This window comes from Fistularia commersonii, chromosome 17 (assembly GCF_037954325.1).
Source record: "Fistularia commersonii isolate RoL2024-O1a breed Wild chromosome 17, RoL_Fcom_v1.0, whole genome shotgun sequence".
Taxonomy (NCBI): domain Eukaryota; kingdom Metazoa; phylum Chordata; class Actinopteri; order Syngnathiformes; family Fistulariidae; genus Fistularia; species Fistularia commersonii.
In genome coordinates, this window is record NC_141300.1 from 8,795,157 (window position 1) to 8,916,771 (window position 121,615).

A 121,615-nucleotide genomic window follows, 5' to 3' on the forward strand; every position below is an offset into this window, starting at 1 on the left:
ATTTATTTCAAAGCAAAGATCAATTCAATCAAAAATCCATCTCTGTGGGGAAAATAAATATTCTCACAGCTTCATATACTCAGGCCTGCAGCAAGCCAAGATATAAACCTCTTTGAATCAGCCGGAACAACTTGAAAAAGGACGCCTGGCCTCTCATCTGTAATGCAGACATCCTCATCTAAGATCTCCGATGTTCCCTCGCTCTGCTCTATCCCCATTCCTGAAACTTTCTAATTCCTCTAGCCCACATTTTCTTCTCCTTCATTTATTGACATCCTCAGATTTGACAGCCAGACAAACCACCCACCCACACCAGACTCACAGGGACACGGACACACAGACACACATGTTCTTATTATGCTGTCTGAATATACGCAGCAGTAGGGGAGAAAATGTGAAACTGTCAGCAGAGAATTCAAGACTAGATCAGACTAACAAGATTTTCAGGTGGATCAATAAAATATGGAACTGGAAAAGAAAAATTTAGCAATTGAAATCAGTTTCAATATGAATTTCAAGATGGATATGCTATAACCACCACTACTACTGATACTAATGATAACATTAAATATTATAATGATAACATAATGATAATATTAAAGGTAAACAACAAGACTGAAATCGAAAGAAAATTAATTGAAGGTTACTGAACTGAAATGTCTAAATAATATAATCAAATGATCTTTACTTGTACTGTAGAATTTACTTTGTGTTCACTTATCACAGCTAAAAAGCACCTGAAGGCAGCATCAGCCTCCCTTCTATAAATTTGAGGAATTATTTGGTCAAAAAAAGAAGAAGAAAAGAATAAATTTTCCATTGTCTGCCGCTTATCCTGCACTCAGACTTGTGAGGAGTGCTGGATCCTATCCCAGCTGGCATAGGGCAAAAGGCAGACTTCACCCTGGACTGGTTGCCAGTCAATTGCAGGGCCACGTATACAGACAGACAACCATTCACTCACCCATTGGGGCAATTTTTCCCATTTTTTTCCAATTAACCTGCTACATGTTTTTGGGCTGTGGGAGGAAACTTGGGGAAACCCATGCAGACAGCTTACAGACTCCACACAGAAATGTCCCCTTGTCATATTGTGAGGATGAAGCGCTAATAAAAGAAGTTTAAATTAATTAAATTAATTCTATTTTAAGAGTTTTTCTATAAAACAAGAGTTTCCCACCCTTCCTTTGGTAGATCATCAGAATTGAGGGACATTATTCTTGTCATTGAAGTTTTAATTATGTTTCTTCCCCAATGTTCTTTAATTGTCTGCTAAGTTTAATTTCATGTGCAGGATTTTTTTTTGGGGGGGGGGGGCGAAATGCATTGAAAAGAAAAAAAAAAAAGTTGAATGGATCCATACGCCCACTCCCACTCCCACGCCCACAGAGCGCGTCTGCCGGCCAGAGCCAAGGGGGCCGGACGCCGGCTCGCGCGCGCGCACACCCCTACATACAAGCAACCACGCGCGCGCGAGCCGCGTGTGTGTCAGTCGGCCGCGTCCCGCCGGTGGAGCCATGGAGGAGTTGGCCAGAGAGAGCATCAGTCTGCTGGCTTCAGCCTCGACCAAGCCCCCCCTGGACGTGGCCACTCCTCGGCTCGGATCCATGGGTGCCATTTTCATCATGCTGAAGTCCGCTCTGGGCGCCGGGCTCCTCAACTTTCCCTGGGCCTTCGAGAGGGCCGGCGGCGTCCGCAGCGCCGTCACGGTGGAGCTGGTGGGTTTACCTTAGCATAAATTACTCCTTAAAACACATTTTTCCCTCCTGTCTTGCCATTTGTCTGATACAAGTTTGAAGCTTAAAAGGTTATTTATTTTGAAGGTTATTCACGCGAAAGTGCCAGTATGAAGTTGGTGTTAAGGGAAGGATCTTATCAGCCGAGTTCTACTGACATCAATTAAGGAGATTGTCATCAGCTGCGCCTGATAGGAGCGGCCATGTTTGATTTGACCTCAGCATCTTCACTCATTTCCTGCCCCCTGTTACTACTGACTTCTTCACTGTCTATCGCTCACTGCTGTAATACTTAGGCAATCCATCAGACAACTACTTCTCGAGTACTCAGAATCCTAGTACTTTGCACCTCAGTGAGGATCTTGACTGCTTCCCTGCATGGCTGTCATACCGTTTTTTTTTTGTTTTTTTTTTGTTGCTGTGTTTTGAGATTAGGGAATTTAGTGAATTTCTGTCTCCTAAATTGATTCTTATCACATCAACCCACATCTCCACCTTCCTTTTTTGATTGTCTTTTCTTGTCAGGAAGAGGCTAGATACAGTAGATTTATTAAAGATTTGGTACTGAGCAACTGAACAAATTGACATTTGAATATCTTACAGGGGTGTGTACCATCTTCTCTCTCATCTCTCATTTAAGAGATAAAGGTGTACTGTATTGATCCCATGATGGGGAAATTCAATCTCACAGCAGCATTACAGTGTAGAAAAGTATGCAAATGAAAAGAACATCCACATAAAGGATTATAGATACAAATAAACAAAGACCATGTACAATATATACAATGGAATACAAAATATAAACAGCAATGCCTTGTGCAGGGAATGATCAGGCATAAGTGTACAGTAGGATATGTGGATAGTAAAAATGAAATGATAAAGTATTCTGGAGAATGTATGAATATTGCATGGATGAGAGTGATAGGTAGGGATGGAGGAAGCCAAGTAAAATAGTACTGTTTGTACATTGTTCTTTGCAGGCTGCTGGACTTTGACATCCTTCATGGATTCTGTGATCTTTCTTTTGTTTATCAAAAGCTCTAAGACCCAACACAAAAGTAATTTCAATACTGTCATTAACACTTTGGAGATTTAAGGATATAAAGGTATGAGATGAATCTCTCTTTAAAGTGTGTATTCATTTTAAATTTTGTCCTGATGGCCACTCAAGGTTAATAGTGCAGTATTTGGTGCAGTTGCAGTGTATGTTGAAGTATTTTGACAAAACTTAACAGAATATTAACAAATGTTTGCTTTACAACTTGATGCATTAAAATATCATTTTAAAAGTAAATTAATCATTTCTGAAAGCATAATATGCTTTCACTGTAATGTTGTGATTTGATCTTGCCAAAAATATTGAAAAAAGTGTCATGGTTTTCTTATTACTTTAAGGAATAGGAGAAAAGAGGTTAATTATACAGTGAAAAAAGCTCCCAGACGTTAAAAATGTGCTGACACAATACCGTGAAAAATAATTTCTAATCCGATTAAAGGACCCTCACCAAAGAAAGTGTAAAGGGGCTGATCCCTAACATCCGCTGCCTTCCACTTTCACTTAAAACTGTTGATGTGGCTAACATGTTAGCAAACAGTTTTCAAGTAAGCATAGCAGTCACTCTCACGTGATCCTGCTGTCCACCTGGGAATTCCAAGTGAGCTAAGTTCATTCTGTTCTTTGCTAAAATGCAGGATAAATTTAAATGAATTTTAACCATCTGTGTTAACAGTTTCCCTAGCTAGCAAGAACTAGAATATACTTGAATAATTAAAGATAAATACAGATGTTTAATACATCAACCACATATGACTGTGTGTGTGTGTGTGGGGGGGGGGGGGGCGCTAGCTGGGATTTAGCAGTCAAGGATAGGTTGTTCTCAGGAATATATGCTTTAGAAGATGGGTTATTTTCATCAGCCAACAAACAGGGAAACCTGGGGGGGTCTTTCTCTGCACTAATGAACGACAACTGTAACGACAACTGACGGTACAGGTTAGGGTCACACATCCAGCACATTGTACAGCTATTCAAGAATGGAGTTCTCTAACACAGAACCACGAGAAGCTCCCAACAGCTCATCACTCCTAAAGGATTCTGAGGTTCTGCTGGCCTGTCTCCCCACCACATGCTACCATATATATATATATATATATATATGTATGTGTGTGTGTATATATATATATATATATATATATATATATATATATATAAAATTGCCTGGCTATCAGGTGACCACAATTCTGTCAGTGTCTCCAAAATCCACTCATGTTTTGTAGCTCTCCAAAATCAAAATTAGTCCTTTTTTCATTCAGTGTAAAACTGTATTTTCACATTTGTTTTTAAGTAACCTGCTTGATTTCATGTTGTCCGTCTTGTCATTTTCAACTAAGATATTACTGATATAGTTGTCGCCCAGTGTTTGTAGGCACAAACATCAGCATCTGATTTAATCAATCTTGGTATTGTAGTACAAAGATTACATTTGTTTTCACAGGTTTCTTTTTTCTTTGTAAAAATATACTCAAATGCTGAATGTGTGTCAAGCAAACCTTTGAAGATGTTTGGGCAAGACCCACCCTTGCATCAAAAACTATCAAATTAAAATCAGCCTTTGTAACGTAGGCTGCTTGGACTTTTAGTTCTTTGACAGTTGTTGAACTGGCCATGAAACTGTGTTGTCTTCCAGGCCCATCAGACTGCTATTAGTGTCTCTGAGCTTGATTTCCTATTCTCTCCCTCTTAGGTCTCCCTTGTGTTCCTCATCAGTGGTCTGATCATACTGGGCTATTCTTCATCGATTAGTGGTCAGTGCACCTACCAGGCAGTGGTGAAGGAGGTGTGTGGGCCGTCCATTGGACAGCTGTGTGAGGTCTGCTTTGTCTTCAACCTCTTCATGATCTCCGTGGCTTTTCTGGTCATTGTGGATGACCAGCTAGAGAAATGTGAGTTAGAACTTCAGTTTTGCATGGCAGACTTCCCTGACTTTGTTAAGTTTCTTTTTATTTTTTTTTCTGAGAACATTATCAGCCTTATTTTATTCCTGGAACTGAAGTATAGAGCTACTGAAATGTACAAATCTGAGTTTCAATTCAGAGCACAGCACATCAGGAATTAGAATAAAATGTGACTAATCTATCCTCTTGGATTCTAGTGTCTCCTAGCTATAGTGGATTTTAAATCCTCTTGTCTCTGATCTGCTTGGTTATTTCTCTATGAAGTTAAAGTTGTGCAACATTCTCTTTGCTGAGTCTTATCAGGCAGATTTTCCCCCCTGTTTTGCTCTATATCTAGGTGTAACCAGATCTTTCAGCCTGTGATGAAATGCTCTTGTTTGCCTTCTGTGTATCCCTAAGTGTGCGGCTCCCTGTATGAGCTAGTAACCGGATTGCCGGATTCTGAGATGCCTTACCACTTCTACACTGACCAACGCTTCGGTCTGGTTCTGCTGTGCGGCCTTCTTATTCTACCTCTGTCCATCCCAAAAGAGATCAGCATTCAGAAATATATCAGGTCAGGTGCCCTGTTTCCCATGTGAGAGTGCTCAAACTGCTCAAAAAAATAAAGGGAACACTAAAATAACGCATCCTAGATCTGAATGAATGAAATATTCTTATTAAATGCCTTTTTCTTTACACAGTTGAATGTGCTGACAACAAAATCACCCATAAATTATCAAAGGAAATCAAATTTATTACCCCGGGGAGGTCTGGATTTGGAGTCACACAAATTAAATTGGATAAATATACTACAGGCTGATTTGAACTTTGAAATGTTCTTAAAACTAGTCAAAATGAATCAGTGTTGCTTCCTAAGTGGACAGTTTGATTTCACAGAAGTGTGATTGACTTGGAGTTTCATTGTTGTATAAGTTTTCCCTTTATTTTTTTGAGCTATATATTTGTGTAAATATATTTACAGATTGATGATAAAAATTTGCTAGAGATCATTGAAGTCGTGAATTGCATTCAAGTTGCTATTATTTGGCCAAGCTTCCTTATATTTCAAAAGGTATCAATCTGTGATTCAATCTGCTCATTCCTTAGGGTGTAATGAATAAAGTTGCCTGCAGAGCCCACTGTGGTGCTTTGGACTCACCTCAATTCAAACTCCGTTTCAGACTAAGGTTATAGAACAAGCATGGGAGATGACCAAATTTAATGCACAAAAGTACAGTAAAAGTATGTGCTTGTGATCTCCATAAGGGATAGAGCTACAACAGTTTATGGTTTACGGTACTATGAAAGTGATGTGTATTTTTTTAAGACATTTTTAAAGGCTGTAAGTATTTTTCAGGAGAAGGCAGTTGTAAATTCAACTTCTTCCAACATTGCTGGCGAACTTTGGTGAACTAAATAATTTAAATAAAAAAATAATTTACTGTAGGGTGCTTCCCCTCATTTGACTTTCAGCCCTATCTCAGATTTTTATTTTTTCTTCTTTTCTTTCTCAGCCAGTAATTGGAGCCAGCTGATATTTGGTCCCATTGCTATGACAGCCCAGGCTTTTAATTGGCTTCTAGCTATTATTTTATTTTATATGACATTTCTTAAGACTTTATACACAGCTCAATCTAAATAATTTTCATTGTATCACTTCTTTTTATGCAGTTTGACCACATGTTTCATATACAGCACTGCACAATATACTCAACACTCACAATCTATTCTAACTCAACTTGCACGAGAATGCTTGCTTGTTAATACATCATGTCTAATAATATCCCCTTCATCTGTCATGCTGTACCATGTCCTGAATATTTTACCTTGAACTGGAGAAAAAATTCCTCCTTGAATGACACAATTGCTTCCCTAAAATGGAGTATAGTATGGTGTGGATGCCTAAATTCTCAGTTTAGGAACTAAGCATGTTTAAGGTGATCAGATCTGTTGAAGTGTCAAAAAATCCATAACGAAATAATTTAACTTGACCTATTTGGTTACTGTACATTTTAATGTGCAATACAGTGTGATCCCACAGAGACTTGCGCTCATTTAAAATCTATTTTGGAAGGTAAAATGTGTTTAAACACAGGAATGGAATTTATTTTCCACACGAACATAACATAGACTTGAATGACATGTGCAATACTACAGCTTACATGACCCCAGTGGAGACAGTGACCCTTGAAGTCACTTTGCAGGAATACGCTCATTCATTTTTCTTAAATGTCTTGCTGTTTGGTTGATTTCTCTCTGAAGCAGCATTTTGTCTCTGTCTTTACAGCGTTCTGGGTACTCTTGCTGCGACCTACCTGACCATAGCCATCATCATCAAATACCACACCACGCCATCCGTTCTAGTTCATGTCACCCCTCTCTACAGCAGTGGGTATGCATTTGTGTCTTTGTAATGGGATCCAAAGCTTCAAACAATCTGTGGTTCACTGGTCACAATGGAGAGTGAATGAAAATTGGTCCAGAGAGCTACAGTCAAATTTGGAGTGCAGTGAATTATCCATGCTAGAGCTAATTCACCAAAGCTTGGTGTTGTGGTGTTGAAACATTTTTACATGATGTTTTATAAACTACTGTATATTATGTTGACAATAATAGTTGCAATACATCTGTTGAAATATGCCAACAGTATTTGCTTTCATGCTTATGTGAAAGTAGGGGTTGATACTATTAAATACATCCCCTGTTGAAATAGATGCTCGATGTATTTTAAAAATATGAAGTCACCGAAATCTCAGAGGTGGTGATCAATTTAAAAACGTGCTTTTATTCTTTTATTGTTAGTATTTCAATTGTTTGAAAATGAAGTAAACAAAATATTACTGCTATGGAAGCAAACAAACAAAAAAAAAATGGAAAAGGAAAATTATTTGGTTTGAAGTATAATGATTATATTTGTAGTGTATTTTAGTCTTTAAGTTCCCATGTGCAACTTTTGTAATGATAACATGGTTTAATGAAAAATAATTTGTACATCAGAATTTGAACTGTTGCTGAAATGCTCCACTTAGTAATATTAGTGTCCTGCTACATCACAGAATTAATCATTGCAGAGACTGAGCAAATATCTCCATTATTTGTAATTTACCCCAGCCCCATTTGTCTATGTGTAGCCAATAAGTACATATCAGAAAAAAACAGATAATGCTAGTGACAAGTTTTACAGACATAGACCGATCTCCTTTTTCTACACAGGAGCAAGGCCATAGTGAAATTCGAAAACCTTTTTAAAAGGACATGTTAAACAATCTTGGCGCTGTCAGTGGAAGGGAAAAAACAATTCTTATTAGACATAGGCCATGTTCTTCAATTTCCCTTGCTACTAATTAGTGGTCCTTAACATGTAGCAGGCTCAGCAATAATTCTCAACTGCACTAATTGCAGTAATATTGGCCCCTATCCATCATGTTCATGGGTCGAGGAGAAATAGACCTCTGGTACATGACTGACAGTACAGCTAACCATTTACTCCTAGCCTTTCATGTAATTTTTGAGAAAATATCCACATTGCACAACTTGTTTACATGCCCTTCATGATGTGGCATGAAATAAGAAACTGTTCTGTTAGTAACTTCATGAAATGGGTTACTTACTCACAGCTAATCAATTATGCTGTGAATATAAGCTCAGACATGTATGTATATAGCTATCCCACTGAGTGAAGAGGGAAGTGTAATATGCTTTCACACCTGAGTGGTTGACATGGAAACAAAGAAGATGGGAAAATTTTAATCATATTTAAGTCAGCTTTGTGTGTTCATTCAGATTTTCCTTGATTCAAGTTTTACCTCATCGTATTTCTTTCTTTGCCATTAAGACCTGATGGTCAGGGCAATATCATGATGTCGTCCCAGGAAATGTCTGTCTTGGGTCTCTATAAACTTACATTGAATTTAGGCTACCAGGACATATAAAGTAGATCAAGCTATTCTGCTCTGGTGATAAGACCTGCATCCATCCATCACTCCCAAGGCCATTTTGCTTCTCATATCTGCCTCAACTTTGGGTGTTAATGGAACTGTATTTTCAGTGGTGTCAGAATAGTCGCTCCTTATTTGTTTTTATTTTTTAACCACTGCCTGTATGAAAACTGAAAATGATTTGTGTGTCTTGTCCTACAAATAGGATTAGCTCCTGGGCTTCCATGTTCAGTGTCATCCCAACTATCTGCTTTGGTTTCCAAGTGAGTACAAGTATTTAAAGTGACAGACCATTTGGGTCTTGTTTAAGATCTTTTTGTGAGGACATACGTAGAAAGTGTTCAGGTATTTTGGGGAGGATCAATGTGTGTATTTATGTGTCAGTCTTTTGATGTGATGTGGCTCGATTTTGCGGAATAGATACAACTCTAGGAAGTGATTGGTTCAAAAAGGAAAAAAAATCATAGATCTGCAAGAAAAAAAAAATCAACATTTTTAAATTATTTTTTCAAATTAAAGGTTTTATACACGGTAAAATACACATTACAGGAATACAAGAATTTTAATGCTAATAGCTGTTTGGGGTAAGTCTCTTGTGATAAAGAGCAAGACTTAATAATGGGAAGATCTTCAGCAAAACAATAACACCAGCAGTTGTTGCAGAGAGGGTGTTGGAGATAAAGTAATCAAGAATTTTGCCTAAGAAATATTTTTCAGACATTAAACACACTTATAACAAATTTTGAGAAAAGTGACAACCTATTTCAGGCTGACACCAAGATTTCTGTCAGGATTCTTTACCAGTAAACTCGTCTGAATTAATGTCAGACACCTAGGCTATCGATAGTGAAACTGAAGTTGTAAGTCCAATTTTTAATCAGATTTTTATAGACTTTTTATAAATTTAAATCCATATATATATATATATATATATATATATATATATATATATATTTTTTTTTTAATTCTTTTTTGTTCGCTTTCCCTCTATCTAGTTACAGGGCTGAATTAAGTGCCTGCTGGCAATATGTGATAAGTTGAGAATTAGCTAGAATGGCTTTTAACAGTGATTTTTAAATTTATCATACAGACATAAGCGCTATCAGTCTAAAACTCTGTGAGAGCAGGTTATTATGGGCACACTGAGAGCAGTTACTGGAGATTTCTTCAGAGTAAATGGAGCACTGCCTCAAAATGGAATTCAGTTCAATGAAATATTATGTCTACTGGCCACTAAGTGAGAAACTGTAATTCTGGCTTGACACTTCGGCATCTGCATCATTAACCTGGTCACAGATGTAATTGCATGTCTGGCATGAACTGGTTTAAAAAAAAAAAAAAAAAAAAAAAGGTTTTCTGAATAGTTGGCAGAACCTCCAGGAGAGTGTGTTAAGCGTAGTAAGTGTAAAGGTCAGTGCGCTGGCGCAGCCTGAGGCCGCTGTGCTCCATGGGAGCTCAGCAGAATGAGTTTTTCATATTTGATAGCAGGGTACACTATGGGAAAAAGATCATCCTGTCAATCTAAAGCTGTAGAGACTGATGTGTAGTTTCCCTAGTTGCCAAGGAAACGGCCGAAAGATGCTGCTAGGATCTAATAACAGGAGGGTAAAGTGCGAAAGGATTGATGCATGTCCTCTCGCAAACACACGCTCACGCTCAGTCCCCCGGTGTGAGTGATTGTGGTGCAAAATGCTGAAAGGAGAGCTGATGAGATGCTGAGAAGTGGAGGAGGGAAAAGGCAGGAAAGGGGAAAAATGGGATTTAAAGCCAAGGAGATGTCAGCTGGGATCAAGTGGGGACAGAAGTCTGAATCTCTTGACCTCTGATTGTTTAACTTGCCCCCATTGTGCTATACAGAGTGCATAGCCTTTTAATGTTCTCTCCCATGTCAAGTCATCGCTATAGCAGAAAAGATCAGATAATCAGAACTTCAGATCTTCAAGCGCACTGCAAGATCAAAATGGATGAATAACATCCTTGATGGCTGTTTGAGAGACACTGACCGACAGCTTCATCCTCACCCTGCAATATCAGAATAAAAGCTAGTTCTACTAAAGAAATGTATGATTTTCCTTGGTCTTTTACGTTCATCTTCAATTTAGTACAATTTTTTTCTTCTTCGAAATTTTTCAGTTTTAGATATTTCGATAAAAAATTAGAGCATTTTTAGATGCTGTTTTTTCACTTTGGAGAAATTGCTTTTATTTATTAATATTGACCTTACTTTCAAAGCTGATAACATGGAATAAAAAATAATTTGGTTAGTTTAAGATAAATAAAAAATAAATATCCAATCATATAATATATTCTCCTGCTTGTATTTCTTCAGGAATTGAGCATTGTTCTGTGCTTATTTTACAGTGCCATGAGGCTTCTATTGCCATTTACAGCAGCATGGAAAACCAGCGTCTTTCTCACTGGGCCTTCATCTCTGTGGTCTCTATGATCTTCTGTCTCATCATCTACTCCCTAACAGGTCAGAGTAGTTTACTCTCACCATCTTATTATGATCCGCACATTTCTAGTGCAATATCAGTGGCAGAGCAAACATCAAGGGGCTGAAAGTGAAATTAAGTGTATTGGCAACTATATTTGAGGTCAAGCTTGGTTTTGCAGGGTAAGAGCTGCCTGCTGCTCGAGAACTGAATCCGATCACCATGGTAACCTTTGCAGTCTTTTCAGAATGGCCAACATCTTTTTGGCTCACCAGCCTGACATGGGGGAAAAAGTTATGTTTGGATCAAAATGAAAATTAAAGAAGAGAAAATGCATTGCTGCAGTTTTGGTACTATGTTGGTCTCTATGTTCTCAATATTGGAGAGATTTTTCACACAAGTGTGCTTTCATGATTGGTTTTTAAGTGGATGTCTACTAGAGAAACCACCCAACCTAAGCAACTGTGACTGTAGCCCCATCAGTTGAGCTTCATTCTCTGTTAATCCAATAATGAATCCCTGAAACACAGAATAGGAATCAATTCTTCAAGTAATATGTAGTCAAGAGAAAGTTTGTTTATGCAATCTTGTTAAGGAACAAAAAGTATTGAATATTAGTAATTCCATACAAAAATGTAGTTGTACTGTAAACCATGGTCAAACATGGTGGTAGTTAAAATACTGACAATGAAATATAAAAGCATAGCTCACCTATATTGCACCCCTCTCAATTTCCCTGTACCAGACACAAGGATCCCAAAGATGCTCCAACTAATTTTTATAGTGAAAACATTTTTCTTCATTTAGAGCCTTTAAGTATATATATATATACATAATTTACAACAAAATACACATATGACAGTCACTTGTATACAACCCTTGAGTTTAGAGATGTTTGTTTAACTTTGTGACCCAGAATTAACCACACTTGAATCTCAGACTAAGGCTTATGTCACATGGCAAGCAATCGCAATTTATTGTATGTGCTAAAAAGGCCATTGTTCATAAAAATGAATGAACAGTGCTGTATTGATGAGGACTCATTGAATATTGATGAATGGACTCATCGAGTAGTTTGGAATCAATTGTTGTTCAGACTGTGTGGTTCCTGGGTACGACTGCAGCTGCTGTCTGGAGCAAAGTGACTGTACTTTTCCAATGACAGGAGTGCACATTTCTAATTTTACAGGGGCTCTATCTGCTATATTCAAATTAGCTCTCTTAGCAGTGTAGGCGGATAAAAGGATGGTGTTTCAGCAAATTGACTTGAAACTGTGGAGGAATGTTTTACATATTCTTGGAGCGAGCAGTGTTTTAACTCCTACAGTATTAACTACACTGCTCATGATTCAATATGTGGCAGGAGAATCATGTCATGTCATCCAGGAACATAGCTTGAGCCAGTGATACCAGACTAATATGTGTGACACAAGATCCAGGAAAGTACAAGTGTTTGCTTGTGTCAGGGTAATTTTTACCATCTTTGATTACTGTTTTTTTTTTTATTTCAAATCTATTAAGTCAATGTGATATACATTTTCTTTGTTAGTCTGGTTTCTCAGAAACAGTACTTAAAAAGATTTTTTGTTTATTTCTATAACTCCTGATTGTGCCAATATTTTTGTGTTTAGTCATCAGTCACAAGGCATCTTCCCAAAACCTCTTCAGGGAATATTGGAGTACTGTGATGCCTTGCCATCTGTGTGAAAATTCATAGAGAAAGACAAAGGGAATAAAAACTTCATCAACTGCTGACCCAGCAGCAGTGTAGTTTCTGAAGTGATGTTTTATGTTAAAGGAAAATTGGGAGACAGAATAGAAGCTTATGTGATTGAGCCACTACATGTTATCGATATGTTTGACAATTTGCACAAATTCTGTCCGGATCTTTGTGAAACACACTGAGCATGATTGGGGTTATTGTGGATATTGCAAAATATGTGTGTGAAAGTTGTTGAGAAAATGTATTGAAGAAATTGGGTCTCAGACATACTGCATTATAAAGTTAAGGAGACAAAAGTTTTGGGCTTGTCTTACAGGAGTCTATGGGTACCTGACATTTGGAAAGAATGTGGAGGCCGACATTTTGATGTCATACATGGGTGATGACATTCTGATGCTCGTTGCCAGGCTCCTATTTGGAGTCTCCATCATCACCATCTATCCCATCATCCTGCTCCTGGGCAGGTTGTGACATTTTGCATTAATGTGACCTTTACTGTTTTGGTTTAATCCTCAAAGCAGCAGTGTAATGAAGTTGGTTATTTAATTCAAGTCAAAAGCAATTTTCTTGCACCATGAGTAGAAATTCCAACTTGAGTTTCTGAAAATGAAACGTGTACTGTAAGCTTTAACTGGGTGTTTTTTTTTTTTTTTTTTTAATAAATTAATTTCTTCTCATAAGGTCAGTAATCCAGGATCCACTGCTGGGCTGGCGTAGGAGGCGTGATGGCGTGGTGACCCAGGGGTTTGAAAGCCGCAGCCGGTACTTGTTGACACTCATATGGATACTTGTAACACTCCTCATCGCTGTGTTTGTCCCAGACATCAGTAAAGTCATCAGTGTCATTGGAGGGATCAGTGCCTTTTTCATTTTCATCTTTCCAGGTAGCATGTCTTACAAACTCACATTCTCTCACGATGTCAAGCTCTTTCTTAAACCTCTTTTCTCCATTTAAACAGGACTCTGTCTGATCTTTGCCATGCAGTCTGAGCCAGTGTCCTGCAAGACCAGGTGAGGAATCAATACAAACTGTAATAAGTTAATGCATTGCAATATAGTCATTATAAGGCAAAAAATAAAGATACTAAAAATTATTTTAGGTAGATAAGTCAAACTAACTGAAACTGTTGTGATCTGGATGGATTTCCTAATTCATTTCAATGTATTTTTTTTATCCTTGCCATTTAATTGAATGGAGAGTCAAAATATACCCATGTCATGTTATTTCTCAGGTCACATTGTCAATTGACACCATTTTTATTCTTGTTTTTATGCAGAATGAAAAATGTTCAGTCAGTTTAATATTCATACTCTATTAAACTAGTTAATTGTAACATCAAGGTGAAAAGAACCAACACAGTCTAAAAATTAGTCCTGTTTTTCCCTTTTTTTGTAGACATTAATATTAGTCAAGTTACCAGTGAAACTGTCTGAATCCCTCTCACCACTCCACGAACACACACACACACACACACACACACACACACACACACACACACACATACCGCATTTATTATTAGTCAAAGTGTGAAGATTTTATCTATTTTAGAAAGATTATTTTTCTATGAGAATAGCCTGTCAGCTATCTGGGCTACAAACAAATGCAATAGTGAGAGGTATTGTCAGATATCATGATTGAAAGTCCAGAAACAAGTTCAGTTAAAGTTCCTGACGCTTGTGAAATGAAAACCAAAAAATAAACAGCTCCTTTTTTAAAATTTCCAAAAATTTGACAGATTATCATAATGATTTTAATAATTTTTCTATGTAGTCACTGGCATTTTTGTGCCATCTCTTCTTCAGATGCTTCCTCACAGCATGGGGTGTGGTCACCCTGATTTGTGGTGCCTTCATTTTTGGCCAGAGCACCACCATAGCGGTCATGCAGATCCTCGGTAAAATCTGACTTTCTGACCTTAAGGATCACTACCTCTCAACTTCTCACCTGCTGTTGAACACCTCTTGACGTCCTAAGTCGTTTGACATGACCTCTGAAAAGTCAAGAGGCCCCTTTAAATTCCTTGTGGCATTCTAACGGAACTAAACTACTGTCCCTCATTCAGTTTCCTATAATTGGGTAAATCGTTCAGATTCGCCTTGATGATGAGCTCTGTTTTGCCGCCTCTTGTACTGAATGGTCTGGTTGAAATCCTCAGGCATATTAACAGTTTTTGTTGCAGTGTCAAATAATTCAGTCACATCAAGTTAATAATATGTGGATGGACTGAAGTCGGGCAAGGTGTTGTATAAATGTACGTTACTATTTTTATTTGTTGCTTAAAGTTCTTAAGGATGGGTTTTTCACCTTAATATGTCACCATTCAAATGTTTGTCACATAGGCAAATAATGATAAAAATAGACAAGCCTGCAAATATATAGCACAGAACAAAAAAGCCTACTGCCATCCTTGTTATATATTTTCTAAGCATACAAAGTCAGCATGTGGCCATCAGATCTTACAATAAAGGAGGTCTGACATGGATTATTTAAAAGATATTTTGGCATCTACTGCAAAGCTACAAATACCAGGGATGGTTTTGATACCTGATGCTGCAACGGACTTGAAGGTTTCTGTCTCTATTCAGATAATTGTGTGTAAATATATTTAAAAAAAAACAACTGCATTATAATATTTGGTAAATTAGTAATGAAATTATAGGAGTTCAACCAGAACAGTCAGTAAATGAAAACATGTATAAAACACATGAATAAAAGATTTTTTATAAGAAACTTGTCAGTTTTGTATTGGTTTGATATTTTCTGCACATTGGGGAAATCAAATCTTACCTACATGGCCAAATTGTGTCCTCAAAGCCTGGAGTTATTCACACTTGCTTTTTCTGGGAGGATACCCATGCAATTTTTAATATAGCATCGATGTTGACATTGCTGGACTCCAAAGACATTAAAAATATTAGAATAGAAAGCCTTTCTAGTCTTGCATGGATAAAAAAGTGAAACACAGCATACTTCAACTACACAAATTCATTCAAGTATGTACTGGCATGTCCATATTATACACTTTAGGAATACAGCAATGGCTTTTCTCAAAATGTAGTAATATTTATTTTTCTGTCTTTCTACTGTTATCCTTTTAAGTGGCTTTGATTTGTCCAGCCCATGTTTTCCTTAATGCATCTGAAATGAGGAAGTAAAAAAAAAAACTGCAAAAGCTCAGTAAGTGGTCATGCACAATGTTGATACATTAACGATATATTGAATTTGAAAATATTAACCTTAAAACCCATAAATTGAGTAGAATTTAAAACAAAAAAACTAACGATTAAACAATATGAAAGGGAAATATAGGTAGAATAACATTGGTAATGTTATAGAGCTAGATATATTGTTAGTAATGAAAAGGGTTTCAGACAAGGCCCTTGTGACTTGGAAAGCCATTGTGCAACCTTCTTTTCCTACCTGAAAATCCATTATGCAATCAAGTTCTCAAAGGAAACCCACAAGCCATGTTTTTTTATTTTATAGTTTTATTGAATTTGCATCACTCTACATCATCTAGAATTTCAACAGGATATTCTTTGTGATCAAATAGTACTTGCATCCCTGCAATACATCTCTACACTTAAGAGAAAGCTCTTTTTTTACTGAAACATACATTAAGAATTAGTATTCATTAAACATTGTCATAAAAGTGAATATTTTTGTATACCATTTTTCTAGTTATAGATATTTAATAGATTTTAGGCTCTGTCTCCTTCATAGGACTACTAGAAAAAAAGAAAAAAAAATGCACAAAACCCATTGAAGAGTAGCATGACCTAATACTACAGCGAAGAAGTTACTAGATATTCAGTTGACATGCACTCAGTTGGATAGAAAATAACACAGTCATAGAAGGGAAGAGTTATGGCCTTGATTTTTTTTTTTTTTTTTTTTTTTTCAATTTGGCAAATTCCTGATTGGCTTAGAACCACGTAACAGCACTTTTTGAGGTAAGCCAAGTGACATGCTACCCGTCCATCAGCTTCGTTCCAAGTGAGATTGCCTACATTGCTGAGATTTACACATACTGCCCTCTGATGCTCCCACCTTTCCAGTTCTCCTTCGGTCATAGCTGTGTCACTACATTTCAATGGCCTAACTCTTTCATGGTATGACAAAACACAAGTTGCACTGATAAGTAGCGGAACTCAAAAAAAAAAAAACAGGTTGCACAGTCTGAGGGACATTCAGGAATGTATCAACAGGAAATAGTATTGGCATTTCTGACAGTTCACTCACCATCTGCCTCATCCAAAAATCCAACTAAGCCGGGCACCATTAGGTGAACCCTCCATTAGAACATGTGGGCTTCATTCAGCCGGGCATATGAGTTCTAACGAACTGCTACAGCATGTTCCTGACATGTAAACATCAACCGAGCAGAAAAGGTCTGTTTCTACTTGGAACGTAGCAGTTCCCCCTTTAAAACGAACTAGATTTGACACAGTTTGTGGTGTACATTACGCATTTCAATGCGTGAAAGGCTAAAAGTGCCTTGTATGATATTTTTTTCTTTTTTTTTTTTGTAAACAAGCAAGTAATATTTAGTTTGGCAACCAGACAAATCTGCAGAGCTCAAGTTTCATTTTGCTTTACAGATCTGTTTGTAGCCTCTGCCATTCCTTCAGACTCCCACTGGTTTCATGAGCCGAGCCAATACAGTGGGACTGTAGTGCCCAATAATGGTGCAGCATTTTCTGGAGCTACAAAGTGGCTGCCACAGTGGAAATAGCTGTACTTGAGTTCATGTATGTGGTCTATTCAGAAGTTGATGTCTTATTTAAAAGAGCAAAATGCGCCTTGTTAAATCATCTCCATGGATTCATCTGCTGATCCATCAATGTTCTGAGAGACCGCTAGCTCAACAGAAACAAAAAGGGGATGATTTAAATAGGAGCTTTAATGAATAAAACTGCTGCCCTTATTAAGGTTTATATTTCTGAAAACAATTTGCATGGTAGGTTTAAAGTTCCAGAACCCCCCCCCCCCCCAAAACATTTTAAATTTGAAAGAATCACCATGATGTCATCTTCTCAGCTCTTAGTAATTATTGCACTTAACGGTGTCAAAATCTCCACAGGGCCTGTTTTTACTACTACTGCGCTGATAATATGCCATCTAGTCCATCTCACAGATGAGGCAGCAAGTCATAACCAAATGCTAAAAAGGATCTCAAATATTATTCAACATGTTGAGAGCAACATGGCTGAAGGGGTAGAGCGGCCACCTATTAATTACAAATTTGCTAGTTTTATTCTTTTCTAAGTGTTGTTGAACAAGACACCTAACCTCACAATAAACCTGAAAATAGGGAAAACAGACTTCACCACTGTGGTGTGAATGAGATAACACAGTATGTGTTTGGAGTACTGCTAAGGAAAAGAGACGGATAAATAAATGAAGCCCGTTTACAACACTGTTCTGCTCTTCTCAATGCAGCCCAGTGGTCTAAAACAAGGGAACAGTGCAAGGCCGATTTTTATATCAATGTAGCTGGATCCCCACTCATGGCACCATAGTATCAGCTGATGGCAGAGAAAATAGACTTTACAGTGAGTACTTTTTGAATTCTACAACTATAAATCCAGATAAGCAATAACAATATACATTTCTAAGTACTCTGATCATATTCCACAACCTTATACACTATAAGTTTAAGTCGCAAGGTTCACTTATGTTAAATTGTGCTTTCTGAGAGAGTGTCATTGTATGTTACATTGATGAAATCAGAGTGGTGTAAGTGGTGCTGTAATAAGATGTCTAGGGGGATTCGATCCACTAAATCCAAATTCTTAAGAGACTTTGACCTGGATTTGACCTTGATATAACCCAGGGTGCCAGGGTAAGAACATAAGCTTGGTCACAGAGCCAATGGGGTCAAAGATCAAGGACACCAGAGAGATGTCAGAAAAATGTCCAACACACTCACTAAGAACCCTGTAAATGTCAAACACAAAATGTTGCAGAAACTAGGTTTGTAGACTCAGTTCTTAACCTGATCACTGTTCATAACCTTAGGTGAATTAAGTTGAGCGAGGGCACGGGAGCAAACACGGCCAGGTTACAGAAAGACAATTGTATTTTTTCAGTTCTTTTTTAAAAAAAGGCAACCAAAGCCTGCATTTTTGATTGATAATTTGATTCTAGTGGCCTTGATTTGTTCTTTTCAAAAATCTTTTTGACAGTGAAATTTGCATTGTCATTATTGTTACTTCCATCTGTTTGACGAATGCAAGGTGTCAGCTAGAGGGCAACTGCAAGTGATTAGTTGAGGTTGTTATTAACTAGGTACATCTGGTTTTCACAAATAAAATGCAACTGATGACACTGTGTGTGTGTGTGTGTGTGTGTGTGTGTGTGCGCAAGCAATGTGCTGATGCAACGCAAGCCTGGCTTTGCAGGTCGTAATGTCAGGAGGTACAGACTGCTAGGGCGCTTCCCTGCTTGCTGAGATTTTAAGTCCAACCAAAAAAAAAGAAAGCAATCTTTCCCAAAACCTCCTCTAGTGTGTGGTGATGTTTAAGGCTTTATATTCAAGGTCATTCAGATGAGTATCTCTGTCTGATGTTTCTGGTGTTACATTTTCTGATTCGAACATACTTTAATAAGAAGCTGCAGAGTCTCTAAAGCTACTGCCACTTCCACTGAGGAAAAAATTGCACCATAGCACTAACATATATAATACAAATATAATCATAATAGATAGAACATTTTCATATATACAATCCCTACTAGACTTACACTGCTAATATAAGCTACCCATCGGCATTTCAGACAGTCATTACACAAATAGAGTGCAAAAATAAAACAAACTTTAGCTGCATGGAGTACAGTGAGACGCTGTCTTTATCTTGTAAGTCTCTTCTTCAAGGTAACAGCTGAACTGGTATCAGATATCACCCTTTGACAGCAAAATGATTCATCTTAGCTCACTTAGGGCCTTGATGTTAATGATAACATGCTCCAGCCCCCTTAATCCTTATGGAAATAAAAGATGTATGAAGAAATATATATTGCCAACAGTCCCGTCCATCAAGAACTGGCACTTAATTTTGCAGTTATATGTGTGTGTATATATATATATATATATATATGCACACAGATACATAACTGCATCTCTTGGAGCAATTATATATACTTATTGAATGGATTGCCTCCTATTGACTGCCAGGTACTCATCATGTACATCTTAGATTAAGTCATGACAATGGGCTTCACTGATATTTGAGCTGTTGTATGTAAGGCATGCTAAAACAACTGCCATGATCTTTGTTAAGAGACATTATTCACACAGCAGCCATTGTGAATGTAAGCGGGCTTAAGAAATAAGTGCAACTACTAAATAACACAGGAGTGAACATCCTTTTTTAGAACATATGTTGACTGATGTAATTCTAAATTACCTTTTAACAAAAAAAAGGTATATTAGTGGCCAAGGCAGTGCAACCTTAGATACAGTGCACCATTCCCACTGCACACCAAACCCTCACACCAAAGCACAATGTAGCAATGTTGCTCTATGTTTGGAAAAGCTGGCACTGTGCATAATGTTGAAAGTAGGTGACTTAATGTAAAATAGCTGAAAGATCTGGAAGATCTCACATGGAAACAAAACAGAAGGGCTGTAAACATAGGCAAATTCACCAATTGCATGGCTTCTTCCTGGCTTTAAATGTCTTCAGTTTACTAATGAAACTAGGATGCATATGTGTAATAATGGGTTGCCGTGTTCTGTTTTTCATTTTCAATCAAAAGATAGGCCATAGAATATTCATCAAATCAGCGTCAGCAAAGAAGCTGTAGTTGTAGTTGCACTACCGTGGTCATCCACAGTGCAATGCAGGGAGACAGCGCAATTGCTTAAACCTAATTATATTACCTGGCTGTCTCCACACAGTATCTTCCTTCCTTTTCATCCCTTGTTTTAATGCTTGTTAACCTTCAAAGATTCTATTTCTTTCCAAAATGCGCTGAGGCTCACTTATCAAACTGCCTTTGATTTTTGGAGGGTTAAGTCCAAGTTGACGATCCAAATTGAGAACAAAACTTAATAATTTATGAAATGACTGAAACAGTATAAGTCACATTATTGCTCGACAGGTCTTTCCTGTGCTTCCCTCATCAGCACAAGTGGCGGTGAATCTTGCCTGAGACTGAACACATGACGACTGTCCTCACTTGGTGCACATTTAAATGAGAATTCACAATAGCTGGTGTGAGAAGAATGTCGAAAACATTTGGTCAAATACAAACATAAATGTCCTGCGATATGTGCAAAGATTTTCAATTGACGTGAGAGAATAAAACGCTACTTTTAAATTAAATCCATATGGATGGTCTCTGGTATATTCAACCCTTGAGAATGCTGCTACCTAAAAATAGCATGGGTAACTGCTACATGAAAAACGCAACTCCGGGCTTCGCGCTACATGACTGACTCCACCTGCCTCGAAGCTACCTCATGAGGCGACCAGAACATGAAATCATCAAAAATCTAGAGCCAGCGATCTACCATGGTGAGATACAAATGCATTTTGGTAAACTCACGGTTTGTTCAATATCCACTGCTGTTGACACCATTCATTTTCACTGTGTAAACATGTACTTACAAAAGGAGTTGAGGAATGTGAGGGCTGAAGGAGGTGGGGTTGGGGTGAGGGGGATGAGAGCAGAGGAAATGCGAGGGAGAAGGTTTTAAGGTTAAAGGGGGAGTTTACTGGGAAGCATCCAGGAGTCTTGGTGTGCCACTGAATGTCTTCATACTCAGCCCCTGTTCACACTGCACCAGGCGGCTGCAGCGACAATGAGGGGATAACGAGGTAAAGTGAGAGTTAGAAAGAAAATAAAATGAGATAGAAAGAAAAACAGGAGTTTGACAAGTCAAAAAAGTACAAATGCTACTCTTCATTGGCATATTTTGCAGGCTCCTCTGACCATGAATGCATGGCAGTGCCAGGAGTTTAAAAAACTTTAAATTTCAGCACCAATTCCATTCAATTGTCTCTGAGCTGGAAAAATCATTATGCACCCATCATTCCAACACAAGGGTTTTACTCTCTAATTGTTTCATATCTTTTTCACACCCGTCTCATATTCATCATAGTGAAAAAACAAGGTTTCACAATCCCATCCTTAATTCACCAGAAAAAAGTTTCAGTCTGCTGGAAATAAGTCAGAGCTTCAGGGGAGACTGGGAAGAACAGAGGGAAGAAATCTGATAAGCTTCCGGAATACAATTTGTGGGTATTTTAGCATAATTTAGATTTTTGGTGTGTTAAATATAAGCCCATAAGGGTTATCTGTATCTACCTGAAATGCATATCATGTTAAAAATAAAGTGAAACCTACACTAACCTGAAATCATCAGCAGGTCATGTCCGTTTATTCATGCGTATCAAAGATCTTCTTCGCATAATGAAAGTTTTGAGCCATATATTTTGGTTTCACTCGCGTAACCAAAAATTAACCGACCAATGAAGAGCTCACCATTGAAATCAGCGGCAGCAGCGAGAACGGTAAGCGTTGCAGACTCACCTGGCACGGCAACAGAGGACACAGCCTCTGGCTGGCACAGCGTGTCCACCTTCACGTGCTGAAAGGCTTTGTTGGGGGCCGACTGCAGGTGCCTGAGAAAAGTGGAGATGTTGAGATTCTTCTCTCCCCTTCTCTCTCTGTCTCTCACGCACACACATAGTCATAAACACATTGCACACAGCCGCAAACCGCTTAGCATGGCCCTTAGCCTTTACTGTAAGTGCTGAAATATTAATGGCAGCGAGATGCTGTGAGCAGTAGAGCAGAAACTCGGATCAGCAGGCAGCTACATCAGCAGCCTTTCTTCTTGTCCAGCTCTGGGACCATCACTAAATCATGATGACCTGATGCAACTCAAGTGCCTCAGCAAGTCTGTAGCCAGAAAATGGCCAAAGAATGCTAATTAAATGTATTTGAGTGAATTTTTTCCCAAAGTGCCGTGACAGTAATGGAGGAAAAATGGTTGCTGTCTTCCCTTGGCTCGGGCCAATCAATGAAAAGAATTGGCACAAAGGAATGCCATGCTCAGCTATGGGAAACTTTTGAGGAGCTGGAGTGCTGAGTCAAAGGCATTTCCTGAAATAAAATGACAATAAATGGTAGCAACTTTTAATAAATTTACAGTGGGCCAGCAAATGGAATGGCCTATTTCAAAGACTTGCTCATGTCAGTCACAGAAAATCGAAAGCTCTCATTAATTGGATTAGTCATGGATATTAGTGATTTAAGGTGCACTGTTTAAGTCAGATGAAAGTGAATATCCCACCTCTTCCACTCTTCCTCTCCATCCCAGAACTCGTAGATGACGAAGGATAAACCGTCAGGCAGTCGCACTGCAGTCACACTGAGGCAGAGTCACAAGAGTGGGAATAAGGGAAGGTGAGGGAAACGGGGCGAGTCAGGACAGGGTAGATCAAGTGAATCACAAGGAGAAATTGGATTGATGGAGAAGCATTGGATGGGCAGGACTGGTTGGTGTCAGAAGAGGAAAGAAAAAGTCCACGTTTATTTATTGTTAAAGGGGCAGGAAAAAGAACACAGGTTTAACACAAACATCATGTATCTGCATAAAAAAGCAGCTAAGACATTGGAATAATGGAATGCATTTTGCAAAAGTACAGCAGGAGGAAAATGCCAGCGGAAGATACTGTTTTTTTTTAGGATAAAAAGCAAATGCTACCTGCAGAACAGCATGAAACTCTGATTCCTATAAGGTGCTGGAAACATTCCAAAGACAGGATTTCATAATAAATCAGATCCCATATGAAAAAGTACAGATATCTGAGATAATACATCACTTCAGTACTTGTAAATGTTTCAAAAAGTGTAAAGTAGTGATCAGAAGGCACAACTGCTCTCAGACAAATGCATTAAAGGTAGAAAATACAATATTAGTAAACAGCATCATTCTAAAATGCAATATATCTAGTAAGTGCCCTGACATAAACCCTAACATTTTCCTACCATCTATTCCACCAGGTGTATTCTAGACAATGTGATATTTCATGTGCTTCTGGTCTAATAGATGATGTTTGTTTCCCGCGATTCGGACCCCCCTCCCTCCCCCCCAGGCTGCTAACGTTGACAGCAAATGTAAAAAGAAGTGTCTCCACTGGGATCCACATGTTGTGAATGAAATAAAGGTTGGGGACTTTTATTGCGGTTACAGTTTTTTTCATGTCCCGACTTTTAACTCTATTTCTAACTTTTCTCTGGTAAGACAACTTGAAGTATTCATTTAACTTCTTCCCCTAAATTGACAGAACACAAAATGAGATATGTCGTTGCAAACTATTACATTTGCATAGTAATATCTTGAGCGTTTTTTTAATTTGATATTTTTATTTCAAATTGAATAAAAATACATCTGCTGTGCTTGCACTATCATTATACAGTCTTTGGACAATATACAATTGGAAAAGCAATTAAAAAGAGTTGATATGCTCATCTAACCATCATTTAATGTAATCTAATTCTGTGCTTTCTGGGCATTTCATCAAAATTTCAGGTAATTACTATTGAAAGAATATTATGGTGAAACACAATTATGTTTTAGGCAATTATTGATGATAGTTCAGCCAAAGCGCCAGTGAACACATTAATATATTGATCGTTTTTCCTCTGAGCTTTTTTCAATACCACCTGTCCTCACTTATCCCCTGATTTCTTGTCATTAGGAAAATGATCGTACTATGGATAAGAAGCTTTGAAAAACGGAAGGATATGTAAACGGCTGATGCTTTCACAGCAAGAACTGACTATTTTGTTGCTGGGTCTGACAGTCTTAAAACCACCTTTGATGAATGATAACTGCAAAGTAAATACACCCAATGAATCGCTGTCACTTCCAGTGGAAGGGATGATAAATACACAAAAGTTTCTACTTGGGTACAAGTGACAGTATACAGAAAAGGTGCAATTTGCAAACAACTCAAGTCTAATATTTGCACTTGCATCTGCTCGATAGTTTCCTGACTTTAGGCTCATCGGAGCAGAGCGACTAAGGTTGTTTATGCAGATTTGGGGGTTCTGTCTAATTTTGGTACTTGTTTTGGCATGAAATTGCAGCTATGTTTGTGCCAGCTTAGCTACCTCTTATCGCAAACAACTTCATCGCAACATTCAGGAGATTCAAGATTTTCAAAGAACCATTTCATGGTACAGCAAACCTCACTAACATCTAGGAAAGCGCCTTATTTTCCCTCCGAGTTTAGCTTCCTCCATATTGAGTATTACATTTTTTTATATCAGGGGAAAGTTCAACCAATCATGCCTTCAACTTTTCTGTTTTTGTAGAACAGACTGAACTATTCCACCAGGAGTTTATAAAGTTCGACTGAACCATGACAACATCAGAATGGAACTGTTTTATTTCATTCCCACAGAGATTAGTAATTAGTCCAGACTATCAAACAGATATGATACTGCAGAAGGCAGCATGGCTGCAGAGTGGTTCGAGCTTAACAGCAAGTGGGTCCCTAAATTGCCCAGATATGTGAGTGAGATAGACAATACAGGTTAAGCAGAACAGATAATGAATGACTGAATGATATTAGAGAACTTTTAAGCACATCTAAAACATGTGAGTCCATATAAGGGGAATAAAAGTGTTTGAGAGCAGTACAGTGTTCAGTCATACTTGTGGTGCATTCTGAGACTTGAATATAACATAACAAGGAAAAGTTTTGGGCTCAGAAACACAGATCTGAGTTGTTGGATGTGATATTTTTGACTATATTGTCTGTACTCTGTCCAAGCCTTTCTTCCCGGTCCATTTAGCCATTTACTGCTTGAGAGGAACTGGAAGTGATCAGCCATTATTGAGACTCTCTCCATCTCCTGTCTGCTTATCCTGTTACTGTAGTTAATAATATTCTCAGCTGTTCTCTCTCACTCCTTAACTCTGTGCCCAGATCTTTGTTTTTTTGACCCTCTGATCACTATCACTACAGAAAACAGTTCGTGTTGTGCACCAATGCACCAATATTGCAAAATGTGTTTGCAGTGACAGGAAATGTGTATTAATAACTCCGGCTCTTTGGCAGTTTGAACTATTTTGAGCCGATTTACCCAACTAATGGGAAAATTATTAAATCACAGATTGGCAGGTTGCAGTCTCCACTTATTATTATTAGTAATATTATACATGCATTGCATAAATTAAGTTTCAAACAACTATTCACCGGTATAAATTTACTAGTTATTAGGTTGTTAATTCATTCAATTATCGTGCTGTAATTCTTTTGTGAACCTAAAGAGGGCACTGGGAAAACAAGCTGTTTTTGCATAGAAAGCTGGCAAAAATACACTCTTTTGTAGAGGTACAGGCATTTCTGAAGAGGAAGAAACAATGGTAGACATGATAGGAAATTTGCTGAATCATATATTTTGGTCACATAAATGTATACTAGAAAAACAATATAAGATATAATATATTAGATGTAAATCTGGAAATACATAGACTGAAATGTGGACCATCCATTATGGGCCAATATGCTGGTTATTTATCATTTTCAGCAGCAGAACTGGGAATGGTAAATGATTCTGAAATATTACTTTGAAACAAAAACATAACAAATCTGTGTTGAAAAGGAATATTTAAAAAGGGTAAAAGGTAAAGATACATGTGGAAAATGCTACTAAATAAGAAATTATACTTTATCACCTTGTTTATCTGCGATTTATCTCTTTATCTGATGAGTAACGTCCCCAGAGGGCCGTAAAGCGTTACACATCAGTTGCATTTGCTCTGCGGGAAAAAATTATGATTTGCTCATGCGCATGATCACAAATTCATCATAAAAAGTGACAAAGGCGGAAACTAAATAAACTTTTCATTTCATGGTTGCTCGTTCAAGGGAACGATGTGTCGAAAGAGTCTGACATAGAGAGAAAGAGAGAACACAGGAGGTAAAAACTGATGTATTTACAGGTAATGAGCGGAAAAGACTTCCTCTATCAGCAAATCTCTCCTTCCTTTATCCATTATTCACAGTTATATGCCACCTTTTTACTGATGAAGTGGGAGGAACAAATGAAACCATGCCAGAAAACAGACAAACCGCCATCTGAAGGACAAGTGTTTTACCTGAAGGCCCTTCTACCTGCATCTACTGTTTTCTCCTTTCCTCAGCAAAATACTTTTATTTCCCGGAGATAATGCAGGATGAAGTGGTATGACCTTGACGTGAAAGTTTCTTTTAATATCAAAAGTAAAGATACTATCAGGAATTGAATGCAGCCTGAAAAATCACAAAGCAATATGGTTAGAAATAAGGCAAATTTACGTTAATTACAACCAGACATTCAAATTTCCTAAAAGATGAAGCACTTCTCATATCACTTTCATATCTTTGGCCAAAATTTCAATGTTTTACCACATTTATATTAGCTTATCATGTTTAATCTAATAATGACATTGATCAAGAAATATGGTGTCCAATGAAAAATTTGATTTTTTGCAGTAACAAGATTATAATATTTATAGCAGTTCCTCAGAACTGAAACATCGACCTATAATGTATTTAATTATTGATAATTGGTAATCATTTCCATCAAGGATAGCTCATATTTGCAACTGTATCAAAATGCCTTGATCAGCATGGTTTCACAATAATTGTGCAGAGTGAGCCAGGTGGCCGGAGCAGGGGACCTTGGCAGTTCGACCCTCAGCTGCAGAAGTTGGCTACTTGGTACATCACTTCTCTGGTGGAGAAGGAGCCCGAGCCGGTGCGCAAGGCTGAAAGATTACTTCTAGATATATCCGGACTCACCTCGACGCACAGTGTGGGGTGTGGATGCAGGCCTCTCGAGAGAGGCTGGACACTTTTTTTACTCTGGAGTTGTCCCCAGTAAGAGGCACTGGGCAGGTGTGGGCGTATTGATTGCCAACTGACTTGGTGGTTGTGGTGGTTTGTGCTATGCATCCAACAACAGTACAGTTTACCTACTGTTCTTGGGGCCCTAAGAGGGGCTAGAGAGCGCTCCTACTCCCTCGTTCTACTGAGAGACTTCAACGCCAGTGTAATTTGGAAGGGCGTGACCGGGAGAAACAGCCCGCCAGATCTGAACCCAAGTGGTGTGTTGTTCTTGGACTTCTGTGCACGTTATGGATTGTCAATAACAAACACCATGTTCAGGCATAAAGGCGTCAATGTGCACTTGGCAGATCAGTGATGCAGACACTGTACTGGTATGTCATGGTGAAAAGGGAGATGATCCAGAAGGTGAAGCTCTCAATTTACCGGCCGGTCTACGTTTACACCCTCACCTATGGTCACGAGCAGTGGGTAGTGATCGAAAGAACGAGATCACGGATACAAGCGGCTGAAATGACTTTTCTGTGGATGGTGGCCGGACTCTCGCTTTGGGACAGGTTGAGAAGTTCGGTCTTCCGGCAGGAGCTTGAGGTAGAGTTCATGCTCCTCCGCATAGAGAGGAGTCAGACGAGGTGGCTCGGGCATCTAGTCAGGATGCCTCCTAGGCGGCTCCCGGGGGAGATATTCTGGGCATGTCCATCTGGGAGGAGGCCATGGTGAAAACCCAGGACACGGTGGAGAGACTATATCTCCAGGCTGGCCTGGGAACGCCTTGAGGTCCCCGCAGAGGAGCTGGACCATGTGGCTGGGGAGAGGGAGGTCTGGGCCTCACTACTCCGGCTGCTGCCCCCGCGACCCGACTCCGGATAAGCGGGGAAAGATGGATGGATAAATGCTAGATTGTATTACGATAAAACACAATATGATTATAGTGATTATATTATGATAAATAGGACAAATATTGTCATTACTTCTTCTGCTCACAAGGCTAGTGTTCAAACTGTAATTGAAAATAGAGACAGGTATGGAGTAGTGTGCCCTGCATGAATAAATCCTTTAAGTCCGGTGGTGTATTAATTCAATCCAGCAACCGGAGATGCAATTGCAGGAAAATAAAGATAACTTCCGTTATCTCTCTTGTTATCGGATGTTGTCGTGGTCGGCTGCCAAATCTCCGGTTAAAAATTAACCACTCACCTACAGCTTATTGCTTTTGGCTACAGATAGACATGTTATAGAATACATTCCCTACATTTTGACTGGAAAACATGAATTATTGGGGTTCAATAGAGTTCACTGTTCCAAATAATTATAAATACTCAATTTGGATTTATATTTGATTTCAATTTCAATCAGCCAATCCATCATTTAAAACGGTCCAGGATTTTCAAGTATTTAAATACCATATTTCCTCTTCAGAAATGGTTGTTTTCTCAAGTCACAGCACTGGCAGCTCAGGACACTTTCTCCAGAAAATGCTTGTCCTTCATGAATGTATTTGTACATGCAATGCAGTATGGTAGTGCTTGTGCCTCTTCAAGGAGACTCGATGTGCTTGATGTTTTGTGTGAGTTTTCAGCGTGACTGGTGAAGCCCTCGGCCTGTGGTGGCATGAATGGGGCTGTCAGCTGGTGAACTGTTTCCCTCCTTTCATGTAAACAGTGTTTTGATGAAAGACTTCTCTAGGAAGACATATATCCACAACACATCTTTTATCTTTGATGACTGACTGAGGTGTATTCATCCACTTATTCTGATGTTTTTTTTTGCCCATTTCTTTAAGACCTTCTCGCTTTTAGAAGAGATTTTTTTCTGGTATGGTCTAGAGAAGAGCTGTATTTAACTATAAAAGTACATTTCACCCTATGAGTTGTATGGCACATGGACTAAAAACTGAAGTACAAGAAAGCAATGCCAAAATGAATTTGGATCTTGTATTAAAATTAGGACTGTTCTTGATCTACATTATGCATTTGTCCTCTGTTTGACGCTATTCTTTCTTTTTCATTTTTAAATGTAGACAGTGCAAATATATAAAAATGATATAAAATTGTAAAACAAACAGTAAGTTCTGACTAAGAAGAACAGATTCTCTGCTTGTATCACAACACAACCCATTTAATGTTTCATCTAATAGTTTCCAGAAAAATATTTTTTTTAAACATTTAATGCTTATATTTATTTCATCCTCTCTTCCCTTGTTGTTTGGATGGCACAGCCCACAGGTTTTCTTTCCGGTTATCCCCTACTTCAAACAAAACTGTTAATTAATTCACTGTAAACTTCCTGCTCTGCATTGGAGAGCCCACACACGTCAGACACATATAACTTAGAACGTTAACAGCTTACTTGCAAAAACACATTGAGGTGCAGATTTGAAGGTTGTTTTAACATATTTGATCGGCGGTGCAGGCCGGTGTCTGTTTGAATCCCCCCCACCCAGCTTCATTTCCTGAGCCTTCACATTGTGAAAGCTTCTATACACTTTTTTTCATGACCTAAGTTACTCCATAAAATGAAAAAAATGTGTGTATATTCTGCACTGCATTAACTTTTGATGTTGTTTGTTGTGTCATGAAATTATATTAAAACTCCCGGGAGAAAACAGAAACGCAAATAGGAAAACTGCAACAGAGTCAGCATCTTGTAATCTCGTAAAGGGCACATGCAAGATGTTATGACTCTACAACAGACCGGGTCTGTTACTTGGGAAAATCCCAATATTACACCCTGAGGCCCAAAGTGGAATGGATAGGAGATTTATATTTTCCTCTGCATCAGTTTACTAGCCTGAAAATACAGGTATAATATTTCAGACATGAGGTGTTCAGCTCAATGTTGCGATGTCACTCATCCACACAACCTGGGCGCCACACCAACTTATCAGATTTTGTAAGTATAATGATGAAATGCCATCTAAAATTTGTGATATTTTTACTACTCATATGGGGAAAAGGGGGAAGGGAATAACCTTGGTAATTGTAAATAAAATGAGAAATACGGTACATCGAGATTCTCACACACAAAATGGTAGATGTTAAAGATGAGAAATGATCAGAGTTATCGTCTCCCAGAAGCTGGCGACAAGAAGACTTACTGAAAGCAGTCCCTCTGAGCAGAGACATTCTTCAGGTACTGCTTTAGAGCCTCACAAAACTCGCCCAGCTTCTTTTGGGAAACAACCATCTCCTGGCGAATCAGCAACAGGGACTGTAGAAAGACAGACAAAAAGATAGTAATGTAAACAAATATGTTCATTGTATTTCTTGCAATGCTTTCTTACAATACAATAAATCTCTTATATTTGTATTGTCCAGGACTACAGATGGAAATTAGCTATGAGCTACAATCTTGTACAAACATCTCTGCCTCTGTGCTTAATGTAATTGTACACTGTCCTAATAAACTTCTAAACAAACAAACAAACAAACAAAGAGGTAAAATATGAGGCGTTCTTAGGTTCTCTGTGAATATTCTATAGAAAATTGTTAAAATCCTATAAAAGTTGGATTATAACGGGTGAATTCTGTGTCATGGAAAAAAAACATGTCGTACATGTTTATGGATAAAAACATAACATCTAACAAAACATTCTCACATGCATCTCCTCTGTCGTCATCTGCCATTTAAAATGAGCTAGAGCTGGTCGGCGATTTCAAAGCATAAATCGGTTTGCATTCTAGAGCTTTAAAAAGCAAAGCGAAGAACACAGCGGGGAAAGTGAGTAGAAGTTATTTTCAAAGTGAGTTATCAAAGCCTGTTTATTTCAGAATCTGAAAGAAATTTTCTGATGCAACTGCAAAAGACCCCATCACGTCTCTGCCGAACTGCAGTGGAAGCTGGTTGTTTTTTTTTTATAACTGTGACTGGAGGTGGGGGGTGGAGGTGGGGCTTCAGGGTCAAAGCTGGAGCTCCAACACAGAAAAATCTGTGTGTATCTATGTGAGGAACCTCAGACCCGTCCTGTTCTGTTTGATCTCCACCTTTCGTACACTCGTACCCGTCGCAGAAGGGCCGTATCGTATAAACTGCGAGTGTTACTGCATGCCTGGTAGTATGTCTGCTGTTGCTCCTACTTTTGAGTTTGAGACAAATGGAGCGGGGTACTTTGTTACCCCAGTATAAAGCTGTTCAAGACTCAACGCTCCCACTATCCTTAAGACTTGATACAATGTCACAATGTCATTTTATTTTGATGAGCGCATGGTTCCATTCTCTTTCCAGTTCTGCACATTTCCACATTTTGTGACTTAATGGGATTTTTTCCTAAATTTAATTTAGTTGTTAAACTTATTTATTTTATTTTTTAGTTATTTATTTTCAATTTTAGCTGAGTAATAACATCTGTGATTTTAATGAGTTGGGATTAGGGTAATATTGTTAGCTTTAAGAGCAGAATAGTTACTGTAGCTCACTACAGTAAAATTAAATATTCAGTCACAATGACCCAGATAACTCGAGCAGTATAACACAGTAACACACACACGTGCTTGCACGCACACAAGCACACAAACACACATGCACACACACACACAGACAAACTCAGTTGGGTTACCGGGTATCTATTATTTATGATTTTTGTAACAGGTTTCCAGAGGTTAGTTTATCCATCAAACTCTTTCCAGACTGTCATTGTATATTATATGCACCCCCTACACACACACACACACACATGCACACACACATACTCTCACAAACACATACACACACTTTTACTATAATGTGGTTTTATGCTTCTTGCTCTACCAACTTCCACCAAGATATTTGAAGGACAACTTTTATTTAATTCCTTGCCCAGGAAATGCTATTGCGCTAAGCAAATAGCTTATCATTGTCACTGCCTGCGGTATTGAACAAATTGGACTGCCCAGTGGGGAGAGGCAATGGAAAAGATTCTCTCTTTCCAAAGAACATTCAGTTACACAAAATATGATACTAACATATTCACGTCTTCTATCAAGAGCCTTATGGCTTATCTGTACTACAGAGCAAATACAATGTTGGTGATTAATCACTGACAATAAATTGGAAAGCTGAGGGTGGTTACGGTGTTCCAGGGTGCTCTGACATATAACTACGATTCATCAGTACCAGTCATGCAGTTTATTTTCATGTTACCGCACTACTTAGGTTAGCAGGAACTTCCCGAGCAGCCCGCTTCAACTCCAATGCAGAGGGCACGGCTGGACCCACGACACCCACACATGCTGGGTCAATGTCCTAATGTCCCATAATACTTGCTTAAAAACTGAAGGTTATAGAATAATACATCTGCAAAGACAACAAAAACAACAGACTGTGGTAAAGCCTGTAAGCCAGAATAAAAAAATCTGTCTGCAGTTACATTTTGCAGCTAATATTGTACACTACAAAGCACTTGAATCTGGAACTTTTTCAAAATACTAATTGTTCTTTTTAACTTATTTTACCGTAAATGATATATCAAGTCATTGTGAGATATGGTTATTTTCTTGACAACCAGTCATTTCTCCACCTAACAGCTCACCGAAATAAGCAGTCGGTATCCTCCCTCTAATGCAGGGCTCTCGTCTTCAGTTTTTTCTACATTTACCTCATTTAACCCTGACTGCAATTTTCTCCGTCATTCATTTTTCCAGTCTTTCTCTGCCTTCCCACTTTAGCCCGGCCCTGCCTTTCCTCTCGAACATAAATTCGATTAAATCTTATTTGCCGGCTGTAAACTGCTGCCGCTCTTGCCCTGTACCATCATATTGTGGGAAGAAAAATGCTGTTTAAACATGTAATCTTGTAGATGTCACTGACGCTTGCCACTTTCTGTTTTTAATTTTCCTCTCTTTTCTCCCATGAGAAATACCACTTGTCAGCAGCATGCTTACGGTGAACAGACAAACTACAACTGTTGCTGCAATTACCAGAACACATCATTATTTTGCAGGAACTGGAAGAATCTTGATGTGAAACATCCAAATACGATGGAGCCGTATTTTACAGGTAACTACAGCCATTTCAGCTAGTAAACATCCACCTGTGTTCCCCAGTTGCTTTGAATGTCTGTTTTATATATCATTTTACATAATTGTTTATCTCCTGTCATTTGCTTAAATTGCCATCACGAGGCCTTGTAACTATAATATTATGCTACTTAATCAACACCTGGCTGTCAGAGAAACAGGGCCATAAATGTTTGTGTGCTTCTGTAGTCTGATTGTACATCCCTGCACATGCACACTCCCGTGCACGCACAAACGTACGTGCTCGTGCATGCACGCCACAAAGTCTTCGGCTCTAGGTAAACCTGAAGCTGTGGGTACGCCAAAAGACTAAAACGTGTACTTGCATATGCTCCTGCGGATTTATCAAACCATTATCCTTCCTATGACATTTAATAATTGGGAAATTACTTGCAGATACATAATCCTCATTTGCACTCGTATTTTGCTACACTACATGTGTTCTATATCAGGAAATACTGTGTGCACCACTGGTTATAAGAAATAGGACTGAATATGCAACTTTTTTAGGTTCAGACCCTAAACATCTCAGGAGTGCCTATGTTACTGTGCATGCATATCGGATATACATCCAGTGGACAGAAGCCTGGTAGACATCCAACTCAATTAGAAACACTACATTGCCCAGCAGTCTCTGTTGATCTAATCAGTGACACTCCATTAAGCATCCCGGCTCCCTGACCACATCAGTGCAATTACATCCACTCTCCCGTGACACCGTAACCCTGCAGAGGAGCTGAATCAGGAACCTCCTGCTCTCTTTTTGCCTGCCCCGACAACCTCCGTCTTAACGGTCAGCTTCCAACCCTCCGACACCTGTGAGGGTAGTGTTCAAAACCTATTCACATTTAAGTTCTTAAAAATGTCATTTTAGGAAAAAATGCAAATGAATCACTTGTCTTGAGGGCTTGCAGGAGATTCATAGAGAAAAAAGTTAAAATACAGGTTAGAGTGTCAACCTTGGTATAACTTTTTGTAATGTACTTGTTATTTATATTCCATACATTGAAGCCTCGTTTCCTTGCTTCTCCTGCAGTCGGGATGAGACCTCACAATAACAAGATTAGATATTGATTGGTTGTAAAGGCTTTTCATACGTCTAATTGGAAAGTGGTCGGAGATGATGATTAAAAAAGATTAAATTGCCATCAAACTAGATTTTATTTGCATTCAGGATATTTGAATTCACTGACATACTGACATTTGGAGTGAAACCAAGGTTTTATAGATACTGTGATTATGTTTTCAAAGTTCTCCGTGCAAAATCCAAAACAACCAAAGACACGTCGAGGACAAAAACAATGTAACGTGAGGTTGCTTTCTATGCCTGGAAGATAGAGGTCTCTTGTGTTTAAATTATATTACTGATCCTTGTGGAATCATATCTTAAGAGTTGATTTCAAAGAAATCGGCTTTGCCTTTTTCTGCTTTGTGATTTTACCCTGAGTGAATCTATTTTTATCTTTCAGGGAGAGAAAGACTGACCCCTCAAATGATGCTCCAGACTCAAAGTAAGATGTTGAAGAATCTCAATCTGATGGGTTCGAGGTCTGAAACAGTGCATCTTTTTCAATTATATCAAAATATAATTGTTTTTCCACAATAACCACTGGGTGGCCTCTGTGAACGGTGTATGTTTGCAATATTGTTCATAGAGAATGCAAGTTTACAAGTAACAAACAACAAGTAACAAAGGTCACCATTAGAAATGTGTGTGTCACATACACGCACACACAAACGCACATGCACGCACGCACGGACGCATATACACATACACATTCAGAGGAAAAAAGTATAGAGTGAACAAGCAAACAAACAATAGGCATATCAGGCTTAGAGTTTTACGATTGATATTAACAGAGATTTCTCTACGAGGGAAAGATTACAGATAAATAAGTTGAATTAACCTTTAAACTAACCCCGATCAAAACCTTCCTATTTATTTTACAAAGCTCAATTTTGCAATGTCTCAAATATTTCTAAGGTATATTATTAAACTATATAAGTTTGTGTAACACAGGACACTCCTCAAAGGCATGGCATTTTTGAAAAATAGTGGTACACAGGACGCTCTCAGAACTCTGCAGCTATTTTTTTTCTTCTCTCACTCCTTCTTTCTCTCTTTCTTTTTAATAATATTTAAGAACTGCCTGGAGCTCCTGGAGCTGCCTGGAGGGTTTGTGATTCAATGGTTTTGCTTCTTCTGGTATCTTTCTGATATTTCTTTAACTGTGTATTGTGACAGGGAGAATATCAAAACATCAACACATACATACGTATTTTGTGAGATGATGGATACCCGGCGAAAATGACATAATGCAGCATGATGGCCTTCCAGGTGAGCACAGCTGTTCCCATGTTGAAAACAAATTATTTTCATTTCCTTTATCAGGGGCAATTTCAGAGTGTCATACAATGTATTAAGAGTGAGTGTGTTTTGATTTATCTGTGTTTAATATGCCAAAATGTGGGATGTGATCCCACTGGGTATGAAAATGGAGTAGCGGAGAGATGTATGAGAATGTGTAGTTGGGGGTAGGAGGATCGGTCTAGTGTTACCATGGGAACTGGGAAATACTCACACACAGGTCTTCATCTCACACTTCCTTTCATTTCAGCCCCTTCTCTCCCCCACACTCCCCCACTGTGGGTTTTCCTTTCGCATGTCTCTTCACTGCCCTACTTCCACATCCCTCAAAGCCCTGTTGCACCCCCTTCTTCCTCCTGCAATATTGTATAATGCCTCACCCCCCAACTCAATCTCTACGCTCTTCATTTCTACTTTGTCATTTTTTGTCTCCATTCACCGTCAGTGGCTCTATTCCCTTTAATGCTCGTGTTACTTCTCATCTCTAAACTCTGGGCTTTAGGAATCTCTCATTTATTTCAATTTCAATGAAAAAAGACAGGAGCCATTTATTAGTTCAAGGGTGATTTGCATAGCTCTCCGAGGGCTTTAATGACCGATGGACGACTAGATTGCGGTTTACAAAGTCCCAACATGCAAGAAAATCATATAATAAAAAGCAGCAGCCGTTTACTTACAGTGGGACAGTCCACTGTTGGTGTAAACGTTCCTGTTCATTTTACTGTGGTTACTAGGATAATAAACAGGGTGGGGACTTAAAGCACACACTAAACACGTTAACAATAAGTGAAACACAGCAAAAAGCTAAAATTTTTGATTTCTCATTTTACTATATGGATTCTGAACTATCTGGTTATGTGGTCGTTGCTAAAATTTGAAGCTTTCAACCCGAGGATGCATCTGAACTGCTAAGCGCTGTCATGTAGCCCCCTAAAAAGTAATACAAACAAACATAAAAACCGCTGTGTCTTTTCCCAGAAAGTTTGAGCGAGTTACTCTGTCTAATTTGATTAATTCTGTCTAATTTACTGACATCCCAAATAAACAGCATGAGTTTGCATATTGACTTGAGGTGTGTGTACTTCAACAATATATATATATATATATCAACAAATAAATCAGGTGTTGTTATTGGAGTGATACTTTCTTGGCTGTAAATCAATGTTCCTCTGCTGGGGTCCAAATAGTAAAACCACCTTTCTGGGATGGCGAAGATGGAAAGGTTTGTGCATATCTTACTTACTGGCTTCTCTCTAATCGTTTGACTTAGTCACAATCACCATTGTTGTTTACAACCTTGACTCCTTTCCAATTGCAGATATCAATTTAACCTCATGAATAATTGGATGATGTATGTTATTTCCAAAGAGGAAAATCCTCAGTATCAACTTGCACAGCTGTCCAAGGCTTTATTCAGATTCATACAGTTTTAACATACCTTTGGACGATGACATTATATAAGTTTGTTTCTATCAAAAAATGTGTGTTGGATGGAAAAAAGCCTGGCGAGGTGAAAACAGCTACCTGAGCCGGGGGAAAAAAAAGTTAAAAAAAAAGAAGGATGTCGGTTTTATTTCTGACTTTTAACCGCAATGATGAAAAGAAACTTAAACACTTTGTAGAGTTCAGTAGCGTTCGGCTTTGATTTGTTGAGTGACGCAAATCCCATGACGCTATTCATCTTGTTTGTGTATTGTTAAACTTTCTCTCACAGTTCTCCCACAGGCCATCAGAGGCTCCCACTTTCATATTACATGGATGGGGGGGGGGAGTACCTGTATTTCCATACAAATATGTCACACATTTAAAATTAAATGAATTATAAATCTGAAAAAGGAAATGTATGTGTTTTCATCCCCTTCAGTGATGTGGAACACAATGGCAGAGCGTGTGAATATGATGCAATTTAAATATTTCCCGTGTTTGTTGGATTCATCGATGCGGTACTTTACTGTCTCCATATGCCTGATCTATGTGCAGTGGAGGAGTTAAAATTATGGTATTTATGTGCATCGTCATTTTGTTGAATATATTTCCTTTTACTTGATTAATAAGGAAATTGGAAATCTTTCCATTTTCCCAAGCATACAATCTTTATTATGATCTTTTCCATTTGCCATTCTTTAATCTGTTAACTTTTGTTTTCAATTTTCTGCCTTTCCACTGCAATGTTTTATGTTCAAATTGAAAATGTGAATAGAAATAAGGAAATTAAATTTTCGCTCTTTGTTCCGGCGACAGACCTGCTTTCGATTGGGACCTGCTGCTTTAAAGGTACAGTGACGATTGGAAAAATAAGAAACCGGAGTAAGAGACGGGATCTGGAAACGATTGCCTTCGAGTTCACCTGCTTTGCTCTTGGGGTGTATAAACCTCGGCAGCACTAAGTGGTCTATGTGTCTGGCTGGTACAAATAACAAGAGTTGAAGAAGAGAGAAAAAGAAAAAGAAAAATGGCAAAAACAAAACAGATTAAGTGCAATTTAAAAATCCCATCTCCTAGGCTGTTGTGGCATCTATAAATACAGGGGACAGAGAGAAGAGCTGCCATCAGCAACCTGGGGTTCTATAAAGTAATAATGTGCTGTGGGAGTGCAACCTCTCTCATTTATACTTGATAAAATAGGAAATAGCTCTTTAGACACAGAATTAGTACAGACAACTGCAGATCACTTTGCCACTTGGTAGCAAAGAAATAATTGTTTTATGAGTGAAAATTGTTTGACAATGTTGTGTATCATCATAATCAATTTATTCTGGTCCCGGTGTTCTGGCATGCTGTATTTATACGCAATCTTTGGGGTTTATTAAATATCCAGCCCTTAGCTGAGCAGAGGAGATGCCACTGCAGCAAGAACAGCTGAAATATTTGCATTTTTCATTGCCTCAATCAAAACTCAGTCTCCCCCCACAGAATTGCAGCACTTCCCATTCTCTCGGTGGCTGCCCGGTTATCCTTCTATCTCTCTCCAACTGTTTATTTTTCTCTCTCCAACACACACACACACACACACACACACACACACACACACACACACACACACAAAAACACACACACACACACGCACACAATGCGATAAATCTCAAATTGAAAAGCCACAGAACTGTAAAAGTATCTATGTTCCACTTCAAACTGTCATATTTCTTTCAGTTTCTGCATAACGCACCAACCTCTCACTGCTTCATCTGTACGCATTGTCACGAGTGTGACTTGAGTTGATACATTTAAGAAGGATCTAACCCTGTATCATTCTGTTTCTTCCTTGCTTTTTGCATTGTGACTCATGTAGACACATTCATCACCGCAACAAGCACAGTGATAGCCAACTTACAGCTTAAGTGATGCTTTTTTGAGGAACACTTCAATGACACTCTTGAGAGATTTACTGGCGCTGTTCAAAAGGGATGAAGAAAAACATTTAACAGGAAGTTAAATGGATCTGTTTATTTTCTGGCACAATCTCTGTTTATTGAGAATCCGCTGCTGAACCTTGTTCAAACGGCAATAATTGATTGTAAAATGTGCAAAGAGAAGGCTTCTTCATGTTTAGAAAAGAATCTAATCAGACTTTTTTTCCTCCTCCCGTTGTTGTGAAAACAAATGCTTTGTTTGGTTTCTGTCTCATTGATTGTCTTGTCCATTTTGTTTTCACCTTCATCTATGTTCTCTGTAGTGAACAAACAGGGGAGTTCTCTCATTTGCTCTGTCTCTCTGAATCTATATATCGTCATCCCTGCCCTAACTACCTGGCTTTCCCTGTCTTTACTATATGCAGCACCCGACTTCTATTGAATTTGTTATTCAAGATGATCGAGCTTTAAATCGGGGAGAACTAATGTGGTGCTGGCTAAGAGACAATTAAAGGCACCAGGCCTGAGGAGCAGCTGACACTGTGAAGCAGTGAGCTAAGTTTTGTGTGGGGTTGTGAATGACAGTGTATCTTTGTGTGTATGTGTGTATTTGTGTGCGTGTGTGTGTTTGTGTGTGCTTGCATGCGTATGGACAGACTGAAGTCACCTCCACTATAACTGACAGGAACTCTCCAAAAGTGTCCTGAAGAAAGTTAAAATAAAATTTGATCCATGTGTCTTATTTGCAAACAGCAGACATCATAGAGATGTTATAATTAAATCATTTTAAAAAGCTTAATGGGGTTATCTGGAGACATGTTGAGATGGTGACAGGAAGCTGATGTTGAGTTGCTTATAAATGACAGGAACTTTCACTCGAGACCTTCGATGACACAACTTTGGCTCATCATTAAGGGGATTTTTTTTTTACTTGGATGTTGTGGGAGACAAGGGACTGCATCTCCTTCTATGCCTCCAATTTTCCAAGGTATAAATGACGTGTGTGTGTGTGTGTGTGTGTGTGTGTGTGTGTGTGTGTGTGTGTGTGTGTGTGTGAGTGTCTGTGTTTAGATGGATGTGTGTGTAGGGGGGTGATATGCAGGCTAGGTTAGTTGATTAGATTGTATTACGGAGGACAATGAAGCAAGATAATAATAAACAGGAAGAAGAGGAATAAACCAAGTGGGTTGCGGCTGATTAATGCTTGTATGAGCAGTTATTGAATTTACATATAAAACCTCACTCACCAAGAACCGCAGCGGTCGCCAGAGGATTGAAACCATTACGGGGACAAAGTGGCACATTGCTTGCACGTGGCAAATGGCTCAATGGTAGCTGCTCTCGAAAGGAGCTTTTTGCAGTGGTTACGGGTGATTGAGTTTGATGAGCTTTACATGACCCAACATAGTATTCTTTTCTCGTAGTGTTTTGCTGCTATGGTGCTATGGGAGGATGTACTGAATGAATCATTTAATGAGTGAAACATTTAAAGTGTCTCCCTCTGATAACTCTCCCTCTAATGGGCCAACACGAGCGTTTTAATCTTAGCTTATTAACAGCTAATTAATTGAGAAAAAAAAATTCAGTCTGTTGTTATGCTTCCAGTTAGAAATTGTGTTTTCTTAAATTTTTTTAAAACTTTGTTTTCCTCAAAAAAAGTTTGAGTAGTTTTATTACAAAATGTTATTAAACCCTTTTGTAAGTCTCAGAAACGTTTTTTTTTTTTTTTTTTTCAAAAACAAATTCAGTTTTCGTAACATTACTCAAGCAACTATGAATCACTTCGATGGGAAATATTTTCAATTTATTTGGAGCCCTGGAAAGGAATTAAAGCATCAGGGTGACTTGAGGGGGATTATATTCTGATTGTATCTCTCACCCTGTGCTCGGTACGTGAGTGGATGTAGCAGACTTTGCATGGCTGAGGAATATCATGTAGTTTTAAATTTACCTCATACAATGAATTCAATAGCTTATATGTGGCGTGTCCTCATTAAGTGAATGTCAATATCACGGTGGAGTGATATTATACATACTTTTATACATACTTTCTACTACTTACTACTTACTATACTACATACTTCAGGCGGGGTCTAGTTGCTGAAATTTCTTATATTTCCATTTGAGCATTTTACTGTTTTGCAGATAACATGCTTCTGTTGTGGCTATTCATGGATATTCACCCTTATAAGACAATATAGGCCACCCAAGGCACAGATTATCTGAGTGAATGGATTTCATAGCCTCCAGAATCTATCCTGAGGGTATTTTACACCTGCATTTCAATCTGCCCACCTATGATTCCAGGTTTTACAGGTCCTAAAGGGACCCTTTATCTTGCAATAAATTAGGAAATCTATCTAAAATTGTATGTTTATTCAGTGCATGCATTCAGACACTTAAAAGTTGGAAAATGATGTCACATGGTGCCCAATCATGTAAGTGATATTACAAAGAGAGACGCGAAGGTGACATCAAATAAATAATATGAGGAATGATATGCAATTCTGCGGTGGGAAAGCATGCCATGTTGCCCCCTCTCTGCCAATTCTGCATTCAGGAATTTCTAAGAGGCCACACTGTGACTGGAGGGCAAAGCTGAAGAAGCTTTCTGTTTTCCAGACGCAGACTGATGACATCACTTTTGATGTGTTTAAATACATCCAAGCAGAAAACCTTTTTTGTATTCTATGGAGTGTCAGTGTGGAAGAATAAATATTTCATGTCAGTGATGTGTATGAATACAAAGAAGGCAGCAGAAGCAGCAGGTAAAAGGATATGAGGGTATTGAGACAGTGCAGGAGGCGTTGAATCCATATTCAGTGACTTTAAAGTAATTGGACTGGATGCACTGCATGTCTTTAGAAACAAAAAGGGCGAAGAGTGTGTGGAGCCTGAAGATTGCAGTGATGGAAGGAAAAGAAGTAAGTCAAAGTCAGCTTTGACGACAACACACCTCACGAGGGTAAAAAACTGCAAGGCGGGTCTGGGTTCAATCTGCTGTATAACTTTACTGGAGTAAGAATTCAAAGACACCGTCCTTTCTCAGCAGGGGTTTAAGCTTAAGGACAATATCAAAGCATGGATAGGAGTATTACCTGGTGACTTTTAAGGAGAATGTTACACATGCCGGGGCTTTAGGTCTGAGCCTGGGACTAGTTAGAGTGGACCCACAATATTACAGCAAATTGTGCCTCGTGAAAAGCCCCTGAGCTGGAGACAAGACTTTTGGGTGAAATCAAAAAGCTGGGGGAAAGGAGAAGACAGAGGGCAACCGTTTTTTTTTTTTTTTTTTTTTCGCTGCTCATCTGAATAAGCTGCAGCATTATATCACTTAGTTGATTCTGTTTCATTCACTCATTCATAGCACGGTGGAAGGTACATTATTGCAGCAGCATTGGAGTAGTGCGGTCAAAGAGAAGAATTTGCATTTGGCAAAGAACGGAGTAGAACTTTTGAGATCTGAAGGGCCGGAAAACTAAAGAATAAGTAGTGATGAGCAGACCGAGGGCTGAAAGCTGTAATCTCAGTGTTAGACTGTTTCAGGAAATCATCAGACGGCTAAATGTCAAGCTGGTACTTCAAACTTTTGCCTGCAATGCCTGTCCATTTATTCTTCTGCATCACTGAGGTACATGGAAAGCAGACTGTGATGAAACTGTTGAGATTAAAAGGCTGGTAGAATGAAAAGTATACACAGCATATGGCATATAATGTACATGAGTTCTTGAAAGAAAGCGGGACTAGACTTATGAATTTGAAAGCAGGATAAGATAATGGCAAGTGTGCCTGGAGGAAATTAAGAAAAAGAAAAATCGAGGCCTGAACGACAATTTTGAAAGTGATGGGTGAGGGAGGACAGAGCTCAAATGAGTTGTAAGTGCACTTCTTTGGACATGGAGCACCATAAAACTTCACAGGGGAAGAGAAATTATAACATGATTAAGGACCAATCAGAACTTATCAATCTTCTGTGCTTCGTCTGCACACAATAGTCTTAGACCATTCATTTTATGGCGCAAAATATAGGGAGGCTGCTTATTCTGCAATATAAATGATTTATTGGGCTTTGTATATGGACAGCCGGAAAATGAGGACCCAGAAAAAGTCAGTATTAAAAAGTGTGCTTGGATTCACAGAGTTGAAAGGAGCAGTACAAGGATGCTGAATATAAAAATCCATTTGGAGCAATGGCTAGAGAGCACTGAGAAGACAAATATAATTATTGACTGAAGGGGCAAACTTAATATACAGCATTAAATTGTTTATTTTGGAAAATCCTCTTAGTCGTTTTTGTGTTTCCAAATATTTAGGAGTGCAATACAGGATACTATATTTAATACACTACAGTAATACAACTACCAAAACAGTAGTCATGTTTTTGATGACTGGATGGTCTTTTCATATCTAAATAGTGTCATATTTAAATAAAATATCTTGCAGGAATCATCTAGTGGTCAGCTCCATCATCTTGCTGCCCTCCTGCCTCTTCTTTGTATATGATGTAAGAAGATGTAGTTACACAGAGTACCAGGGTCTAACATCAGTTACTCCTTATCAGCAAATTTCAGGAAGACATGAACATTCTATTAATATGGTGTAAAAATCAGCAAAAAAAAAAAACAGCAACAAAACCCCAATAACATTAATAATTAAAAGAACTTCATTTTTTGACAATTAATTTTAGACTATGAAACTATAGCTCATAATGGGGTAATGACGGACATTCTGGGACAGGGCTTGATATTTAACACATGAACACACAAAAGAAAGAAATGAAAGAAATAAAAATAGACCAGGTGGTGGTTCAGAGGAGGGGTTACCTGCTACTCTATTATTAAAGGGGATCTCTGTGCCCTTAAGTAATACATACACACACACACACACACACACACACACATATATATATATATATATTAAGTCAAGCTCTGAAGCTGCTGTCATTGGTCTTGCAGAAGAAACAACCTCCCTCTCTGTGAGAGAGTTTGAACAAATGAGTGTCAGCCTCCATTTGAAAAGCATTAGCTTTGTGATAGCTCAGTATTTCACAGTACGGTCTGAGTCAGCATCTATGGCGTTGGAGAATTATGGTTAATTCAAAGAGCGACTCCGGTCGAGCCAATGCTGCTGTACACTGCGTGACCTGTACAGTAATATCCATATTTATAACCTTGTGATTTATTTTTCATAAGGGTCCCTGGAGTATGAGCATCCTGTAAGTCCCCCTATGAACTTCACTCTCTTCTCACCTCCTGACATTTCAATTCATTTTATTAGCATCTTACCAGACCCTTACACATTTAAGTGCAACACATTACCATGCACTCATGGCTATCAATCATAAAAAGCCAATTTTATTAATCAATCATCATATTTTCTTTGCTATCGTCATTTTTGAGTGTTTAATTGTTCTAATCTCCACTCGTGCACATTTCACATTTCAGTCCGGCCAATTTAAATGGGGGAGTGACAAGACCTCATACATTTTTTTTTTTACTCATCAATTGGTTCAAACATTTTTTTTAGTTTTTTGGGACAGAAGAGTAGAAGAGAACATTACAAATATTGGCCAAAATATGATACTCATTCAAAGGGCACAAGTAATCATTTCAGAATTTTCAGCTATGCGTTGGTATATTCCAATTACAACAGCCAACCACATCATTTGTGAAGGCTGTTGGTTTCATATGCCATTTTCATGAGGGGAAAAAAATCTCAGACAATGAATGATAAATTAGACTGAAATTTTGTGGGATGTAATCTAGTTGCTAGAGTTGTCATTAACTACTGCAATATCTGTAATTACTCAAATGTCCTTTAGATAAACATAGGTGTGCAAAGGGCATGTTTTCAGACCTATGTTTATCTGCGGAGAAGAGGGAGGCATGCCCAGAGGCAAAGAGCGAGCAGGAAAGGCAAAGGAAAGTCTGGGACTTATTGGGATTATGCCAGGAAAAGCTAGAGTTGATTGACATGATGCAGGAGAAAAGTGGTAATACTGTGTGTCCAGGAGACCAGGTAGGAAGGTACCAAGGTTAGAAGCTCCAGAGCAGGATTTATTTCACTGTTTCTATCATGGTATTGATGGAAAAAGAAATGTTGAAGGCGTTATCTTGAAGGATGAATTTGTTAAGATTGTTGCAGAGGTGAGAAGTATTTGAGACAGGGTGATGAGTCTAGAGCTAGAAATTGAAGGTGTGATGCTCAGTGTTTTTAGTGGAAATGCCCCAAAGGGTGGGATGTGAGTTAGACGGAGGAGAAGGAGAAATTCTGAAGTGAGTTAGATGAAGTGATGCAGAATACCCTGAAAGGTGTAAGAGTGATAATTGGTGCAGATTTCAGTAGACATGTTGATGCAGGCAGTATTGATGATGAAGAAGTGAAGGGCAGGTTTGGTATCCAGGATACGATAACAGAGGGACAGAAGGTGATAGACTTGAGGTTGAAGGTTGAAGCTGGCTGATATGAATGCTTTCTTCCAGAAGGGGCAGGGACACAGAGAAACCTACAAGAGCAGAGGTAGGCGCGCGCACAAGTGAATAACATCTTGTATCAGTGTATGCAAGTTGATGGTGAGACCAGCAATATGACAGTTACATTCAGGAAAAGACAGAAGACAGAGCTATAGGTAGCAGAGATGACAATGTGAAAATGTCTTTGGGAGAATGAGACTGGATAGGATCAGGAATTAGTTCATCAGAGGGACAGCATGAGGGAGACGTTTTGGAGAAAAGGTCTAGAGGCCAGATTGAGATGTTTTGGACACCTACAGAGGAAGATAGTGGACATACTGGTAGAACTCGATGAGAGGACTAAAGGAAGACAAAAAAAAAGGAGATTTAGGAGCAGCGAAAGGACAGTTTGTTGAAGTGAGAGAAGAGAACACCAAAAATGGTGTTAGAGGGAGAGATGATTGGCTGCGGTGACCCCAGAAGGGAGTAGCCTAAAAAAAATGGTGTGAAAGGCATGTTTGGTCTGCTCAGAAAAAAAGAAATCCTTTAAAAACAGAAATGTGCTTTTGTCCTTATTCCCTCTTCTCATCTCCAACTCCTCCTTTCATTTCTATTTCTTATTACACCATAATCTCCATATCCAGCGTACCCTGTTTGCATTCTTACTTTTCTGTATGTTGTCATCTTATTATGTCTTTTATTGCTTCCCCTTCTTATGTCTGGGGGATCAAACAACGGTGAAGAAATAGTCTACAGTATGTGATTGATTTGCCTCACTTCAACCGGCAGACATCATTATGAGCAAGGTGCTCACGGTCCAGGAGTGCCCACTTTGACTGAAATGCAAATTCTAACTCTTCAGACCTGTACTTTCAAAGTGCATGCGGCTCAGAGAAGTTTTAACTCGGGTAGCTTCAGTGATGATAATATTTTGTTTATAACAAGTCTCTGTTTATATCAGACCTCTATGTTGTAATCTCAAAAAAAAATCCACGAATTAGACTGGGACAATACTCATCCATGCACATTTTGATTTGAATTATATAGAGGACTACAGCAAACTGCTTCCTTGGATGGTTCTTTTATAATGATGCAGCCGTGTGGAATTGCACTTTGTGTTCTGTCTAGAAGTGTTTACATTTGAGAGTTAAGATATTTGCTTAAACTGTTGGACAGTGGCTGAGGGATCTGGTATAAAAGGGTAAAGAGATTCCAAGACATTGCCTTTCTCCCACCATGTTAGCCACACAATAAACACTGCATGAAGAAGATCATGTATTTTTGCTCGAAATAAAATTGCAACAGATTGCATATTATACTTAAATGACCACAAATCTAGGAAACAGAGGGCGTGAAATGTGAGTTTTTATGTCCAAGAATACACATAATAAAGACAAGGGCTCAAGCGGTAATGCTGATGGAAATTGTTGTGATCACCATAATAACAGCAATTTTCCTGCTGGCTGATCATATTTTGCAAAAGAAGGATCTTTACCAAACAACAGTTGGATGGCAGTATTATCACTGGTGACTTCCAATGTGTTACTCCAAACAGTGTGTGTGCCTTAAATAACTGTGCTCCACTTGTTTGAAACTCGTTCGTTTTACTTTCTTCTCAATTTAATTTTCCTACTTGTGCTTTGTCTTTTCAAGTGCCTCATGTTCTATTAATGGTAAATGTGAGATGCATTAACACATACAAACTTCCCCCTGACAGAGCATTTGAGCGTTCTTTCATAACAGCCACTGTGTGTCTGCAGCCCTGACAACAACACAATTTTATCAAGGCTTTCACTGCTCGCAGCAGCAAATGGGGTTCTATTAGTGGGCTGACTGAGTGGGCAAACGTTTAGTGCGGATTATTTCTTTCATCTCCCACAGACCATAATTTGATTTTAATTTTTTGTATTTATTTTGGGTAAGGGTTGTAGTTTTTACAGTGGTATAAACCATACTGTAGTATCAGTACTAGCAACTGTTAGATACTGTTCTGTAACCATTCTATTGTCTGTGATTTCCCTGTACTTTTCTACTTATCTTTCATGAGACAAATTGCATCTAAATCGCCAACACCCGCTTATACAAAAAGACACCACGCTCTCACAGTCCTGCAACGGCCTTACTGATAATAACTATTTCCCACATAATTTTTTTTCTGTTTTGCCACCAGTTTTGTGCGCAACATGTACTTTTCATGCCCACTCAACTATTCACTTGCTTGTTCCTTTGTATATAAGGGACTCACTATAACTAATAAATCAGAGTCCTGCTGAACAACAAGCAGACACAGCATCTGCCTCTGTTTCTCTCTGCTTCCCGTATATAAATATAGTATATGACCTAACCTCTGATACAACAGGCGTCATCTACTATCGACTAGGAGATCCCTAACCTTGGACTGAGAGGTTGAGGAGGGCCCGCCGCTTTGGTTCCCCGGAGTCGTCACCACTACCTCACCTCAAGACCATACTCAACAGTAATGTACAGTATCTTAGATGTATTTCAAGTGAGAATTAATTTACTGAAATCCACAGCTTGGATCAATCTTCGGTACCCAATGGCTTTTTGCTGAATCTACAATTCAGCAGTTTTCTATTTGTATCTCTATTTCACAGTTTCTGCTTTAATATCATACATTGTTTCTATTTATATTTACATGAATTCAGATGAGTAAGACAGCTTTGACCCCATTGGTTTTGCTCCCCTGCTCTACTTGTTCAGTACTATCTCTACAAAAATACCTGCTTCCAAGTGTATCAAATGTTCAATGATGATTCTTTCCAACAAACTGCATGGCTTTGCAAAAAATCAATAAACTTTATCACACAGAATATTAAATACCCTGATACTGCAGAATTTCTCTGGGACAGTGGTTCATTATTTTCTGTTTTGGTGTCAGATTTAGCACCTGAATTCATGACTGAAATGTATCACAGAATACACACTGGTCTATAAATTATCATTATTATTCACAATTCACTTCATTATTTATCTAGCCAAGATGACAAATCAAGTTTATTTCTTCAGAAAACATTTTAAAGAGCAGCGCTCAGTATTACTCGTTTGTGTATTTGTAATGCATTACTTAGTAGTGTTGCACCCAGGGCTGCGTGTTGCAGGATAATATACAATGTTTATTTGGTTAGTGTCTACTTACTGCGCTGGATGTGCCATCTGTGTCTGTTAGCCTCTGGTGCAGATCAAACCAGACTGTCTGCAAGGAGAAACACAATAACAACAACAGCAACAACTACATGTCACACAACGAGACCAATGACGGCCTACGACTACAACAGCTTGCAGCGTAGATAACTCACTTACACGGAGTACATTAATGGACATATTGAGAGCAGGCTGGAACATGAAATAGCGTAAGGTGTCATTTTTTTTAAAGATTAAAATGAAAGCTCAGCAAAAAATCAGGAATGAGAGACTATTAGGGGGGAGTGAGTGCATTTGATGCCAGAAAAAAGGCGCAAATGAAAATTAATGCATTATAACTGAAACAAGCATCCTGTCTGCAAAAGCAAAGAGTCTGACAGGACATTGATAGTATACATTTCCTTGAGTTAGTTATTTTTGTATAAAATAACTCCTGGAAAACATCATGATTCAAGTTAAATGATCACTATTCAATGCTATGATCTATTTTTGACAGTAGCACAACTTATCAGCACAACTTTACAACCAACACTGGCAAAAAGTCTGATGTCGGAGTCTGCGGCCTTCAACCCTCGTGCAATCTTAACATTGTATTTACTCTCCATGTCCTACTGGTCAAAAATGACCCATAAGACAATCTTTGTACCCTAGTGGTGTACAGCCCACATGGAAACATAAACAAAAAAAGAAGTATCACTTTTTCTAATTATGGGGTCTCTTTAGGAAAAGTCATACAATTTCAAGTGGGAAAAAAATAGGTTAAGGTGTTTTTTCTACAGCTAAACATGGTAGTGGGTCACTTTTGACCCGCAAGACAACACAAGGGTTAAAACATGTTTGATATGTGCTTCAATACATGTGGATGTATTGGAGCACTTATTGCATTGGCTGTTCAATACGATAACCAGTGAAATAGCTGGTACTTGTTTTGGCCAAAGAAGTTTGAACAAGACAAACCAACATCACAAAAGTTTACAGCTTAAAAAGGCATTTGCATTTTATCAGAGTAGACAGACAGGTGACGCCAAACCAGAATTTTGATTAAAATTTGTTTTGTACAGCCTCTTTTGATCTGACATTGGCAAGTCTTGTGCATTGATCTGGAAGGGTCCAATTTACATAATGCTGAGGCTCTGATTTGTTTATGCAAATAGAAATAACAGTTCTTCAACTCCAGTGGAGGCTCCACATGCCTCGTTTATGTGGATCTACTGGTACCCATAGCCAAAAAAACCAAATTGGTATTAATTAATTTTCAATAAATTAAAATAATTGGCAAGTCTCCATCTTCAAACTGGGACAGTGTTACAGCTTCAACCCTGCATATTTGATAAGCACTGTAATCAGGAAAACATCTAATGGTATACTCAGCACAAGAGGTCATATTTACAACCCAAGTGTTATTTTCTTCGATCAGGCATGGTGTCATTAATCGTCCCAGCTACCTCTTTGGAAAAGCTAATTGGGATCTATGTACATAACAGGACAGTGATTTCTTATTCTATCATCCACTTTCACAGCCTGTGACTTTTGTTGAATCTATAGGAATAAATCACAAGTGTTATTGTTTTTTGTTGTGTGTCACTGTTGAGTGTAGTCTCAATTGATCTCGTTTACTAAACTCAGGGACTTCGATTGGTCTTTAAAGAGTGTGTCAAAAGGACACGCACACCCATGCATCCATGCTTGCATGCACGCACGTGCGCGCACACACACACACACACACACACACACACACACACACACACACACACACACACACAACAATAATGGCAGAATAAAAGTGCTACATCTAATATCACTCTTAGGCGGAAGTACATTTTAAAATCAAATTAATTTCTTATGCTTGTCCGTGGCACTGTGTTATGATGGCTCTATCCTAACCACTACACTGTTCTTAAATCAAATAATTAAAAAATCATGCCCTGGAAAATAACATCATGTAAGCATTCAGCTTTCAACAAGTTTTCAACATTTCAACACAGTGGGACATAGAATATTAAAAGGATACTTGTTCCAGTGTTTTTCCATTGCAATCCAATGTCAATATGCCTTGGCATACTTTCAAATGTAAATCCTGTTCAAATTTAGTTTTCGCATTAATTCATGCAAACAGGGAAAAGCAAAGTTCTTTGCTACAAAAATGTAGCATTATTGCATTAGCATTATTGAATCTAATGTGTGACAGTATCTAAAAATATAAGGAATGACTCACTCACAGTGTGTACTACTGACTTGAAAGTCCCTGCATCTATGTTTAGCCCTGGTCAGAACACTTAATATTGTTATTACTATTGTTGTCATTAGTATTATGATTATTATTAATATGGTGATTATTATTATGTATTTCCGTTGTCTATTGAAACTAAATGTACATTTTGCCCCCTGACTTATTATACTGCGATTTAGATCATGTAGAATAATGAATGTCTTCAAAAATGACCAACATTACAGTGGAGCTGTAATCCAACTTCACAATCGCGGCATCATATGTTCTTTTCTCAAACTTTTACACTCCAATTCCTCAAATGCATCACGGAATGTTTTAAATAGTGTGACCCTATTCAAATGATGTAATTTAAATGTATATATGATATCACCACATACTTTCGCACAACATCCTAGTGCTCATAACCTAAAGCCTGTCAACATTCACAGAAACCACAGACATTTCCCAAGATATCTTATATTTAAATAAAGTATCCTTCCAAAAATATGATTACTGTTCATTGTACTGAAATTTTTTTCCTGTATTTTTGGGAAAAGTTGTATTAAATGAGCTGCGAAGGATATTTGGCAAATCTTGATGATGATGTAACATCATAGCATTATATGACACCATAACTGTGATGACACACTATTAAAAGAAGGATGGCGTAGCAGTGCTTAAATAAAAGACATCTCAGCTCTTTTTGAAGATGGAGGAAGCTGGAACTTTATCTGAAACAACTAAAGTTGAGAATATGACAGAGAATGAAGAAACTTTCAGCGCCTCCACAGATAATGACGGCACAGAATCTACAATCCAGAAGGAAGACACAGAATTGGAGGAGTACTTCACAAAAATTATTCAACATGTTTGTGAGATTGTAGGAAAGATGGAAAAAATCCATAAGAAAAACGAGCTTCTACGGACAAAGTGCAAAGAACTGCGGAGTACTATCACCATGTTGCAAAGGGAGACGCAGAACAGTCGACGGAAACAATGCTGTGAAATTGTTTTAGGGTTGATTCGTCTCATTAGTGCTTTACTTGTCCAGTGCCATGTGGTTGATGACTAATGGTGCATTTTGAGAATAACTGATTGAATCGTTATAATCACATTCTGATGTGCTTAAAAGCTATAAAAGACCTTGTCCTACTGAAACTCAAAATAACTCTGCATTATCATCCTTCTCAGCCTCTCCATTACTTACACCAATCAACCATAACCTTTTTGCAACTGTTATTTGATTTTTATCAATGTAAGTGACCGACAAGTGTCGGATGGGGATAGTTTGACTGCTGGGTCAGAGCATATCCAAAGCCAGATCTTTTAAAGGGTTCTCTCGGTCAGGACCTACTAAAAGTGGTCCGAGGAAGGAAAACTAGTGAACTGGAAACTAGGCCTCACTGATGCGTGTTGGGTGAAGGCTGGTCCTTGTGGTCCAGTGCAACAGAGGTGCTTGAATTGCTCGAAATGCGAGCTCTGATAGTGATGTGGTCTGTCTGATAGCGATGCGGTGTGTCTGCAGACCATCGCGGTCGTCCATACCGATTTCTGACCACTGCCAAATGGTTCTACGGTGGACACGTGAGCATCATAAATGGACTGTGGACAGTGAGCTTTAAAATTGGGCTGTGGGCAATTAAAGAAGATGGTCCTATGAATCAAATTCTCTTTTACATCAAGAGATGGCTGAGAATGCACTGTGGACGGAGTTGTGATACTTTGGGCAACGTTTTGCTGGGTCCTGCCATTCACGCTGATGTTACTTTGACAATAATCTCCCACCAAAACATTGTTTTAGACAATCTGTCCTGGATGTAGAGATGACAACCTTCTTCTTAAGCGGGATCCCGCAACATTCCTCACTCTGAAAACAGTTTGGGTACTATTTGAGGACCACGATAAGTTCAGAGTAACGATGTGACATTCAGATCCCCATTTCTCAACCCAATCCATCTGTTGGATGTGCTGCTGACCTTACAAGATTTAAAGGATCTACTGCTACAACTTGTACCAGATACAGTGGCCTACTTTCAGAAGTCTAGTTCAAACTATGCCTTGACAGAGCGGGGCTGTTTAAATGGCTGAAGCGAAACCTAAATAATATTTACCAAGTTGCTATAATGCCTTGGCTGATCAGTGTGCACACAAAAAAAGTTTCAATATATACGTGTTATAAAAATTCTAAAATTAAAAAAAAAAAAAAAAAAAAAATCAACAAATCCAAAACACAATGAGGGAACAAATACAAAATTGAAAAAGAAAAATCCCGAGAAGGAACTTGATTTTTCCTCTGGGAAAAGTTTAAAAGGTAACAGGAGTTCTAGCGTATGAACAAACAGCAGTGGCAGAGCACTATTTTTAACTAAGCTGGCACCTTATTCAATCTGCAGTTGTCATATTATTCCTTAAGTAAACAATTTCTGTGGTACAGTGATGATATCTGTGATTTCCGATGTCTGCTCTATCTTCCTGTGTAACAATTCGTAGACCCATACAAATATCAGCCTAAACAGAAAAAGTAATTCAATGAACCTTGTTGTTGCAATATTATATAATCGGATGATTGTTGCTTTAACGTCAAGTAATTTGAAAATTTAATCTAGCTGAAAGTATGAATACATTTTTGTTGGAATTGATCTATAAATCTCACGTAGGCCGGAGGTATTGAACAGAGCATGATAAGAGTTTGACCCTTTGGGTCTCAATTTGTTAAATGAGGTTCATTATTACTAATCAAACTTGTGTCTATCGAGCTGGTGTATCACTACAGATTAGTCAGATAAACAGGAAGGTGAAAGTAATGCAACTAACAAGATGCCGCAACCTTGGGCGTTCACAGAAGACCATGATGATTAAGCAGAAAAAGTAGAAGAAGTCGAAGGAGAAAACGATTGAACTAGTTGAGTAATGACATCAAAACATCCTAAAAGAAGTAAACAAAGATGTGGGTCTTTGTACAGCCTGCCCCAACCCAACTCCTGTAAAACACAAAAGGGGCAGTTATGATGTCATACAGGTGAAGTACACTGTGACAAAAGACAAAAGTAACAATAACACTGTGGAACTGTCATCTCTACAAATAAAATTGCTTTCCCCCTTAGTCACTAGCTAAATTCAAAGGCCGGGTGCTACACAGACCTTTGAAAAAACATGTTATATTCTAGTAGAATTCGTAATGGATATCAGGCTCTACAGAGGTCTTTTTCATGAGTGTTTTTTTCCCCTATGATCTAAAGTGTAAGGTAACACCAGGAAGAAAGTAATTATGTGATGGATACCGACCACCGTACATTGGTGGAAAAAAAAAACCAACCATCTATTCACTCTTCTCTGTACACCTTAAAACCCGGCCTTTGTTACAAACTTTCAATTGACTTCCCCTGTGTTCGCTACTGATATAGGTCAGGGTTTACAATGACTCCTGGGATGAATTGGGGGAGTTACTTTAGATCTAGCTGCTTGATTTAAGAAACAAAGCAAGGATAAGCCATCCATCACCACAACAGTCACTGCCATCAAAGTACTTTCGATCCTGTCTAAACAGGTAAAAATCAGACAACACTGTTCAGTCAACCATGAGCAAAAGTCCTTCTTGCCACAATCACAGTTAGCTCCTCTGAAGTGTAATGGGTTCTCTGGGGGGCTCCGGGGTCACAAGTGATTATTGATTGAGTATTCTCCGGTGGAATTGTTTAATTCATTTCTGCTAAATTGGAGGTCACTCAGAAGGTTGAAACCCTTCTACTTAAACATTGCCAATTTGCCGAACATAATTCGTATTAGCATCCAGGGCCGTGGTTGTTCTTGGACAGGGATCCCAGAATATGTCCAAGGTATGTCACCTTCTTTCTGGTACAAATCATTTGTTCCCTGGCCATTTTTCTTTTTTGTCAAGCAAATGACCTACTCCCCTCATTCTTCATCCATTCCCTTTTGGAATGGATAGAGAATTTTGTGTAGTGGTCCACTCTGTTGAAAAAAACTGGGGCACCGTCAGGCTTATCAATGCTCTGTGTTCTCAGTGAAGGAGATGCAGGCGAGGCGGGGCAGTAAAACGCGAAAGATAGGAAGGGTGTTTTGGCAAAATGGGGGAAAGGGAAAAGAAAGAAAGCAAAAGGAAAAAGGAGTCAAATAAGGATATAATTGGCAAGGAGAGAAACAAGATGACGGACAAAAAGATGGTCAATAGAGAGAAAAATGGAACATGACAGATGCTATGAAAGGGACATAGTGTGAAAGGCGTTGCCCTCTATTCAATTCCCTTGGCCCTCCTCCCCATTTTTCTTTCTCCCCATTTTCTTTTCAGTAAAGCCCAATTGACACATGGATGCAATTCTAAAGTTTCTATCATTCAAATGCAGAAAATATGGTTAAGGGGTTAAACAAGGTTCTTATGTGTTTACTTGTCCCAGGAACTGCAACCCATTTCAGTGTTTATCTGTGTACCTGGTTAATTCAGTCTAAAATGTTGCAATTCTAATGATCATTATTTAAATTATACAAAAAAAAAAAAACCCTTGTGTCCTTTACAACAAGGGAATGAACATGAAAGACCACCTTGGCTATTGCTGTGTGGGTTCTCTACCTTATTCTCCAGTCGTCCAATTAGTTCAGCCAGGCGGTTGATCTGAGCCTCAAGACCCTCTTTTCGGACCTCCACCGCTCCTGCAACACAAACATGCAAAAGATATTTGCATATATTCTAAATTAACCAAGTTAATGTACAAATACTATAAAGTGCAATGGTATTAACCTTAACCTGCCTTGTTGTATATAATGAATGTAATCATTTCAGTAAACTGATTGTTCCTTGATTTTCTATTTGCCTCTGTTTAAAGAAGGGCTACAATACAAAAAAATTCAGAAATCAAATATATTTACTCATGTGACATCTGTCACATCAGTAAGGCAATCACAGACAAGGTATATGCCATATGGAACAATGATAATGTTAGCATTTCTCTTACATGTTCAACATTCCAACTGATACATATGATCATAAGAAGCTGAACTGCACAGAACTGTAAGTAAATACAAACCATAAAAAGACCTGATCTATTATGTTAGTTTCTGATGTATCTTCATTCCCATCGTTTCATCGCTGCTATTTCAAGCAGAAGATACGAGACAATTAGATAAGCAATTATCTCTGTTAGCCTGAGGAGACTTGTCTGAAAAGACTGGAGCCTGGTCCTTTGAGATGTTTGTTTAATGGTCTTGAACTCTTGTGAGTTTTATGTCCGACCACACTTGGCTCTTACTATTTGGAGTTGTTTTTTTTAGGAACTCTGTGTGACATTTGGGCCGCTATTGTATTTGTACTCCACATCATATTTGACTTTAAGCCTTGGTCATTTCAGAGACATATTGACACAGTCAGCAATGATGTTATAGAGGCCCCCTTTAAAAATTTTATTGTGATGATGTTAAATAACCTTTGCAAAGGTACAAATGAGGGTAGAATATCTGTTCTGCCTGAGGTGTAATTTGGGCCCCATCCAGGTCTGTTGTAATCTTGTAAAGACGGAGGGAAACCATCAACTTACCAGTTGATTTGTGTTTCATTTCTGCCATATGGTTGCAAGCTTTGGGTATTGACTGGGACAATTAGATTTCAATTACACATATTCAAAAATTCTTTTGCTAAACTTTGCTTAATAAGATGCTCTTTGTGTTGTTAGAGGAATGCAAACACAAGAAATAAGGGTAAAAGGACTTTTGCTATTAATTTTTTATATTCCCTTGCAGGAAATTCCTTCAAGAAATATTCTTGAAAATTCCCTTTAAACCATCATGGATGAATCATATGCAGTTGGCTTCCATTTAGCGATACCAGGGGAGCTACCAGCTCAACAACACTTCAACACACGAAGAGGAGCCAGGAATCAAACCAGCAATGCTCGGTTTCAAGGATTATTCGCTCTACCCGCTGCTCCACGCCTCACCAGGGTAATTCACTTTACAGTTTAGAATTTCGGTTGAAAAATCTGATGCATTTCTTCTTATTTCTCGTGCATAATTGTGGTTTGTTGACAACTTGCATTTGTACTTGCTATTAGTATTGCCTCACATTTGACAGATAGCTAAAATTCTGGATTTGCCTTTAGCATCTCTTCTATTTATTCAGGCTAATCCTGTTCAACCACTTAGTCTAGATCTGCATCTAATGTCTATCTTACATCTTGGTCCACCTCAGTGACAGCTTCAATTTGTGCCACAGCAAGTGAATATTGCTCTTAGGTTGCTTACCAATTCTAGAATATGGGACAGACTGATCAAAACTAACAGAGCAAACAAGGATATCGTTATTTAAAAGTAAGATGGTAAGTAGGTAAATAAACATCCAAGATTTTTCAAGGGAGGTCTCCCAGTACTTGGTTGTGTGGTGATAAACAAAAGGATAGACCTGACTAAAATACTGAGAGCTAGTGGTGTCAACTAAATCATATCCCAATTCATAATCTATTTTACTGCTATTGTGAGCATCATTTCCAAAATGAGCCCAGTGCTGCTTTGAATTAGACTGATTAGACTAATTCTAGACCATTTTACTTGCAAGTGCCTTCAACAAAACATACGCGAAAAGGGATTAAATTGATCTGCTGATAATACATGTTTATGTCTTGTTTATGTCTCTCAGTATTTTAGTCAGATCTATCCTTTTGTTTATCACCACACAACCAAGTACTGGGAGACCTCCCTTGAAAAATGTTGGATGTTTATTTACCTACTTACCATCTTACTTTTAAATAACGATTGACCCAATTTTACATGTCTTCAGTCTTCATTCTAATGTCCCCATGTTTCGGTCAATTCCTAAAATTTCTTCCTCACTTGCTCTCCACCTCTTCCCTCTCTTTCCTGAACTGCCATCCTCATTCTATCCCCAAATGGTTCATCAACAGCTAATTGGAGAGTTGTCTGCCCACTCTTCATTAAAACCTTGAACAGCAAGTCAATTAGAAGATACTGTCCACCATCTGACACACACACACACACACACACACACAGACGCACAAAATTTCATCAGCAGCCAAACCACAATCTGTAACCAAGGAACGACATGGAGAAAAATCCCATTGGTCATTCTGATGGACTTAAAAAATGTGTTTCGGTCATTTATAAGGGTTTAAGAGGAATTACAGTCTTTATGTCAAGCAGCGGGGTGGGGGCGGGGGAGGGGGGGCTCTCTTTATTTTCTCCTCGGTTAAATGAAATTTGAGTTATTCCAGCCTCTACCCAGTTTAATGTTCTATTGTGTGTCATCCCATATTTTAAATGTGTTGACATGAAATGTGGCAAAAACCCACTGCCACTATCTCTCAAACTGATAGGTATGGATTGTCTGTCTTGGTATAATTTAAGCCCACTTGAACATTTAGTGCTGTCAGAGGATGAACGGACAGACCTAACAGGATATTGGGCAAGAATATCTACTGTTGTTTGCAACAAATTTTTTGATTATGTTGACCCAAAGGGTTTATTTGAATTACTTCTCAGAATGAGAACGATCCAAAAAACAATATAAGGGTGGCATTGGAGAAAAAATATCCCCTGGAGATACAAAGATTTGAGATACCCGTTGGATACCATGGCTAAAGAAAACATTGCACTTTAACTGCAGAGGCACAACAGCGCTATTTAGCACATTTTTAATTTTTTTAGTATGACGACATTTAGATGATTCTTGGCACACGACTCACCGAGCCTTGTAAATGTAAGTTATCCTTACATGAGCACAGAAAACAGCCGCATGTGCCATTTCATTGTCACCTGCTCTTCCTCTACTAATGGAGAGGAATTTTGGTTTAACTGACATTTCACATGCATAGTCTACACAGCTTTAAAATTCGAGATAAAATATATCTTGCTCAATAAATGAGTATTAAATTGATTATTTGTTTCATTAGTGACTCATTCATTTAAGTGTCGATAGAATGTATCCTCTCTGGTTTAGGAAGAGGTGAGGAGAGAAGACAGTATTTGAGGTTTTAGTTGTCCATATCCCATGTCAAGTATCCTCACAGCTGATCATAGTAGCTCACTGTCACAGGACATTGCAATAACATAATTCTTTTCAAAAGGGGGCAGAGCTGCTGACCTTAACAAATGCAGTGGATAGTTCACTGAGCCCAACACGCACCAATCTTGGCTGCCAGAAAAGAGATGTGCTATTCTGGGTCTTTATTTGGGAAAAAAAAAAAAAGACTGCACCGGGCACCAGACTAAAACAATATGTGACTGCGCAAAATAAAACAATTCACTGTCAATAGTTAAATTGAACAGAGCCACCAGCAGCATGATCCAGGAATATTTGAGTATTTTCAAAGGGCACATTAGAAGACTGAATCAACAAATAAGGGGATAAGGGGCAAAAACACATTCTATTCTGAATGCAACGTCTTGTCAAATATCATTTCCATCCCTTCCTGAGTGGTTGCACACATGGGTGTAACCTTATATAATGGTCCATACGCCACCTGCCTATTCTCCGGATTTACTTAACCTGTAACACTAAGCTACTTATTCATGTCAACTTAACCAGCGATAGCTTGGTTAACGTCCACTCCTCCTTCAGCCATGTCTCCTTGATCAGATCTTCCTTCTCCTTCAGCCTGGTAGACACCATCTTTGAGCAAAGAGAGCCACTTGACCCCGTCTCTTGACCACACTGTACCACTCAAGGCAAGAAAAACCGAGCAGGGAGTTGGAGACAAAAGTCTGGGTCCATTGTTTGATGGCTCAATATTCTGTAGAGACAGTGCTATGCTGAATAAAGAAATTCAGGCTCAAAGAAATTCAGGTAAAAATTTCAGTGTGAACGTTTTCTGTTGTTGGTTTTGAAACCTAAAATGTCCTAAAGTAGCTTTGCAATTTCACTGAAATTGCAACAGAGTGATCACCCTGACAAATGCAATAACTCCACACTATATTCTACATTGAAATGTTGCAGCTAACTCTTCATTTTTCTTCTCTGTCCTTCTCTGCCTTCTATTTTTTTCATGATGTACAGAAATTATGTACACACAACAGGGCATTATTTTGCTGCTGACAAAAGTGATTTTGGTGTCATTTCTCTTGAAAAAGCAATTCTACCTATCCTTCAGTTTGCCAAATGCTCTCCTTACTGTAACCAATCCCTGACTAGGCTATTGGTAGAACTGGACTCTGGAGTATAACCCCTTCCCATGGGGAAAAACCTTCATGAGCCACATGAACAAAAGATAATGAGAAATCCCCAAGAAGAATAGAAGAAAAAAACACTCCATAATATTGCCCATCCAAAAGATAGGGTTCCAGACTGACAACAACAATAATATCCAGCAAATAAATCAAGACTGGAGAGAAAAATATTGGTCATTATCAAACACATTTATTCCATTCATCCAGAGAATCCAGCTTGATTAGAGATGTGGACGTTACTGTTCATGTTCTATCCGAGATTCAGAACACCTGATATTTCAGTCATGGTATCAAAATACCACAGAGCTAGTCATACCATAGCCTCTAGATAAGTTATTGATTAACATGTGACTCTTTTTCGATAACATGTTAGGGGAAAAGATTGAAGCTATCTGATGTTAATAGCATCCTACTTTGTGTCACAGAGCCTGAAAACAGGAGAACGCAACATGCTATTTCCCATTACTGTCACATAATTGTACAACTGCGTATGTAATTAAACATTTACTTGTTTCTACATACTGGACACAGAAAAAGGTAGCAGTGCTTAACCAGAGACAAAATTGCATCATAGCGAATTAGCAAACTGGGCATCCATCTGAATGTTAGAGATGAAGACTTCAAATTCTGTAATTGCATTAGCAAGTGAGCAAAAATGACAAAAGATTCCTAAATATCCAAATATTGCGTTGGCAATTGGCAACCTTAAAAAAAAAAATGCAAATTATATATACTATACAACTGCCTGATATTTCTTGGAAATACTGCAAATGGTAGTTGCTAAACTTTATCACTAGTTGCTAATTTTCTTCTTCAATAAAACATGGGAAAGAAATTCTTTCTTAAATGCTTACTTTTAATGCTTGTCACCGGGTCAGGGAATGTTAGCCAGTTAATTGCAAGAAGGGGATATTAAATTTAATTCTATTCTCAGGTTAAGATTCAAACTTGGTTTAACTGTATGCCTGATACTGGCACATTGGCTTCAATGCATGGACTTAATTGGTCTTGGGAAGATCAGGGGCTGTCATAAGCTCCATGTTTAAAGCCATTTGTACGCCGCAAAGTCTGTATGCTGAAAGAGCTTCTTTTTTTTCTGCTGACAAGCAGAATAAAATTTATTTTCTGGAGTCGGACAAGCTCTTACAATGGATTAGTGTTTGTGCAAGCGAGGGCAAAGACAATAAACTCCGAAAGGAAGAACCGGTACTGTTTCTGTGAGAATTTCCAGCGTGGAGCACTTTTGTCTTCACGGGGTGCCAGAAACAAAGAAAATGACAGTTGCTAAATATCACGTTGGGCTTTTATCATTTGGATGTAAAGAAAACTGGCTCATTAGACGCACTTACAAAGAATCTACAGTGTGTTGAGTTGAAGGTGTATAACAAGGGTGATTTTTTTACTCTTTTTTAGTAATAATGCACCTATATATTACATCTAAATATCTGCTCCTCTGTCAACAGTGGGTCTAGTTATTTTAAGTTTGAAGACATCATATCTCATCCAGCCTTTGTAATTTTCACAAGTGTGTGTATGAACACTTGCAAATGATCTTTATGGCTTGTGTCTGTGAAGGCTTTGGACACGAATCAGATGATTTCCAATTAAATTTCATCAGCTTAGAATAGAAGAGACACTGCAGCGTTGCACACAGCAACATTATAGCAACTGCAGCTCGACATGAAGGTAATGGTGGATATTTTTAGCTCTCTTATGCCTCTCCCCCAACTTACAGTCTCTTGCTCTTTGTTTCGTACCCTACTAAACTCCCACTCAGTATTTTTAATCTCCTTTTTCTTTCCCTGCCCTCTCTGTAAAATCTTAGTGCAGATACAGAGAACATGTCACTCCATATCTCACCATACACATGAAAAGGGCAGATAAAAAATATACACGGTAACTTACTTAATCTATGTCCATTAAGGAAGACAATACAGGGAAAAGAGGCAAAAGATAAAACACAAGAGCCATAATTTACTGCATACACAAAAGGGGAGGTTAGAAGAAAGAAATACATGGAAATCAGTTTTGGAGTCATTATTCCATTAACTTGTCCTGACTTATGACAAAGCATGTCTGACATCTGCTGCCAGATCTGTCTCTAGGAAATGTGTGTGTGTGTGTGTGTGTGTGTGTGTGTGTGTGTGTGCATACGCGTGTGTGACAGAATGATATTAGAAAGGTCACAGAAAATAGTTCTGTCCAATAGTCAATTGTTCAAAAGTCACTTAAGAAATGTCACCCCCATTTGTAGCAAAATAGACAACAAGGCTGGTTATGATTTACTGTATGGCGTGGCTACTTTGAGATCAATAAACCTCCAAGAGCCAAAGTTTTGCATTAAGTAGGTGAGAAAACAATTTCTACATTCACTTGTAAATATCAGAATCTGAATCACAACTGCTTTATTCGCCAAGTAATTATGCAACAACGAGATATTTGCTTTGGTTGAGGTTGCCAAACAGACATCATGTAACAGGCGTTTAATAAGTGAAAAATAAAAGTGAGATCAGGGTGATTGAGGTTGGTTGTGCAAAATGGCAAGTTGTGCAAAGCAGTGCAAGGTAGTGCATTAGAGGGGTGGGTGCAGTGTCAGTGACGGACCAGGGCATTATTTATGAGGCAAGCTGCTGATGGTAACAAAACTGTTTTTGTGGTGGGTAGTTTTGGTTCTGATCGACCGCAACCTCCTTCCAGAGGGGAATGGTTGGAAAAGTTCATGTCCTGGGTGAGTATGTATTCTGTGATGGTAGAATATGAATATATTTCTATAACATGATGCTGGCTGATGTATTAGCAGCAACATTGTGTTTTCAATGGGGCATGTCAAGTACAAAAAGAATAAATGGGCTTTAACTGCTGTTTCTTTCGTCTGTAAACAGAATCCAATACTGCAGTGTAGTGGCAAACTGAAAGCAAAAAAAAAATCATGTTCATCTGCTGCAGACAAACAAGTACCCGGCGGTTCAGCTCAATATTTCTATAATTTGTAATCGGAACATTGAGGCGTTATTATGAAACGCTTTACTCTGAATTCCTTGCCCATGTGGGAAATACTGCAATCAAGCTGTGCTTTTGTCAATAATAAAAAAGAAAACTATTTTCAAGTATTCCTGTAGATGAATAGTTGTTATTAAGATGATATCTCTCATTCTGAGATCAGTCCCAACAAGTGTGGCACTGCCATATGTTGTAGTAAGAACTAAAATAAACTCTTTATATAGATATGCTGTATTCAACAGTGAGGGGATGCATAGTAGCAATTTTGCCTCACAGCAGGAAGGAACCTGGTTTGATTCAAAGCCTTTGTATGTGGAATTTGCATGTTCTCATGGTGTCTGCATAGATTCCCTCCTGGTTCTCCAGTTTCCGCCCACAGTCCAAAAACATGCAGTAAATCTTTTGAAGCATTGAAATTGTCCCCCATTTGAATGAAAGACTGGCCGAATGTCTCTACATACAGGGACCGCTCCAGGGTTGCGCCCTGCCTCCTGCCAAATGACAGCTAGGATAGACTTTGGCCCCACTGAGACCTTGAGTGCAGGATAAGCAGTAAAGATAATGAATGACTGTATGTCCATGAGAAGTCAGTATGAAGCAGTGTTCAAAGATACTTTGAAGTGATTTTTTTTAATTCCCTGAGCCTACCCCTTAGTCTGAATTTGGGATGAGTCTGACCACCTTGGGTGCATTAAAATCTGTCAAAGACATGACCAGCTCATTCATGCCCTTGAGCAAAGCTCAGAATTTTGTGAGGATACAGCGGTAATAGCATTGAATGTGGGTATCAATGTGCCCTTCATAAATTTATGATGGCAAAATGACCATTCTTTCCTTTTTTTTACAATAGCAACCAAAGGCACTAATGATCATATTTGTATACAGGAACATGTCTATATTATTTCGTCAACTATGAGACCTGTGTAACAAAAAAATACTGTTAAATACAGCTCCCTGATAAACGACAGCCAATTCCACTCTAGAGACAAACACTAACCGAACACAAATACTTTTTTGACCATCATAAGAATAAATTGATATAAATAGTAAATATCATATGATGTGTCAAGAAAATTCAATGAAACAACAGATTTGTTTATGTAATGATTTTATGCAAAAAAGAAAAACGTTACTTTTTCATGTGTAGAACGCGTTGTCCGCTTATGGTTATTAAAATTTTAAGTCTACTTTCGGTGGGTTGGAATTTACAAAAGTATTTTATTTATTTAGGGAGATCTAGTTTTTGACTGGGTGTGCAGGATTCACCAGAGGCAAGGTCGATACCCAGCAGCACGTTGGGTTTGTTTTATTGGATCTCTATATCACTGTCGGATGCCGGGTTTCTCTCATGCTCATATGGCCTCTATCAACATGAGTCTCTGGGACAGGGTCAAGGGCCACATGTCCCACAGTAGGTTTTTTAAAGTAAACATAACTCAACAAAAGAGTAAATAGCTCTTATTTCAGTCTCATCCAAGGACGGGCTCGTCAATAATTGCTTGGGTATAAAGTATCCAAGAGCAACTCATTCCCATGTTGTCATCCATTATGTTTCATGCGGTCAAACATCTCACTGCACTGCTTTTTATTAATATATTTTCAATTAATATGTATCAATAACCATTTAATCATGATGTGCTTTCAGCTGTAGCTACACTCATTAAAGCTCTCAGACTTAGTCAGGCAAAACAAACTAAACAAATAATCTGTGATCTGGTTTTGGACAGCATGGAATCATATGTTCATTGAAAAAAGTAAGTTAAAAAAATAGAAAGAAATTTTCAGAAATACATACAAAAAAGTGAATACATTGTGCAAAATCAAATTAAATACTTGGACAATGCTCAGCAAGAAGGTCCTCAGAGGTTGGTTTAGTGCTTCATTTTGGTTCAGGTTACACAAACTCACTGACTACAATGAACCAGGGGTGCATTACAAAGCTAAACGTGATACTGTTGGGGAAGTTATTCGAATAGAATCGAGCATTCCTTTAATCAGACCATAGTGGGGAAATTTTAATTTAAACAAAACAAAAAAAAAATCCAATTATTCTAGTTAATTATGTGTCTGTGAGGGTTGTCAGTCATCCAGGTCATGGTTAATTGTTAAATTTTAGCAACCTCCGCAGTCAGGCCAGAGAAGACAATTGAGAGAGTCAAAGAAGTAATTTTAGCCGAGCTGGAAAGACCGTCTCTGGACAAAGGAGGAGGACTTCCACACATCCTTTCAACTACAGTGCGCTGAGATCCGTCCCGAGACAAATACACACCACCACACACATACCTCCAGACCCATCTGCAGCCTGCTACTCACATGGAGAGATCAACGGCTCAAACCAGGCCCCGGTGAATCGTTCCCAGTGAACTGACAGACTTTTACTGTGTTACATAACCTATACATTAGCCTTACAATTACCTACTCAGATACTAACTCAGATGAGGCCCGACCAATTCTAACCTTTGTTTCCCGAAGACACGCAAATACCAAAGCACGCTTTAACATAGCCAGTCCATTAACCTCAAGACCGATGCTCAACCCCAGCAGGTATAAACCGAAACTCCCCACAGCTTTTTAGAACTGAGCAAGACTCTTGGAGGAGACAAGGAACGTACTCAAGGAGAGAAACTAAGTCCATTTGACACATTCAAATCTGGGAAAGAACAAAGCTGCTAATGTGTATTTTGTTGAATGACTATTACCAGTTAAATAATTGATTTTTATGAATCAAATTAATTCCAAATGTTGAAAAAGAGGACAAACAAGGCTTTTTTTAAAGACAAACACAGAGAAAAGATGTCGAATACAAGGATTCTGAATTACCCACTCAATGAATGATACAAAGCAAACTGACTTTTCAATAAACCAAGTGTGGACTATTGAAGATGTAATTTATTGCAAGTTAAAAGTGAAATAAATCTATATTGATTGTTTCTAAAGGGAGCACTCCAATAAGGCCACGCTGTCAAAGAGATCGACTTGTTTTAATTGGTCTATCTGACACAACTAAATGAGCGATTCCACCTTTGTAGTAATTAAGAATTAGAAATTAACCAGTTAGAAGAATGACAAATACACAGTTGTATATATCAGTGACATGGGTCTCAAATACACTTCCAAACAAAATTAGGAAAAAATTACGCGATACTTAAACTGAACTCATGGATTGTCAACTACCTTTTCGGATGAGGGCTACACTTTAATAAGAAATACATTGTCGCCTTGTTAAAAATTATCACTCAAAAAATGTTTTGAAGATTTTTAGAAAACACAAAAAAAAGCCATATGTTAAATAATGAGTTGATTTAGACAAAAAAAAAACAACACAAAATGAGTAAGGCAATACTCAATACTCCTGGTTTTTAAGAAGATGATAACATTGACTGTTCCACTGATTTGGTCAAAGCATCTTGGAAAATGAAGCCATAAAACTTTGATATACTTTGGTACTTTAAACTATGTACGCAGTAGTAAAATTATGGAGGGAAATAAACATTTTCTTCCTATACAAGTAGATATTTTAGTTTAAAGTCCGCTTCTTGATCAAAAACAAATCTTAGTGTCTTTTTCATTAGCTAAGTCCCTTTAATCTAAAATAATTGGGGAACTTCAAATGAATTGTTCACTGTTCAGATTTCAGGAAGCTGAGAGGCCTGAATAGTCAGGGGAAGAAATTACAGAAATTCTAAGATAGCTATATGACCAGATGTATGAAATTATGATGTTTTAGAGGTAATCTGTGGTTTTGTATGTCCGAAAAGAGAGACGTCTATCTTTACGGCTTCTCCTCTCTCTCTTAAGGCTTTCATAGCATAATTGACACAATATTCAAACACACACACACACACACACACACACACACACACACACACACACACACACACACACACACGCACATTTGTATTCTCTATTGTTAACACCTCAATCATCCACCTGGTGTAGCCTCCCCACATGGGACTGGGGAACACAGAAAAAAAAAACAGTAAAAATGAGGGACTAGCATTGTGCATTGTCTACAGGGCATGTCGGGGGAGGGGGAGAGGGATGAGGATGAGGATGGGGAGATTGGGGAAGAGTCAACAATAAGATGAGCATCCAAAGGCAGAGAGTAGACAGGTGGTTGATTTACAGTATTTTGTTGATATTAAACCTTTATGGCTGAACTGGTGTTGTAGCACGCAGTGTGGGGTGTGCATATCATGGCTGCCATAAATCGTTTCTACACTGTTGGAAACATCACTGCTCTAGTGTATTTGATGACCATGTGTGATAAACGGCTGAGTGGCACTTTGAATTCTGCTCGCCCACAGCGATGTTCTCTTCCTGAAGATTGTTGATATGAAGCTAATCATACAAGCACATGACGGATGGCTCATAGCATGAAATCAGACAAGGTGCAGTATGTTTGTGTGTGTGTGTGTGTGTGTGTGTGTGTGTGTGTGTGTGTCACCTGAGGCAGTGTTGATGGTCCTGACAGCCTCCCTGGCACTAATTCTGTTGTTGGGGGGATAGTCAGGGACAGTGTTGTCATGGCGTTTCTCTGACATCCGTGGACTTGCTTTGACATGGAATTGACTGCGTAACAGAGAGGAGGAAAGAAAGGGCAAACGGAACAGAAAATGACAATTACATTGTAGAGTTGCTGAGTGGATGAACATGAAAAGCGCTCGGTTATTTTCAGGGTAATTTAATTGCGATTATGTTTGAGCATCGACTAACTTAAACAGATTAAATCCAAACTCTGTTCAGAAAAAACAAAACAAAGCAAAAAAAAAACCCCGTATTTAAAAGTCAGTTTGTTGTTCCGTTGACTTACGTAAAGTATGCAATTTACCATTATCATGGTGCTGCTTCCCAGCAATTCTGATCCACTTAAAGCAATTAAAAAAAGTAAATATAAAACCATCCAGAAACAATTATTGCGGATGGCTGTAAAACCACTGGACTGAATGCGCTTCAATTCATCTCCATCCTTGCTCACACTGAGTCACTTTTTACATCGGTTTCATAATTCTAACCGCCTTTGGGAGGTGTTATGACTTCAGACAGGATGGTGATTAGTTTTCTATTTTCCTCCCACAGGTACGGGACGGCAATATGATTATTTGGGTTGTGATAAATGGTAGAAAGCTGTGAAATATTGGGGGCACTCAATGAACTTTTCGTGTGACAGATCAACTTAGAGTCTCTTAAAGATCAACCACCAGATCTAAACTGACGAGTTATAACCTTTAGTCTGACTAGCTGGATTTTCCATTATGACACTATATTTTTACCCTTTGTATACAAAAAAAAAGCACAATAATAAAATAAATGTATATCAAAAAACAATGGATGAAAAATGTACCAGGCCACTTCTCACTGTGATTGCAATACTTTGTCACTTCAAAACATGTCACATCATAAAAAGCTTATTCTGCCGTTGAGTGACCTTAATGACTTATTTATCGTAGAGGCTGCTGAGTTTTATGCGGTGCTATCTTTCAAATGATATGTGTGTTCTGTGTGCGCGCGCTTGAAGCATTGGGTTGGTTTTCATTAGAGCCACTGACAATCTCGGCTTTTGATATAATGCCGTAAAACATGCTCGGTCATGAATACACCCACACACAAGACATTCCCATTTACACACATAATAACCTCACAAAACAGCGCTCACCCTGATTGGCTGTGCTGTTCGTCAATTGCGTCCACTGCGCTCTCCACGGAGCTCAGGAGAGACTGGATCTGATTGGCCGATTCCTTCAGGAGGAAACGGGTGACAAACTGCTCCACGTTTGTTCCTCTCTCATAAACCTAGTGAAGACAGAGGATGAGAAAGTATGACTTTGTGAAAAACGACAGCCGATTTTGCAACAAATGCTTACAAACAACAAAACGGTTGAACAGTTGTTCCCTCATTGAGTCATGGAGCTCCACTTTAACTTTTCTGCCTGATCCCCTCACACGTCTCGGAATATTTTCCAGCACAAATCTGTCTGACTTCCCTCCTTGCATCTATTTGATGGTTGAGGAGTTTATGAAGGCGGTCCAGAGGTGTGCCGAAAGGCAAAATGATAAGTAGACTATATCTATCCCTCTCCACACAGCTGTCTTTTTCCCTCTCTTGAGCCCTTCCTCATATTCCTATTACCCCTCTGGTCCCTCTTCTTCTTACATTCATTACAATAATTTCGGAGATTTGGTGCCGAGAAGTTAAACCAAAAAAGGCTTTCTATCTAATAACATTAATTGTCAATATGGTGATAAAAGTGAAATTGTTCAATTTTAAATCAATGGGAAATATATGATGGGATTCCAGATTGTTATATTTATAGTACATATAAAAGTCAAAATGCAAAAAAATCAAACAAACAAATATAACAGAAAAATCCTGACCTCCCCTGGTGATATTTTTCAAAAATCATTGATACTGAGAGAACTGTACCTCATATAGCTCTTAGCTCCACACTATTGATTCTCGGGTAATGTAGTTAAACACAGCTGCTGCAGTGAAAGATTTGTTTTTGGCAAGTGAGAGAGAGAGCGAGTCTTTAAATAGCTGAGAAAATGGTTTTTATGTAGCAGCTGAAAATATGTGGTTGACTAGGCAGTAAACATGAAATTTTGCACGGACAGCTCTCACACTTCAAGAGGCAAATAACTGTCCGAATGCCATGAGAACGTCACTGTCAACGCGGCACCCTAAATGAGTAAATGCACTCCAGAGAAGGAACTAAGTTAGTAATGTCAGCTTTACTGTCACAAGTCACACTGCGGTGATTCACAGAGACAATTAAAGTTCCTGTGCAGTCAGCCATTCTCTGTGGGTCTCTAATCAAAGACAAACGCTCCCCCGAGATGCTGAACCACACAGGCCATATTGACTTCTATTATCACAGCTGATGGAACAAGAACACACACACACACATATGTGCACATATTACGGAGCCTGCACTCAAAACATATAGTCTGATATATTGTGAGTTTAAAAAAAACATGTACAAAAGAACAGGCAGTTATAGGAGGGTCAGGTTTCAAAAGCATTGACTCACAAGTGCCAAGAGACAATGCAAGCAACACAAATCCCCATAATTCCATAATTTAAGCTTCCATTCGCCATTTAACTTGAGATGTGTTACTGACTAATGACTACCCTGCTGAGATTGACTACAGGATTCAGAATTTCCAAAGATTAATTTTGAGGCAGATTTTTGCTGCTTGAAGAGGCCATTAGAGCGACTTAATTGAATAATAAAAATCGCGGTTTATTATTTAAACAGTCTTCATTCATATGAGATGCAGAGCACACTGATTAAATGGGGGATTTTCTCTATAGGATTAAACAAAAAAATATATAGCACAGATATTGATGACTTGAATTTATTTTGATGACTTGAATTTATTTTAAGGCATTGTGGATGACAGATGAAATGTCTTCGGATGGGGTAAAGGATTTTCAGGAATTTCTGGTTAATTAATTGTCTCAGTCAGAGTAATACTCACGGCAGTGTTATACGGCTGCATATAAAGAACCAAATGATCAGAATGTCTCTCGGTTTTATTTAAACCTCTTTAAGCTGCGTGCTGATCTGTTTCTCTCCGTGTATCTTCCGGATTGATGTCTCAGTCAAAACTCCAGATGCACATGCTTGCCATCATGCATTTTTCCTTCAATAATTAGCCCACTTCCTCAAGAGACATTGCTTTTGTGTGTGTGTCTGTGTGTTTGCATATTATACAGTGTGAAACTGTGTATTATGTTCGAGTCCATTTGTCTCTAGATTCAATGCCAATGTTTTTTTTTGCGACATATTTCTTTCTTTATCATCGGTTTTTAGACAATGGTAGCTATCATGGGGGGAATGCATCGTTAAGAGAATATTTTGTTTAAACAACTGAAAAAAGTGAAGGGACACTGCCACTGATCGGTTTTGAGGTTGAATGCATTATATGTAGCCCCTCTAAATCATTAGGTAACAATTTTTCCTGTAAAGACATGTTTTCAACTGAAAGCACTGAAACTGGTTATGATTGGATAATCTATTAACACAGGCATTGAATCAAGAACCTATATAGTTCAGTGAGGTGCACATGACGTAGATGCATGATGTCTGTGTGAGACAATTCCAAATACAAGAGACTGGATGAGATTTTTAAAGGTTTCCATTAGCACAAACCCACATAAAATGCACCAGTGATTGCATCCCTCACAACTACTGACTTGTACGTTCAATGTGCCTCTTCGACTAACATTTACAGTGCATGTCCATTTAAAGGGTCCAGATTTCATATTGCGCTTGCGGTGATTATGCCCTCTCCACCCTCCATGGTTGAAATCATTAAAACACATAAAACCCTCCATTAAATATTACTGTCTCAACCACATTTGCATCTGTTGTCCTTTATGCAGTTATGTCGCAGATCGGCAGAAAACTAACACAAACCACAAATGCAATATAAATGTTGTCCTTTTTATTTGGGGTCTTAAGATGTCATTCCTCCGGCACTCGTCTTTGTTTTATGTGTAAAAGGTGAACATGCCTGCTCTGGAGAGCGTAGTGCAACGAGCAAACACGGCATTTGGCAACAGAGAGCATGCACTATGTTTTCGCATTAAATAAACAACTGAAAGAAAACATTAATTCCAGATGCCATATCATTTGGCAAGCTAATATTCTGGAAAAGGATCATCAAACAGAGGAGGGAATAGAGAGCTATCATTTTGATTTTTCAGTTGATTTTTGGTATTTTTATTTTATTTTTATTTTTTTCTGAAAATAACCTGGAGCACAGTTCTCATGGTCATATAGTGAATGTTGGAAATAACCATTATATTGTTCAAAAACTGAAATAATGGTAGCATGAGGATCTCTTAATTTCATCCTGCCATCTGTTTCCAGTTTTTTCCTTCCCCTCTCTGCATCCTATATTTATCTGTCACCCCTCCCCTCCCCCAAACCTGACCTGTAGGCCGGGGAACAAAACCTGGGATTGGAAAGCTGTGATCTATAATTCACACAGATCGGTGACTTGGGAGGAGATATAATAGCTCCCTGAACACAGCTTGCTAATTAGCTCGAGTGTGCATTTTTGTTAAAATTGTATTCGATTTTGTATGTTAGTTTCAGATGAAGAGGAGGAGTGAATGGACCTGCTTGAACCTGTCTGTGAAATGAACCCTGGCTGATCCAAACACATGGGGAAAATGATTACATATTTATGTAAAGACGCCCAAGTATATCTGAAATAGGATTACTCCAAGCACATTAATAGGCATTGCGGGACATCATCTAAATATTTTTGCTCCAATTGAAAATATTTATCTTGGGAAATTATGTTGGCTGCCTGTGTTTCCTGTTTAAATACTGCAGAATCTGAAACATGATGATCTATCTATCTATCTATCTATCTGTCTATCTATCCGTCCGTCCGTCCGTTCGTCCGTCCGTCCGTCCGTCCGTCCGTCCGTCCGTCCGTCCGTCTGTCTGTCTGTCTATCTATCTATCTATCTATCTATCAATCTATCTATCTATCTATCTATTTCAAAATAATTTAATGGTCATTTCAATATAGCTATGGAATACAGGTGCATGTTAGTCATTACAATCATTTACTGAAAAAAAAAAAAAAAAATGAACCAATGTGTCATTTCTCATTAATGTGAACTATATGTTTACCATTTGCTAATATACACATTGCTGGTAAACGTATAAGTTCACATATGCAACATTTTTATTTTGGTGACTTCAGAGGACACAAGTGAGAACCTATTTCATTACCAAGTGTAAACCCTCACACTTAAAGCTCTACAACTGTGTTTGTCCCACTTGTGATCCATCCTGATGCCACATGAAAACAGCACCAGTGATTGGCTGTGTTGAGGGACCTGGATTTGGGAATGATTACTGAAAGCTTTCCATAAGTAACCTCCTATGCTTTTCAATATTTCCAGGGAAAACATCCCTCCCATGTTGGTCGTGAATTTTTTTGAAGTGCTGCACACAGGCAACACATGAGGAGCTGTCAAATACCTTTCACAGAACCAAAGTATCCGTGTTTCAATTACATAGTGATCATGACATGATAAGATCAGAAAAATGTAATTTGGTGGAATTATTGACAGCAGGCATGTTAAAGCCTGGGTGTGTGTGAGTGCATTTCATGTATCCTTCAGAATCTAATAAGAAATGAATAAAAAAACAGTAAGAAGTTGCCGCCATCCACTTGTACTTCTTCTCATATGTGGATAGTAAGACCTCCTTACATTCACAAGCGACACAAAAACAAACATAAACACACTAAAAGTAGGTGATTGAAGAGTATTGGAAAAAAAAGTAGTTAATAAGCTGGTTTAAATATATATGTATTATATACATTTGTATTTACATTTGACAAACTAATGCCCTCTAGTGGTTGCAATCAAAGCAATACCATAATAGTTAGATTAATATGCATTTTGGCAGTCTCAGAAACACCCCTGCTTCATGTTTTGTGAAAAAAAAAACACCCACTCATTTTGCTTTATTGGAGGTTTCGTGAATTCTCTTCGCAAAATAAACAAGACAGGCAGAGCATAGGAAGGGTGTAGAACTGACTCGATTGTAAACACCCATCAGCATCTTTATTTATAATGATACCGTTAAATCAAAGTACAAAAAAAAAACAGACTAGATATCTACAAGTAGGAAGGTAGGAGCAGAAGGTGTCATTAGTGGCTAAATACAAAAATAAGTTGTAACATAAGAAATCACTGAGGTGTTTTGGAACGCTCTACCATCGGTGTAGTTTTAGGAATGATAGAGGTTTTTGCGGAGCCGGATGACAAAATGACAGAAGCCGCCAGTTTGACTGGTGTGATGGGATAATAATATCAAGGTATCATGCCTCGTTTATGAAAGGGGATTCTCAATCTATTTGGACAAATGCTGGAGAGCAAATCACGAGACAGATGGGAAAAAGGGGGCTGAAAGCTGATTCATCGCTCTGATGGGCAAGAGGCAGAGGGGATGTTAGTGTTAGCAAGGATCCAGATAATTCCCACTATCCCTCAGCTTAGCCTGAAGGACCTGATTCGTCTCAGAGGAGAGAACTGAAGCCACCATGAGTAGAAACAGAAAGGGGAAGGATGAAACTTCTGGAATCCTTATCCGAAGATACGTTGCAAAACACACCAGATTCATACGGTGACGGTCTACACACACCTTTTGAGGAATATTCACTGCAGACCCTTCAGTTCAATCAACAGGCTTTGACATCCACAAAAAAAAACCCAAGATACAAACTTGAAGTCTTCCAAAATAACGCACCTCTGACAATTTGACTCAATTTTCGAGCATTGCCTGAAAAAAAATGGCCGGGTCTAAATGATACTTCCAGATGGAGCACTTACAGGAAACATTTGCCCTTAGCTTTTCATTACAACTTGTCAATCCCAGCTGGGGGTGTCGAATCAGGTAGGAGGGTGAAGTCATGGGGGGTGAAAGTGTTGGAGTGAGCCGAGAGCACAGCGCGAGTGGATAACAGACCACTTCCAGGTTGAAAAGAACATCAGAACTGTGGTGCATTAGTGTGGCTGGAGACTAGAACTCCGCTGCAAAATCATTAGTATTTTGCACACTAGTGGATGGTGTGTTAAGGCCCCTAGGTCCTCGTCTTATAAATACAGCCAAAGTGGGGCTGGCAATTTCAGTGCAGACAGATGCAGAGAACTGGAGGGTTCAAGGCAGCCGGTGAATCCCGCTGCAGAATAGGCCAGAATCTTGGAGGATGTTAAATAGACAAGCAGCAGGAACGAAAAAGAAGACAGGTATGGACAATACTGAGCTGCTACCTGCCAGCTCCTGGTAAATTGAGATATTCATTTTGAACATTTCAGAAGGATTCAATTCATTTTTCCCTCACAGCTGAATGCGTCTTTTGCCCGTGGGGCCGAATCATTGGGAATTACTGATCGGCAGCTGGAACAGCTGGTGACCGCAGTTGATTACAGTGGGAGGTCCCTTAGTGACAGCTGTCTCCTGCCACATTGTTGAGCGTGTTTTCACAAATAAAGGACATTCAGTGTTTTAGAATACTGGAGATGGGGAGACATGTTTTCTCCCAACCAAACTCTCCTTTCATAGAAGCATGGATGTTTAGAAGCTCGCTTTCAGAGTATAAAACAGAGGAAGAAGGCAAGGGAGAGAGGAGGAGAGAGAGAAGAAGATGCAAAATAAGTGGTTTTGATAATTGTCCCTGAGATTTCTTTTATTCTAAACACAAGACATGTCTTCTTTTATTCCAATAGTCTCCACAGTACCACTATTATCTTCTTACAGGGGTTTTCTGCAGCAAAACAAGCACTGAACACATCCTTGCAAAACCCCAACAATGACTTCACTAACTCAAGCATTAAAAAGATATCGGATTAAACATTGGTTATTCTTTTCAACTCAGACGTCACTGTGCCCGTCATCGCATTTTCAATCTAAACAATGTTACCACAACACAGGAAGTAAAACTAAATAAGACTAATTCAGTACCGTGTCAGCAGAGGAAGGGCAACAAAACACAGCTCAGCCACCAACTCTGTCATAGCGGTTAAGGATCGACTGCTCTGGTCCGGCCCACTTCACCTCCCACTTGTTTCCCATCCTCACACTCCATTGACAAATGTCATTCAAGGCGCTTTAATTAAAGTCCTTTGGTCTGCCTACACTTCCTACCTACCCACCTCCACCTGAACTCCTCTTTCATACTGTGTCTGAATCAATGTCAGGTCTCTTGTCACTGAAGCCCACTCTGTTCTCTACTCTATGGGGGGTCTTTGCTGGTTCTGTCCCTGCCTTGACTCTCAACATTCCCTGTTATATTTAAGTACATTCGCTGTCCATTCACATGCTTCCTATTTGGACTTATACGATGATTAAGATAACACAAATACTCAGTTATGTTTTGCCATCAGGATTGAGACGACATTTCCAGCGGTGGCAGCAAAGTTCTGGTGACTTGTGCTGCTCTGATGAAAAGAGGAACTTCCTTGTGTTGAATGAGTCCCTTTCAGTATTTACACATCTATCATTGCATATGTGCTTGAAAGCGTGGTTGTGCCCCAGAACTGATCTGAAGGAGAAATATTCGCAGTTTCATATCAGATTTCATTTTATGACAAAATATACACAACAGATGGTTCGGTCAAAAATAGTGAGCAACCCACTGGAAAGAGAGATCATCTTGGATTCCTCCCATCTTGCCAACCATCTCTTTCAGTATCTCCAGATCACCAAAAATAAACACTAAACAAACTCCTTTTCCCACCATTCCTAACAGGATTCAGAACCCCACCTTCCAATCTCTCCCCAACCCCTCACATTGTAACTGGTTTCTGTACCAGAACAAAGATGTTGTTGAGGAGCACAAGTGCAGCTTCCCAGTATCTCCTTCTGACTCCCAAATCCCCACAATATTTTCCAACCATTACACTTATGTGCATAAATAGATGATACGCAGGACTTGAGCAGGGACTAACCGCACATATCCGGTACATATAGACATACATATACTGTATTTATCCATCCATCTTCTACCGCTTAACCTGCACACAGGGTTGCGGGGGATGCTGGAGCCTATAGCAGCTGTCATCCGGCATCACCCTGTACTGATCACCAGTCAGTTGCAGGGCCACATACAAAGACAGACAACATTCACTCTCTCCGTCATTAGGGGCAATTTTTCCAAGTTTTTTCCAGTAAACCTGACACATGTTTTTGGACTGTGGGAGGAAAACCGGAGAACCCGGAGGAAACCCACACAGACACGGGGGGAGAACCTGCAAACCCCACACAGAAAGGTCCCGTTTTCAGAATCAAACCAGGGTCCTTCGTGCTGTGATACCGAAGCTCTAACCACTACGCCACCATGACTAAAAAATTGTTGAATACACTTGAATTCACAGTTATATCGTCATCATTGAGGCTAGTTTTAGGCAAGATGAACTGGAGGATGTGAGTGGGAAGTGATAAATTGCCAAATGTGATCTAATGTATGGTGATGATTTTTAAATGTGTGAAATGAAAAAATAAGCCCCCCATGCAGCGATACCATGCGGCTTCACTGGCCTTTAGGGAGGGACGAGAACAGAGGGGAAGTGGGCAAGATGATGAGAGTGAAGGCAAGGAAACACAATAGGAGGAGGGATGAGAAACACAAGAGAGGACACACGGGTAGAAACTGGGCAAAATTGAGAGATAAGAGGTGGAAGAGACGCAGGGATAATAAATTAGGCTGGGAAAGAAGAAACATGAGCTGTTCTGTTTTATACATTCTTACTTCCTCACGTCTATATAAAAACCCTAAGTGGACTTACACTTCCTCTGTTTCCCTTTCACCCAATTACCCATGTCTCTCCCTCTTTCTCTATCTCTCTTTCTTCCTCACTCTTTGAAACATGCTCTCTTATTCTCAGTCGTACACTACTCTACATTATTCATGCCATGGGTGTAACCTCATCAGTCAACACACACCAAGCTGACAACACAACATCTCTCATATCACAACATTCTTTCCTGGTGTAAGCTCTACCTTTCATATATACCCATTTCAAAATAAGATCTGTAACACTTAAAATCGAATTTATTTTTTTCTGCAATGAATAAAGCAATTCATGCCTGAAGCAGCAGCAGTGAGGGTATTTATTGCCTTGCTTGATTGGTTGTGGGGTAAACGTGACGCCAGGGCAGTAAGGTTCAGCGTGGTACTTCACCTTAAAGGCCTGTCATCTGCCCTGCCTACTGCTGTTTAAACTGACACTCTGAGGCTACATCTTGTTTTGACTCAATCTGCCATGGGAAGCAAGGCAGTGCACAGCAAAAAGAATCATTTATCAATTGAATTCTCTGACTCTGACACGGCTAAAAGCGACTTCAAAAGGATACAGACACAGATCTATTTTATTTATTTACCTTTATGCAGGTTTCCCACTGATTTTAGATTGGGTTTGCAAGGTGATGGATGTGCTAATCAGAAGATGACTTTGAAGCCAATTAAAAAAAGAAAAGTAAATAAACACAGATTACTTTGCATAAAGCGCCATCATATTATCAGCCACATTTGCAGAGCTTTTTCTGCCCAAAATTGTGTTGACAATTTGTGACATATATCAAATTAAAGGAGAATCAAAGTGTTGTTAAACTCAAATTGGTACGTGCTGCCATGGGGTGAACGGATACTAATTAAGGACTGTTTTTTTCCTGATAACTTAATAACCATATATTCAGACGAATAAATATAGATGAGTGGTAAAAGTTGAAAAAAAAAAAAAAAAAAAATGCCGCTAATGCCTTAACATCAAACTGCAGTGTGTCTACATAATCGTCATCCTAAGCCCATTAAATCTGAATGAATTAGTCATGAATGGCTCACAAAGTAGCCCACCAAGAATCACATCTTATGCACCGACTGGGCTGGCTAATATGTTGAAAGCACTAATTCATGGTCTTTTCATCACGTCCTTTCACTAAACAGCTCTCTCCCCACCATTCTCTCTTCTTAATCTTCACTCCCCCCCACTGACATAGTTCCTTTTCCCATCCAGTCCCACTGAGCTGTTTCCCCCTCTTTCTTTCCCCAAATCCCCTCAGACGTTTATGTGCACAGACCAAAATGCTACCCCCTCTCAAATATGCTTCACCTTAATCTTTATAAAGAAAGCTGAGGAAGAAGAGACGGCGGAAGCAGTAGTGACTTCTAGGGGAGGAAGGAGACAATGAACTGATGAAGGAAAAAGGAGGAAAGGAGGAAAAAGAAGTGAGAAGAAAGGGAGATCAGAAGATTTTTTTATCAACAGGAAGGCGACCTTAACAGGATTGTAGTCAAGTGAAACTGTGTGTGCATGTGCATGTGTGTGTGTGTGTGTGATAATGAGAGCTCAAGCAGGTGACAAAAAGGAGGAAAATTCATTTAATCTCTAGTCCTGTCTGTCTCCAATAAATGCTGTTTAATGAGGCATTCTCATTAGTGCTAAGTTTTTTTTTTTGAGCTTTTACTGAACAAGCGCACACACACACACACATCCCCTCAAACACTTTGATGCGTGTTCCTCATCGGTGGTGCTGTTACTCAACTCCACCTGCTAGAGAGCTAAATAAAAATGTTTTCTGACTGTAATGACACTCCAAAAAGTGAGAACACTATATTCGAAAGCATTTCAACACATGTGCTTTCTCCCAGTAGACGATGTATTTGCATTCTCCAAAACACCGAGGAGTCAGAGACTCTTCGGCAGTTAAAAATGCAGAGGGGTTTCTCAAAATTCCTCTTCGCAAAACTATCTCACTTTCCACCTGCCCTTTCTTTTATCAGCTTTGTCTTAGACATTGTTTGCGGCTAATTTTACTCCATGGCAGCCATCTTTGAGCTTTGCTGCACAATGTAGAGTAACTGTTTGAACTGACTGTTCCCGGTTATACACTTGGGCATGATTATATACAATAAATAAGTTGAAATTAAACAAACAAACAAAGAACTGCATGAGTCGCAGTTTAGCAAATTACATCTTAGTCTTTTCTGGGTTCTATATTTCCATATATCCCAATATAGACATATATGAACACGAGATGCCACCAAGCCAGCTGTCAAGAAAGTAGTTGTCATCCATGCCAGTGATCACTATGGTAACTGTCAGGCAATGTCAACACTCAAAATTAGTTGATGTCAATGTAAAGTTTGCACAGACATTGATTTAGATGCATTTAAAAACATATGGTCAGCTTTCAGGGTGTACCGTTAGTTTGAGAAAAAAAGACAAGAAAGGAAAACCTGCTGATCAAAATTTTGTTATGCGTATGTTTAAGAACAACAAGGATTCATGATTTTTTAACTGGCATGAAACTACCTGAAAACAGGCAACAACTTACATTACCTTGAAAACCAGCAACAAAATCAGACAAGTGGATGCAAATTGTTGATTTTAAAGACATACTATGGAATTTACTGACTTTCAATGCAAGCAAACCATTTAAACATCATTCTGGTTATATTATTCTTAATAGCACCACTTTGACTGAATTATTCAGGATGTTACTTTAATTCCTTTAGCAGTCATGTCTTTGGAGTATAGTTTTTTTCTAAAGATATTTCACTTTAAAATAAGTTTCAAGCTTTCTTTGAAAATAAACCAGATAATTACCATAAATACCCCTATCATCAGTGTGATGGGGGACTGATTTTAGTTTATTAATCCTCACTAATTACTTTGTTATCTGTTAATATGCATTCTCATGGGCCTCTCAACATAGACGCCAACAACAGCGTTCACTAATTGATACATTGACAGTCAAAATAATTAATACTACACAAAGAAAATGGAAATATCACATTTGCATATATTATTAGAGTGCTGGGTGTCCCTCGAGCAGTGCAAAGAAAAGTATGATGAGTGATGAGGACACAGACACATACAGGGTATCAGTGTCTCTCACAGGCTCACAGCTGTGGATATCACTTTGTCCTCAGAGGACACACTTTCATCCAGGCTGTGCAGGTAATGCATTGACGACCACATATTTTATTCCAGGATTTATTCTTGCTTAGAATACTATCATAATGCATTAACTTTAGCGGGGTTTTAGCATAGGCAATATTGCTGAGATGTAAAGAGCCGTTTTACAACTCAGTGCAAACCACCCTTGGGTTTAAGCAAGTGCTTTGATGAGGAAAATGCTTTTGTGCAGCAGCTAACTGCAGAGTATAAAATCTGCTCTTCTATTCCACTCCTTTTTCCTTCTGCACCAATATTCATTGAGGTGAATAGAGAGCTAATCAATTCTCACTGGACTCTAAGAGGCCAGGGCTCACTCTACAACCTTCTGCTCAAGCTAATATCACGGTCTGTTTTTTAGCACCACCAACCCTGCCTTCTCACATCAGCCTCAGGCAAGAGATTTTTTTTCCAATTTTTCATGGATGTCATCATATTAAAACTGCATGCATTGAGTTTCCTGCTTTCTTGTTGAAGACAATTTAATCACTGTATTTGGGAAGTCAAATTGAAAAATGTACAATATGTATCATTTGAGAAATATTGTACAGGGTACAGCCACTTTCACATACTTATATTTGTTTGTATTTTGACAAACCAAGACTTTGTAAAAACCTATACATATGTACCTAAACTCTATATATATATATAAATCAACAAAATCCCAATTCAAAGGAGGACCAGAAGATGTGCCACCAGCAGGCAGATCCAACATCAGGACAGGCCTGTTCCATCTGTGGACATGTTTGCAGCTTCCAAATCGGCCTCCGCAGCAACATGAAGTGGCATCAACGTTAACAACGTTGATGCGAGAAAGCCATCATTATCAGACACGATGGACAGCTAAGAGAGTGTGTGTGTGTGTTTTTGAATGTGTATGCATGTATGTATATATAATTATATGTACAATAGATATATGAAATATTTGTTTTTTCTTATATCCATTAAATATTACATTTTACATAGATAGATAGATAGATAGATAGATAGATAGATAGATAGATAGATAGATAGATAGATAGATAGATAGATAGATCATAAATACTGAGCATAAATACTTGCCATGTAATGTAGAAAGACATGATAAACATATATTTGCTACAAAATATCGAGCTGTTGTCAAATTCTGATATCAAAATAAAGTGGAACAGAAAGATGTTACAGCTCGCTTCACAGATTATGAGATCATTTGTCTGACTGTCAGCTGAAGCCACTTTATCACTCACACAATGTCTAAGTGATGTGTGTTTTGAAATGGTGGCCATAAAACCGGCATGCTCAGCGGACTGTATGTGTATGTCTAGTTTTAAGATTTGATTCCTTTTTCTACAAAACCTCAATGGAGTACCAAACAGATACTTTTATGGCCTTCATTGGTTTATAAAAAAATATTGCTTCGGCCTCACAGCATGAAGGACCCTAGTTCGATTCCGACCTTTCAGTGTAGAGTTGTTTTCCCCGTGTGTGGGTTTTCTCCGGTTTCCTTCCACAGTCCAAAGACATGCAGCAGGATAAATGGAAAAGTTGGGGAAAATTGCCCAATAACACAAATGAGAAAGTGAACGGTTGTCTGTCTATATATGTGCACCTGCGTTTGACTAGCGACCAGTCCAGGGTGTACCTTGCCTCTCCCCCGATTGCAGCTGGGATTGACTCCGGTATCCTCTGCAACCCTGAGTAGCATAAATAGTAGACGATGGATGGCTCTCAAGCAAGAGAATATCCTTACAGCAAATAGGCCTACCACTTCAAAATAAGTGTCTAATTTCACAATCTTCATCTTGAAACAGAAGGCCATTAAGCCACTTTTTAGGTGAGAGAAAGATTTGGGCCTGACTCCACCTTCTACAAAATTATGAAAGAACTTATCAAGAACTTGGCAAGATGCTGAGAAAATAAAGAGAGGTTGAGGAGATGTTTTCCCCATCCTCAGCCAAGCTAAGTTAACCACTGCATGGGGCCCTAGTGTTCTGTGCCATCCCAAGCAGTCTGACACAAGAGGTGGAAGTCGGGGGTGATCCTTCTGCCTCTGACGGTAATAAGGCAAACTGTCATGTGACAACCTGCATATTAAAGAGACAATGAAGGCCTTTTCTGTGTTGTAACATTAATCACAGTGCATTACAAATGCGAGCAACCAAGTCAGCAGCCCATTTGAGATGAAAACAGTATTCCATAATGACATTCACTAAACATCAGAACTGTTTTACCACGTAGGGCACGGAACTGTTGTTCTGCAACTGATATCCATTCTGCTTCTTGGATTGATGCATCCTGCATCTAACAGTCAGTGTAATGAAAGCACGTGTTTTTAATTCGACCTCTAAATGGTTATGATAAATGAACAATGCAGGTCAACATCATTTGAAACAACAAGAGCCACTTCTTTACAGCTGACTGGAGTTGCCAGTGTGATAAAAAACAGAGGCAAAAATTCACAATATCAAGGCAAATTTGACATTGTTCCCCAATATATCTCTCTCATTCACACTGTCTGAAATAAGCATTATAATGATATCACATAGAGAGGGGGGAGAATTTGTATATGTGTGTGCGTGTGTGTGTGCGCGTGTGTGTGTGTGTGTGTGTGTGTGTGTGTGTGTGTGTGTGTGTGTGTGTGTGTGCATGTAACAGTGAAAGAAAGAGTATGAATGAGAATGAGAAGAGGACAAAGCACAAGAGATACAGCAAGTGGGGGCAGAGAGAACGAGAGAGAGAGAGAGAGAGAGAGACTGATTGATTAGACAATGGTCGCTCATTAGAGAACTAGCCTGAGGTTGTGTGTGAGGGGGTGTGTTGTGAGGGCTGCTGTATGGCTTGCAGCTGAAAGAAAGATTAAGACAGAGCTGGTGGATAGAGATACAGACACACATGCAGGCACGCATACATGCAAACACATAAACACAAGTGCATGCACGGAAGCACAAGTCAAACATCAACTGGATAAGGGAGTGTGGCTATGGACCAGCCTCTAAATATAGCACATGGGGAAAAAACTAGGATAACACATTACAGCTTTCAGACTGACTGCCATACACACCCACATGCACTCAAAATGTGAATCATAGAGCTGAGGAGTGGCCTGGAGCACAAGACTGAAACTTGACCTGTCATTATTTTGCCAAATACACTGTACTCACAGGATACGCACACACAGGCACGCATAAAATGTACAGTCAAATATATGCAATTAAATGTTTTCCTCTGCCTCAGCACAAGCTGCTGATCCTGCTTGCATATGTTAACAATTTTGTATCGGGGCCATCGCTACGAACAAGAGGAAAACACCTTTATTTCACAATTCCAGAGAATGATTCATGCCCATTAGCAAAAAAAAAAACAATTCTAAAATCATATTTGGTGTGTAAAAATACCCGTAATTTTCAGACAATGAGCCGCAACTTTTTTCACTTAAACAACAATGCGGCTAATATATGGATTTTTTGGGGGGGCCTAATGAGCTTCACGCCGCTAAAACATTTATCCTTGTCACATCGGACCGATGAAATGAGCAGGAAATTCTGAGTCTGTTCAATTCCGACATCGAGGAAGACGACTTTGACGGTTTCAATGCGCAGGAGGAAGCCCAAGATACCGATTGGTTAGCCGGTGCGGCTTATATTAAGGTGCGCTCAATAATCCGGAAATTACGGTAATGGCCCTTTTATGAAAAAAGTTACACAATACCCATTTGTTAAGTCAGTTTTCTATAAGTCTTTTGCACACACCGAGCCTTTCTTACCTTCTTGGTGAAGTCCATGGCTTTGAGGATGGACAGGTTGAGGGTCTCCAGTGAGGCCAGAACTCCCTCGTAGTCCCCCATGTGCTTCGCAAAGTAGTCTGCTCACACACATGCAATTGACAAAGGATTTATACAACAATTTGCAAACATTCAACTATTCAACTAAAGCTATTTATTATGAGCAAAAAAATTATAGCAATTTCTAAGATCAGTTATTTTTATTTTGACAAGAAGTTAGAATAAGTGCAATGAACAGGAAGAACGGTAGCTTGTACGTGCATGCGCGTGTGTGTGTGTGTGTGTGTGTGTGTGTATTCCACTTACCACAGAGTTCCTTGGTGTCAACATTACTATCACAGAAGGGCATGGACACCAGAGGGAGAGAGGAGGAAAGGAAAGGAGGGAGGGAGGGAGAAAGGAAGGAAGGAAAAGGATGGAGTCACACACAATAGCAAGACTCTCTGACAGGAGTTTGAACCATTTATGCTCGGTTCACTGTGTGGTGAGTCGTTTGGCAGTGAATTCTTCACTGGCATTAAGAAGCCTCTCCCTGGTTGAATGACCAGAGGAGAGCAAAAAAAAAAAAAAGAGGACAGGCAGGGGTGCAGAGAGTGAAAGAAAAAGAATCGCAATTAAGAAAAACTATCAGACAGGCTGTCAAAGACAGGCTGGATGCCACTGAGGATGGTACAACATGAGGCAGGGGTGGTGAGGGGTGGACAGACTCCATCTGTTCATGAACTAATCTGTTCACTAACTGCTGTAAATTACAAAGAATCTTCTAAAAATACTTCTTTCTTAGTTACGCCTTGAATTTTTTTAGATTCTCAGTAATGGTTTACACTCTCCAAATGGCCAGTGTTTGTCAGCAAAAGTTGTAGCTTCATTGTTAAAGTGTAGTTTCTGGCTTGAATCCAAACTGGTAATCACCTTATTCGTGTAAACAGCCAGTAAAATGATCATTTCAGGCATTGGGGTGTGTAAGACAAGTTAGAATTTAACTTACAGTCTTGCACAAACAATTAAAGTAGTGTCGAATTTCATAAAGATTCAATCCATCCCAGTATATACAATATTGGTGTATGGGAGACTGATGTTTTACAGTGAAACATAAAGAGAGGGGATATATTATCTTTCAGGAGTCTTTCCAAAGTTTGTGCCAGAACCGATGATTAAACTGAGAACCTGCAGTTTCCTTAACAGAAGCATCTGGCAGGTACAGCTCCCACGCTGTGAGGGATAACTGTTATGAATATTAGTGCCTGCCATGCAGGGGATTGAAGTTTTTATTATTCTGAATTGAAAAGGGCTATAATTTGGAGTGTCACTATGTATCAATTTTTAAAAAGAAATAAGAGCTTTGCATATAGGTGAATGCATGGCTAGTTTGTATGACTATGCACAAGCTAATGCCACATTATTACCTCACTGATGACATCAAGAATACATCCTATTCCACGGGTGATGTTAGGGTTAGGGTTTGGGTTAGGACAGTTTTCCCAACAGGAAATTATCATAGTACTTTACCTGACTTTGAACTGTATTCCACTTATGGGCTTTTTGTGTGTGTCACACCTTATTTGTCTTCCTTCCCTTCTTCATTCTCACCTCTGTGAAGCTCCGCCAACTGTCAGGTGCTTAGATTCGCTTGGTTTTTAATGCTTTCTGTCTCTGTTAGATTCTATGTTTATCCACAGCTTGCGATCAGATTGATGACATTTTTAGCCGATTTGCACTGATCATTCGATTGGCTGGTGATAGGGGAGACTGACAGATTGATAGAGGTGGTGTGAACGATGATAGAAGGAGGAGGTGATGTGGTGACACCAAAAAGAACTTGACATGAAAGTAATGCTAAAAAAAATTAATCTGAATGCAGCCTAATCGTGGAAGAATGCTGGATATCAGAGGAAACCAAAGAGTGACACAGACAGATGGATGAATGTTCGGTAGAAGGAGGGCATTCGGTCTCTGTTGGCTCCATCCCTTCTCTCCATCCATCAACTTCCTGCCCTCACAGGAAATGCTTACGCTGTCATTTCAGCTTTTACTTGTGCAAATCAATAGCTTGCTTTCACATGAAAATGCTGATGTCTGGCATCAAGTGCCAGGTTTACTTTTGTGTTTGCGTTCACAAGTCTGAATAGAATTTATACGGCACATCCATTACGGTGACATCAGAAAAAACAACATCAACTATACGGTCAACTTACCGTTTTGATTTAAATGTCTCGACGAATGGTTAAGTCAAGTGAAGGATTTGTGTATTGACACAATTGTGCTGCAACCATAAAAGGTCAGCTTTTGTTCTGCTCGGTTACATTTTATCTAAGCCCCTGCAGGATTCCAAGGTTGCGTAAATTAACAGCCGGTCTTTTGGTTACTCAGATCGCACTGTGTCAGCACGTCTCCTGAGTACAAGCTGGATGAACTGATTAACTGATTGTAAAGGAGTCAATAAATTATTTAAATGAGTGTCAACTGTTTTAAGGAGTGGTAGCCAAAAGTGATGGCGGGTCAGAATGAGTCATCTAAAATTCAGAGATGAAGGAGGAGTGAAAGCGGTGAAAGACAGGTAGCGATGATTTCATTTTTAGCCTTTCTTTCATCATGTCCTGTCTTTGCAAAAGAGAGGGGAAATGGGTTTTGTCACCTCACATGAGAGCTTGTGGCACAAAAGACAAGACTTAGAAATAAATCTCTTGGCTAGAGGATAAAGCCCCCCCGCCCCCCCCCATGCTTTCCTCTTTTAACTATTATCAAAACTGTTGTTTTCTTAATGATAATTTTGGTACACTTGGCATCATGATTCTTATTTCAACAAATGGCAATCTCTAAATCACTGATGATTTGCAAGTATTTCTTCCTGGAAAGGGATCTTGATATTCACAGTGCATTGGGAACACTAACACCAGCACTGATGTGCAAGTATGCTGATTCATTTCATGCAACTACATAAAATACGTTGCACACAAATACACATCCATGCATTAATTTTGCTGACCTGGTGTTGTCCGAGTCGATAGTGTGAAACAGCTTCTCCAGCTCTTCCTCATTCAAAGTTCCGTCTGAGAAGAAAGCCTGGAACTCATCCAGAGACAGTTTGCCATCATCTGGGACACACACACACACACACACACACACACACACACAAGGAAAGAAAAGGAGATTATTTAGCGGAAATAACATACTACAGTTTTATTATTAGGAATGTTAAATCTTGTCTTCGTCAACTAGTCAACTCCTCCATCTCTAATTTGTTTATCTTGGAGGTTTCAGACATCTTCCCTTCTTCCCCTCTTTCAAATTGAAAACAGAGTTTGGTGAGGATTTACTTATTTATGCATTAAGAAAGACACAAAAATACTACTCAAATGATCAACATAAAGAGATCTTATAACATGGGCTCGCATGTTATAGATCGATGTCTTCTTTGTTCTTTCGTCCAGCTTTGAAATTAAATCCCCTCTTCTTCATGATATGGACATCAATATCCTCATCTTTTCTATCTCATTTTGCTGCCTACGTCTCCTCCAGGAAAATAACTTTTCCCCATTCAGCTGTTTATTTAGTCTGACTGACACAACACGAATCCAAGCGAATGGGTACTCGATCCAGTGAGATCATTGATGGACTGATTTAAACATTATTTTCTTTTTATTCAAACTTTGCCTTCATTAAACCCCCCTGTGGCTTCTGCTTACTTGAATCTAATCAGGCATTAAAACTCTTAAGCTATTGATTTGCACGAGTAAACAGGACACCAAATATTTGAACAAAAGGTCAGAATTATTAAAAGTTACTTTTCAAGAAATGCTCTTTATGCGGTGTAATGATACTCATTTGTTAGTGCTGATTTGATGTACTTTTATTTCATGGAAGAAATTAAGATAATCCTGACATTTTACTTTCCACTTTTTAAAACAACCACACAAGCACACACACACACACACACACACACACACACACACACACACACACAAACACTCATGATTAAACTTTTCAGTTCCGTTTCAAGGTTCTGTAAAATCAATCCAATATGCCTCTCAGTCTTGTACAAATTGAACGGTTGCTGACTGTCTCAGCATGTTGCTACGCACTTAATGTAGATTATGTCTCAAAAGCTCAAGGACTTTTGGGAAGCATTGATATCCCACACATTCATTCTTTTGTTATGTAACCTTAAATAAATCAATGTTACATTGGTGTACACCTTGGTGATGACTCTGGTTATACAGGCATTAAAGCTTTAACAGTATCAGCAAATAAAAATGTGATTTTGATGTGAGACTCAGTCAATGTGTATGCTTCTTTATCACTCTTAATACCCTTTTAACGTCTCTACTTCTTTCACTGTCATGGTGGCCAGTTGTTTTGTATCTTGTATTAGTCTTGTTTAGTTTTGTTCAAACATACTTTTCAAAGAATTCCTGAGGTACAATTTTTTCTCTACTGTATTTTACTTTAGCATGAATGACACCTATGCAGGTTACTTTCAACACTATTATTTCTGGCAGGATACAGAGTAGGTCTAGAGATCAGTTTTTGACAAATTAACACAGCCATTGCTGTTTAACAGTCATATCTGACTCCTACCTTTTCTTTTGCATAATTGCAGACCCCTGTTAAATTCTCTCTGGTGGTGGAAACTCTCTCTCCACTGCTAAAATCTGGGATTTTAGCAGTGGATATTCCTGAGTTTCACATCCTTGCTGACTGTCTCACCCCAGGATGCAGAGCTAGATATCAAATATTTATTTCCTTGTCCTTAAAGTATGTTTGTCCTTGAGCTTGCCTGAATGGATGCAGTAGGGTGAGCTATGGGACCACTGCAGTCAACTGGTAAACCACAGGGACTACAGATCTGCAACAATGAAACGGGTTGAATTCAAATGAGCTGGAGTTAAGTCTGCCTTGTGTCTGCAACCTACGATTTAAGGTGTGGAACTAGGGAGACATATATAGAACTATTGGCCAATCTTTTTGCCAGCCATACTTTCCTCAGCTTTTTCTTTCAGTGTCTTCTCCACCTGATTTCCTGCTGACAAACATCCAACAAAGAGGAAGCATGATGTACTTTTAGCAATGACTACGGTTTTGACCACTTGGGAGACGGGATATCACGTGATTTTCAAAACAGACTAACAACCTGTCAAAAGAAGTTCCAAGAACTCAGCAATAAGAGGCAAACTCTGAGGAGTTATTTTTGGCTCTTCTCTAAATGTGACTTTGCCTTCCTATCTGTTTGTCTGTCCATATTTTTTACCAGCTCCTCTAGCTGGGAAAACAAAGTAGAAGCTGACTCTCAGATACTTTGCCATGATGATTTTTGTTGCAAACAACACCGCAATAGAAAAAAAAAAGTCCTTCACATATGGCTTTTATTTTGATGATGGTTGGCATAACCTTTTCCTCAATAGAAGACATGTTTTGTTTGAGGCATACTTCTGAAATGCCACTCCTTGTGTTCACAGCACCAGTCCCTCGCTCACCGTCCTCCTGGGCTCCACTGTTTATTCAGACTATATGGCCATGACTATTTCGAACTTGCCCTTCTCTGGCACAGCAGTGAAGCTGTACTGAAAGTAGAAGCACTGGTGTTTAATTCAACAGTGACCCAATTTACAGTGAGCATCAAGCTAGCTCTGCTAGACCCACTTAGGAACTCTCCAGTAACACAACAGACACATTGCAACACACACTTGCATTAAAAAAGAGCACATAGCCGGCTAACCCCATTTCAAAGGCATGAAATGTCACTAAACTACTCATTTCAAAACAAAAAAATGACAGACTCTATCATCCCTGTCCTAAACTTCCCAAGCAACAACTACCTTGGAACAATGACATGAATCAAATGAATCCCTATTGAAAAAATACAGCGAAGAGGCCAGTCATGAGAAATATTAAAAGAACTACATTTTGCAAAGAATGCAAAGTTGTGCAAAGATGATATTATATTTAAAATTTAAGATTTAAAATTCTTTTTTTTTTTTTTTTAAGAGAAATGATACCTTTTAAAAGTTTTTTTAATCAGTAGCCATTTGTAAGTATTTCAAAAATATCAGCCACAAAGTCTTGTCAGGGAAGAGGCTCAGAAGACACTTACTCAACATCGAAACCACTCTGGTTGAGTAGCCAACCTCTCCTCTGAACTCCCCAGGCATGTCTGTGCTTCTAATCCCGTCGTCATGCTAAGCACAGCCACGCTGCGGATGAAACATATTTCATCCCTGCATCCTAAACCGCATTCCTTTGGTCACCATCAACATGTAAAAGTTGCCTTCTCAGAACCACAAAACACAACCAGACAGGATGTGTGACCTCCCACAAAGCATCCACAAATCCAAACAGTGAAGATCAGGTCCATTTTCCAAAATCCCAAAGGGAATTTGTCCTCCTGACAGAGGGAGGAGATTCTGTGGGTGTGAGTGAGACTTTGCCAAGGCCTTCAAATGCTGCCTCCAATACAAATGTCATGGAACTTTACGTCTTCCTAGTGCTCCTCCTCCTGTCCAACGGTGGCCCTAGTTGAGGGTAAAAGGTATTCTCCTTTACAGTAAGTGATCTGGAACTGGTCCTATTTCCCTTGCTCTGAGTTATCCTGAGGATTTGACATAATTCCTTGAGGAGCGGCCAATAACCTTTCTGCTGGGCTTCTCCAAACACCTCCCACACACATTTTTTGCTCCAAAAACCACCAAAGCTGCAACAATCTCTAGCTCTTCATTAATAGTTTAGTGCACCAATCAAGTTCCTTGTCTTCAGGCCATTTTCTCAGATTGTTGCTGTGACAAGCACCAATGACTTCCTGACCAAAGGAAAAAGAAGTACCTTTCACAAAATAGACATTGACCAACGTCAATACTGATCTTTTCCTTAAACTTCTCCAAAATGCAGAATAAATTCTCTTGTGCGTGCATGTAAAGGACTGCGCAGACGGGACCATCTGTCAGACGTCTGTGGAGGTTCTCAGTCATTCAGGTCATGGTGAATCCTTTAAAAATGTTTTTGTCTTGGCAACTGGACTTGAATTTCTTTACTTCAAGATGTTTTCATCCCTCAACCAAGAGGCTTCTTTAGTTCATGAACCGAAACGTTTTCAAGTGAAGAAATTCAAGTCCAGTTGCCACGACAAGAACATTTTGAAAAGAATATCTGTCAGATGTTTCCAGCTCACCCAACATGACCACTTTTGGGTTTGGTCTGTCCTTGATACCATAAGTCACCATCCAACACACCAGGTGGTCAACTTGCTATTTCTTCTCCTGCGTATTGAAGATGGACAACCAACAGTCTAATCACACTAAAACAAAAAATCATCATACTTCTTTCGCCTAAGGTTTTGTGTTACCGTGAAACTCATTAACATCCTCATGCCAAACATGATGTTGTCGTAGCCCCCTAAAATAGCACTGTAGTTTAGAGAAAACTAGAAGTTCCTCTCAATCACACCCTTTACCCATTGCTGATATTGGCATTAAAGTAACCCAATATATGTTTCCCCGTGTTACACTGACAAGGACACTGCCTGCTGTGCTCAAAGAATTGTTCTTATTTTGAGAGTATATGGGTGCATTAAGATTTTTTTTCAAGTTTCAAAGAAGAAGGCTGATCAGTGAAGGGTAAAAGTTTCTTGAAAAATTAGGAAAATAAACATTTCTACCAGTAATAACTGCACTCTGGAAGATTGCAAACAAACACATGCCGTCTCAAATGGGCCTATTGCAGATTAACCTGTTACTGTGCTGAAACAATCGGTGACTGGGGATTATTTTCAATTTAATAAAAACGACAATAACAAAAATTGTGTTTTTACAACATCCCGGTGGAGATGAACAAGTAAACAAATGTCACCGGTTTATTCAAAAAGGGCCTTGATCTTCAAAAGATAATACGAGATCAAATAAAGAAAGCCCTGTTTTTTAATGTTACATATATGTATGTATGTATTTGTCTCAAAAGCCTTGGAATGTTTATCACTGTGGAGGCATTAACTCAGTGGTATTTTCTTTCTGATTATCAAATTAAGTGTTGACTTTGAATACCTTCCAAAAGAAAATAAAAATGTACAAAAACCTATTGAAGAAAAAGGCACACCTACATAATTGTAGTGTCATTTGATTTGTCCAAAATTACAGGTGTTGGAAATGGCATTCACTAACCTGTCATTGTCAAGCTGTCTGAGAGCAGACCTGACTGATTCAAGAGTGTTTAAATTTTTTACTCAGCGTTGTTATCACAACAAATGGACTTGCTTATCACACTGCAACTTAATTTTGAATGTCAAGTGAATACATCTGATTGCAGCTCATCTTGTTCTGATTGGCAACTCTCAGTGTCCCTTTATTGTGCACATTGTGAGCAAGTATGATAATTTGATCTGACATTTAGATTCTTAAGTAGCAGACACTTGTTCAATCTTCCCAATTTTTTTAAAAGAAACAAATGTTTTACAGTCCGATTTCGAAATTAATTTCCATGGTTATTACTAACACATAGACCTCACTTTGTGTCATGCGATAAGGGCTAATTCTTTTGAGATAATCGGTCAGCCAACAAGTGTTGAAACAACAACTGATAAACATTATCATTTAACACAGACTGGGCATTTATTTGACTGCAAGAGTTTTAGAACCTTGCTGTTAGTAAAACTACATGAGCGTAACAGCACTGAACAGCAAAGCCAACATTGACATTCCCTCTGTCCCAAAATGTCATTAAAGGGTAACTGGTCTTTTTGGACCTGAACCTACTTTCCCATGCATGTAATTCAAAATTGTTGTCAGGAGGTAATTTTACACACCAAAGCCTGTCCACCAGAACGGGTTGTATTTTGCAACTGGCAGGTTAACATTGTTAATATCCACCTCCTAGAACGTATGTGTGTTTGTGTGCATGTACTGCAAAATTAGTCTTACCCTTAAATCCAATGAGAGTTTACCATATATCTAGGAGGAAGCCGAGAATGAAAAAAAAATGTTTTCCTGTTTTTTATATTTCTGAATTCAGTAAGCAAAATGATGCACAACCTTTTTGTACATCTTTTACCCTATGATCTTTTTGAGGGGACAGAAATAAGTAATATACTAACTGCAAAATGTGCAAAAAAAAACAGCCTTTACAAATGTGCTTTTTTGCTGAATTTATATGGTTAATATAAATAAAAGCACTCCTTTTTACAACCAGTCACCAAGAATGGGTATTAGTCCTGATGCGGAAACAGACCTGAGGATGTCTCTTAAACAACTAGCAACAGAAGTGTGAATAACATGATGCTTTTTCCTGTCAGCGCTGAATCAATAGATGGAGAGAACAATGCAATACGTCAGCGCAGCCCCGCGGCAAGTGCTTTGATTCCTGCCTCACCTTCTCAGTGTGTGACCAACAGCCGCCTTCAAAACACCTGGGTGGATGAGGAGAAAAAAACAAAAACTCCTGCCTTTCATGCAAGAAAGTTTCACAGACATTTCCAGCCACTACACCACTTTATGGCTTATGCATCCTTATAACGACACAATCAAAGAAATACAACAGAGGTTCTCAAGGTAAGAAGAAATGTCACTGCTGTATTACCACTTTCAGCAAATGGGTTCTCAAATGTACAGTGGTCCCATGATATTAGTCTAATGGCAGTCCCACTCAGTACTGGAAAGATTACAATGCTTTATGTTCTCTTCAATCATCCTGACCCACATATTTGGGAAATAGGCCCCTCGTTTCAAAATACTGGAATTACCTTTTAAACCTTAAGCTCATGTTTTACAGCTTACACTTCAATTTCTTCGTCTCATCAGATGCTACTAGCTTCCTGGTAAAAGGAGATCAATACTGGACGTAGGCCAGGTAAGATTCAACTTATATTCATTCTGAATTAGTTTGGAGGGCTCTTTTTCTGGTGCCAAAGGTCTCATTCAATATCATTCTGATATCATTTAAGATCAGCTTTAAACACAAGAAAATATCTTTTTTTTTTTTGCAACAAGCTCACTGCTTTTTTAAATGATGCTATAATTATTTGACTGAATGCAGCTAAGCTCTCTACCCATGGCTCATCATAATTAAAACAGAATTCAGCACTTTATTTCAGGACAAGTTCTTGTGTAAAGCATAGAGGCAAGCTGCAGCTTGGAGACACGTCAGGAAAGTAGGAAGGAGTTAGGGTTGTCCAACAAATTGGAGGAGTAACATTGTGGGCTGGGAGGCTGGTGCATGATGTGTTTTTTTTTTGTGAGAATTAATAATAAATGAAAACTACTGTCAGGTTGTTGGCTCTACTGCATTAACATCCTTGTTGTCAGAGTACAGAATGAAGAGCAATTATTACTCGCATCTTCTTTTTTTGAGCTCCACATTCTGCATGTTACACTGAAACGCATCCTCAGGAGGCAGTGTGTCTGCATAGATACTTTAACTCATTGCATGAGACCATGATAGTTTACTTGGGTTGTTTTTTTTTTACATCATTTAGAAAATTTTTATTTCAAAAGCTAAGCATCCACATCTCTTCACATTTTTTGTATTTTATCATGTAATGGAGCTAAATGAGAGGTTGCCATGGCAACAAAAAGGGGGAATTGACCCTCCTTTTAGCCTAAAGATATGTCTCCTCCTACTGTTTAACAAAATAGCACACATATACAGACACAACCCCATGTACACAATGTATGTACCACCTTTTGTCTCTTAATTCCCATTTTACAACTTTCTCTTCAGCCTTAATTTGTTTTGTCTTAATTCAAATCAAGCCAATCTAATCTTTTCTCCACTAAGAAACACTTGTACTTTGAAAGATTTCAATTTTTGAGTTGCGTCTGTCTATGTCTACATTATTCCGTTTATGCAAATCCTTGATATCTCACTGAGTGTGTGTGCGTGTGTGCATGTGCACACACACGCACACACAGGTGGGTGTACTTGAATGCATGTACTTGTATGTGTATGTGTGTGTGTGTGTGTGTTTGTCTGTGTGTATGTGTGTGTATGTGCAGTGCTGTCAGTAGACTGTTTCATCTGATAGATGAGGGACAGGAGCGATTCTCACTGAGCTGTCAGCTCTTGTCCTTTTTCCCTATCCATCATTGTAATACACCTGGAACACAAACACACACACACACACACAGTAAAATAATTTGGAGCACTTCCCAATGGAACAATGTTTTTTGAAAAAAATTACAGAGGAGTCTTACTTTCTAAACACTTGAGGATGTTGTAGGTCATAAGTGTCCTTGAGCCGTGAATAAGAATATAAAATTTTGGAATAGTGCAATTTAGGTACACCGTATAACGATATTTCCAGTATAAAGATAATAACACAATGACCAATGTAAATCACTAAACAGCATCATAAGAAAACCAAATCATGGCATAGTTCCTCCAGACTCTACTTAATATTTGGTTTCGTATGGTGAATTCCATTCATTCAGTGGCCGTCGTTATGTCAGCTCTTATGCAAGTGTGCTTGAACTATAGCAATCTCCATAATTGTTGTATGTTTAGCTAATAGGAAGTGGCACTTCTTATCTTATGTGAGTACGTACTTTCTTTATTCCTATTTATTCAGTGTTCTGTTGTAGATTTTTACCGAATAACAGAAGGAGTATTTGGTATGGATGAAGAGCAGGCTGATTTCACCTATTGACTTGTTTACTGGAACTAGTTCAACTGTGCGGTATCTCTGCACTGCATGACTCTGAATAAAATATGTATCATGAATTTGTTTTCAGTGACAGTTGAGTTATGCGGCAGCTTTGCTGTGCTGCATCTGGAAAGTGTGTGAATTTAAGTAGAATTTTATTGCCATTTATATAGCAGTCTGTCACCGTTTATCAAAGTGAGTTTGAAAGGCTTACAGAACTTTGAATGATAATCTTTTGGGGTTCCTTGGTATTACGTTGGATAGTAGTTAAAATGAGCCCACTGTGTCTAAAGGATCTGTCTGACAGACTTTAAATGTGTTATGATTCAAGTTCATCCCCTTTGATTCACTGTGCAGCTTTATGCAGAAATATATGGCACCAAACACACAGTGTATGCGAGTATTATGTGTGTGTGTACGTGTGTGTATGCATGCAGCCAATTAAGGGAAATATGTGGTGATAAAAAAAAAGACAAATAAAGGCTAACGTCAACTCTTCAACTCTGTAGTCAGCTCTCTTTAATATCTGGTTCTAATGTAAAGGTAATTAATGTTTTACCTGTGGGCCAGAACCACCATGACATCCTGGGGTCCCAGGCTTGTTATTTAAAATTTGTGTGCCTGCTCGCTATATTGAACTTCCATTTATAATGATGGATTAGATGTCTGCTTTCATTATAGTACATCGGACGGATAAATTAAATGTCTTGAGCTTCTCTTAACTTGAGATCACAAAGGGAGCTACAACACTGTCAAAATTTTCTCTTGCTACTCAGCCAGCAACACTGTCCAGGAAGTGGTAGGTACAAATGACAGGGTTGGGTTCTCAGATTAGTTAAAGTAGACATTTCCAAGTTTTCAATCTTTGCCTGGTTGGTTGTTCCCAGTTGTCCAGCCCCACTACTGTTAAGCTGCTTGGAAATCCAACAGGCTCCGTGCTGCTCACCGTCAGAATATGTTTCCTCTTTTGAAAGTGATGAATAATGGTCACATTGAAGATCTTGGTGTTGCTGCATCTCTTGTTTTCTTTTTTTCCATATAGAAGAATTTAACATTATTGTGAAGTTAAACAATCGATCCTTTCTTTTTTGAAATCGCATTGCATTTCACTTTTATGTTGATCTTAGTGTAATTTTTGTGGAATTTTGGAGAGTTAATGATGTTTAATTTCATCCGGTCAACGAACCGTGCAAGTGGCATAGAGGACCAATCATTTGCAAGTCGGTGGTTGCATTCCCTGGATGCACAGTCAATCTCGCACAGGGATAGTTTTAAATATGCTCCATAAATTAAATTTACATTTCCTTACTGACTGTGTTACTCTGTCCTTAACACTGTGTTAACCTTTCACTTCCATACTGTATGAAACAGGACTTCTGAAGGGCATAAAAATGTTCATTCAATTGTTTTTTTTCTTTAGCCGGTAACAATTTCTCGGTGCTTGAAACAGAATTGCCCCGCTTCAAAGATACCTATGTCAAAATCCTTCAAAATGATCAGACCAGTTCAACACCAAAAGTAACATGTATTGAACATGGACTTCAACAGAGCACTAAATTGGATGAAAACCCAGACTAATATCAATACAATTACGGTTACCAATACATATCTCTGGCCATTATGCTGTTAAACATTTCGTACAACATGACATTAATTCAATAGCTCTGTTGCTCCCTTGTCTTACACTGAAAGCAACAGCACATCACAGCTTGTATCCCAATAGGATATCACAAGAAAGAGGGAAGAAAGAGGAAAAGTAAAATAATGAGACTGAGCATTAATTAATAATGAATGAGAATTATCTTATAACTTCGATACCACATTCATCCTAATTTGTAATAAAAACATAGATTCAGGCCATAATTTATGATGATAGGGAGGATATCATCTGCGCTGTAATCCCTTAGTGACAGATGGCTCTCTGGTGTAAACAATATGCTTTCTGTCTGTCTAAATGAATGTGTGAGACACAAAGTCATCATTCACCCTTATCTATTTTGTGCTTGCAGAGGCTGGGATGATATGTAATCATCATTAATCTGCTGGCTTAATGTAATCATGTTATTATTAGCACTTTGTAGCTTTCCCTAATGCTATCTGAAATAATGTGGAGGTGTCATTGCTTGTGCATGCTTTGGTTCTACAGTAACACTGTGTGTGTGTGTGTGTGTGTGTGTGTGTGTGTGTGTGTGTGTGTGTGTGTGTGTGTGTGTGTGTGTGTGTGTGTGTGTGTGTGTGTTCTAATATGAAAAAATACCAGTGTGCTCAGGAGCATGATAAAATCATGTCTCCTTCCATTGAAGGGCCAACAATCTAAAACCCATTGACAGCCTCTCTGGCTTCAATTAGCCCTTTGGGGAGGCCTCATTTACACAAATGGTATTTTATGGATCCTGTAAGAGAGAGATATGCTACTTCACCAGCTACTAATTGACTGCCATTGCCCGCAACAGTATTTTTCAATGCAGCATGATGATGCTAAATGGTAGATTACAGAACATCAGCTAAACGAGGTCATTTCTGGATGTTGCGCGTCGGTATTTTTGTTGTTAATGCCATCAAATGGTGCCCTGGTGGATTGGCAGATTAATGAGCCTGCCACGGAGGCTGCCGATAATGTGTTAATGGATAGGTAGACATGCTCATTACGAGCATCGTGAATTCTGCCTTGATTTAAAAATGAAGGGCTGCAAATATGGGATGGATGCTTTAAGCTGTGAATTTGAGGATGACTTACAAAACCCTTTCAACCCTTTCTGTTCTTCCATGTCTTCCCTTCACATTTACTGTCCATCATAACCAAGAGAGGGCCTAACAATAGACCCGTGATTGGTGGAGACTGACAACCTTGACTGAGACTGCAATTGATCCCAATGATCCAAAACTTTCAAACTAAAAGTTAGCTGACAGTTCTAAACAAAAAGGGAAAATGCAGTCTTGTCATAAAAAATGAACAAATACTTGATGGCCTTCTTATTTCTGTGACACGATAACCATAGCTTTGATATCAACCCCATAATTGCAGAGATGAAAATAGCTGCCTTGATAACTTTCTAATGGAGTTAAATTTACAGTCCAAATATTGGACAGGATTTGTTATGTTAAAGTTGAATTAGGTTGGTCAAAAACTGATGGGGTTTATTTTGTTTCTAGAAGACACATCCTGTACCTCCAGTGCCACCTTTTCTCTGGAGCTGACTGCGTGGTATGTTGTGTTTTCCCATCTGAAAATGTACAATAAAGAAGTACCTTCTGTTGTTGAGGGCAAGATTTTAGGAATCGTGCAACATCTGGTGGGGAGAAGAGAATTGCTGAGACTGCTTTGTGTAGTTATACACTCAGTGGCAGCTTGTCAAAGCCCTGTCAAAAATAACATTTTTTGCCAAATATTTTGTTTGAGTTATGACCCAAAATGAAATATAGGCGAATGGATTCACCAGTTACAACTGACTAAATTTCAAGAGCTTCATTTGCTCTGCTTCTTTCGCCTCCACAGGACACTGACTTCACCTCAGTTTTTCTATTTCGTACAGCATCTCCTGCCCTGGTGCTGCTTGAATTAACATTTTTATGGATGATTTCGTAGAAAAATGTCAAATGGTCAGGTCAAAAATAATAGAGGTATGATTAAATGGATTTCCATTACATATGCTCTTAACTGGGATATCTGACCTTTCATTGATTGAATTCTTGCAAAAAGTCAACATTTCGGTTTCTCTCGAACCCTTTAGTCTATGTAGGTTTAAAATAGATTCAATAGAAAAGCCTTTTGTGGTTTTAACTGTCATTGCTGTTAGTAATGGAATACCATATTTCACTTTGTGTTTTGCTTAGAGTCCAGAACAGTCACTAATTGCATCTCAGTGAGTGCATCTCATGAAAGCTCCGCTGGCAGAGACTGGAAGCTGAGGATTGCCTGCACAGACGTCGCCTTTCTATCGTGCTTCTGAGAAAATGCAACTTCCATTTTAAGGATGAAGAATCTAGTTCGCAATTTCTATTTATGCTTTGCTTCCGAGAATCAATTCTTCCCCCCTCTCCGAGCGCAGACCATTCAGTGCTTTACATAGGGTGATGGGAATCTTTTGGATCCACTTATCCTATAGATGCGGGAAAATAAACCCTATGCAGCTTATGGTAAGGGCAAAATTTACTGCTTAATATCTGCCCTCTGGAACTGAATTTTCGACCAGTGATGCCAGGAATGTTCTGGATTAGAATAGTATCTCTCTTAAAGTTCAAGGGGACAAAATGGGACAAAAGATGACAGACTAAAAGGTGTCTGTCTGTTTATCTGGCCCTACGATTCACTAGCGACCAGTCCAGGGTGGGATATGCTCCCGCATCCCTCTGCAACCCTGAGTAGGATGAGCGGTAGACAATGGATGGATGGAAATAATGCCTTGTTCACTGACTAAACTAAGTTTAGTCAATGACTTTTTTCCACTAATACACCTACTCTTATTTCCTCACTCCCACCTCGGCTTGTAAAAGCACAGTCTCGTATGTCACTGCTCAGTTGGGAATGAAACACATGCTGTGTTTTATTAAATCACTTTGCATGCTTCAAGCGTCTCATGAGGTGGATTAATTTATAAATCACAGAAAAATAAAAAATATATTTAGAAAGGCCACACCCATACATTTGCATATGGAGGTGCTAAGGCTTGTGATTGTTAAATGATGTGATTCTAATGGATTTGTTTTACTTCTGGTTTTGTTTTGTAATGTTTATTTCTTTACTAGGAAACTCAAGGCATCCCAGAATACAGCGACTCTATCAGGAAAGAAACGCAACTGGTTAGTCATCATTGCTCATCGAGCAAAACAATATGCAAGCTCCATTCAGAAGTTATTACAGCCTGGGACTCTGAGGTGGCTGCTCTGCAAGCCAGTTAACCACGGCACAATTAGAATTTGGATTTTTTGTCTGGCTCAACAACAAGATGAGATGCAAACATTTCTCTGATTAATGTGATGTGAGTGCAGGTAACTGATGTTGTACAAGAGGGCAGCTGCGAGGGAAATATTAAATCTGAACTGACACTAAGCTGTTCAAGTGTGTCGGTAATAGAAGAGCATATTAAGTTAGAGATTCCCCACAGATGCGCAAGGGGGCAAATCTCCAAAATCTAAATCAAACTCGGCTCAATGTGACAAACTGCATCATGAAAAGAGGCTGTAGTTTTTAGCGCTCCAATGACAAACCTGAGAACTTCATGAAAAGTGACAGGCACTGAAATACTAAACACCTGTGGAACCAAAAGAGAACCCAAACATTATGATAACATATTCATTTTCTTATCAAAATTGCATAAAAATACTATAACATTCATATATTAATTGAACTGCTTACTGTACTGCTTGGTTAGGCAAGAGTGCAATTACTTTTCACAAAGAACAGCTTATGTGCTGACTTTAATTGCCTTTGTCTGACACACACTAACATGAACCAGCTTCAAATTTGGGCCAACAAAACACGGCAGAAAATCAAACGGGACACTTACAGTCCAAGCTGTTGGATTTGCATTCGGTCAAAAGGCTCCAAAATGTTTATCCGTCTGGCTGCAGGAAGAGGATGTGGCAAGTATTGCAACTGTTTCTTTTTCTTTGTTATTTATTTATTTTTTCTTTTCCCCGGGTCATTTGAAGAGACAGTTAGGCAGCATATTTGTGGTCAGGCCACAGTGACCTTTGGATTAAAACTTGAAATATAACCATGTAATCAACATTACACCCAGAGACCAAGCGTAAAATGGAAAGCAGAAGTGGGGACGACAAGTGAAAAACTTTCCACATTACAAATAAAATGAATCCTTTTTTGAGGTTATATGATTCTCTGTAAATACTTTGAAAATGTCTTTTTTTTCTTTAACCAAACATGTTTGTATCCATATCTACCAGTCACCACCTTGCGATACCCATCTTTACATCTCACTTCTCTACAATAATAACACTTGGCTATAATGGTATTTGAGAATACATATTAGCATAGGAGCTTTGGTGAACTTTTTGCAGTTCACTAAAATACATCAGAGGATACTAATGAATACAGCCTTTGGTTTGATCCGCACCTATAAAGACGGAAAGTTTTGTCCTTAAACATTTGCACATGCAGTGGCCCACACCCCCATGTTATTATCTACTGCTAATGTTAAAAACTTTTTTCTGTGTGCCTCTCTCCCGCTCATGTTTTCAAAATCAAATCCAATTAAAAATAATATAATAGTAAAAATAACACATAAATATACAGTCAGTTAAATCAGGATTTTGCATTTTACATATTGGCATCAGCTACTGGCTTAGGTGGTAATAGCGGTTGTCTTGGAACCAAAAGTTCCTGGTTCAATTCCTGAGCTCCTCCTAGCCTGTTTAAGTGTTGCTGAGCAAGAAGCTGAAGCCCTCACTGCTGTTAGCGGCTCCCTGCTGCTCACGGTTCATCCATGATGGGTTAAATGCAGCGGTCAAATTTCGCTGATGTTACGACACCCAATACGACTAAATCAAGGGATTTCTTTCTTTCTCATGTGCAAATTTAGCAACAGAAATAAAGATAAATATAGAAACACAGTTGGGAGTCCTCAAAATTTGATCAGCAAAAGTCAGAGAGCTCTTCTTCAGAAAATTTCGTGCGTGTATGTGTGTGTGTGTGTGTGCGAGGTTACCTTTGTTGTCATGGAAACAGCAGCCCATAATGACTCTTGGGAGGAGAACAGAGGAATGCTGTAACCAGGGGCAACTGAGAGGTAACTAGGGTTACTGTATTCTTGATTTGAGTAGAGTAGACTGTTGCTCTGCTCTCTATAACAATACGAACAGGGGACAACGAGCAGCTCGCTTGTATCTACTGACACTGTTATCTCAACTTTTGTTAAGATTAATTAATGTTCACCTATTTAAATAATTGGCTGGAAAATGTAGATCTGAACTTTTGATGATCAACAGCCAGTAGTAGTTATTTCACAGTGGTTTTGTTGGTTTGATCATTTCATATCTTTCACGTGATGAAACCATATAAAACGGTTTAGGAGAGCAAAAAATAAACAGGAATTTGTGGAGTACACTTAACACTGGTTGCTTCCACTAAGGGACCTTTAGGCTGAGTTTTTCTGCCCATGACATACACACATTCAGACACACCCAGCAAGTCCACGGTGTTAATTATGTGGCATGTAAATGTCATGCCTTACGTCCCCCTGGTGCTTTCAGGCTCATGACAGAAGACCCCCACTCTCTTAATAATACACACAGCCGGTGCGCAGAGCGACTAATCAGAGCACACACATCCTCTCCTGAGTGGCAGCTCCCAATCGTTAACTCATTAAGAGGGGAAAAAAGTCAGGAATTAGCAGCCACAGCAAGATTCTCATCCAGTATGGACCTCCATAGAAGAACAAACACAGAGGGGCTTTGCTTTTGATAATCAACACTGGCAGTTAACTACTGTAGCTTTGTTCGCCATAGTAACCTGAACGCTTTGTGACACTGATGCGGCTCAGTTTCAGAGGCTAGCAATGCTGAAAGCATCATTGAGAGGGAATGGATACTAAAAAAATAACAGTTCATTTTTACCAGCTTAGGATTTTGTTTGCCATGAAAGTGGACATGGATTATTATTTGGATAAATGCTTATGACGTCTTTCTCAAAAACAGCAGGACACAAATGTTTATTAATTAGAAACACTGTCCATCTGTCTACTAAAAAAAACTCAATAAAGCACCTGGAGTGGGTAATATTTTCTTTTCAGATGGGGGCAGAGCAGCCACTGCTCACAATAATCTACACATATAAGTGGATAAAGTGAAGAAGATGTGACCAAGGCATGACATTTGTTGCTTTGTTAATGGGTTAAATCAAAAATAAATAGTGAACAAATATATGAATGATATAAACTCTCCATACATCAAATGGGAAATCCAAAACTGCTATCAGGAAATGGATAGTTTCAACTGCAAACAGCAGTTTCTAGTTCCTGTGCATTTTCTGCACATATAACAGAAGACATAACAGCCTGATTTTACTCATGTTCTACTGTGATACTACAAATGAATATACTTGACTGGGAAAAGTGCTATTAAAAAAGGACTTGGTTATCTTTCATTAACACATGGATGGCTATGAACAATGTACAACACACACTCTACACCCGATGTCTAAGTCTAAAACGATATCACAACACAATAAATACAGGGGATCATTTTGATTATCTTAAGCACAGAGTCCTGAACACTCAGTGCAGTTGGTCTTCACTGAGTTAAAGCCAAACACCGTCTGCTATTTGAAGATGCTATGTAAGACCATTGGACTAAGTACATTGCAAAGGGGTTATCTTTTAAGATGATTTTTGGCAAAACATTAATAAATCAATCTGATCGTTAGCCCTTATATTGATTTAGAGGGAGGTGCACCAGCAACACCAAAGAGTATGTCAGTGGCATGTGGAGATCAATGTTCTTATGAGCTGTGTTGGGTTTTACAAAGGTCCCCTAATTACATGCAGGTTATCCTGTGCTGTTAAATCACATTGATAGCAGTGGTTTCATCCAATGAAAAGCAAAAAATACATCATACTAAAATTTACTGGACATAAACTTGAGTGGATTGCATGTGTGTGTGTGTGTGTGTGTGTGTGTGTGTGTGTGTAAAGCTATCACAAGACTGTATGAAAAAAAATCTATTTTGGATTCCCAATGACTTATTTAGTCCCATAATTGCCCCATTAGTGACTGAAATGAGTCATTTTCCATTCATATGAATTGAAAGTTGAGGACAACTTACAATGAAAAATAAGGACACAAAAAAAGCTCTGACATCAAGAACTTATAGTTACTTTTTTTCCAAGAAATTGGGTTTTAGTATTAAGTAACCCTGAAGGCAAAGTAGTTTATTGAGGTATTTGTCTTATCTCTTTTAAGCTACTCCCATATATGGATTGGCTAGCCAGGCATCAAAGACCAAACTGTTTCTACAGCTTGGTAAAGAGGTAGGATTTAGGTGTCTATTCCTTTCCTTCATCATTTAAAGATCAACAAATAGACTAAGTCTATTAATCCACCACTGAATCCCCAACCTATTTTTCTCTCTCTTTCTCTCTGCACATGTAATTTAGTTTAGTTAAAAGAAATAATGAATAGTCTAAACATCCATCCATCATCTGCTGCTTATCCTGCACTCAGTGTTGCGGGAGATGCTGAGGCCTATCCCAGCTGTCATCGGTCAAGAAGCAGAGTACACTTTAGACTTGTCGACATTCAATCGCAGGGCCACATATACAGACAGATAACCATGCACTCACTCATTCATTAGGGGTAATTTTCCAAAATTTTTTCCAATTAACCTGCTGCATGTTTTTGGGCTGTGAGAGGAAACGGGAGAATCCGGAGGGAACCCATGCCGACACGGGGAGAACGTGCAAACTCCACAAAGAAAGGTCCCCTTATTGGAATCGTCCTTCATGCTGTAAAGCAAAGCGCTAACCACGGCTCAACCTCTAGTTTAAACATGCTAAATGAAAAAGAAAGATAATTCTGATCAAAAATATGCAGGAGGTCAATTGAAGTCTGTGTTATATTATTGAGTTACAGAAAAATGTAATTGATAAAGTGTGCAATTGGTAGAAGCGCAACAGATCTATCACCGTACTGTACAGAGAGGATATGTCTCTTGCTACTTGCATTTACATATACTTTTTTTTTGACTGTCGTTGAGCATTAGAACAAGCTCAGAAGCTCATCTTCTTCACAAAAACTCCTCCTTGGATGAAAAACTACAACTGACCCCAAAGTCCCGTCTGACATGGAAGGGGAGATAGAGGAGGGGCAGGGGAGAGGGGTGTGTAGGAAACTATTGACAAGATTAAACTGGCATTGAAGAGAACTCGAATGTAATCGAACAGCCGACGGAAAAGAGACAAAATGGTTCAGAGAGCCGGGAAGGTCTGAACAGGGGAGGATAAGAAATGAGACAACTTAGCTTTGTTTCCACAGGTTTAAAATGTGGCTCAGCCAGAATGACTCCAGACCAAATTTATACATGCAGATGGAGGACAGAATACAAAACAAGCAACAGTTTTGGTAAATGATCTTCAAAGTTTATGTTTTTTGAATAATTTGAATGGAAGCAAGAAAAATACCATCATTATAATCTGCTCCCAAACGTCCCCCCTTTCTTATCTCAAACAAGAACCTCATTAAAAAGAAGTCCCTTCTTCTATCCTTGAATAAGTTGTTTCAGATGATTAAGGATAATCCAGCGTCCGTTTTCCGAGATACTCTCTTGCCATGATAATACTATACACGTGTTCCAGGCAATTTATTCATTCGCCTGGACTAACCAGAAAGAGTTTCGGATTGATCCTGACCCAGCCGAAGGCAGAAAACATCAGGTGAGGAAAACACCTTCAAAGGGCGTCTTAAATCTTAGCCTTTGATCCAAATCCAGACGACCGAACAAAGAGACCTCAATCCTTCTTGGGTTCCCCCCTCCCTTGCTCCTTTCCTTGGAGCCACCAAAGTAACGGGTACAGAACGGGTTCCGCCGTTTCCTACGCCCTCTGCACTCAGGCACCACAATGTTATCACACTCAGCAGTCATGTGATATCTTGCAGCTCTTCAAGCTGTTATATTTTAATACATCACAGATTTAGCGATGCACAAAACTCAGAGATAAATTTAGTTGGTTTATTTAGGCAGAAACATCTTGAATTTGAGCTACAGTACATTAAACTCACCATCATGCAAGTATGAGGTAAAATAGAGACGCAATGGAACAAAAAATACTAATGTGACCGGAGCAGACCAAACACCCACACTTCTTCTAAACGTTTGAAAACTATTCTAGCCCACAACACAAGCTGAGCGTTAATAATTGAAAATATGTTTCTGCCTGCTGTTCCTTTATATTTAATCAATTTGTTGGATTTGAAAGATCTTACATTTTTTGTTTGCCAGCAAGGTTGAGGGGATCCAAAGATGTTAGCATTGACATTTAAATATTTAAACATTATTTTTAAATGATATTTTAATCAAATATTTAAATTTAAATATTGTATGAATATTAAATCGAAGCCAAAGCTCAATTCCCCCTTATTTATATCCTTAATTATTCATTTACATCTTCAATATTTGACATATTGAAACAATTTCCTGAAAAATGTCTGATGAAGTAGCACTAACTGAAAATAATAAGTAAAGCTGGGAAAAGTTCCTGTGTCCGGTCCCTGATCCAATCTTGCATATAATTAACAAACAAAAACATTTTTTTTTGCCAAAGGCCATTTGTTTAGATCAAAACAAGATGATATTGCAAGAAGAAAAGGCACTGAATTTTTAATGATCTTTTACTTAGAAGTTTCTTGATGACACTTGCCGACTTAGAGTGTAGCACCGGGGCACCAACAACTCAGAGGAAAACAAAGTCCCCTGCATGCTGCAGAGTACCTAATGAGAGGCACAGCAAAGATACTCCCTTCTGTTCATACAAATGGTGCACGTTTCCAAAGTTTGATGTTTTTTTTCGTTGCGGATTACTGCCACGAGGACAAGGCCAGGAAGGACCGGGTTTTTTTTTGATCTGCCAGGTGACCAAAATCCAATTACAGGCTTGCTACTTATCCCATCTAGAATAGCCTCCTGATTTTGAGGGGACTCAAGTTTGATGAATATTTTAAAATGGTTTGGACTGTATTTTGCCATCCTGTTATCACAGGCAGGGTCTCACATGCGAGTACAGCTGGCTTGGCTGTCAGGACACAGAACAGAAAAGCTCCAATTAGCCTACAGCTGAGAGTGTTGCAGCGATATTCGAAAAATTATGTCTTTTATACTTAAAGCAGGAAATAGGCGTGAATACACTGCAAACAAAAGGTTCTTGCTAATTAGAAATTTACAAGCTACTTACCATGAAGGCAGTTAAAACACACTGTAATCGGTGTTTTGTTTTTTTGTCACTTTCAAGATGTCTTATATTTCTACCGTGTTTTTTTTTTTTTTCCAGTTACGTTGAGCTTCGGTGAAACCAACTGCAACGAAAATGCTGACAACAGAGCCTTGTTTAATAACTACCGAAAAAAAAAAACCCAACAACTTTGAACACTTTCAATTTTGCCTCTTTCTCTCCTTTCTTTTCTGCAGGGGGTGCTCCATCTATTCTCATTATCCGTTAGTATGAGGCGCTGGGGGGCTCATTTGCAGCAGCATCAGTGATTAAAGACTGCAGGTAATTAGATACACATGACACCATTCTGACTGACGGGCTCACTGAGGAGCTGCAAGAAAGTGCTTAGTTGCCTGATGGAAAGTCAAAATGCTTATAACGTTTAAAATCAAAACACTAGATAGCACAACCAGGTAAAATCAGCAAGAACAAGAAAGCAACATTGGAAAAAAAAAAGAAAATAAATTAACTATATATCTCATATACTGTATACTTAGAATCAAAACAAATATTAATTTTGATTAAATAGCAATGTCTTTAATTAGAAATAATTGAATCAAAATTGTAATAAAAAAAGGAAGACACCTTCAAATACCATGCATTTTTATTATCATCATTATTATTATTATTAAGAATATATTATTATCATAAATAATTAAAATAAAAATCATAATAGCTGTTCCCTTCTGCTGGTACTACACCAAAATTACTGCTTTTCGAAAATGTGCTTGATTAAAATTAATTGAATACTCTGTATGCCCACTGCACTTTGAGCTACCAACATTACATATAAACTTCTCCTATTTGATTTCTGACACGTTGAGTATGTCATAGCACAAATAATTTCCAATGTAGAATAAAAATGTCAACTTTGGATTATATCTATTATTATATCTATTATATCTATTATTATATCTACTATATTTTTGTATTTGTGGTTGGAAGCTAACATTAAATACTGATGATTAAAAAAACAACTTTTATTGTCTGATTGTTTTTCCAGTAATCATAAGCATGACAAGCATGATTTTAATCACATTCTCTCATGAATGAATGACTTTAAGGTGGAGTTGTAAGGTCTGTTAGAAGGTCTCCCACAGAGAGCAATAGATTACCCTCTTTTTCTAAAATATTGGAATTTGGAAATATAGAATGTTGGCCATTATGTGTGAAATCCGCCAAGAAAACTCTGATTATACGGTGTAGTGCTTTCATTTTAGTGTTTCGGTAACAAAGCTGTTACAGTCGTCACTTCCGGTTGCGCTGAAGGCATGGATCAAAGTTTCAGATGCCGAGAACAGAATGATGCATTGTTGTCAGGCGGAAAAAATCGATTCGGTTGAATTAATTTAAGTGTGTTCAAAGGAGGGATGGTCATCAAAAGAGATTTCAAGACAGACACTGTGTTACTCAGACAGTGAGGTTATTGATGATGTGAGAGTAACATTTGATATTGATGATGATTAAGTTGCTTTTACCATTTCTCACACAACTGGCTGCCCCCCCCATGCCAAAAATCAGAGACAACCAGCTGGCAAGAAATGAGTTAAGTTGTTGATGATGTGGCAGAAGTTTTAAGTGGCGTTTGAAACCAATGATGATCGAGTCCCATTTAAGATTCTTTAATAATTAAAAGGCTCAAATTGATTTCCCAGAGGCAGGGCATCAGGACTGAGTTCCAGTGGTTATAGACTGAGTCAAGATATATTGCTTAATGTCTTAGGCAGCAGCGAAATTGGAGACGATGTATACCGATGTGTAACATAGAAGACTCTGTACCATGAGATTTGTGAAACACAAGGTCAGATGGGTGCTACCTTACAATGATAGCGAGAACCTCAAGTAATATTAAAGCTCAAAAAATAGGCACGATAAAAAGTGATCTGGAGATATGGTACAACTGCAACACTAAAAGTGTTTATCTGGACATTTGCCTAAATTACACACTGTGCAATTCAGGAAATGAATTACACTGAGTGTTTGGAGAGCAGTTTTACCAGCCAAGTTTCATCAATGATGTCTATGGTGTAAAATACATCTAGAAAAAAAACATCTCGAATTTGCAGACCTATGATACATAGATAGACATGATAAGAATTATAGTAAGATAAGATCATTGACAACTGTCATTGGTTTCTTATTCACCAAACAAAATCCAGCTTTTTTATTTCTAAAGACTAGTGAATCAACTGGCTTTCACCGAATAAATCATCATCCCAATGCTTCAGCACAGGTAGCTTTCCCAACAGTCTCCAATGACTGTATTATCAGTTTCTTATAAAATTGATCTTTGGTTTTCATTCATTCACTTCTTCATTTGATTGTCTATAGTGCTCATCCTGTGCAGGTCATTGGGGTGACAGAGCAAATGTTAGGGAGAGAGGCAGGGCATACCCTGGGCCAGTCACAAGTAAATTAAAGGCTTTCTAATTCATTCATTCATTCATTTATCCATCCTATTGATCCCTATTGATCTTTGGTTATCAAACTGAATGGCAAAGTTTGTTTTAAACTGCCTTATCATAGTCGCATCATGGCTGATGAAGATCTCTCCGTCACTGACCATCTTTATATTTTCTCGTGACTTCCTCTATCCTTTACATTTGCTACTGATAAATATATCACTGTTGCATTTTCAAGTTTACTCAGTTTAACGGACGATCTTCAGGATTCTTCCAAACTTTGCAGCCACTGGCAGTGGACCAGTAAAAGGGGAGTGTGTTTTGTCACACTTGCTGCAACCTCCAATTTTCTCTGGACTGTTAATGGCTTAATTCTATCTCGGACTGACAGAAAGGATAAACAAGCCTCCTTAAACTCCATTAGCTTCCTGTCACGATGTCAAACACATAGGTGATAATTAGCAGATGGCTGTTTAGTACAAGACAAGAGGAGATGAGGAAAAAACGAACAACACAAAAACCGACTGATGACAATAACAGATACAAGTCTAAAGATTTCAAGCTTTTAATGCCGTTTGTAAGCCGCCATCAATAAATGATGAATCCACATCAGTCAGTACGTTTTTGATAATCTTGGTATGTACTGTTTCTCAATACTAGTATCTAGTGATAGATGTTCTCAATAGGGCAAAGCTTTTAACTTTACTGAACTTAAAGGTCATTTTCAATTTGACCATTAAAAAAATGTATCACTCAACAATTTCTTCAAAGTAATGATACATTTTAAATTTAATTTATCACTTACATCTTGTTCTTTTTGATTTTATTATTCAGTTTCATCCAGATATAGAGCTTACCCACTGGCTGTGTTTTGAGTGGTATATCACACGGTTTAAAGCATTGCTCAGTCAAGAGAAAAAGTTGCATAAAAATAGTTGTGACAATTTTTGATGGCGATTACTTACCAAGCATTTATGTAACAGATTGAAGTTATTACTTTTTAATTTCTTTCAGTGGTGGATCAAAATGTCTGCAATGGAAAATATTCAAACCACTGGTGGTCGTCAGTGAGGACTGATATAAAAATGAATATAACAAATTCTTAGCAAAATAAAATATGAGTATATTTTAAGTAAGTAAAAGGAAGTTTTGCTTCAAAAAACAGTTATTTAAAGACATGGTTATTCACTACATACATTTATGATGAAAATGTTTCTTCTCAGTCCGTATAGTGAGGACTGGATTAAATTTCCATGAAGAAAATGTTAGAGTGAGATAGTGGTGCTCTAACTGAATCTACTGAAATCTTGCCAGTAGAGCAAAATGAGAAAATAAAATAAAATAAAAAACAGATTTAATGGTGTGTCCTTTTTACTTGAAAGGCTTAAGTTTTCAAGTGGGACATTCGGGGGCTTGTGCAGTGCAATAGGTGCTGATGCCAGAGCAAACAGTAAACCAGGGGCTGTCATTTGATGCAGTTAGTGGATGATGAACAGATACACTAGCATACATAAAACATACTCATGAATGCATGCTCCAGTACTTTGCAGTGTATTTAGCGAGCGCGCACGCACACAACCACACAAACAAACGCACGCCCACATGCATGTGCTGCGTCAGCATCTTGGGGGCACAAACACAAGCCCTCAAATCTGTGCTATGAATGTAAAAGCAGAACTCCTCCAATTAAACCTCAATTACTTCCCGCTCTCAGATATACGATACTCGCTCCTCTTCTCTCCGCAGTGATCATCCCACTGCTCCTTTCAGTTTCCAGCCTTTTCTCTCTTTTAGACACAGCCAGCTTCTGCCTCTCCTGCTGTCAATCTCTTCATTATACCTTCCATTGTTTTTAACAATTCTCTCCCTTTCCTCTTAGCATTTCCCTTGTCCCTCTCTGACTCATTAAATCAGTTCCCCCTTCTCTTCCCAGGAGAGACGTACAAGGATAAAAATAGCTCTTCTTCAGCTTGTGCTCGCTGTTTCACTCTTTCGATCCTGCTGCATTTCCCATTAGTAACAACCTTATGCTCTTCTCTCACAACTTCCGTTTTCTGTACAACCCCCCCAACACACACACAACAAACTGCCTCTATCAACACAGTTTGAAAGTGTTTGTTTCTCCCCGCTGTGCAGATGCTAAAATGCCTCAGGAGACCATTATTAAACAGACGCACAGTCAAAAAAATCAAAATGCTACACAGAACCTGACTCTCACATTCAGATTACATTCAAGGAGATTTAACATGTATTACTCTTACTCGGCCACACCCTAACAATTCGAGAGGAAAAGTAGTGAAAGCAATTGGTGAGAGGCAAGGTGCGTAAAGCATAAAGCTGAGAGAACGTAAAGAGAAAGTAGCAATAACTGTGATGCCTGTGGCTATACACAACCTGCCTTGGTACATTCACACAGCAATGCAAACCTCCCGTTTTATAACAGTGCGATGTTTCAGCATATGGCACAATGGAGCAATTTAGCATACAGAGGGTCAAAACAACAGAGTTGTTTGCGACATAAAAGCCTTAAGAGACAATCATTGCACATAAACATTGACCAACACAAGGCCAGAATATTGGGTTCCATCAGAAAAAAAAATCCCTGCACATGTAGGTGCACACAGTATTCAAAGATCACAAAAAAGAAAAGAATGTGCAATCATACCCTTCTTCTGAGTTAGTTTTTTTTTTTTTTTTTTAAATAAGCCTTTCAGAAATGATTGATTTAAAAGCAATCTATTCATTTGTCACAGTCAGGCAAGTAGGTATGGTGTATCACTGTACTAACAGTGTAATATTTCAATCAAGAGGGCAACAGTGTGGAATGAAGGTATCCACGATCTTATACATTGAATGATGTATGTGTTCATAATCTAAAATGTTTGACAACCACAGTAAGAAGTGAAAATTACATTCTCTGAATCCAAACAAATTGGGATTCAGTGAAGATGTTGTAAGGAAAGTTGTCTTAGCTTAAAATCAAGAAGTCCTTCGACAGAACCCGTGATCTGCACCAAATGTGCCAAAAATGAAAAAAGGAAAAAAAAACCTTCTACCTGGCTCAAAGGCCTTGAATTCAATAAAAAACTGATCACAGTGTTAGAACGAATAAAGAACATTGAGGAGAACAAAAAAAGGCTACAGTGTTTCTGCTTACAATACACAAAATAATATGACTATACTAGAGGGCCATTGCTGCCAGTTTTAAACATAAATGCATAGAATGCATAGAATATCTGGCCGGGTAATTGGCCGGTGTTGTAGCTATAAGATGTTTCGCTTTTAGCAGCAAAGTCAATAAACAACATTATTTCGCCAGTTTGATATTTTTTTGATTTCTTCGTTGCACTCTGTCTCTGATGGGAGTGCTTTTATACATCACAGTTGCTCAGCAGCAGATGCTTTTATATCATGCGCCTGATAAACTCATCAACACTTGTGAACTTGCTGTAAATCATCCACATAGAGCACTGCAACCATTTGATCAGTGATAAAGTGGATTACGCGCTATGGAGCTGGTCGGTTAAAGACTATTTCATGTTCAGTGTGAGTTACTCTACTGTTTCCTTTCATACATACATACTTATTTATAATAATAGGTTATAATAACAATTCCAGGTTTGTGGACTATTTGCAAAATGCACTTCTAATCCAATAATCAATTTTAATGTAAATCCATATATAGTTCAAAAAGAAATTATAAGTTTTGTTTATATAAGTATTATGTAATTGGGTTTTGATGTGGTTAATACATATAATTAGATATTACAACGTATAACAAAAAAAATAATATAAGCAGTATGAAAGTTATATAATTTATAAGGCGCTAATAGATACCAACTAAAGGTTGGGTACCGAACACCGTCATACAGGCTGTTCGGTCCTTGTGTGATCGGTGCCAGAGTACGGTCTGTGTTGCCGGTTGAAAGGACTCATTTCCGGTGAGGGTTGGATTCCACCAGGGCTGTCCTTTTGTCACCGATTCCATTCATAACTTTTATGGACAGAATTTCTAAGCACAGCCAGAGTGTTGAGGGGATCTGTTTTGGTGACCCCAGGATTGGTTTTCTGCTTTTTGCAGATGATGTGACTCTGTTGGCTTCATCGGACCGTGATCTCCAGCTCTCCCTGGAGCGGTTCACAGCCGAATTTGAAGCGGTCAGGATGAGGATCAACATCTCCAAATTCGAAAACATGGTTCTCAGCCAGAAGCAGTCGGGGAGGAGGTCCTGCCTCAAGTGGAGAAGTTCAGGTATCTTGGGGTCTTGTTCACGAGTGAGGGAAGGTGGAACAGGATATCGAGAGGTGGACCGGTGCGGCGTCAGCAGTGATATAGACTCTTTACTGTACTATGCTGGTGAAGATGGAGCTGAGCCAAAAGGCAAAGCTCTCTATTTACCAGTTCATCTATGTTCCTTCCTTCAACTATCGTCATGAGCTGTGGGTCATGACAGAAAGAACAAGGTCATGGATCCAAGCGGCTGAAACAAGCTTTCACCACAGGGTTTTTGGGGCTCTCCCTTAGCGATAGGTTGAGGAGCTTGGCCATTCAAGAGTAGTCAGTGTTCCTCCACGTAGAGTGGAGTCAGATGAGGCTGCTTGGACATTTGGTTAGGATGCGTCCCGTACGCCTCCATGGTGAGGTGTTCTGAGCGTGTCCAGCCGGGAGGAGGCCCCAGGGAAGACCCGGGACACGCTGGAGGGCCTACATCTCTAGGCTGGCCTGGGAACACCCCAGGATCACCCAGAAGAGCTGGAACAATGGGCCAGGGAAAGGCAAGTCTGGCCTTTACTTTGGCTACTGCCCCCGTAACCCGATCCCAGATAAACAGTAGACAATGGAATGATTTTTTTTTAGAATTTATTCATTGTCTACTGTCAGCCATCAAAACTCCAATTCACATCAGTTTTATACTGTTTGCTGAGGCTGCCATGACAACTGCCAACTTCCTTATGTATTCACATGCACACACATTTACTGTACAATGATGGACAGCAAGGAGCAAGAGTCTTTCCCAATGTATTTTAACAGGGCCAAGCTGTGATTTCAAAAAAGGGAATTCCCCATTCCAAGAAGCAAAATTTCAACTTATTTTAATATGGATATGTACCATTATTAAAAATAAAATCCTGATGATCAATATTTTTCTTTTTGTTCAACAGAATAAAGAATACTGTCTGTTTATGTCTGCGAAAATTAACAAGATTATTGAATTAACTTACCATCTTTGTCAGCTCTTCTGAAGATCTGTGAACAGAAGGAAAGAGTTTTGTAAGTATCAGACTTTATTCCCCTTTGTTGTCTAAGAGTCCATGTTACTCTGGCCACAGACTATTTTTGTTTCAACAGTGCTATAAGAATTCGAGGACTCGCTTAACTTCATATGTGCTACTGAGTATCATCTGCATAGAAATAAAACTTATTTATGAACCAAATATATGAATACTAAAATCTTATTGTTTATAAAGTCTTTAAAATCAAGCACAGATAACCACAGAAAACACCTGAACAATGAGCAAAAGGCAACTTTGCTCAGTAGTTGTTAATATTACAAAACTAGATCTGAAAAATCTTGTTTAAAAATTATGACTACCACTTAATGTAGACCGAACAATATAACTGGACACGTAGTTGACATTGAATGCAGCAGAGACAAAACATGTAATTATTAGCTTGCTTCAAAGGTATAGACAAAAGTGGCATGATATCATTTTGAATTTCTTCTTCATACAAAATAACATCTGTAGATTATTCAGTGAAAAATCATACTCACGAAAGTCCAAAATCAAGAGAAAGGAAAAGACAAATTTGTAATGGGTACACTTATCGATAGATAAGAACCAATCACAAATGAGGACAGATATTCTTTCTATGAATACATTCATTTAATAAAAGCCAGAAAAATACATGAGGCACAAAGAAAAAAAATATATAAAGATCTACTTATCATGAATCCCAATGTAACATGTATCTGAATGGCATATGAAACTTACGTCACCTGAGACAAAGACGCATTGTGATTAGGTCAGCTGTACTTTTAGCAGCCGATACCCAGATCAGATTCCAGAAAGCTGCGGTGATGAAAACTGGAGATGATACAATGTCACACCTGCATGCAAACCGTAAGAGTCCTTCACCTCTAAACTGCTGCAAAAGTAAAGTGAGCTGGCTTCACACCACAAGACCATCGGAAATCCAACTGTAGTGGAAACTAAATATATTTTGTTACTGGAATGGTTGTGAGACAGGTGCTGGCAGAACTACGCCTCTCGCCTGGCACCTTTGGTTTTCTGTACGAGGTAGAAAAATGGTGATGATGCCATGCCTTTCGTCACAATAACTCTGTTAAATCACCAAAAATATCAATGAATGAATGGATAAATATATATATTGCGAATGTTAAAGATAGAGCTTCTTCACTTTCATGGCTCATTTCATCTTCGCATCGTCAGAGATCCAGGTACATTCTTGAACTTATGAAGGTTTGTGTCCGAGGCACTGGCAAACTTAAATCTCAGTTCGGTCAAAATAACAGCAACAATGTTAAATAGTTTTGCATTGCAGGTGGCTTTCTAATTAGAATTATAATTTATTCTGTCCCTGTACCAACTCTGTTTTTAGTAACAACAGCTGAAGAAATGTCTTTGGTCTTTTGTGAGGGGACCACTGAGTCCCAAAAATATAAGGTCTCATGGAATAACATAAAAAATCACAACAAGCCAGCCTATATCTAAGGAAAAAGGCTGTTCTGGCTTTACTCCTCCTCTCATTGCTCTCTGACACCGATACCAGAACAGAGCCACCAGTGGGACTAGGACAGAAGGCGCCGCCTGCCTGCAGAAAAACGAGACCCCTTAGCCTTACATAGAGGCATCGGTGTCTGTTATGTACAATAACAAGCTAGAGGGCATTGTGCAAACAAGATGCTCAATATTGTCGGAATGTATGCTGCAAATATATCCACCATCAGCACTTACTTAGCATGCAGCTTTGTTTTCATGACACTGTTTTAAAAATAATGACATGATTACACATTATTTTCGAGTGAAATGTCAGGGAGTCACAAACAAACAAAAAAAGCAAAGGCTGCTTCTCAAGTTCAAAGAACTTGAATCATGTGGTACTGGGCAATTATTTTGTCTTTCCTAATGACTCATAAATAACAGTAGCCATCCTTGAAAGCAATGAGTTGTATCTACCAACCTTGTTTTGTATTGGCCAGACAAGAGAGCAAGATATATATGCATTTTTAGGATTTTTATGTAAATACAATTGCAGGAAAACATAGGCAGGTACCGTCACCTAAAAAGTGTGTGTGAGTGTGTGTGTGTGCGTGTGTGTGTCTCAGACAACCCAGAGAGATCCCACACAAGCACTTGGGCAACAAGCACTAATCACAGTACCATGTGCTATGGTGGCCAATGAATATGTCCGAGTTACATTAATATGAACTTATATGAAATGCTTTTTTGAGTATGTTTTGAGTACTTCACTATGACATTTCTGAAATGAGTACCTCAGCTGTCTTGTGATCTCTGATAATCCCATTGTCAGAATTGGATTTTACGATGAATGTTAAGATTGATTTTGGAATACTAAACCATTATGGTTTATGAAGCTGAATTATTATTATTGATTTTCTTAACCTGAATAACATTAAATGTTTTTTGTTTTTTTGAACAATAACTTTTACTTTGGTTACGTTGCAGCTAGTAAATCTGAACTAAAAATATTTTATATAGGTCATGTGTATACTTTTTAGAAGAGCAAAAATGCTTTTTGCCTTTGCAGTGATAACGGACCCCTGTGGAGTTCTATCATGTAGAGATGTCATTATAGAAATGTCAGCCTATGCAGCCTGAAAAATGAGTTTGCATTGACAGAGAATGCCTGTCTCTCCCCCATTCACACACACTCAGAAACATCGCATGTCCTGAATAAGGTGAAGTGGTGTGTGGTAACAGTTGTTAAGAGCCAAGGGGCTGAAAGGGTTATGTGGCTGTAGATGAAAATTTTCGAGCATTACAAACACACACAATGGAGTTACTGATCTACAGATGATTACTTGCTTTGTGTGCAGACTTGTGCATAATATTCTGTGCATACACACACTGACACACACACACACACACACACACACACACACACACACACACACACACACACACATACATACACACAATTGTCTGGGAGCTAATTTATAGCTTCACTGAACACTTTTCTCTGTGGAATTGAAAGTGGCTGGTATACTGCTTTAATCAGTGTTTGAGTGTTTCTGAGACGCTTCTACTGCCAACTACTGTCAGAAAACAGTAAAATGACAAGGTGGAAGACATAGATGGAGAGGAGTGATGCAATAGATGAAATAAGCAGGAAGGTTGAAAGTAAAATAGCGATAGGGGCCAGTGTGGTTATGCACTTTATTTGTGAGTTGAAGTGATTTCACTAGAAAATTATTTGTAAAATAAATTCAAGAGGAAAAAAAAAATCCATGCTTGGTTTTTGTGCAACTTGACACTCTGTGAAAGATCTTATAAATGATGTAAGAGTCAGATGAAAACGAGAGATGAAGAGAAGTGAAGAGGGAAAGCAAGAGTAGCAAAGCTAGCGGGAAGACAATGGATAAAAAGATCTTAAAGCTGCAGGAGGTTCTCAACGAAACAGGCGAACGAGAAAAGCAGCAGATGAGAAACTGCAAGTAGAGAGGGTTGGATGGGGGGAAAGCTGCACGCAGCCATAAACCCAAGATTTCCAGTTGAGGGTGAATGCAATGAGCGAGTTTGTGTATTTGGATTTAAAACAAACACGGGGCCAAAGAAATGAAATGTGGGGAAAGCTGAGAAAAGATTTTTGTTTTTTTATCCACAAATTGAAAATTAAAGTTTAAGCAACTTTAGAGCTTGATGGTGTTTTTCCGGTGATAACTACACCAACCAAACTAGTCCAGACTACTGTATCATGAAATCAGATGTAATGTATATCGAGATTCTCCATGAATTTGGTATTAACAGCCAAGTGGGTTAAAATCTCTCTGCTCACACAAACACAAAATTGGTTTACTAGGCTACTAGGATATATTGGCCCTCTGGTGCTGATCATAATTAGTTGTCTGTCAGTGTGTCCATGTTGCAGCAGCAGCTTTTCCCTAATTTGCGTAAACCATTAAAGTAAAATAAATTGATCTCTGGGGATGAGAGAACTTAGCGGGACATTTGATAGGGAGGGGAAAAATAAAATAAATAAATGGTATTGGCTGAGCTGACCTACATCGACACAGCGCTGTGAAAATTGGCATTCGCAATGCAGGGAGCCCAGAGTTTAATTCAATTAATTCACTGGCCTCAAGGTGAAACACTGGGTCTGAAAAGTAATAAATTCACCTGCGACTTTGTTTTTTGTTTTTTGAGATGACCAACGAAATAAGTAACCACTAATCCGCATGAATCATAATCTCGCTTTTGAAACCCCGAGGGAATTATTTTACACACTGAAAGATTGTATTGTTTTTATGATTATCTTTTCTTAACCCCAATAACGCCATCTAGTCTATAATAAACTGGTAGGACCGGTTGGTACATTTTAGAATGGGTTGGAAGCGAGGGGATCCTGGGATGGGATGAAAGAGAGATGCACTAAAGTCGCACGGAGACCAAAGTATGGCTAATGTTTGATCTTGTTTAAAAGTTTTCTTTTTTTTTTCCGGGCAAAGGAACCGCGCTGATGTAAAGCTCAATACTGCGCCCCGCACCAGAAACCGCACGGTGTCCGTGCGTAAGTGCGCACTCGGCCGCTTCGGATCTGCCGCTTCCATCTGTCTCTCATACTCACATCCAGAATGACAGAGATGCCTCTCCGCGGTTCCGGGGCGAAGAACTGCTCCTGAGCCACGGCCACCTCCTCCTTGCTGGAGGCGTACTCCCGGCTGGAGATGTTCTTGTTGTCGCTCATTTTGGTGACGATCCAGCGGACGAGCCCGTCGATTCCACCGGGCTGGGCGCCGCTGTTTCCGGATTGCGCTGCCGTTTCGGACTCGCTGTCCTGACCGGCTACTGCTTTGGGCTGTTCGCGGCTTTCCTGCGCTCGAAGTTTGGCTTGTTCTTTGTTGAGCAATTTGTGGACTCCGTCCCTACAGTACCGCGCCGCCTGCTCGCACATCCTTTTGCCGCGGAGCGCTCATGCTGCGCTCTATGGGGGAGAGAAAGCCCCCACCTATCACCACCACTCTTACATCACAGCCCACACCCCAAAACACACCCACACATCCTGCATAATGCTTGCACCCCCAAATTACCCCCCCCTCATTGAATAAAAATGTTTGCATCGGGTCAACTTGCCAGCTTAACCAACTTGTTTACACTAATGTGACATTCAAAACTCCACCACAAATTAAACTCTTAGTTGTTTTTTTTATTTATTTATATAATTCTAAAATATGGTGAAGCTATAGGGGGAGGAGATAAAGAAGGTGGAGGATTCCAAGTATTTGGACTCAACGGTCCAGAGCAAGTGAGAGTGTGGAAAAGAGGTGAAGAAGCACATTCAAATAGGTTGGAATGGGTGGAGAAAAGCAGGACAAGACGGTGGTGAGACCAGCGATGCCGTACGCTTTAGAGACACTGAGCTTGAGGCTTTAGTGGCACTGAGGAAAAGACAGGGAGCAGAGCTGGAGGTCGCAGTGATAAAGCTGTTGTGGTTCCCTTTGGGAGTGAGGAGGATCAGGTGGATAGAATCAGGAATGAGTCCGTCAGAGAGACAGCACTATTAGATGTTCTGGAGGTAAGGTCAGAGAAGCCAGACTGAGATGGTTCGGCAACGTACGGAGGAGGTGATACTGGATATATGAGTAGGATGCTGAGGTTGGAACTGCAAGGAAGACCAAAGACAGGATTCATGGATGTAGTGACAGAGACCTTGAAATAAGTTGATGTGAGAGAAGAGGATACAGAGAACAGGGTTAGATGGAGGAGGCTGACTGGCTGTGGCGACACCTGAAGGGAGCAGGCAAAAGAAAAAGAAGATACTTCTAAAATGTGGCGGGAAATTGTCTTGTCTTGGCT

At 38.8% G+C, this 121,615-nt stretch overlaps 2 protein-coding genes across 3 annotated transcripts; one reads left to right on the forward strand and one right to left on the reverse strand.

Annotated features, from left to right (window-relative positions):
• The first annotated feature begins 1,517 nt into the window (after positions 1-1,517).
• slc38a8a (solute carrier family 38 member 8a) lies at positions 1,518-14,786 on the forward strand. The gene is made up of 10 exons (XM_086163555.1): positions 1,518-1,718; positions 4,481-4,679; positions 5,091-5,247; positions 6,961-7,065; positions 8,817-8,874; positions 10,973-11,087; positions 13,086-13,233; positions 13,451-13,653; positions 13,729-13,780; positions 14,573-14,786. Exons 1-10 carry the CDS (start codon positions 1,518-1,520, stop codon positions 14,673-14,675), a joined length of 1,341 nt encoding a protein of 446 aa, XP_086019681.1. The 3' UTR covers positions 14,676-14,786.
• Positions 14,787-20,775: 5,989 nt separating this feature from the next.
• Positions 20,776-120,825, reverse strand: necab2 (N-terminal EF-hand calcium binding protein 2). 2 transcript variants are annotated; one of them, XM_086162999.1, is made up of 13 exons: positions 120,387-120,825; positions 115,781-115,805; positions 87,586-87,694; positions 84,906-84,931; positions 84,582-84,679; positions 69,002-69,138; positions 67,793-67,917; positions 55,748-55,827; positions 48,946-49,002; positions 30,723-30,835; positions 23,074-23,151; positions 22,308-22,399; positions 20,776-21,565 (listed from the first exon to the last, which is right to left on the reverse strand). In XM_086162999.1, exons 1-13 carry the CDS (start codon positions 120,711-120,713, stop codon positions 21,537-21,539), a joined length of 1,296 nt encoding a protein of 431 aa, XP_086019125.1. In that variant the 5' UTR covers positions 120,714-120,825; the 3' UTR covers positions 20,776-21,536. The 2 variants fall into 2 exon arrangements, with proteins under 2 accessions (XP_086019125.1, XP_086019126.1); XM_086163000.1 differs by lacking the exon at positions 48,946-49,002 and having other exon boundaries at positions 120,387-120,789.
• Between the last annotated feature and the right edge of the window lie 790 nt (positions 120,826-121,615).

Excerpts from the sequence above, each read along its gene's own strand:
- slc38a8a (XM_086163555.1), top strand. The coding sequence starts at position 1,518 with ATGGAGGAGTTGGCCAGAGAGAGCATCAGTCTGCTGGCTTCAGCCTCG. Across the intron at positions 8,875-10,972 it reads CTATCTGCTTTGGTTTCCAA|TGCCATGAGGCTTCTATTGC; the intron begins GTGAGTACAAGT and ends CTTATTTTACAG. Across the intron at positions 13,781-14,572 it reads CCAGTGTCCTGCAAGACCAG|ATGCTTCCTCACAGCATGGG; the intron begins GTGAGGAATCAA and ends TCTCTTCTTCAG.
- necab2 (XM_086162999.1), bottom strand. The coding sequence starts at position 120,713 with ATGTGCGAGCAGGCGGCGCGGTACTGTAGGGACGGAGTCCACAAATTG. Across the intron at positions 49,003-55,747 it reads TTGGACGACTGGAGAATAAG|ACAGTCTGGTTTGATCTGCA; the intron begins GTAGAGAACCCA and ends TTCTCCTTGCAG. Across the intron at positions 23,152-30,722 it reads GCTCAGAGGGACTGCTTTCA|TGTGACTGCAGTGCGACTGC; the intron begins GTAAGTCTTCTT and ends ACTCTGCCTCAG.